Below are 137,345 nucleotides of genomic sequence, written 5' to 3'. Positions count from 1 at the left end.
CAGCCCGACAGCTGCTGTGAAGTTCAGGCTGCCCTGGAGTCCACCAGCCTGTGGTGTCTGGGTTGTGGGCGTGGCCCTGGCTTGCCCTTTTCCGCACCTCTGCACTGTGTTTCGGACCCTCTGCCGTTGTTCCCTTATCTGCAAGTGCTCCAGCTGCCCACAAGCCCTGCCACTGTGGAGGTGGTGATGGGCTGTGTCCCTTAAAATTAAAAAGAGCTCCCCATTCATTGCCCCTCCCACCCTTCCTCCTCAGTGTCCCAAGACCCAGGAAGGGGGCAGGAATAGACTGGGCTGGAGAACTCTCATTTCAGAGCCAGCCAGGCCTGGACCAAAGCCAGCTCAGAGCCAGGCTCTCCACTGGGCACTGCGCACACATTTGCTTTTCTTTTTAACAAAATTAAAACAACTAAAATTTTACTTTTATTGAAGTACAGATCTTCCTCGACTTAAGATGGGGTTACATGCCGATAAACTCATCGTATATCGTAAGTCAAAAATGCATTTAATACACCTAACCTATCGAACATCATCTCTTAGGTTAGCCTACAGTTGGGCAAAAGCATCTAACACAAAGCCTATTTTATAGGAAAGTGTTGAATATCTTGTGATTTATTGAATGCTTTACTGAAAGTGAACGACCGAGTGCTTGTGGGTACAGAAAGGTGGTAGGATGTCGGTTGTTCACCCTCCTGATCACGGGGCTGACTGGGAGCTGCGCTCACTGCCGCTGCCCTGCATCACGGGAGGGTGTAGTAGTGCATACCGCCAGCCCGGGAAAAGATCAAAACCCGAAACTCCAAGTACGGTTTCTACTGAACGCATATTGCTTTTGTACCTTTGTAAAGTCAAAAAATCTTAGGAACCATCGTAAGTCAGAGACCAACTGTAATAGGTGCATATGGTTGTAATGCAAAACTGCCCTGACTCCTCCTGATTCCCAAGTTCACTGCGCTTTCAACTCTTTAAACTGTTCTTTTTTTTTTCCTAGAATAACCTAAAAATATGCTTATACTGTTGATTTTTTTTTTTTTTGAGGAAGATTAGCCCTGAGCTAACATCTACCACCAATCCACCTCTTTTTGCTGAGGAAGACTGGCCCTGAGCTAACATCCATGCCCATCTTCCTCTACTTTATATGTGGGATGCCTACCACAGCATGGCTTGTCAAGCGGTGCCATGTCCGCACCCGGGATCCGAAGCAGCGAACCCTGGGCTGCCGAAGCAGAATGTGCGCACTTAACTACTGCACCACTGGGCCGGCCCCAATTGATTTTTCCATTTTAGGTAGAGTTCCGTAGTGACTTCCTACTGTAGAAGGCCTTGATTTAGGTATCTCCCTCCCAACCATCCCCCCCACACACGGTTTTCTTTCCTATGTCTTTTCTGTGTGACTGTATCACAGTGTTTTCTAAGTCTGCATTCAGTGTTTGCATTATTGTGTGTCTGTGAATGTTTTTCGAAGCTGAGCCTCACGGTATCCCAAGACTGCATTTCCTTGTACAACTTTTTGTTCTTCCTCTGGTTACTGCTTGGCTTGCTTTTTGGTTTGCTGTTTTCTGTGTATCTATCATTAATTTGTTCCCAAATGCTTCAACTGAATGAAAAAGAGAAACCCTCCTCAGTGCAGTCAGACAGTCAGTTAAGGATCTGTTAGCTCTGGGTTTCCCGGGGGCGTTCTTCCCGGAGCGCTGCCCTCCTCGCTCCGGGCTGGCCTCGTTGCTTTCAGGCCTCTTACTGCTCAGCTGTTGTCCTGGGTCTTTCCTTCACCGTCATCCCGGAATCCTGTTCGCCTCTCCCGTGCTGAATCACCTGTTCCCTGGGTGCTATTTTTTTTCACTTCTGTGGTTTTTTTCTCTCTTTTTGGTTAGAGCACATCTTCCAGGAGCTCCCTGAGAAAATGGGTGGATGGGACTTCTATTTTTTGAAATCTGAAAGTTGTCTGCAATTATCTCTATTATATTGTTGTGTTTGTTTGGTATTCAATGGGAATGCAATTCTAAGTTGGAAATCATTCTCCCATGTTTTTCGCCGTCTTTTAGCTTACGGTGTCGTTTTTGGAAAGTCTCTTGGATTTGATGCTTAATGCCGGGATGTGACCTGCTTCTTTTTTTCTTGCTTTTAGAAGGTCTTGCCTTTATCCCCAGTATTCTGAAATCTCACAAGAGGTGGGATATTCGTTGTGCGGGGCACCTGGTGGGCCTCCCCTTTGGGTGATAGGACATGGGACATTTTCTCTGCCATTTTTATGCAGCGGTGGGGCAGGCACCAAATGAAGTCTGATTCTGGGCCTGTTCCCACAGAGAAGAATTTTTCATTTCTAACCTGGGAGATGAAAGCTGGGCAGGCTGAGTTACGGGTGCAGATAGGGGAGGAGACCTGGATGTCCTGCCCTTCGTATTCAGACTTCGTCTCTATTTTCTGCAAGTGTCCTCATCGCTGCCCTCAGCTGGGCCAGGTTCTCTGAGGACAGAGCCATCCCAGCCTGTCTTGAAAGTGCAAACCCAGTCGCTGCAGGTGGAGACTTGTAGCCACCTTCTCCCGCACCCGCACCCTCAGAACTGCCAGTATGTCTAGTTCTAAGGGTTTCTGGGGTTCTTGGCGGCTCCCTCCCCTCCCTGGATCAGTGACCGTGCTGCATCTCCCAGAGCCTTTGTCACCATCTCTTGTCGTCTGTCTCCCGTGCCCTCTCCTTGTCCTTGAAGATTTGTACTTTCCACCCATTCCTTCTCATTTCAGGTGGGAGAGGAGAGGGCAGAGATAAACCCTGCTCCTTGGTGGCAGTATCGCCATTTTGCGAGGGGAGGGCTGAGTCCCAGAGAAGTAAGCGGCTTGCCTGGGGTCCCACTGCTGGCGGTTCTGTCCTCTGTAAGGGCCAGACTTCACAGTGCAGTGGGACGTGCCACCAAGGGAACGGAGCAGGCAGGCAGAGGAGGGGTGGGAACCGCCCCCCTTACTTGAATTTAGTGTTTGATTGTGGTCAGGCTGGGGAGGAGCCCCTGAGGATGACTCAGACAGCCCCAGGGCACTCTGTGATCAGAGGGGTACAGGGAGGCCAGAGTTCAGAGGAGGGAGATGCAGCTTTGTTGCCTTATGCGGGCGGCACTGTTTTGTTAATGTTTATGTGGTACTTCACAGTTTTACCATGTATTTCTCATTACTGTTAGTTCATTCTCGCCTCCCAATTACCTGCTGGAGTGTATATTATCCTCATTTTACAAATGTGAAAAAAAAAACTCGAGTAGGCTACGAGACTCACCCCAGATTACCCAGAGAGTAATTACCAGAGGCCAGACTCAGCCCTGGGTCCGAGTCCCAGGAATTGCTCTGTGCCAGGCTTGGTGAAGGAGTGCAGGACAGATTTCTTCCCTGGAAAAGTACCAGCTCTTGTTAGGAGAAGAGATTTTACCTGTATGGAAATAAACAAATAAAGAATGATGCTTCATACGCTCAGTTTCAGTTGGACGAACTTAACTTCCTGGAATCTGACCCAAAGTGAAACATCTTCCTAGGCAGAGAGAGCACAGTCAAGGTGAACCCAGCCGAGGGCCACAGACACGGGGCCACCACAGACCAAAGGCCAGTGTGCTGCCAGAAGGACTCACTGGCTCGTTGTGGCCCTGATAGTAACAGCTCTGACAGAGCCAGGAATTAGAAGAGCTCCATCAGTCAGAATAAAAAAAGATATTCAGAAGAAACCAGTAGAAAAGAGAGATCAGAAACAGCGTTCTGGGTGGCGGGAAGCAGCAATAAGCAGGCTCAGCACTGGACAGAGAAGCCCCGAGGGAGGAGGGAACTGCCAGTGGGGCAACTTGGCTCAAGGTCTGGGGTCATTGGTAGGGGCGGGTTCCTGCCCACCCTGGTTGTAGCACATTGTGTCCACTATTGTCCATGATGATCACCGGTCACTGGAAAAGGGGGAAAGAATGTTCTGAGGCCCCTCATTACTGAGCAGAGAAGATTTCTCTCCAAAGTAGTCAAAATTAAGTTTTCCGAGATCATTTACAAGTTATGTGAAACACGGAGTGCCCTAAGTCTTTCCAGATAACCAGAGCATTTCTGTGTATAGAAAGAAGGCTAGGCCGCGAGGCCGGGTCTAGGTGCTGAAGGTGGGCAGAGGAGGTGAGTTTGGAGTGGTCATTGAGGCTCTGCACACAGCGCGTGGCACACGACAGGTGTCCAGCGAGAACTGGTTGAACGAACAGACGGACGTGCCCACCTCACCTCTATTGGGGACCCCATGATGATCCTGGCTCAGGGAGCTGCTGGCAGAGAGGCTGGAGTGCTCTTCTTAGTGGATCCTGTCTGGAAGCCCTGGGGGGCCCTTGGGGCTGTGCTGGAGGTTGGATGGAGAGCAGTCTCTTGGGCTACAGCTTCCTGTCCAGGCAGCTCCAGGTTAGAGAAGCTGCCGGTGAGAAAAGGAAGCCTTGAGTCTCAGGGTCAGAAGGAACGCTAAAGTTGCAGCTGCTTGGAAATGCCTTTATATTGTCTCTCACGGGCTGCCAGCCTCTCATCGCATGCTTCCACTGGCAGAGAGCCCACGACCATCCATCTCTGAAGACTGCCTGTTAGAAAGTGTTTCTTACATTAAGCTGAACTCCTAGGATCCACCCCTGGGACGAGTGGATCCTGTCTGACTGTCTGGACAAGGTGGCTGTCACTTACCTGAAGAGAGTGACCCCTGATGTCTTCTCTCCAGGCCTCAAGGCTCCAGTACGATCCTCATTTCATCCCCATCCTGGTCCTTCTCTCCTGATTGTGTGCATTTGTCTCTAGTTCATCTAAGATTTGGTATTTAGAATGGAACAGAAAGTTGCAGGTACCTAATTGTCTAGGGTTGGGGAGAGAGAGCGACCATCCTTCCCCTCATACTGGATGCTCCCCTCTAGTCTGGAGGGCCTGCTCTTTGGTCTCCTCATCACTTATGTGTCCCCAGAGCCTGGCACAAAGTCTGTAGTGAATATTTAGTGCCATAATGTCATTTTGTATCTCTGGGGCCTCTCCAGGGGACCGGAAGTGTGGTTAGAAGGTGGTCAGGTGACAAGGCTGCTGGCTGAGAGGCCCACTGCTGATGTCCATGCAGCGTTTCTGTTCTCCTGTGTCCAGGGCCAGCGTATCTTTGTGTTCGTTCCTGGGGTGTGTGTTGAGGCGTCCGTTTTGAGCACCATTGCTGGGGTGTTGGGTGACGTTTTGCAAGGCTCTAATTTCCTTGGAGGGCCTTGATTTGTCCAGGTGGCCAGCGGGTCCTGTGTGGGCTGGTTGAGTCATCTTGAGGAGATTCTGTCTTCTCTCTCTTCTCTGAGAATGCGTTATTGCCTCACTAATGATCCCTTAAAGGAAATCGTCAGCAAATTGGCATTTTACAGACTTCCTGGCCCCATGGCTCCGTTAAAAGGCCAAGAATCTTGAACTGTGGGAGATGGATGAAATTTGACGGTTCTGACCAGTTGACTGCAGAGCTGGATAGACAGCTGCACCACGTCATTCAGGGGGATGCTGACGTACATTGCGACACGGGAAAGGATATGAGCTCAGGCTCCAAGCTCTTCCCAGGAGTGGATTGCAAGGTGGCCTAGCTTGGGAGGGCGGTTCTAGAAGGAGGAGGCTGTTGAGCTTCAGGCCACTCTGGCTCTTCTGGAGGGTTTTGTCTTTGGCGACCGGAAGTCTGATCACCTTGGAGAGTGTGAGACTGAGTGTAGGCCGCACCTGCCTCCTCTGCCTCCCTGAGCCTCACCTGGAGTTCTGGCCCACGTCTGCCCACTCATTCCTCCTGTGTGGACCGGCTGTGTATTAGTGCCCGGCCCTCTGGTAGTTGTTGGGGGTTGCCCTCACTTCCTTCCTGCTAGGAGTTTACAGTCTTGAAAGAACAACAGGGAAGGCACCGTGGACTGCTCGCTCTGAGCTCAGCCTTTTCTAAGGCGTCACACTCTCCCCGTCCTCACAGCAGCCCCACAAGGAGGGAGCTCTTGTTATCCCCACTTACACAGGAGAAACCGAGGCAGGGAGTACTTACGAAACTGGCCTGAGGCCACATAGCTGCTAAGTGGTGGAGCCACAGTCCACACCCAGACCATCTGGCTCCCGGGTCCATGGCTTTCCTGCTACTTTGTGCTGCCCTTTGTACTGGGAGGGTCAACCCAATCAGCAGAGGATGGTGGTGTGTGAAATGAGCATGGCAGCAGGACGGGAGGCCACCAAGGAGGAGGTAGCCTCTCGCTGGGTCTACCTCTGGGAGTTAGCAGAGGGACCAGAATGTCCCACTGTGGGGAGAGGTGAGGGGTCACGGCATGCCCTGGGAACTCCAGGAGTGGTTTTAGATGTATTCTACCTCCTGTGACTACGTGAATAACTACCCCAGAAGAGACAACCGTTTATTTTGTTCATGGATAGTGCGGGTCAGGAGTTTGGACAGGGCACAGTGGGGATAGTGTGTCCCTGCTGTGTGATGTCTGAGTCTTAGCTGGGGAACCGGAAGGCTGGGGGAGGAGTCATCTGACGCTGGTTCACTCAGGTGTCTGGCTGTTGGTGCTGGTGTCAGCTGGGGGCTCAGTTCCTCCCACATTAGCCTCTCCATGTGGTCTCTCCACATGGACTAGCTTGAGCTTCCTTGCAGCATGGTGGCTACATCCGAGAGTAAGCATCTCAAGAGAGAAGCAGACAGAGGAAAGAGCCCTTTTCTAACCCCAACATCAGATGTCAGGAAGCATCACTTCTGCTGTAGTCACCCTGCTCCACCCAGATGCAAAGGCAGGGAGCGAGACCCCACCTCTCAGCGGAGGAGTGTCACTGTCACAGGATGTAGCCATCTTTGGAAAATACCACTGACCACAATATAGCTGGACCCAGCTTGGAATGGACTCATTTATTCTACTTGGCCTTGTGTGGTTTTGGACAAAGGTTATTAGCAGGCTGACATCAGATTTGGCTTGATGCCCCCTTACTCTCAAATGCCCCAAAGTTCTTGTCAGTGAAGAGTGATCTAGGGTTCATCAGAGATTCCTGCAGTCACCAAACATCCCGAGCTGCCTCTATGCCAGGCAGGCAGCGCTCAGAGTCCTCAGCCCCATCAAGGGACACAAGTCCCTGAGGAAGGCAGTCAGATAAACGGTAATGGCTGTGACAGCCAACACTCAGTGCCACCAAGCGCTGGCCACTCTTCTGAGCACTTTGCATATGTCCTTGACCCTCACAACTGCCTGTCAAGGTAGTTGTTCCTGTTATCCCCATTGAACAGAGGAGGAAGCTGAGGCACAGAGAGGCTCGCAGCTAACGGGTAGAAGACCCACGTTGCAAACCCTCTGCTTTCCGTCTGTAGAGGGACAGTCACAGCTCCGTGTGGTAGGTGCTGTGGGTTCCCAGGCAGTGGGATCGGCCAGAGCGAAAGCATGGAAGGTGGCAGCCTGCTGGAAGGAGGTGTGAGGGGTGGGCAGGGACCCCGTTACCTGTGGAAAGAGCTGGAGTGCCGAGCCAAGGGGCTGCGCCCCGGAGCCTCGATGCTGCAGGGGGGTGGCAGCATCAGATGAGGAAGAACCCTCTGGCTGCAGGGCTGTGGGTGCCTCCCTTGACCTTCCTGTCTCCTGACCCTCTTCTGACCCTCCCTTGGCCTCACTCCTTCACTGGATGCCTTTCTGGTTCCCATGCTCTTGGCCTCTGCTTTCTCCTTCACCCTTCCCTTTGTGGTGTCCTCTGCTGTGCTCTGTTACTCCCCTCCACTCTCTCTCCCTCCTCCCTCTGGCACATCTAGCCTCTAGCAGCTGCAGGCAACCACCTTCATTTTGCTGACCCAGCAGAAGTCCTCTGACCAGGAGACTGATTACAATGTATTGCTGTATTTAGAGCACTTACAACATACTTCTATGCTATTGGTCACTGTTGCAAATTTTGCATCTTTATGGTGATCTCGAGCTGTGTCCTGATTCACAAGGAGCTGACCCAGCTTCCCAAGACATTTGTGCTACATTTTGTCCCCCTCGTAGTTTTCGTTACGGCTTACAGTGCTGTGCGTGCTGAGATGGCACAAGTTGTGGGATGGGTAAAGGTTCTGCTATCTCATTCTGGCTTAAAATTTCTCCCTCTGAAGAATGTTGTATTGTTGTTTTGTTGTGAAATTGTGATCCATCTCACACAAACAAAAAAGTGCTTAAAGTTAATAAATAATTGTAAAAGCCAATCCCTGTTGAACCCCAGAACGTGCACACTGCCAGCCCCCCCAAGCCCCCAGCCTGGCCCTCCTGTCGCCCCGCTCCAGCCTCCCCACACGATCCTGAAGTTTGTGGCAATCGCTTCTTGGCTGTTCTTTACAGCGTGCGCAGCAGGGTTATGTACGCAGCCCTCGTGCGCACAGGCCCCCGGCAGCGCAGTGCAGGTCTGCCTGATGTTGATTACACACCGGTCACCGTGCGGGTTCTCGCGTCCGTGAGGGCCCTCCGTTGCTGCCTGTGACTTTGGTTCTTCTACTTTCTTTGCGGTTTAGAATCTGCCATCTGTTTACCCATCCTGTTGATTTGGGTGGTTTTCTCTGGACACTCTTTTCACAGCCTTGGTCATCTATAATTTCCTGAGCCTGTGCTATGAATACCTCGGGGGAGAAAGTTCCATCATGTCAGAGATCAGAGGGAAGCCCATTGAGTGAGTATGAAGTCCCTCTGGAGCCCCCCTCAACACCCTGCTTCCTGGGCCTGACATTCTGGTAGCTGTCCTGGCGTCAGTTGGACACACAGACCGCATCTGCCTGTGACCTTGACCTGCTGGGCCTCTCCTGCACTTCCTGAGCGAGGCCGTTCACTGGACTCGGGAGGGCCTCTCTAGCGCTTTCTCCTCTCTCTTCCTGTCCCTGTTCACCTGTTTCTCCCTCTTGCAGTTTTCACATTTAGTGCTTTTCCAGTCAGTTTGTCCTCCCTAGGCTGGTGCGGCCCTGCTCCCTCACACCCTACCACAGTTGCACTTGCTCTCCTGTGTCTCCCCTGTGCTTGGCCTCGGGCAAAGGCTGCCCAGGATCTCTGCCATTCCCGCCCCACCCTGATCTACCCCGGATGTGCACCTTCCTCAGCCCCGCCTTTCCCGAGTCCTGGCTCTGCTCACCAGCCCCATCTCTGCTTGTCTCTTCCAGGTCCAGCTGTGTATATGGCACGTGCTGCCTCTGGGGAAAGACTTACTCCATCGGATTCCTGCGGTTCTGCAAGCAGGTGTGTGCCCCCAGCAGCTGCCCCAGTCAAGAGTTGCAGCCAGGGCCCAGGAGCCAGGGGCTGTGCCCTGGAGCAGCCCCTGTGGGGGCTGTGCTGCCCTGGTGGACAAAGTAGCTGAGGCGGGTGTCGGACAGGGATGATCCTGCCGTAGGCTGCCCTGGGCCCCCTCTGTGGAGTTCCTGTTTCCTGCAAGGCATCCCCAGCCCCAGCAGCCACTCCCCAAGCTGTTAGGGATGCACATGCATTAGCAGGGTGTGCTCAGAGGGGCAGCACAGGTGTCCTGGGAGGGTCTGATGCAGCCCTGGGCACTCTTGCTCGCTTTGACCATGTCTTGGTGTGCGTGAGAATGAGAGGAAGTGCATGGGGATTCTGGAATCTCAGTTTGAAAACTTCTCATCAGCTGTGGCCAGAGGCCAGGAGGGTTTCTGCATTACAGACACATGTCCAGACAGGCCTGTGTAGTCTCTGGTCTCGTCCCCCTTTTCCTAGTTGGCAGTCCAGCAGCTTCCGGTTTCCTTGGCTACCCTCCCTGTGGTCCATGGTGTCCTGGGTGGAGGCAGTGGGGTGTCGTGGTTAAGTGCATGGGCCTGGTGCCTGACCATCTGAGTTTGATTTCCAGCTTCTTCTCTGACTCTGTGACCTTGGCTAAGTTACGTAACCTCTCTGAGTCTGCATTTCCTCTTCTGTAAAATGGGCGTGATGATACTTATCTCAAGGGATGGTTTAAGGAGCGGGTGAGGTAATGGTGTGAAGTACTTAATATAGCCCGGCCCCGAGCCCACTGTCTCTTCAGGGAGGCAGAGTCGTGCCACCCCCGGCCTGTGTGACCCGACCTAGTCTCTGGGGCTCCACAGGGCCTCTGTCGGCCCCTCCAGGTCGCCAGGATAGTCACAAGAGGAAGTGAAACGCACAGGCAATCACCACTGCTCCCGTCTGCACAGGGCCAGTGCCCGCAGCACAGGCACACCCACAGAGCACCCACCTGGCCATACCAGGTCTCCAGTTCTGCTTCCAGATCTTCCTTGCCTCAGGTGTTCCTGAATTCAGAATCTCTCCACTGGGCCTCCAGGGAAAGAGTTACTGTCCTGGTGCAGGGTGGGTGGGGCCTTTCAGAGCCATTGTTTACCAGCTCAGCCGCCCAGGGCCCAGCTGTGACTCACGGCCTTTGATGATTATATTGTGTACAAAGTTTTGATCCCATGATCACTAGCTTGCGTAGTTGCCTTGTTAGAAATGATTCCCCAGCCCTGTGGGCTCAGATGTTCTGCTCTTGCTGCTGGTGGTGGCAGGAGAAGTAGTGAAAGGAAGGGGAACAAAAGAAACTTCACCCCTTCCCACAGTGAGAGAGCCCGGGAGCTTCTCCAGCAGACACAGAAAGAGGCCTGAGAAACCCAGGACCAGCCCAGGGTCTGAATCTCCTGGAGGCTTGTTAGAAGCAGAGATTCTTGGGTCAGCCACCCCCACGCTGGCCTGACGAGAAGGTCTGGGACCTGGAGCGAGTTCAGAGCTCGCCAGGTGATTCGGAGGTCCAGCCTGGCCTGGGAGCCGCTGACCGATTTCAGGCCCGATCCAGGGCTGCGGTGGAGTGAAGGCTCTGGGACTTTCTGACTTAGGCTCTGATGCCTCTTCTGCCACTTCAACTTCTCCGTGCCTCAGTTTCCTCATCTGTCATGTGGATGACGACAGTACGTACATCATGGGCTGTTCTGAGCACCAAGTGAGCTGGCCCGGGACAGCACCAGCCTCTTGGCAGGCTCTTAGCGCTCACTCAGTGCAGATTGCTCCTTCTTTGCCCCAAACAGTGCTGGTCCCACTTCCTCCAGGTGGGGTGGTTTGTGGGGTTTGCTGACAACAGCATCACCCCTCTAGCCACTATCACGTGATCTTCTCCTTGCGGCAGCCCCACAACTCAGGCTGCTGGGCCTGCCCTGCACTCCGATCCCCGGGCAGGGCAGAAACTTGGGCTCAGCAGGCTGCTTTCTCTGCTGCAGGGTCCCTGCCCTATTTGGAGCCACACTTGCTTAGCCTTTTAATACTCCCACTCCCACAAAAGGAGCCTCATGGCTTTGGTTAACTTGATTTCCAGAGAATGGGATTCTAGTGATTTCCTGGGCACCGTGGGTACCCCTGGAGTTTACTGGGGCCTCCACGGGCACTGTGGAGACCTGGCTCGGAATGCTGTCAGTGGCTGGGCAGCCCAGCAGAGCCCTTTACTGAAAGCACAGAGGTGGGTGACCTCTGAGAAGACATTGTGCTGTCCTGTTCTGCAGTCTCCACACTGCGACCCTGTGGCCTGGGGGCTGGTCACATTCATTTACCAGTGAGGCTAAGGGACCCCTCACTCGAGCTTCACAGCTGGTAGTTGGTGAAGCCAGAATTGACACTCAGATGTCGGGACTGCAGACCCTGTGCTTTGGGCTGCTTCCTATTCCATGCTCTGTAGGTCCTCTCTACCCCAGTAAGACCCACAGCGACACGAACCCTGAATGCAGGCCCAGGCTGTGCAGCAAGGAGCCGGACTCGGGGGTGGATGAGGAAGATGACAGGAGGCCCTTGCCCACCCCTGCTCCCCCAGTGGCCACTCTCTGGAGCAAGGCCCCGGCCTTGCCCGTCCCCCAGCCACCTTCCTGCTGCAGCCCTTTACCGGCACTTATCCGTCGCACTTGTCCGCTCTCCGCATCTGGGCCTTGGTGTGAGCTGCTCCCCCTGCCTGGAAGAGAAGCCTGCCCCCTTGTCTGTCTGGCGCGTTCCTGCTGATGCCTCCTCCGAGAAGCCCTCTCTGATGATATCTTCTGTCTCCTGCTCCTCCATCCCCTCATCGGTCATCCTTTCCTCCTTCTCTGTCTTCTCACACAGCTACGTTGCACTGTCACGTCTCACATCATCTGCCTCCCCCTCCAGACAGCAGTCCCCTCGGGGCAGGGCATTGGGCTCTCCTCTGCTGTCCGCCGGCGTCCAGCACAGGCCCAGCTGGCCAGAGGAGGTGCTTGTTACACGGGTTCTGTGCTCATCCTTGCCTCTTGGCCTTCTTCCCCTCACAGGCCACCCTGCAGTTCTGCGTGGTGAAGCCGCTCATGGCTGTCAGCACCGTGGTCCTCCAGGCCTTCGGCAAGTACCGGGATGGTGACTTTGAGTAAGCAGCGGGTCCCCTGAGCGGTGTGTGGGGGTCATGTCAGTGCAGGGGTGGCTGGCCCTGCAGAGGCTGATGCCCTGCCTTCCTCCCACCTCCCTGAACCCCTGAGTGGCGAGGCGCGAGCCTGGCAGCGGCCATCTTCACACTTGGCCCTGATTCAGCACAGAAGCGAACCCTCAGCTTTCGTCATCTTCATATACAGGCAGTGGTGCCCTGGGGATGGGCCAAGAAGGGACAGTGACCACTCCCAAGGCAGGGAGCGAGAGGGTCAGAGCCCCCGAGAGGCCCATCGTGAGTTCCCAGGTGGAAGGCCTCTCCCGTGTAAAGTGTCACACACTCTTCATTTTGGGGGCTAGTGAAAGTGACCAGCTGTCCAGGCCCTGTCCTTGCAGATGCTTCCCGTGCACTCCCTGTGCCCACACAATGGCCCCACCCAGGTGGGTGAGCAGACTGAGCCTCACTGGGGGATGTAACTCGGCTCAAGTGAAAAGAGCAAAACTGAGCGTCGTGTCGCTCAGACACCTGCCGCCTGACTGTCAGGCTGAGCCCCCAACTGGCTTCCACGCCTGTGTCCTGCGCTAGGAGTGTGGGCACCAGAGTTGCAGGCGGGTGGCTCAGACACGTCTGTGGTGAAGCCGAGGCAGGAGGGCTGACCTGGGCCGCAGCGCACACCCTTGCACCCCTCGCCCGATGTGTGGACCCCTTCAATCGCCTCTCTTCAGTGCACTACTGAGAGCCATGGGGCTTGGCATACGGGCAGGGCAGAGGAGGGAGGGAGGCCCCTTGTCCCTCAGAAGGGTCTGTTCAAGCCGGAGAATGCTCCCCTGTCCCCTCAGTGTCACCAGCGGCTACCTCTACGTGACCATCATCTACAACATCTCCGTCAGCCTGGCGCTCTACGCCCTCTTCCTCTTCTACTTCGCCACGCGGGAGCTGCTCAGCGCCTACAGCCCCGTCCTCAAGTTCTTCATGGTCAAGTCCGTCATCTTCCTCTCCTTCTGGCAGGGTAAGCCTCCTCCCAGCCCCTGTGAGGCTTGTGTGCCGCCCTGTCCCCTGAGCCGTGTCCCCTTCCTCCTGCTCACCATCCCCTGGGCGATCCTGGCCTAGAGCTCAGAGGGGCCTCCGTCCACTGGGCGCCCGCTGGGTGTGAAGTCTGGGCCCTCAGGGGCCTTTCACAGGAGCCGTGGGGAGCTTTGGTGGGGCCACTTCATGGATGGGGGATCCCAGGGGCCCCGCATAATTGACGACGTCTCAGTGTTGGTGGCCAGCGAGGAGCTTGGGGAGTGGGGTTTCCTGGAAGTCTCAGCTTAGTCTTGGCATCCCTGCCTCACCGGAGCAGCTGTGGACCCTGCTTCCGTCCTCCCTGGGGGGTGTGGCATTTGGGGGGCTGCATGGAGGAAGGGGGTCCATTCTGGGACCAGACACCCACGCCTACCCTTCTAGGCATGCTCCTGGCCATCCTGGAGAAGTGTGGGGCCATCCCCAAGATCCACTCGGCCCGCGTGTCCGTGGGCGAGGGCACCGTGGCTGCCGGCTACCAGGACTTCATCATCTGCGTGGAGATGTTCTTCGCAGCTCTGGCCCTGCGGCACGCCTTCACTTACAAGGTCTATGCTGACAAGAGGCTGGATGCACAAGGTATGAGCCCAGTTGTGGAGATGCCCCCGGGCGGGAGCAACGCTCCGCGGCCCCTCCTGCCTCCCGGTCTCCCACAGGTTTTGATGGCTCAGGGATCCCCAGTTTTACATGTGGCAAAGGAGCCAGAGGTTGAGGCTCCTCCACCCCGTTGCCAGGCAGGGGGCGTGTCCTGGAAGCTAGGCCCACCTGTCTCTGGCAGCCGGGCTGGGGTATGGAGACCCCGAGGTGCAATAGCACAGTACCCACATGGGAAGTCAGGACGGAGACCCTAGAATACACAGGTTCCTACCAGCTCCTGACGTCGAACACGTTACTCATTTTGTCCTATAGTCCTCTGTCTCTGAAGTTCTTTTTTTTTAAAACCTGATTCCTTCTAAGAAACAGACTCAGAGGGTAATAGCTTTTAACAGCTTTCTTTTTACACCTGCTCATCTCCGTCTTTGTTAGAACAGATGTGGCAGCCCCAGTTTGACATTAGAATGCCCTGGAGAGTCTTCAGAGTGCCCACGTGCCAGCTCCGTCCTCAGGCTCTGGGTACCTGGCCTGGCCTGCGCCCGGCACCATGTGGTATTAGAGCTCCCCGCACCCGGGCACTGCCTCTGGCTGCTGCTGGGTGGAGAGGGGATGTTCCAGGGGGCAGGAAAAGGAGGCTGGGGAGTCTGAAATCACCCACCCAGTGAGGCGGCCGAGGGCCTGGGAAGGGACGCTCCTGGTCTGACACCCGCCCAGGGGTTGGGCTGCTGCCAGCTCCCTTGTCATGTGGGTGGAGGCAAGAAGCCCACTTCCGCAGGCCCACCACTGTGCCCTGCAGGCCCAGGAGTGGCGTGCCAAGCGGGGTGCTGAGGCACCAGCCCGCATCAGCGCTGCTCGGCCCCTGCCTCCCGCAGCCTTTCCTCTCCCTGGTTGGGCAGAGGCCTGCAAATGCCTGCGTGGTCGCTGGAGGTGCGCACTGAATTGTCCTCCAGGCCCCGCGACTCTTGTGCCCCCAACTGTGCTCTCCCAACACACTTGCTGGCTAGGGCTGTAGGCGCTTTTTCTGTTTTTAATTGCACACCTACCCAGTGCCAGGTGCTGTGCTGGCCACGGCTCACCGTTGCCAGCTGGAGTCTCACCTGCCTGCCAGGGCTGCATTGGAAGGATCTGGCCAACAACCCACCCAGTATCAAGGATGATGTCCCTTGGACCTGGTCCTGACAGAGCCTGCTCCCTTGGGAAGGTCCCCTTGGCCTGGGGCCGTGGTAGAGAGCCCTTTATGTGCACTTGAGGTTTAAAAGGGCCTAAGGAAGCATTTCTGCACGTGGCTCTGCGGAGGTTCGCAGCCGCTGCCAGGCTGTCCTCCCACCTGCGCCCCCAGACACATCCACCCCCAGCAGGAAGTAGCATGGCCAGAAATACAGCTTTAGCGGGACCCCAGCCCAGCCTTGCCAGGGAAGGGCAGGATGCACCCCCGTGCCGGTCCTGGGCCAGTGCCAGCCCCTCTCACCCTCAAGTCAGGCTTGGGTGCAAAGCGGGCTCTACTGTGTGGAGTGTACAAGTAACCCCTCATCCTGATTCCGCCGTCTGTGAAGTGTCGCGAGGCTTGTAAAGCAGGAGGCAGAGGCTTGGCAGTTCCAGCCCAGCCTGAAGAGGATTGGGGGCGGGGCCTGCCTTAGGTGCCGAGGTTGAACTCCCACCACCATTCTGGGTGTCTAGTGTTTGTTATCTCCATCCGCAAGAGAAAGCTGAGCACTGCGGGAGGAGTCATCCCAGGTGGATGTTCCCCCCCAGGCCCCGAAGGGGCAGCGGGGGCTGCCTGGGTGCTGGGTGGGCCTGGGATGTGGGCGGGCAGGGTGACGGTGTGGTGTGCCGGCCTCGGCGGAGAGCCCATGGTGTTCACTCAGCTGTCTTTTGTCTTCTCTATTTCTCTGGCTTCTCTCCCCTCCCCCCTGCTTTTGCCCCGGGTTTGGCCGCGGGCAGTGCCAACGTATGGCCCTTACGGTAGGTTCTGCTCTTGGTCCGCACGTCTGTCCTGCACGTCAGTCCTGGTCACTGTCACCGGCATGCCTCTCTCCCTAGCTCCTTCTTTGTGTCCCCATCTCCTCCCCTACAGGCACCCCTGGGTGGCCGATCCCAGGGCAGCTGCCTGCTGAGGCCCGCCCTCCATAGAGCTTGCCTGTTTCTGTTCTGGTCCCTCCTTGTTCTGGAATATGCCCTGCTCCATCTGGAGGCGCAGTTAAGGGGAAAGAAGGAGCATTTAGCTGTTTATGGCAGAGAACGGGATGGTAGAAAGAGCACAGGAGTTGAGTGTGAAGACCTGGGTACAGAGTTGGGCTCCTCCCTTACATCTGGGATGGTGGCCTGGGCCATTTCTCTCCCCAGCCCGTGGGGACGATACATCAGTTGTTAGAGAGGGAATTAAGAAGCGCAGCAGGGCAGACGGCTCCACCCTCTCAGAGGGGAGCCGGGGAAGACAGCTGGGCCACTGTGGGTCCAGGCTCCTGGCAGCCTGTCCTGATGGAGCGGGTCCCTGATCCCCTCCACAGAGGGAAGGGGAGCTCTCCCGCAGGTGAGAGGGGCATGGGCTAACCCCCCTAGGGTATTCTGGACTCGTTGCCTGCAGAGTGCCAGCCTCACCCCTGGTCCCTTCCCACCTGCCGGGCTGGTGGGCTGCTTTTGTCTGCTCCCTTTAGGGGTGCTCTCTGCTCCGTACCCCAGCCAAAGAAGCCATTTCTGTTTGTCTCTTCTAATATGTGGGACCTTGTTCCCTGTCCCAAGAGGGGGTGGTTGGATGACACAGCCTTGGGGTCGGGGGCCGGTCTCAGGACTAGGGGCACCCCACTGTCCCAGCTCCCTCACCCCCGCCTCCTTCCTCCTGCCCTGCAGGCCGCTGCGCCCCCATGAAGAGCATCTCCAGCAGCCTCAAGGAGACCATGAACCCGCACGACATCGTGCAGGATGCCATCCACAACTTCTCGCCCGCCTACCAGCAGTACACACAGCAGTCCACCCTAGAGCCCGGGCCCACCTGGCGCGGCGGCGCCCACGGCCTCTCGCGCTCCCACAGCCTCAGTGGCGCCCGTGACAATGAGAAGACTCTCTTGCTCAGCTCTGATGACGAGTTCTAGGCGCAGCTGCTGGTGGGGAAGGATTGGCGCCTTGGCCCAGGGCAGGGTGTGCCCCCCTCCAGCCTCAGGTTCGGGCCAGGAGGCAGGCTGGCGCAGCTTTGGCATTGCCCTTTAATTTATTGGACCAGAAACACTCACATATCGCTTCCAGAGGAACAGCCAGATGCTGTCTGCCCAGGGGACAGCCCAGGTTCACCTACGAGCCTTCAGGAATATTTATACACGGCCACGCCTGCACTGCCCGGGTGACAGACAGAGGACACTGGGAGCGACTCCCATGCCCCTGCGGCTCATCGTGTGGTGGCAGCATGTCGGGACCAGCCATGCCCAGGCCCAGAAGCTTGTGTTGTGGACCAGCGGCTGCAGCCTTCTCAGCCCCCTCCCCCAGGTCGCCTCCCCGCCCCTCCCCAACGAGACTTAGGGCTTCACCCCCAAACTCCGTGCAATATCGGACCTGGGCTCTTGCCTGCCTGCTCTCCCCCGTCCACCCTTGTCTGACGCTAGATTAGCCTCACTGCAGGCAGGAGGAGGGCGGAGGGCGCGCGGATGCTCTCTGTGGACTCCTCCTGACGCAGGCCTGCCTGGCATGCTGCAAGGATCAGAGCCAGACACCAGGAGCCACGGGTCCTACCTAGGAAGGGTGCTCGGGTGCTCTGGGCCCCACTTCTGTTGATGCGGCCTCTCGAAGCAAGGGTCACTGGGCCCCTGGGTGTCCCCTGTGGCCACACCTTCTGCCGCCTCACGCCCCTTCCTCCTGCCTGCGAAGGACAGCCAGCAGCCCACACTGCCCTCTCACCTGGGGTCTTCCTTGATAGCATTTTGGGCAGAGGCCTTGCTTCCTGGCTGCTCAAAGGGTTGGGGGCTTTGAACCCTCGGTCCCAGGCTGAGTGATCGGAACCCCGATGGGTCCTGGTCTCTCCCTGGAGCGTCTCCCTCCCATTTCAGGGTAAAGGTCTGAGTCTCCTCATTTCAGACCAGCTTCCGGAGGAACACAGGCCTGCTGTAGGGGGTGGGGGATGGAGGGATGGGGCATGCAGCGGGACACTGGGAGGTGGGAGGAGTGGTCCCAGACCCCTCTCGCTGGCCTCATATCCACACAGGGCCTGTGCCCTGCCTCATCTGGCCCCCTGGCCCATCTCTTCTGTGCCTTAGTCACATAGGAAAGCTTCCCCTCCTTAGGCCCTCAGTCTGTCCCAGACACTCCTGGGGGCTCCCTGTTAAGCTGCTGGCACTCAGAGGATCCTGCAGTGCTGGGCCAAGTGCCCTTGGAGAGGCCTCAGGGGTGGCCAGGACCGCCAGTCCCCTCCCCTCACCCCCCTCCACAGCCGTGTACCTGGAGCCTCCCAGGGCTGGAGCCCCCGCAGGCTGGGCTCACACCAGCCACTGTCCTAGGAAGAGCCTCCCACAGGACGTGGTGCGCGCTCCCGCAGGCAGAGCCTCCGCCGCTTGACACCCAGATAGCACTTGGGTTTGGGCTGCTGCAGCCTAGGGGAGCAGGTGGGTGAGGGAGGAGGGCCCTGGCCTGTGGCAGCGGAACTTCACCGTGGAATCTTTCCTTTTGGTCGCCCCGGGAATGAGCATCCCTCGGGACTGTGCCATCAGGGTCGGGGGTTCCATCCCAGTAGTCTTCCCGGGCCTTCCCTTGACAAAGCCAGCCCCCAGGGGACACAGAGGCCTGCATGGGGGGTACTCATGGACAGCGCTCGGGCCCCTGTCTGGTGGGCTTGGCCAGCTGGTACCAAGCTGCCCAGGAAGGCCGCAGGTTGGTGCAGGCTGTCTGAGGACCTCTGTCCCCAGGCCCACTGTTTGCTTTCATGAATCTGTTTCTCTGATTCTCCTTCCAGGCCAAAGTGTGCTGCTGCCCCTTGGTCGTCACCCGCCCCGGCACCTGCCCACTAGTGTGGGGCTTGGGGGAGGAGGGGCCCAGTGGCAGGGAGCTAGCGACCCCTGGGGAGACGGGCTGGGGACGCGTGCTGACCAGTCCACCCCTCCTTCCTAGGATGCGTAGCCTACTTTTTTTTTTTTAATTTTTTCCCCTGATAGAGTAGCTCTTTGTACATAAAAATACTTGAAAAATTAATTGTATGATGTACAAGAAGACAGAGTCCCCTAGTTTTGTATCTCGTGTATGACTGCCATGAGTTCCACCAGAAAGCCGCTCTATTTTGGTCTCTGTGACATTTTAAATGCGTGACAGAAGTGAGCAAATAAAGTGAGAAAGAAATATATATATGAGATAATATAGATTGTACTGAAATCTGCCTGTGGGTGAGGTTCGTTCTTTCCTCTTCCCCGCCCCCGTTATTTTCGAGGGTGGGTTTAGTGGTCATGGGCAGGGGTGTCAAGAAACCCTCTAACTTCCAGTGTGTAATGTGTAGGCGACGGGGGATTCACATTGTTAAGAGATTAAAATTCGGGTCCAAGCCCCCACTGGACGAAGTGTCTCCCCCTCCCCCAGCCAGTGGGACACAGTGGCAGCCTGGGTCACAGGGGCCCACCCCCCCCACCCCCCAGGGCTGCTGTGCGCCGTGGGTGGAGCCTCATTCCCGTTCATCAACCAGCTGGATGGGTGCACACACTGACAGCCCCATTCCTGCAGGTGTCTCCCAGGGGCTCAAGAGATGTCCCAGGACCCTCTGCTTCCAGGCTACCTTCCTGCCTCCCTGAGCCCACCCTCCACCCTGGGACCCTAGGTCCCTCCCCTAGAGGCACCGAGGTCTGGAGCTGGGCCATGGGCACTGCGCCTGCTCCCCAGGTCAGGTGTCTGGTGGCACAGGGCACCTTCCTGCCCTCTGCATGCCTTCCTGGGGCCTGGCCTGCGATGATGATGACAGGGCGCTCAGGAATGCGTCAGGGGCGGGGGAACTTCCCGCTGGCCTCTAACCTCCACGCGGCCCTTTCCGCAGGCCTGAGCTCAGCATCTCGGCATCAGGATCGTGGGCCTCAACCTGAGATGGGGGAGAAAGGCCTGTGGACCACGCCGACCATGTGGGCTGGCCCTTCCCCAGCCTTCGAATCCAGCACCCTCCACAGACATGTCTGTCTCCCAGCCTCATCTCTCCAACCCAGCCACAGAAATCCTCCTCACAGCCGTGTGCCACGTTTACTGTGGAAACGTTTCCTCTGCGTGTTAAAGCGTGCGGCCCCTCAGGTTCCCAATGCTTGTCACACCTACGCCCTTAGGGTCCCTTCACTTACAGATGGGTAAACTGAGGCTGCAAGAAGCTAAATAAGTCATCAAAAGTCACACAGCTAGAAAAAGACACCTGGACTCAAACCCCAGTTTTTGCCCTGCAGACCACAGGAGACCCCAACCCACCCCTCAGGGTGCCCCAGAAGGGCTGGCAGATCTGGTTGACAGTGCGCTGAGTTCAGGGCCTCGGGTGAGACGCGGGGTTGCGTTTTAGGCCTGCAGGCTGGGACTGAGGAAGCCGCGTCTCTCCCCCCTCCCTGTGCCTTCCGGAACGTGGGGAAAATATTTTCTACTTGGCTGTAGAAAATCAGAGCTCCATGTGAAAGTGCTAGAAAGATTACTCTTAAATCCGGGAATTTTCCTCTCTGGGCGGGACTGTTTATTTGCCGAAGGGACGCCCAGGGATTGAACCCTGCATTTCATTGTCCTCCTGGCTTTGCATTCCCCAGGGAGGCTCCTTGGCTCCAGGCAACCAGATGGAAGGACAGATGTTCTGGCCTCCACCCCACTCCCGAGTCCGCGTCCACAGGCTAGTGAGGGCGCATAGTTCCTCACCCGCAAACTCCATCAGCAGAGGGCCCTGGCCGGGATTGAAAGCAGAACCCCATCGGAGGCCTCTCATTCGGAACTCCCCCTCCAAAAAAAACCAGCCCAGGACACACACTTCCTCACTGTGGAAAAAGAAAACTTGACTTTATTCAGAAAGTCTACAAAATACAGAAGGCGCATAACTCGCTTACTGTAAGTCAGAAAATAAATAAATTCTGGGGGCCGGGCAATTTTTTTTAAACATTTTTTGGTTGTTTTTGCCATCCGGCTTTCCCTAAATATAAGATAAAATGTGATTTATTTGCAGATATAAAATATAAAGTCCAGCTGAGGGTCACACCACTTTCCAGGGAGTGGGCGCTATGCCTCTGGCTGGGGAGAATAATTTAGATTCGTGTAATAAATAAACAGCGGGAGGGCAACTGTCTACAGCGTGGGGGGAGGGGCTGGGGCTGGGCTTCCCAGGAGAACAGCAATCAATGGCAGTGGTCAGCCCTTACCCCACAGTGGACACTCACAGGGGGAGAGGTGGGACCCTTTCCTTTTAAGGACCCCACCCCAGGCTGCAGGACCCCAGGATCTGTCTTCTCATCTCCCCACCTGCCACAGTGGTCACCTCCTTGGTCCCTTTTTTGTTGGCTGGCCAGCTCCCTGGCCGCAGGGAGAGCCCAGGGTTGACCAGGCCATCTCCTTCCCTCTGTTCTGTCTGCGTCACCTTCTCTCTCCCTCTACTTCTCTTCCCTGACTCACAGCTGTCTCCCAGCCAGGGAGGCCCTTCCACCACTTTCTCGGTCCCTGTCCACCGTCCCCCTGACAACCACAGCTAGAATCTCCAGGCAGCAGTGGGAAGATCTGGCTTTGAATTCCAGTTTAACCGCTAAAGATATGTGGCCTTGGGCACTGTCACATCCGCTGGAGGCCTGTTTCCCCATCTGTTAACTGGGTTTCACTAAGCCATTTCTAACGACTATCCCAGCTTTGGAAGGCCAGGCACCCCCAGGCCCAAAGCACAGGTGGGAGCATCAGCTTTCCAGCGAGTCAGCCCCACAAGACACATGCAAGGCCAGTCCTAGTCCTGAATCCTGGGAGGCTGGGGAGGGCCACTGGCACAATCTGAGCAGTTTACAAGACGAGGGGTGGCCCTCTTCTCCCCGACAGCCCTTCTCTAATCCGCTCTGTATCCCATCCGCCAATCTAAGAAGGCTGAACTTTCAGCCTAGGGAGACCCCAGACCCCCGCCCCTACCCTACCTCCTATCTCACCAAAGTTACCCCTCCCCGGGGCCATCAGGTCCTAGTTTCAGGGGCGGCACGAGGAAGACTGGCTCTGGGGAGGGAATGAGTCATCACCACAGGGGCTGGTGGCTGCAGAGAAATGGCAGCTGGGGACAGAGACTGCGCTCAGGCACTTTGGGAGGGGCGCTGGGGCCGGAGGGGCGTGGTCGGGGCGTGGGGCGCGGCCGGGGCGGGGCGCGGCGGGCACTAGGAGCAGGCGGCGGGGGCGGGGCCAGGGGCGGGCCCGGGGGCGGGGCCGGGAGCCGGGCCCGGGGCCGATTTGACGATGGTGATGACGCTGGCGGGCGCCACGAGCGCGGCGGGCCCGCGGGCCGCGGCCACCGAGCGCGCGAAGCCCTGCAGCGCCTCGCACTTGCCGCGCAGCGCGTCGAGCTCCAGGCGCATGGCGGCGTTCTCGCGCGCCAGCTTGTCCACCTCGCGCTCCAGCTCCGACTTCTGCTTCTGCAGCTCCTCCTTCTGGCACACGCGCTTCACGCGGCAGCTGGCCGCGTAGCCGCGGTTCTTGAGCGTGCGGCGCCGCTGCTTGAGCCGCGTCACCTCCTCGGCCGACAGCCCGCGCAGGTGCCGGTTCAGCTCGCGCACCGACAACCCCATCAGCGCTTCGTCCGACAGGTGCGGCGTGTTCTCGCTCAGCTCGCGCTTGATCTGCCGGAGGCACGTTGGGTGCATGGGGAAACTGAGGCCCGGGGTCGCACCCTTGCCTGTGGGCCCTGGGCTCTGAGCCCTGAGCCCCGGGCCCGGTGCACAGCGGGCGCTGGGGACCGCTCCCCCTCCACCCCTAGTGCTCCGCCTTCACCGCCATAGGCACCGGACTTGCTCCAAGACCCCGAAGGGGGCAGGAATCCGGAAAGGGGAAACTGGGCCAAACCAGGTTCTGAACACAAAAGGAGCCACCCCAGGGCCAAGCCCGAATTCTAACCCAGCGACCCGGCCTGGTCTCAGCTAGAGAGACCCAGGAGAGCACCTTTGAAATCCTACAGCCCAATGGGCACTGTCCCGACTGGGAAGCAGGTCCTGGAGGGAAGTGACCTTCCCCGGGGCACACAGCCTAGGGTCAGAGCCCAGGCCTCCGGGTTCCCAGCCCAGGCCCCCTCCCGTGGTCTCCTGAACGCCTGATGCCTGCTTGGGGATTCCAGGAAGTGAAAGGGCAGCTGGGATGGGGAGCTCAGCCTGGCCAGGGAGGGAGGGAGGGGGAGGACTGGGGACCACAGGGGCTGCCACCTCACCTTCAGGGCTTTGCTGGATAAGGGATCCACAGACATGTTTGCCCTCTGGACTGAGACCTAGGAGAGAGAGAAGGCCAAGGTCACTTTTTTTCCACTTAGAATAAAATCCAAACTCACTAGCTTGGCATTCAAGGCCGCTGCTGTCTTGGAACTCATTCATATCACTTTCCTCTGTCCCAGTGGTCCAGCCACAGTGGTCTCCTTGACTGGCTCATTCTAGCCTCAGGGCCTTTGCACTTGCTATTCTCTTCCCTGTTATCTTCCCATAGCGACTCTTCATCATTTAGGTCTTTGCCCAGTGTGACCTCTTCAAAGTCCTTGTGTCATATCACATAACCTCATTTACTAACCCTCACAACAGTCACCTCTTCTGCACTTATTTATGTGTGGTTACTTATTTATGGTCTGTCCTTCCCTGCCACCCCTCCTCCACCTTCCACTCTATCCATGTGCCTAAATCAGTGCCTGGCACACAGAAGGTGCTCAATAAATACACACCAAATGACTGGGTCCCCTCTCCCTAGACATTCTTCCACATGGGGGCCCGGACATGTGTATTTGATTTTTTTTTAACTTTTCATTTAAGTAAAATCTACATACAGAAAAGTGCACAAAACATATGTGTGCTAGTCAAGGACTTTTCACAGAGTCCAACCAGCACCCCATCAAAATACAGCGTAAGCGGTCCCCCCGCACCGCCCAAGCATCCCTCATCCACACCGGGTGTTGGGAACGCTTCCAGTCCCTGGGGCTGCCCTGGGCAAACAGGACAGCCACCCCTCGATGGAGGAGGGGCCCGCTGGCCATCAGTGCCCCCCACCGGCCTGAAAGCCCCACGTTCATTCAACAAATACACGCTGAGCATCTACCGTTTGCTAGACGTGTGCTTGGCACCGGGGAGACATGGAGGGGACACTCTAGGGGCCCAAGGTCATTGCTCTGGGCTGGGACGGGGCCTTTGTCCCATGGCTCCCCCGAGTCCCGGCTGATCTGATTCTCCCCGCTCACTGTTAGGCTGTTTCCCATCCGCTCAGCCCCCTGGGGAGGGGCTGGTGGTGAGGAGCAAGGAGAAGAGGGCAGGAAGATGCTTCGAGGTCCGAGGCGCAGCATCCTCTCGGTGCTCATTAGCAAAGCCCTGTTTGACGGAGAGCAGCAGGGTGTAAAGTGCTCCAGACCCTGGTTCCCTGAGCTGTCTGTGGGGCCGGCCGCGCAGCCTCAGCTCAGCCTGACACATCCGCAGACCCCAGGTGTCTCTCAGAGACACTGGGGAGAAACGGAAAGGATGTGGACTTTGGCACCAGACACACTGGGGCCTTTCAGAGGTTGTCCCACTCACTAGCTGTGGGATTCTGGCAGATCAGTTAACCTCTCTGTGCCTCAGTGTCCCCATGGGTGACACAGGGTGGCTTGCGTTAAGTCAGATGTTACTCCTCTCTTGGGACTTTCCCAGGGCTCTCATCTCACTCAGACTGAAGTCACAGTCATCACAATGGCCCACAAACCACTGCATGAGTGGCCCCAGCCAACGCCTCTCTGACCCTCCCGCTTCGCTCCCCCCACTCGTTGGGCTCCAGCCACACCTGCCTCCTTGCTGCCCTCAAACACCACACACGCTCTTCCCCAGGGCCTTTGCACTGCCTGTTCCCTCTGCCTGGCATTCTCTTCCCCTAGACAGCCACAATGTTTGCGTCCTCAGTTCCTTCAGGTCTCTCTTCAAGTCTCATGTTTTCACTCGATTTAGAATCCCAACCCCTGATACACACACACACGCGTGTGTGTGCATGCACACACCGTCTCCCTTCCCTACCTCGTGTTCCTCTGCAGCACCTCTCACTATATATAATTATTATTACCCACACATATTTTATGTATTTGTTCAGGGTCTGTCTCCCATTAGGATGCCAGCTCGTCACAGCGAGATGCTGTCTTGTCCCCTCTGTGTCCCCAGTGCTTACAGCAGTGCCGAGCACATGCCGCTTGCTTAAGGAATGGCTGTTGAATTCTCAGTGTGACTCAGGCCGAGGTGGGGACAGTCCAGGGCTTCCCAGGAACCCCCGGCCCCTCCCAGCCCACACAGCCAGGGGGTCCGACACCCCAGAGGGAAGCGAGGAATGGGACAGAAAAGGGAAGCTGGCACTTCAAGAGCTCCCTGGCAGAGGCAGCCAGCCTGGCCCTTGGGCTGGGGGGTCTTCAGAGCCACCCAGGCTTCCTGTGGCGTAGCTGGGGGGGCTGGGCCCAGAAAGTCCCCAGTCAGGACCCTACCCTCTCACAGACACTCCCTGGAGAGCCTCATGCAGCACGCCCACCAATCCTCCCCTTCAGTACAGGCCTCCGAGATGGCACTGCCCCCGACGCACACGGCCCTGGGCCGGCGCAACCCGGGAGGCCTCTGCACAGCAACCCGAGAGCTTCCCACCGGTGACTCTGACCACCTCACTACCCAGCTGCAGACCTTCCACGGCTCTCCACTCTCCTGGGGACAGAGTCCAGGCCCCCGCGTGGCACCCCAGACTCATTTCCCATCACTGCCTACTCCGTCCTGCATCCCAGCCACACGGAATCGCTTTCACTTCCTCTCACCCCACGCTTCCCTGCTTCTGGGCCACCCCACACCCTGTGACGCTTCTCCCTCGACTTTATCTGGCAGACTCCTACTCATCCTTCTGCCCTGGGTGTAGACATCTCCTCCTCCAGGCAGCCCTCCCTGACCCCTGCGACTCGTTAGGCACCGCCCACCTCAGCCCTTCTCCCCTGTGTTGTAATGGGCACTTTCCTTGTCGTCTCCCCACCAGACAGGGAGCCCCACAGGCAGGAACCAGGCCAAGGCAGCTCTGGGTGCTGAGGTGCAGCACGGGGCCTGGCAGGGAGCAGGCACTGTGAGGTGTGGAGGCGTGGAGTCTCTGCCATGCTCCGCCACCCGCTTGTCGGTGTCTGAACTGAGTGCCAAGCTGAGCGCAGCTGAATACCATCAAGAGAATAGCCTCTGGCCCTGTCTCCAAACCTGCCTCCCTTCCACCTGCCTCCTGGCTTCCACATGGCAGGGCTGGTACACGGACACCAGGAGGATGGGGAGGGCGCAGGGGCATTCCATCCTCATGCTGCTTGGCTCCCGGGGGGGTATGGGAAACAAGAAAAGGAGCACTGGATTAAGAGTCAAGCCTGGGTTTGGGTCTCATCTCTGTTTTCTCCAGGCTGTGTGACTCTGGGCAAGCCAGTCCACCTCTCTGGGTCTCCACTTTCCCATGTGTAGGATCAGAACAAGACCTGCCTCACAGGGTTTTGGTGGAACCAAGTGGTATAAACGGTAGAGGTCAGTGAGCACCTGGGAGGTTATCAGAATTGCAGAGTCTCTCCAGGAGGGGTCAGGCCTATAGCAATAGTGACCTCGCTTTCACTCAGCATCTCCCAGCTGGCCAGGGGCACACAGGAAAGGCCCTTAAAGTCCACCTGGCCACACTTCCTCACTTTACCCAAGGAGAGGCAGAGGCTCAGAGAGGGTTATCTCATGCCTCAAGTCACACAGCAGGGGAGTGGCTGCCTCCCCCAAAATTGGGAGGAATTCTGAACACCTGTCAAGGTCCAGGACTGAATCTTGATCCCTTTCACACTGTCATCACCCTGGTCCTCCCGACAACCCTGCCCAGAGCAGTCAACAGAGTAGTTCAAGGTCACACAGCTAACGGGGGTGGAGCCCAGGACTGAGGCCACACTTAGCCACGTGCCTCTGCCCAGTGTGGCTCTCACAGAGCACCCTCTCTGGGCCCCATTTCCCCACCCCTGTGAAGGGGAGGCTGGACTCGCCAGTCTCCGAGGCCGCCCAGCTCTGCAGTGCCAGGATCTGTGCCAGGTCGCCTGGGACTATGCACATGTCACCGCCGTCCAGGCCCCTGCCAGCTGCTCAGGGAGCTGGGTGTTAGGTCACGCCCAGGTAGTCTGGGTGACACTGAGAGACCCAATGGGAGAGGGGAAGCCCCTCCCTACACAGGTTACCCGAGAGCCAGCTGGGCCCTGGGTGCTGAGCCCTGGGTGCAGTGGCTGCCGCAGAACCTTGCAGGCACAGCCTGGCCGCTCGGACAAGTTACTTTTCCTCTCTGGGCCTCGGTTTCCTCACTTGTAAAGTGGGGATGATCGTAACAGTCAGTCCGTAAAAGACCAGAGGCTTAGAAAGAGCAGAGGTGGCTGGTGGCTGGCTTCCCTCGCCATGGTCGCTCCCTCCACTCCCAGCACAGACGTCGCTCATCAAGCACAGCACGTTTTCCCAATGAGGTTGGACACAGCCCCTGAATCTTTCTCAACACAGCACGGTTTTCCGGTGAGCTTGGACACAACCTCAGAATCCTTCTCAACACAGCCCTCCAGAGTAGGCCTGAGAGGTGGAAACCGGTGGCCGTCCCCTGTTCTACATGGTGGCTGGAGGCCCACCCTCTCAGCTGGCTGGCCTCTCAGTACTTTCAGGCCCTCGGGAGGCTTCGAACTTGCTCTCCCCTCCTCTACCCTTTCTCCTCCTCTTCTAGCCACGGCCCCCTCAACCGCACCCTGATGTCAGCGGAGGCAGCCATGCTTGCCCAGGAATGTCCCAGCTCAGCCAAGCCCGGCAATCACGGAGGGAAAGCCACAGGAAGGGGGCACTTTCTGATAAGCTCCGGCTTTCGGTGCCGCGGGCTGCACGCCAAGGGGCCGGTCCTCCTCCGGGCTGTGGCTGCCCCGGGAGGCGGGACCTCGGGCTGGAGACACGGGCCGGCCCGACCTCCTTGTTCTGCGCCTGAGGCAGCCAAACAGCTGTTTAGCGGCGGTGGCGGGCTGGAACCCCGGAGTCCTGACCCCCAGCTCGGCTCTCCAGTGCCCGCTGCCGCCACACGTCCGCCGGCCCCTCAGCCCCGCTTCTTCCCTCTTCCCGGGAGGCCCGCAGATTCTTCTGGAGGCGTGGAGAACAAACTGCGCCTAGGGGAGGAACAGCTGCCTGGCCCAGTCAGCAGCCACAAGCCCTCCTCCATCGCCCCCACCCCCCGCCCCGCGCGCAGACATCCTGCAGACGGCCCACCCGCCAGCGCAGGCTCCTCTCCGGCTGCTGAGCCATTTCGCTTCCTCTGTGAGGACACAGGGAAAAAATGTGTTTTCCTGGGCCTTGGCAGCCAGCGCCTGCGGCGCCTCCTCCCTGCTGGCAGCGGGGCAAAGCCGGGAGAACGCAGCACACGGGGAAGCTGGAGTGCGGGGTCCCAGCTCTGGTTCTGCCACCTACTCATCTGCGCTGTGTGACTTCAGGTACGCCACTTCCTCTCTCTGGGCCTCAGTTTCCCAACCTGCCAAACCTCTACCAAGCCTCAGCTGCCTTCTAGCACTGACAATTCCGGAGTTTAGAGTGTCAGATTCTGGCCTGGAATGGAGCTCCGAGACCACCAGCAGAGCGGAGGCCCTGGAGGCAGGGAAAGGAAATCAGTGAAGGCTTCCTGGAGGCAGAGGTGTGAGACCACATACTCAGAGACCATCAGCCTTGACCATCCCTCTGCTCCACCTGCACAGGCAGGGCCTTCTTTTTCAGCTGAACTTTGACCGCGGCCACCTCCTCACTGGCCTCCAGTCTTGCCTGCCTCCACCTCTGACCCCACCATCCATCCTCCCCCAAGGGTGTCAGAGGGATAATCAAACCCACAAACCTGACCGTATTCAGCCCATTTCCAAAACCTGCGATGCCAGCGCCCCCTCCAGCCCACACCTTCAGGCCTCCCCCACATTCTCGCCCCTCCCTCTCCCAGGATCCTCACACCAACAACAAATGAGTAACAGACAGTGAACTCTCCTGTCTGCACATTTCTCAAAGAGACACACGGGGTCTGTGTCTGTGTGTGAGGGAGGGTGTCACCCAGGTCCTGAAGGATCTGCTCGCTTTTGGGAGACTGCCTCAAGAACCCTACAGCCCGTGCCCAGGCTTCTTGCTTCCCTGCGTTTCCCAGGCCTTTTTCTCCATGAGTTGTCGAGCTCTTCCAGGACTCGAACCCAGTGCTCTTTCATTCATTCAATCAGTAAACATCCAAGAAGCACCTACTTTGTACCAGGCTCCATGCTGGGCCCTGACGGCCCAAAGATGAATCACAGCCCCTGCCCTCATGGGTTTCAGATGATCATCACTCCATCTGACAACCTGGCTCACTGGCCACCTCCTCCAGGAAGCCTTCCTTGATTGCCCTAAGTCAGAGCCCTGTTCCATACTTTCAAACCACAGTGACCTCCCCCTCATACCACCCATCTCAGCTGTGGTTTTGCATTGAGTTTGGTGGCTCTTGCTTCAACTTTGTCTCCCCTCCATGACTGTAAGCTCCCAGAGGGCAGGCTTTGGATCTGGTTTGTTCCCCGTCTCATCCCTGGCAATTGGCCCATGACAGGCTCAGTGGCAACGCAGGCCAAAAGCATCAGGACTGAGGGAGGCACAAGGGCCAAGGGAGCCCATGCTGGGTCCCCGGCCCTAGTGAAGGCCCAGGGGTGATTCAATGGCAGGTTAAAAATGTCCGTGCTAGCTTTCCACCTGCGCCTGAGCCAACCAGCCACTTCCCCTCATCCCCTGACCCCTGGCCCAACTCAGGGCTGTTTCCTGCCCTGCTCTGAGGATGGGTCCGCCTGGTTCCTGTGCTCCTGCTGGCCACCTCCCTTACTCAAACCTCACACATTCCTGGACATCCCTGGCCTCAGCCTGGGGCTGTTGGCTCTGCTTTCTCTCCCAGAGTTCCCTTGGAAAATAGGCTGTGTGGAGAGGCTGCCATACCTCCTCCATTCCACCCCCATCCTGCCACCCTGAATGTCACCTAGTTCCTGCTGCAGATGGGGACACCGAGGCTCCCAGCTGTGGCAGCAGAGCTCACCAGGGCTCAGAGAGTCAAAGTTAAAAGATCATCTGGTTCCTCACCCCAGCGAGCTCAGCTGCCTCCCCCGCCCCATGATTCTGCCGCCCCGTGGGTGGGAGGAGGGAGCGGGCAGAGTAGTACCAGCGTCCCAGGCCCCCAGCCCATCCCTCCGGCTGCTGGGCTAAATGGAAGCTTTCTGCGGGGCCAATGGTGAAGTGGGCTAGCTCAGGGCCGCGCCCCTCACCCATTAACCCTTCACACATCAAGACCCCCTGCCCACCGCCTGCTGACCATGCCTGGCCCAGGGGGAGGGCTCTGCGTCCTCTAAGCTGGCCCAGGCCCTCCAGTCGCTCCTCAGGCCTGGCCATCAGCAGGTCTGTGTGACTAGTCCCACCGGTGAACTGAAACCACCAGGCGGGCAGAAACCAGCTCCGCCCCATCCTCGCCGTCTCAACCTCCCGGACCCAACAGGTACAACCTCCGGAACCCAGCCCCGCCAGGGCGGCCACCAAAGAGAGAAGCCTGGGATGCTTCCCACCCCCCACCTCTGCTGTGGGTCTTCTGGCCCTGCCTGTTCCTCCCGAGACTGAGGGATGGGCAACCCTGGGGACGAGGAGAGTCCCGAGGGTCCACCTTCCCCAGCCCACTTTGTTGCCAGACCCACCAGAGTGCTGGGACGAGGGCTGGCCCCCTCCGTCACCCCGGAGCCCAGCCAGGTCTTTGATACTTCGCCCCACCCGGTCCTGCAGGCGCCCGCTCTGGGCGCGGGACAAACACCGCGGTCACATGGCCGCGGCCCTGGGAAACTCCAGGGAGAGCAAGGGCCCGGCCGCCGCCGGCTGGTGGGAAGGGGACAGCCCGGGCGAGAATTCCCGGACGCCGTGTGACCGCGAACGGGGCCGCTCCCCTCGCTCGGGCCGTATTCCGCGTTTACTCCCGCGGGCACGCTGCCTCCGAGGGGCGCACCGCTGGTACGCGGGCCCCGGGGTCTTCAGCGGCCCGGGAGCGCGGGCGGGCACGCACGCACACACACACACTCACACTCACACAAGCGCGCGGGCGGGGACGGACACAGGGACACACACACACACACTCTCTCTCACACACACACACACACACACACTCTCTCACACTCACACTCGCTCGCTCTCCCCCTGGAAAGACCCCGCGCGCGCACGCCCGGGCAGGAGACCCAGGGCTCTCGCCAGGGACACACGCCCGCGCGCTCCGACGTAAACAAACGGCGCACGCACGGCCCGCGGGCGCCGGGCCAGGCGCCGTTCCCCCGGAGTCACGTACGAGCACGCCCCCCCGCCCGCGCGGCCCCTTCCCGCCCCGCGCCGCCGTCACCCCCGCACCCCGCCACGCCTGCTCGGCCCCGTCTCGGGCCCCCGACCTCTGCCCCCAACTCCTCCCCCACCAGCCGTCCAGGCGACCGGCACACGGGGGCCCGGACGGAGCGGGCCCCGGCGCCCCGCCCCAGGGGCTCCCGGGACGCGCCGACCCTGCCGCCGCGGCCCCGCGCGCCCGTCCGCGCCCGGCCCGCTCCCTCACCCGCTCTCGGCTCGGCGCGCGCGGCTCCCGCTGCCGTCCGGCTGCTGTCCCGGCCCGCGCTGCGGCCCGTCTCCCCTCCGGTCCCGACCGCCGGCCGCTCCGAGCCGCCTCCCGGGAGCGCTGCGGCGAGTTTTGTTGTGGGGCGGGCGGCGCTGGGGGCCGCGCGGAGTTGTAAGGCGAGCTTCCCGGAATTACTCACTCACAGGATTCCTTTCATTCATAAAAACCCAGTCATGCGGTGACGTCACCGTTCCGGCCGCCCCCGGCCGGGGAGCGGCCGCCGGCTCCTCAGCCCCGCCCAGGAAGGCCCCGCCCCGGACAAGCCCCGCCCCCTCAAGCCCCGCCCCCACGCGGGCCCCGCCCCTCGGCGCCGCCGAGGTTCTCAGCCCAGGCAGCGCTGCCTGCTTGCGTTCACAAGACACATCGCGAGAGCCGCGTGGGTGGCGATGTCATTTGGCTCATTTTACAGACGACGGTCCCGGGCCGCTTCTCCTTTCGTCCTACACCCTCTGCCTTGATGATCTCATCCAGTCCCGTGGTTTTAAATGCCATCTATATGCCCATGAGCCCCAAATGTATATTTCCAGAGGTAACAGCTTCTCAGTTCCAGACTCTATCCAGAGCGCCCACTCCGCGCCTCCACGTGGGTGCCGGATGGGGACTGCACACACTCCACCTCCAAAACCCGACTCCTGATCATCAACCCTGCCTCAGCTCCCGGACCCCAGTCTTAGTTGTTCAAGCCCAAACTCGGGAGCCTCGTGCCATCCCCTCCTTCGCTCTTCCTCTGCCATCGAGTCAGGCTGGCTCTACCTCCAACGCCACCCTGCACTGGACCACGTCTACTCTCCCCCAGTCCCACCACCTGGTCCAGGCACCATCAGCTCACCTGGACAAGGGCAGCAGCCTCCTGATAGCCTCCCCACTATGCTCCTAAAGGCTTCCTTCACACCAGACAACGTTCTTCTCAAAGCAAAGATCAAGGTGTTTCACACACTCTCGCCCTGTCTCTGGCTTAACACCCTCCCTGGCTTCCCTTTGCATTTAGAATATAAACTGTACTCCTTCCCCTGGCCACAGGGCCCTAAGCCATCCAGCCCCAACCCGACTCTCTGGCCTCACCTCCTGCCACTCCTCACCTGTCACCTACTGCTCTTCAGCCACAGTGACCTTCTTACTGTTCTTCAGACACACCAAGCTTCTTCCTGCTGCCGGGCCTTTGCACTGGCTGTGTACTCTTCTGTTCACTGCCTGGCTTTTTCTCTTCTTTCAGGTCAGCTGAGATGTCACCGCCTCAGAGAGGCCTTTCCTGACCGCCCTGGCTGAAGGAGCCCCCACCTCTGACACTCATTTTCATTTTACATTAATATCTCCATATGGGATCATCTTGTCTATATAGTTGCTCACTATTTAGTGTCTGTCTTCCCCAACCAGAGTGTAAGTTTCATGAGGGTAGAACCTTGTCTGTGTCATCCAGTGCTGTATGTCCTGTGCCTAGAACAGTGCTGGCTGCATAGTAAGCCTTCAGTAAATACTTGCTGAGGAAATAAATCAGTGAAGGCTCAGAGAGGTAAAGTGACTCTCCAAAGTCACCCAGCTAGGAAGTACAAGAACTGGAATTTGAGTCCAGATCTGACCGATTCCTGGTCTGGACATCTGGGCCTATGCTCAACTGGAAGGGGCCCAGCATACATGTAAGCAACGTGTTGTTCAGTGATTGGAACCCCACCCAAAAGAGGTGACTTTGGGGACAGTTTATTCTCCCTTTCCTTTGCTCCTGCTGTTCCACCGCCTGACGCGCCTGCCTTCACTCCCAGAGCCATCTTCTCTGTCAGCCTGCGTCATAGCACCTTCCTTATTTCACTGCGTAGGGCTTAGGACCTCCCCAACTAGGAGGTCTTCGTGTGGCGCCCTGGTGACAGGCAAGGCTCCCTTCCCTTGACATAGTGTAACGTGACTTCAGAATCCTTGTTATGCTTTCCTGCCTCTGGGCCTTAGTCCCCCTGGGATTGTGACATCTGTCCCTCACCTTCCAAAGCCCTTGGGTTTCATATGCAAATTGGGCCCTAGCTCAACCAAGCATTGAGGCAGCTTTGTCTGCACTCAAACAATCCCCCCCAAAATTGCCCATTTGCCCTACCTTTTTATCTCTAAGAGAGCCACTGTTGTTACCTCTTGGTGTACAAAAGTTCTCGATTTTAGAAACTGCATAATTGTGATTCTTGGTCATCTATATCCCCATTTTCTATGAGTTTCTCAAGAACTGAGCCCATAGTAGGTACTCAACTAGTGAATGAGTTCCTGCCCAGTAGACCTGCACAACATCCCTGGACGCCGTGTTGCCAAGCCCTTCGCTCCCATCCCCGGGCTGCCGCATTCGGGGCAGGGCTTCATTCTCCACCTGACAGGGAACGCTCCCCACAGGCGTGGCGCCCTTCCTGGTCAAGGTCAAGGGACGAGGTGCAATGTTATATTTAAATGTGGGTGCTCTCTGGCTTGAACGGAGTTCCTACTGGCCAAATCTGGGACAATTTGAGCATCAAAAGAAGTAACAGTACTGATGGATTATAACCTATTGAATAAGAAGAGTGCATGAGTCCATAGTAACGTGAATAAATAAGTAAATGAGGAAAAGGTCCTGCTTACAAGAGAAGGAACGATGCAGTTAAAAAATGCCCATTAGGCAACACCATAGTAATAACGGATTCCAACCAGAATCATCAATGGACAGGAAAATTTGCTGAGAAATATATTTACATAGTCTCAAAGTATTGCCCTACAGACAATTATTAATTACAGATGGAAAGACAGTAACTCTATAGCGGAGATACCTGGCACCACCTTTACCAAGTCATCAAAGTTAATTAATATCACCAGTAATGGGACAAATTGGCATGTGTATTTCCTAAATGATGCACTGAGAAGGACACAGCATGACTTCTGTGGTATTCCTGTCCAAAACTCGTACAATAAATCTAATCGTGAGGAAACATCAGACAAACCTAAACTGAGAGAAGTTCTATAAAATAACTGGACTGTGGGCTTAAAAAGTGACAAGTCCGTGAAAGACAAAGAAGGCCTGGGAACTGATCCCGAATGAAGCAATCTAAGGAGCCGGGAGGACTCAAGGCAATGTGTGACCCAGGATTCTCCTTTGCGGTAAGGTCACTGTTAAGATAATTGGTAAAATCCGAATACAGTCTGTAGATGGACGTTAATTTCCTGATTTTGATCATTGTCCTGTGGTCACGTAAGAGAGTGTGCTTGATTTTAGGAAATGTACACTGGAGCATTTAGAGGGAAAGGGGCATCCTGTCTGCAATTTACTCTCAAATAGTTCAGAACAAGATAGATGGATAGATAGATAGATAGATAGATGGATAGATGGAAGAGTATAAAGAAAATGTGATAAAATATTAACAATTGGGGAATCTGGGTGAAGAACATACAGAAATTCTCCATCATTCCTGCAATTTTTGTTGTAATAAAAAATTGTTTTTTTTGTTTTTTTGTTTTTTTAAGTAGGGGCTCTCAAGTCAGCCTGTGGGCTCAAATCCTGGCGTCACCCCTCACCAGCTGAGTGACTTCACCCCTCCCTGCCTCAGTCTCCCCCTTTGTAAACTGGGCTTTAATAGGAGCGCCTACTTCATGGATTGTGACACAATTTAATGCATTCACACTTAAAAGCATTTGGCACAACGCCTAGTATGGAATAAAAGATCAATAAATATTGGGTTGGAGAGAGATGAGTCCTCCGGAGGCCCCTAGGACACTCCCTCTGTGAAACCTGCTTCGTCCCGCAGTGAGTGACACAAAGCCAGTGATGACCCCACCCCGCCCAGAGACCCCACCTTGCACCAACAGGGAGGGGCCTCCTTGCCGGTTTTTAGGGGAGGGAGCCGCCCTCTGCCAGCACAGTCCAGCAGGACTCTAACTGGCCCAGCTGATCCCTGATCACCTGTCCAGGAGTCCAAAACACCAAACAGCACCCAAGCACGTCCCTGTGGGACCCTGGCCCACATCAGGTGCCTCGCCCACTAGTGGGTGCCCGGTAACAGCGACAAGCTTGACCCCAGCCAGGATCTGCAGCTCAGATCTCATCCCTGGCTGACCGAAGTGTGGGGCTCTCCTCACTCCCAGCCTCAGTTTCCCCACCTGCAGTGAGAGTGTAGGATTAGGTCAGTGATTTTTAAACACTCTCAGACTACAATAAACTTTCTTCAAATAAAAGTCCACTCTGGGGCCAGCCCTGGTGGCCTAGTGGTTAAGTTCGGCATGCTCCACTTCAGTGGCCCGGGTTCTGTTCCTGGGCGCAGGCCTACACTACTCTTCTGTCAATGGCCATGCTGTGGCGGCAGCTCAAATACCAAAAGAGGAAGATTGGCAACAGGTGTTAGCCGAAGGCAAATCTTCCACAGGAAAAAACCCCTGCAGAGTTGACTCTGGTGCGCATGCCACATTGTAGAACAGCTGAGAGCTGGCTGCGGAGGAGACCAGGGCTGGCTTTACGATTTCCTGGAGGCCCTTCCTGCCCAGAGATTTGATTTCCAGGCCCCCATGAGCTCCAGCCCCCAGACCCTTGGGCCTTCCCTGGTCCCCTCAGCAGGGCAAGTCCCGCATTTCCCGTGGGTCCCTCTGCTGGGGGGAAGTGATGTCAAAGGGATCGCTTTCAGCACCTTGACGGCCCTTATCTTGTTCCAGCTGTTCCAGCCATCACACACCTCTTCCAGTTTCTCAGTACCGCTTGTTACTTCTGACTATATTTCTTACTGTTACCACGTTCACGAGATGCTTCCTTCGTGCCGGGCACCATGCTACGCGCCTCGTCCAGTCTGCAGAGTACATACTCTCCCAGCTCTTCTCTCCCACTGCTGAATCATCCAACCACCCCCAAAACTTATCTGACCTTTTATCACATTTCACTGTCATTCTAACTCAACTCGTCCTTCTCACAAAAGCCCTTCCCGTCGAGGTGGAGCGGTGGCACACACACAATCAGCCTCATCTTAAAGCCGAGCAAATGGACTGATTTATGGATTCACTCAGTTGCTGGGGGTGATGTACCTGCTCACCCTTAATCCTCTCCACCATCTAAGGAGTTAGGTATTATCCTCGCCATGTTGCAGATGAAAAATCAAGACTCTGAGAGGTGCGGCAGCCAGCCCAATGTCATACAGCTAGCGCCCAGCGGAGGAGGACTTGAATTCAGGTTGGTCTAATTCAAGGGCCATGCTCTCTCCCACTGTCCCTGCCAGGCGTAACCCTTGGGCTCTGTTGGGGCCGTTTGAGAGTCTCATCTTTAGAGGATGCTCCATCACGCCCCGTGGGCAGCCCCAGTTGGAATCCTGTGCCCTCCTCCCTTTCTTCTGCCCTCCTACTTTTAAATCCTAAGACAAACTGGGAAGAGACTGGCAGAGGGTGTCCCTGCACTGGGTCACTGCCTGTGAGGGTCCTGGGTCTGGGCTAGAGATCATCCAGCAGGAAGAAAAACAGGTTCAATCAAATCCAGACCACCACAGTAATGGCTGTTATTCCTGGGGTGTTTTTTTTGAGGAAGATTAGCCTTGAGCTAACATCCACTGCCAAGCCTTCTCTTTTTGCTGAGGAAGACTGGCCCTGAGCTAACATCCATGCCCATCTTCCTCTACTTTCTATGTGGGACGCCTACCACAGCATGGCATGCCAAACGGTGCCATGTCCGCACCCGGGATGCGACCCAGCGAACCCTGGGCCGCTGAAGCGGAAGGTGTGCACTTAACCATTGCGCCACTGGGCCAGCCCCTGTTATTCCTGTTTTTGAGACGCTTCCTTTGTGAACCTGGTATCTCACAAAATTCTATGAGGTGAGTATCTTTATCACCCTGCTTTACAGATGAGCAACCTGAGGCTCAGAGAGGCCATGCCATTTGCTCAGGGCGCCCTCACCGACGCTATGTGTGTATGAGCATTTTCTGCCACTTCACTGCCACTAGGTGTTCTCATTTTTTAAGATCGGCTAATTTTCTAGGCAAATGACATTACCTTATTTAAACTTTCTTTTCTCTGAATATGAATGAGCTTGAATCCATTCCCATACGCTTGTTGACCAGTTGGGTTTCTTCTTTTGTGAATTATCTCTTCGTGTTTCCTGTCCATTTTATTTTAGATAATACATTTCTATGTTTGCAAACTGATATTTTAGGGCCCTGAAACTTAGTCCAGGGCATATTCCCATTTTTGTCTGCCTCCTGCATCATTTTTCCTCACATTTTCCCCCTAACAGCTTCAATATCCTTGGAACTTTGCCAATCCCAGTCTGAGTCCTGTCCGTGCCCCCCGCCTGTAAGACCATGAACTTGGGCACCTCCAATTTGTCTGCTGCACACCTGCCTCCCAGCTGCTCTGGGCTTCTGTTAGAAACAACCACCACGTCCACAACACCCATGGCAACAGTCAAGGTCACCGCAAGGTCATTCTCCAATCACAACCTGAGCTCGGCCGCCTCCCCTCCCCAACCACAGCTCTGGCCGGCTCCCACCATGCTCCTTGGTCCTCCCCTCCACTTGAGGAGGGGGCGGGGGCATCTGCTTCAACCCTCACACCTGTCCTTTCCCCTTCCTCCCAGTCCCTGGAGAAGCTGCCCCTCCTCTCGCCTCTCCTCTTTCCTGGAAGCTCATGCCCACCGCCAGCCCCGTCCTCTCTCTCAGCACCAAAATTTCCCCAAGTGGCTATCGTCTCTAACAACCCCCGCCCCCACCCAGGCTTTTTCTTCCCTTTTACGGCCCAAATCTGAAGTCATCTCCACTGACTGCCGCTGAGTTCTCCCTGCCCCCTCACCTCCCAACCCCCTAGCCTGGTTCCTGCCCCCACAGTCCTCTGAAGGGACTCTTGCCAATGTCCCAGCGACCTCTTTGTTGCTAAATCCAAGGTCCATTTTCCATTCTAATCTCTCTTGTCCTTTGCCAGCACTTGACCTTGCTGCTCTCCTCTCCTTTTCCCCTCCTCCTCTTGAGACTCTCTTTCCCCTTGGCTTCCAAGGCTCGGCTTCCCTCTCACCTGTTCGGTCTCTGTCCCCGGTCCCTCATGACCTCTCAGTGGTTTGTGATGCTCATGGCTCTGGCCTTTGTCCTCTCCTCCTCTCCCTGGGGAATGTAATTCCCCCTGGAGACTTCAGGTGCCATCTGATGCTGATGACTGACAAATCTCTCTCGCCTGCTCGCATCTGTCTCTCATGGACCAGATCTGCTCGAGCATCTGCACAGCAGACATGGACTGCCCCAGCCCTTCCCCTGCACGTCCAACCCAACACTGTCACAATGCAACCCAGTGTCACCCTCTCAACCTGCACCTCCCTTCATTTCTCTAATGGGCTGGTGACATCACTTTCCACTCAGTCACTCTAGAGAGAAACCAGGCCATCATCCTTGCTTCATCCCTCTCGCTCACTCCCACAGCTAACCAGTCACCAAGTCTCGATGATCTCATCTCCTGAACTTCTCTCATCCTCTCTCTCTTCTCGCAGCCTTGGCCTCCGTTCAAGCCACAGCATCTCTCTCCTGGACAATCGCAATGGCCTCCTGCTCGGTCTTTCTGCCTCCAGCACCTTCTAATCCAGACTCCATGCAGAAGATAGAGGGAGCTTTTTAAAACCTAAATTTGACCGAGACACTCCTCCGCTCAGACCCTTCCCGGGCTCCCCACTGCCTTTAGAACAAATCCAAACTCTTTTCACAGACCTTCTAGATCTGACCTCTGCCGACTCTGCAGTCTCAGCTCTCAAAGCTCCCTCTGGGCTCCAGCTGTTGTCACCTCTGCCCTCACATTCATCACGCCTTTCACATCTCCACTCCCTCCCCAGCTTTGGTTTGTCCCTCAATACCCAGTTCAGATGTCACTTCCTCCAGTGAGCTTCCCAAGTAACCCCCAGCCGACTCAGGTTGCCGTCAGTCCTCCTGCTGGGATGTCTGCCCTCACCTCCTGCCACAATAACACTTTTCTGTCTGGGCTGGTATTCTGTGTTTTTGTGGCTCTCTCCTCTTAAACTACAAGCTGTTTGAGGACAAGGACTACATCTTTTCATTTTTGTGTCCCCCGTGCCTAGCCTGGGGCATGGCATGTAGTAAGGACACGATAAATGTTTATTGGATGAATGGGTGAGTTGTCCTTGCTCCACTGGGGCCTGTCCTAGGCTCCAGCAGAGGGTCAGGTTGTGGCGGGGGCGGGAGGGAGGAAGAGGCGATGGTCAATTTCCTAAACAATCCTTTGGCTCCTGACAGTGGGGCCCTGTTCATTTCACTGGCTGCTCATCCTGCCCTGCGTAAGAGCAAAGACAGGCTTCTCTGGGGACCCTGTGGCTCCCCTTTGTTGCTACTGCATCCCAGGGACAATTTGATTTGGCCTGTTCATGACTGTGATTTGCAACGGAGTTCCAGGAACCCCAGGGACATAAAGGAGGACACCAGGACAGAGTGTGGCTAATTCACGCTTCTGGCAAGTTTGGTTGTCCATCGAGTTGTGCCCTCATTCTTGCTGAGGCTCCCCTCCTCCTCTTCCCCACCACCTTGCTCACTAGGCCTCGCTCTTCCCGAGCCCAGGAAGCCTACCTCCCTGAGGGCTGAAAGGGCACCTGTGTGCTATCGCGCGCCCAGCTCCTCCCTTCTCCTGATAACTCTGCCCAGGCTCCGCTGTAGAGGGGGTTGCCAGGGCTGATTGTGCCAGGGGTCAGTCATAGCTTCTACCTCCTGGCCAGAGTGGATTGGCTCGAGGGTGGGCACATAGCCCAAGTTGGCCCAATGAGAGTCCTCTCCAGGAACTAAGGAAGGAGGTCAGTCCATTTCTGATGGTGAGAGCTGTGGGTAGCGAGGGGCTATGTTCCTCATTCCTGAGCAGAAGAAGCCAGAGAACAGAATGAGACGGATGTGCAGAAACATAGAGGTCATGGAGGGTCCGGTCAGGGTTCACCCTGAGGCCCTTCTAGCATTGGGCTGGTCATCTCTTCCTTGGATTCTGGGAGATTCTCTGGTTACTTTCCAGTCATTTAGCCTATTGCCTATGCTAATTTGAGTTGGGTTTCTGTCACTTACTATCAAGAGAGTCCTGCTCATTCTGGTTTCTTCTTGATTCCATAGAACCCTGTCCCTCTTTACCCAGTTCCCTCTTTCGAGACTCTCTAAAATTATGGTTGTATTGGCATATTAAATTAATTTATATACATTTTAGTCACCTTTATGGTAAAGAATGGCTGGGAATACGATTTGTAGTTAATTAAGCAGGGAAGTTGCTATTGTCACAAACAAAGCAGAACCTTGTTGCTTTGTCAAACAATGTGGAAGTCAACTGGGGTATTCACAACTATTCTGGTTCCTCTCCTCTGGCCACATGATAGGACTGCATTTCCCATCTCCCTTGAAATTGGGTATGGCCATGTGACATGCTTCAGCCAATAAAAGGTGAGCAGAAGAATCAGGTGTCACTCCTGAGCAGTAGCTTAAGAGTGGGGGCGTGATATTCGCCATGCCCAGAGCCCCTGCCACAGTGGTCATGGGAGCCCACCCTGAGGAGGAGCCCCTCAGCCTGGGCTCCTGAGTGACCATGATAAGCGAAACCCCATCCCTCCCACACTGGACACACAGTGTGAATGAACACGTTAAGTTGTGTTAAGCCAACGAGGTTGTGGGGTTCTTTATTATTACGGCATTCCCTCGCTGCTCCTTACTCACAGAGTCAGGGACAGGATCCACTGTAATTTCATGATTTCTTCAGGAAAACCATATTTGTTTATATTCCAGCACTTCTTTTTTTTACAATAAATGATCATCCGTGTAGTTGAGGCAAGTTCGTATTAAATTGCAAACTTTAAGGACAGGAATTGAGCTATCTTTCATGTCCCCACACTGAGAGTGAAGCTGTGCACATAGTAGGTACTTCATAATTATTGGCTGAAGAAACTGAAGTGAAGATGAGAAGCCCAGGGAGAAAGAGGAAAGGGATGAAGGCCGTGTGCATTCTGACCCCCAAGAATCCCACACTGGTCCCCCACTCCGAGACGCCGGACTCCGCATGATCGCCAGCACATGTTCTGCACCAGTGCCTGAAATGCCCTCCGCTTGGCTTCCCCAAACCCTCACGACCCTTTGGGACCCAGGTTCGGGCCAGCTTCTTGGCCCTGGCCCTGAGAACCAGCCTCTCCTTAGGCCACGGTCTGTCGCGCGAGCCCCTGAGCTGGGCTGAGGGGCCCCCAGAGTGGGGAAACCCTGCCTTTGCTGGCCAGAACTGGCTTTCCCCCTTAGGATGGGAACACGTGGCTGCTGCCTCACAGCTAAAGGTCACCTGCTCTCATTTCCTTCCTGAGGAGTGCACAAACCCCAACGGCCCCCTCCTCAAGTCATAAGCCACACCATTAGTGTAATCATTACACAGCTTCCTTGTGGCCTCTGTGCCCTCCAGGCACCCCTCCCATAGCAGGAGAGAGATTTTTTTTTCCACATCACTTCCCTGCTGTAACCCTTCCGGTTACAAGCCACTGCCCGCAGGACAAGCTCTGCACCCTTAGCATGCCACTTGAGACCCTTCACGCTCAGCCTCTGTGGCTCACCTGCCCCTCACCTGCTCACGCACCAGGTTCTAGCAGTGGTCAACCCCCTGCAGTTCTTCACACAATCCATACAAACTCACGATGTTGACCTTTCCACCTGGAATGTTCTTACTTTCCTAATCCAGCTGGCAAACTCCTATTCAACCTTTGAAACCCAACTCAAGAACAAGGGTTGGTAAATTTTTTTCTGTAAAGGTCCAGATGGAAATATTTCAGGCTTTGGGGGCCAGAAGCTTTCTGTCACAATTGCTTGACTCTGCCATTGTCGAAAGTATAGGCCTATGTAAACGAATGGTGTGGTTGTGTTCCAACAAATCTTTGTTTACAGAACAGGTGGCAGGCGGGATAGGCCGCCCACCCCTGCTCAAGAGTTATCTCACAAAGCGCCCCCTGGACAGAGTTTGACAATGCCTTCTCTCAATCCCTCTATACCTGACTGTAATGATTCTATAGTTGAGATGATTAAATGGGGTGGTGGTCATACCATCGTCTTTCACCTGGGTTTCTGTAGGAGTCTCCTCACTGGTCTTCCAGCTCTGCCTTGCCCTCATAGACTATTTTTATAGAACAGACACGATCTGTTAAAATGTAAGTCTGATCAGGTCACTCCTCTGCTCAAAATCTTCCCCTGGCTCCCCACTTCCCTTGGAGTGAAAGCCAAAGGTTGAAAATGGTCTACAATGTCCTCCAGGCCCTGACCTCCCTTTGAGCTCATCGCCCAGGGGGCTCCCGTTCCCTCACTCCACTCCAGGCACAATAGCCTCCTCGTTTTTCCTGAAACAAGCCAGGGAGACTCCTGCCTCAGGGCCTTTCCTCTTGCCGCCCCCTCCATCTGGAACACTCTTTCCCAGGTTATCCCGTGGCTGCTCCTTCATCGCCCTCAGGTTTTTACTTAAATGTCTCCCTTTCAGTGAGGCCTCCCCTGGCCACCCTGTTTAAAACCGCAACCCTCCTGTCTCTCCTCCCTGCTTTTACACCAGAGCCTTTCTCACCCTTTACCACAATATAGTTTTTCCCAACTTTCTAATTACAAAAATGTTCAAACACGCAGAAAATGGAAGGACCAGCGCAATGGCACCTCTATACACAACTCCAGGTAAAACACTCAAACGTTTTTTGAAACTAAGATGCTAACATCATGATGCGTCACCCAAAGACTTCAGCAAAACACGCTCTGTGTTCGATTTCTCTATCTTGTTCATTGCCCGTCTTTCCCCACAAGACCGTGAACACCACCACGGCAGGGATTCTGTCTATTTTGTTCGCTGTGGTTTCCTCAGCACCAAGAACGTTGCCTGGCACATAGTGGGTGCTTCTATAGTGCAGGGAAAGAAAAGACAAGACAGGTCCCGATGAGGTTCTGCCTCTCACCGACATCTGACTCGGGATCATCTCCCCTCAGAGAAACTTGGTGTCTCCACCCACAAAGTGGGGATCATAGTACTGCTTCTCAGGGCTGTTGTAAGGATCAGACAAGGTCACGGTGGAAGATGACACTGTCAGCATGTTCGTTAAACTTCCCTCTAACTCCTTGAGGGAGGGGACTTGGTCTACTCTGACCCTCTAGACTCTGGGTTCCTTGAAGGCGGACACTTGGGTCCGTGATGTTTGCAGCTTCAGGGCCTAGCACAGCCCTCAAGAGGAGTTCTTTTTCTTTTTTTTTTTCTTTTAGTTTTTTTTTTGTTTTTAAAGGTTTTATTTTTTCCTTTTTTCTCCCCAAAGCCCCCTGGTACATAGTTGTATATTCTTTGTTGTGGGTCCTTCTAGTTGTGGTATGTGGGACGCTGCCTCAGCGTGGCCTGATGAGCAGTGCCATGTCTGCGCCCAGGATTCGAACACAACGAAACACTGGGCCTCCTGCGGCGGGGCACACGAACTTAACCACTCGGCCACGGGGCAAGGCCCTCAAGAGGAGTTCTTTGACTTGAACTACTCCAATGCAAAATCCAGTGGACACTCAACAGAAAGTACTCCCTCATGCCTACTTGCCCCCTCTGTTTACGTTGCTTGCGTAATCAATGCTACCTAATATCTCCCTATTCTTCACCTCTTGCTTTATCCACTCATTTAACAGTTTTCACCAGAAATACCTAGAGGAGGGGCACCCAAGTTCATCAGGCCCTGAGATTCTATTATTTCTTTCTATTCTATTTTATTCTTCCGTGGGTCTCTGAGTCTTTCTGACACTCTGATCCAGATGATTGGTCTCTCTCTCTTCCTTGGCCATTTCTGTATTTCGGATTCAGCTGTGTGTCTGTGTTGCCAAACTCGCCCTGCAGAGCCACCTGGAATATAAGGTTGGGTGTTTGCTGAAGCCTAGCTCTTCCTGTTGAACTTACACGTATCTCAGGTCAGATTGCTCAGTAGTGGGTGGAACGCCTGGCCTTTTCCAAGCTCCCTGATAACCATCGCCCTAACTGCACATGTTGGGGGTGTGGAGGGCAAGATACTTTCAGTGAGAATTCTGAGTCTTCATCTCATTCTCTTGAGCAAAATTTTAATCTTAGGTTAAGGGCAGTTTCCTCACCTGTAAAATGCAAACGAGTAACCACAATCTCGAGGTAACAGATGTGAAGTCAAGTTACTTTGTAACTGGTAAAGCTCTGTACAAAAATTAGTTACTATGGTGAGTTTTATTAACCTATCTAGGTTCTTAACTAAACCTTGCTCCAGTTGCATTGGCTGCCCCCAGTCTGGGAACTCATATGTTTGGACAGACTGAGGAGAAATCGCTCCTTTTCACAGTAATTAACAACAGCAATTACACTTCCCACCTGGACAGAGAGTAGTTTGGAGAATTTATCTAGATCTAGGATTGGGGAAGAAAAGCGGAAGAAAAGTTGACCAACCAAGCCCAGTGGGCTGGAGAGGGACCTGATCTGCTCAGTCAGAAGCAGATCTGCGAATAAAACCCAGTCTCCTCACTTCTTTCCAGCGTACTTCATCCCCAGCATTACTAATCATAACAACTGCCATTTATTGAAACCCCACTACGTGCAGGCACGGGGACCAATGTATCTCCAGTCGGCACAACAACCCTGGAGGGTGTCACTGTGCCCGCGTCAGACGAGGAGCTCACAGAGACCAAGTCATTTGCCCAAGTTTCTACTAAAAGTGCTAACATACTTCCTGAGATCGCCTTGGGGTAGGGCTGCCAGATAACAGTGAATAACTTTTTAGCCTAACAATACTTAGTGGTTTTTACGTATATTAAAAATTTATTGGCTGCTTAGCTGAAATTCAAGTTAACCTGGGCGACTCGTAATTTTATTTGCTACATCCGGCAACCCTAGCTTGGGGGTACGCTGCAAAATCAAAGCAGGTTCCTCTTGTCACACCCTATGTCTTCGTTGGTTTTATTTTCTCTTTACGAGCCGTCATTAACAATAGGTTCAGACATCAGGCTTCGACCATTTCAGGAGGCGGAGGGCGAAGAAGGGTGTCTCCTGCCCCGCATCAACATGTCTGCCAACGAGCCGTCACCGGGCCCTTTTCCGCCCCGCACCGACATGGCCGCGCTCCGCTGCAGAGGATTGGCTCCAGCCCGAAGCCCAGGCCCCCTCGGCCGTGGGAGCCCCTTCCATTGGGCAGTTGTGAAAGACGGCGGCGCCCCGCCCCGCCCTCCTCGTGCGCAGGGCTCGCGGCGCGGGGGCGGGGCTGCCGCCGCGGCCTGGGCTTCGGGCTTCGGTGATTGGCGGAGAGAGGGGGAGCCATCACGTGGCCCGGGGCCCGTTTGTTGGCGGAAGTAGAAGGAAGTAGAAGTGCTGAGTAGGCTGAGGTGAGTGACGCCGTAGGGGAGGCGGGGCCTGGGGGGCCCTTCCCAAACCTCTTCCGCGCCTCAGGCGCTGTTGTCTCCACCCGGCCCCTCGTTCGGATCTATCCCGTGTTCCCGATTCTGAGGCATGTCTTCCGTGGCCCCGTGTGTAACCCCTGGGTACCCCTAGTTTTCTCCCTTTGGTCCCCCAGCGTCCCCAACTCCCATCCCGTGACCGCTGTTGTCTGCTGTCGAACTTGTAGCCCCAGGGACCTCAGCTTCGACCCTGGGGCCTCCTCAGTACCCCAGCCTCCCCTGTGTGTCTCCCCTCTATCCCTCACTTCCTGGGTGGCCCCCCTCGTCGTTTCCCCCATCTCTCAGTGCCTCTTGGTACCCCCAGCTTTCACTCTGGGCCGCATTGATTGTCCCCACCTTCCTTCCTGTACCTTTCTTAGTGCTCCCGACTTTTCTGCCTCTGTATTCCCACTCGACCCCCCACGTCGCCTATGTCTCCCTTCTGCGTTTCTCCATTTGTCTCCGCTGTTCTCCATTTTACTGTTTCTAACTCCTTTTCTGACTCCCTGCTTCTCCCTGCTTATTGTCTCTCCTGCGCGTGCAGATTTCGTCTGCGCCTGCTCCCTCCTTCCCCACAGCCTCATTACCCCAGAGTCTGCCAACCCCCCAATCCTGTGTCCACCTCCTGCGCCCACAGGTGACCTGGAAGCTGGTGACAGGGAGCGTGTGACCCGTGTGCCCATGTGACTGGGACGGGCAGGCCTGTGAGTGTGGGACAGGGAGGGCACAGGGCTCAGGGATCTGTGCCCGTTTTTTTAATGGACTATTCACATGACCCCAAACAAATACCTTCCCTTAGCACGTGGGTCTTTCCCTCACCTGCCCTCTTCCCCGCCCGGCAGGATGTTGGGCAGGTTTGGTTTGGCAACACAGATGCCCCACCCTTGGGCTGAGTGCAGTGTTTTTGTTATTGTCTCTGCCTTAAAATGTTCCTGGAGCTGGGTCCAAGTCTCAGTTTCCTCATCTGTGACAGGGTTATTGTATTTCCTGCCCCTCCTAAGGCTGCCATGGGGTTCAAAATGGGAGAAAATGTAGAAGGCAAACCTTTGTAACCAGTGTGGTCCTGTACAAAGGTGTGGTCTTGCTGCTGTGTCGTAGGTGGGAAAGCGAAAGGGATGGAATGAAAAATCAAGGCGGGAAAGACAAGGAGAAGGTCCATTGCCTTTCCTTGAGCATTTGTTTGTATTTATTGATCATCTGTGAGTCAGGCTCTTTCATATGTTATCCTTACCATTCCTTCCTTCCTCATTTGTTTAACAAACACTAACGGACTGTTTACTGCCTTGTGGACTACCCTTGATGTAGCCAATGTTGTTCTCATTTAACATAAGGAAGAGAGGGCGGAATGAGTTGCCTGAGGTTACGAGGATTGGTGAGTTGGAGCTGGAATCTGAACACAGTACTTTGTGACACCACAGCCTGTGTCATTGCCTGCTGAGAAAGGGTCATTACTGTTGTCTCGGGGCCCAGGGCACTTTTTCTCCTTTTCACGGTTACTGTCTCGTTAGATGACAGTATCCCCCAAAGGGCATTTCCTTCTCACTCAGCACAGTGACATCACTAAGAGACAGAGGAAGGAGGAATTTAAATGCTGTGTGTGTGTGTGTGTCTGCACATACGTACCAGGTGTGTGTGTAGGGGGGTGAGGGGCTGTACCCAAGGGGAGACCCTGTGTTATGGGCTTCACTTCGTACTGGGTGGTTCCAGGGAGAACATTTTAATAGGTCTGTGCCTTAAATGCCTCTCCTCTTTTTTTGTCCATTCTCGTTTTTTTTGGTGATCTCATCCAGCTCATAGCTTTAAGTACCGTCTCTATTCTGACAACTCCCGAATTTATCTGTCCAGTCCAGTCCGGACCTTCCTCTGAATGACAGACTCATGTATATAGTTGCTTGCTCAGCACCTCAATCTCAGGCATTTCAAACTTAAAGTATTTAGAATTAAGCTCTCGCTATGTAGCTCCTTCATCCCTTCCCCCACCCTCCTCCCAAATCTCTCCATCCCTCTCACTTTCCCATCCTTAGGAAATGGCAGTATTCTTCTTTCCGTTGCTCAGGCCAAAGCTGTGAGATTCTCCTTGATGCCTCTCTACACCCTGCATCCAGCAGAGTGGTCTGTTAATGTCGCCTCTTTGCTTCAAGCCCTGCCATGGCTTCCCCTCTCACTATCCATGCCTGACCCCCTGTTACCTCTCTGACCTCATTGGCTTCCTTGCTGTTCCTGGCATTCACCAGGCATGCTCCAGCCCCAGGGCCTTTGCGCTTGCTCTTCCCTCTACCTGGGAAACTCTTCACCTAGATATCCGTACAACTTTTGCCCTCATTTCCTTTAAGTCTGTATTCAAGATCAAGTTCTTGGTGAGGACTTCCATGTTCACCCTATCTGAAATTTCCCTTTCCACCTGGACACTTCCTGTCTCCCTTCTCTGGTTTATCTTTCTCCTCAGCACCTAATCAGCATCTAGAACCTATGGATATGTTTTGCCTGTTTATCTTCTCTGTTGTCCCCTCTCGTATTAAAATATGAGTTCTCGGAGGGCAGAGGTTTTGTCTGTTTTGTTCACTAATCTGTTCTCAGCAGTTGGAACAATGCCAGCCGCAGAATAGGTCCTTGATAAATATTTGTAGAATGAATCATAACATGAGCCACCCTGTACCAAGCCACCGGCCCACAGATCTCGTCAAGTTCCTGGCGTCTCCCAGTGTCCTTGGGAGCTCAGCAACACTTCCGGAGCAGTCTGCCCCCAGCTGCAGTCCAGCTAGGCGGAGAGAATGAAAGAGACACCTTTTCCTTTCTCGAAAGGGCGTGTGCCTCTGGCTCGTGCGAACAGCAGTACCTTTTAGATGAGGGCCTTAGCTTTTCGAGTACAGGAGACTGAAAATCAAGCCTCGCTCAGCCACTTTCCGTTCAGGCTTTCTCCTGAAGCCAGTTGGAGGATTACGAGCCGGTGCTCTGAATTCCAACTATTTGGCTTCAGATCCTGGAAAGTTATAGACCCTCCTGTGCCTCAGTTTCCTGAGTGTGATATGGGAGAAGTAGTGTTCTATCTTCTCGTACGCGTGTTTTGAGGATTAAATGTGATGGGTACCTCAAACACTTGGCGAGGGGCCTGGTGCGCGGTAGGGGCTGGATGAATGCGGTGGTGGTGTTGGGGAGGAGGTGACAGGAGTGGGCCCTTCCTCATTCCTCACTCGCTGACGGAGGAGTTTGGGATGAGCTGTAGAGTGAATGTCTGGAGGGATGTTTTGTTTTGGAGGCGGCCTTGGAGGTCCAGATGGGATCAGATCCGATGGGAGATGGAAATGACATTGGACTTGACCTCTACTTAGATGCACTCTTTCCTCACACGCTAGTTGAGTGCCTACTGTGTGCAGGCCCTCTCCCTGGTGCTAGTCAGGAGTTTGAGGAAGAAGGCACAAGTCCAGCTGCCAGGCAACACTTCCCATTTCCTCTCTCTGGGCCTCAGTTTCCCCATATGCCAAACAGGGATAATGATCGCACTGTCCGTATCTCATGGGCATTTTCGAGCTTCGAGGCAGCTAACAGATGTGAAAAGCCTTTGCCAACCATAAAGTGTGGTGGCCTTGTGGGAGGATGGAGGCCAGTGTGTGGTGACACCCTCACGTGCTGAGGTGCAGGTGGCAAGAGCTGCAGGAAGGAAGTCTGTGTGGTCAGCACGGTGCTCTGATCGGACCCCATGTTCTCAGCCCATCCTGCCAGGGCGGTGGGTGGGGGAGCCATCAGTTGCACCGGAGCGTCACTGTCCTGTGCCAATTGTTCCAATCATGGGACATCCTGTTGTAAGCAGCCAGGGCTCCTGAAGCCTGACTTCCGAGAGCAGTTGTGCGTGTGTCCCAGAATCCCTCATGTGGCCATTCCCGTGAGATCAGCTTCCTGGCCCGGCTGCTGGGGCTCCTGTCACGCACCTCCCAGCCGCCATCCTGCCCCTCCAGCCGGGCTTCGGCAGGAAGGATGCAGAGCACTTGAAGGCTTCTCTGCTCGGAGTGTGAATGAACTCAGCTTCGAGCACCTGGGCGGTATCTAAAGCCAAACTTTCCAAACCAAAGCCCGGTGCCACCCCCGATGCCATGAACGTTCCCCCGGTGCAGGAGCAGGAGCCTCTGAACACTTCCATCATGTGACCTGCTGGGGCAGCTGAGTGGGCGGGGGCAGGGGGTGCGATCTGTTATCACCCTCGAGGGGAGAAGGGAGGGGATGTCTCAGAGGTGCCGGCCCTGGGGGCTTCTAGTTGGTTAATTCCCCAAACATTTATTAAATGCCCACTGTGAGTGCGGAAGAGCATGCTAGGTGGGGGCTGGGCAACCCACACCAGCAGATCCACTGTCATCGTCACAGGCTGGGGCTCCGGTGGGGGGCGCACGGACACTGTGGGGTACAGGGGAAGGAGCACGTATACCTGGGGCCAAGCGGGGGAGGCCCAGGGTGTGACTCTTGGAGGAGGTGGCACATGAACCGAGTCTTAAAGGACAAGAAGGGGCTTATTCATTTGCCTAATGGCCCTTTCTTGGGTGTATGCTCTGAGGCAAGTGGAGAAACTGGGGAAGACAGTGTAGGCGGGGGTACACTGAGGCACGATGTGGCATGCTCCAGGGGTGTCGCTGGTGCAGCATGGCTGGAGTGGCAGTGCAGGAGGTCGGCTGGAAGGGTGGGCTGGGCAAGGGCACATGGACGCTGGCATCCCTGCTCTGGGGCATGAGCTTTCTCTGGGAGGTGGCGGGGAGCCACTGTAAGTAAGCAGCCAGTCCGATTTGCATCCTGCAAGTCCAATTTGCATCCTGCGGTAGGCGGGGAGCAGGTGCGGGATGGAGGATGGACCTGGCCCTTGCCCTTGGGTGTGTGTCTGGAAAGGGTGCAAGCTGGAAGGGAGGTGTCGCAGGAGGGGTGGATCTGGTGCTGTGAGCCATCACAGGGGCCGCTGGGCCTTGAAGGAGGAGCAGAGGCTTTGGCAGGAATGGGGGCGGAGGGGGGTGCCTTCCGGGTAGGACAGACCAGGATGTTTGAAAGCCCGGGGTCCCTCTCTCTCTGGAAGAGAGAACCGTCCAGAGCAGGAGAGAGGACGGGGCCCAGGGCCCAGGGCTTTGCACTTCCTCTCTTGCCTGAGACCTGCCTCAGGTCCTTCAGGGAATTTGTGGCTGAGGAGGAACCAGGTATTTGGGGACTGAGTTCTCCCTAAGCGCCTCCATAACTGACCCCCATGCTCCCCCAGCCTCCACCGCACTTCTAGAGCTTTTCTGGTCTGTAAATGAGCAGTAAAGAAGCTACTTCACAGGGTGGCTGTGAGCATGGCTGGCATAGCAGAGGCTGGACAGATGGCTCCGTGGTGGCCAGAGTTCATGTTATCACAACAGTAACCATAGTCCCCTTTCTGTGCTGCCCAGTCCTCATGAAAACACTCGTCCCGGGTGGATCACGCAGGCTCCTGTCCCCCACCTGCCCACCGTTCTCGTCTGCTCCATCTGCCGGGAAGGCCTCTCTCCCCCGGCCCCACTTCAGAGTTCAGCTCAACACCACCGCCTCCCGCTGTCCTTTCCTGTCTCTTCCCCCCACGGGACTGTGTACTCTTTGAGACAGGCGCTGGGCTTGGGTCCCCCTCTGAAGACTCATTTTATGGACTCAACTAGCCGCTTCTAGAAACTCACCAAAGAGTCTGCGTGTCGGGTCCGGTCTCCTCTGATCCTAGTAAGGGGTTTTGTTTGTTTGTTTTCTTCTTTGGTGGAAATCAATACGTCCCACTTTAATTTGCCCTTTGAACACCCACAGTCTGAGGGCTCTCTGGGCCTCAATTTCTTTATCTCTAAAATGGGGGCAACAGTGCTTGTCCTTCCTGCCTCACTCCTCCTCCAGGGGCGCCTCACACCCAGCGGACACTGTACGTCTTCCCTGAAGGAACCCAGCAGGCAGGCTGGGCCTTTGACAGGGGACGGGCGAACAAGGATAAGAACAGGCCCCAAATATCCAGCCTCACTGGAGGGGAGACCAAGTTGACACCTGGAGTGGATAGGCAGACTTGTTGCCGTCACTGTGCCCGCAGAAGCTCTTGGGTTTGTGTCTTACTGCTTGTGGCATTTGAGAGAGTGGCCTGAAGCAGCCTAAGGTGCCCAGGAGCGTATGGTCCCTATCGGGGGACCCTGGTGTCACCTACATCCAGGGAGTGAGCCCAGGCCAGGAGCCCTAGAGAACAGTTGTCAGTCCTGAAAGCCCCGTGGGGAGGTCAGAGGGCAGGCAGCTGTGAGAAGGGAGGGGGAGAGGGAGGGAGGGGTGAGGGGCTATGCAGGGCAGGCGAGTGGGGAGGGCCCACCTCTGACCCGCAGCCCTCCCCCGGCCCGCATCCTCCCACAGCTGCAGCTGTGCGGGATAGAGCCTGAGGGCAGGGGTGTGGGACAGGAGGAGGAGAGAAAGGAGGCATGAGCCTTCCGGGTGCTTTCCCTGTCCAGGATGTGGCCCGGTGGCTTGAATTTCCTTTCTTCACCTCGTGACAACAGTGGTCACTATTTGTGTGCCTGCAGTGGGCCAGCGTCCTGGACACTCTCCCTCCACTCTGTCCTTTCATCCTCACACCTACCCTGGCAGGTGGGAAGGGAGCCTGCCTGTCCTGTCCCTGGCCACGCTGCTGTCCGTCCCGGGGCCCTGAGGAGGGTGGCTCCCCTGTGGGGCAGGGTGTCTTCCTTCCATCCGGCTGGACCCCGGGGTGACTCTCCTCCCTAACCCAGGTGGGCTTGTGGGTGCTGGCTGCTGCCCACTCCCCTGCTTCCTGGGAGCGCCGCCCCCTGCGGCCTCTCCTCTCCCCAGCTGCAGCCCCCAGGGGCTCAGCCTACACTCCTGCTTTCTTTAAAACATGTAATCATTTTCCATACCACTTGGAACATGGGGAAAAGAAAAAAATTCCACATAAACCCAATACCCTCATCTACCCTTAGTATTTTGCTGTATTTTCTATCAGTCTTTTTTCTTTTTCTGCACATAATTTTTACTCAGTTAAATTGCATAAATTGTGTTTTAACAAGCTTTCCTTGGGCCAAGCTTTGTGCTCCGGGTAGGTGTACAAGAGGCAGCAGCTGCCCTTAAGACGCTCCACGCTCCGACTGCAGAGCCGGCCCATCCGGGCTCCAGTCCTTTCTCTTCCACCTGCCGCAGGCCTGGACCAGGATGCCACACGCTTTTCCTGAGTTGTTAGAACTGTCACGGTCACAGCTTTTAATGACCACATGATGTTTCTGGGGTAAATGTATGAAAATTTACAATTCCTCTGACGCTGGATAAATTGAAGCTGCTTCTGTGTCTGTGCCAAAATGAAAGTTGTTATAACGCACGTTGATGCGCACACCGTGTCTTCCGTTTTGGGAGGTTCTCCTGGGACCAATTGCCACGCCTTCCCTTGGGTTCCCCCCCTCTCACCTGGCTAGGGGAAGGGGTGCAGGCCCCCAGCTCCTCCATCCTTAAGTTCCCGAGTGCAGAAGGAAGAAGGAAGTTGACGCAGGTCCAAGCATCCTCAGATCATCCGCATTTAATCCTCACAATGCAAGGGAGGTGAGCACTGTCCTCATTTTAAGGGAGAAACTGAGGCTCGTGGTCTGCTCCCACCACGTCTTATTACCAATCCTAAAAGGAAGGACATTGCAAAGCTTTGGGGCATTTTCAAAGCTCTGCAGTCATGGTTCTCTGAGCCGCAGATTCCTTATCTGGAAAAGGGGAGTGATTGAAGTAAAGAGGCTAATAATGTTTATTGAGCATTCACTATCTGCCGGCTTCTATTGTTGGGCACTGTTACGGTCCCCATGTTACAGATGAGGTAACTGAGACACAGAGAGGGTAAGTAACTTGCCCAAGGTCACACAGCCAGTAACTGGTGAGCCCAGGACTTGAATGTAGTCTTGCTGCAGAGCTGTGTGCTCAGTGCCTCTGCCTCATGCGGTTTTGTGAGGATTAAATGAGATGGTCACGTGAAGCACTTAGCTCGGGGCCTGCTGCCTCGTTAGTGCTCAGTAATCGTCTCTTGGTGTAATTCTCATTGTTGACCCTACTCCCTCTCTAGATGATTCTTTGTAGGCCTCTTGCTCTTCCATTTATCCCTAAAGTTGATCCCCTCCTCAACATATAGGCCAGGGTGTGAACTAATGTCCACTCAGATGTCCATTATCCCCTGGGTGCCTGTACACTCTGTCCTCAGTGTCTGACCCCCTCTCTTGGCAGTGAAATCCTAGCACAGAAGCAAGGGCGGCCTCCAGCTGATTGTCACCAGGCTTTGGTGGCACTGCCTTAGGAAGGCAGTGTGCTTTCTGGGACCCAGGAAATAATGAGACATCTACTTCTGTCATCCAAACTGAGGACAATTTCCACAGCAGAAACCGTGACCCTGTGAATATGAAACGGAGAATTTCCTCCCAAACACGTGTTCACTGTTTCTAAGTCTCTGCATTCACTCTCCTTTCCGAGGAGCTGTGCTCTCTCAGAGCTCCCTGGGAAACCAGTGGTGGCAGGCACCAAAGGTTTTAGACTGATGCTCACAGACCCCCTGTCCCCTTGATGGAGAGCAAGACGATCCTGGTCCCCTTGCCATCTGGTAGATAGGGGACTCTGGTTTTGTTGGTGGAATTGAAATGACCCGCGCCAAGCTCTCTGAGTTCCAGAAAGTCGACTCTGTATTTGTGGTGAGCAGCGGGGGCCCCCCCCCCCCCCCGACCCCATCAGCCCGAGGCGGGATCGCCAGTCATGGGCGTTCACAGCTGTCTCTCCTTTGATCAGTGCGGCTCCGCACTCAAGATGAGGAAACTGAGTTTCTGGGGGAAACTGGGTCAGGGAGCAGGACACTTCTGGTCACCTTTGCACAGTGGCAGCTCTGTGACTTCCCACCAGACCTTCTTGCCCCCCGCTCAGTGCTGTTTCTCTTTCTTTCTCCTCCTTTGCAGGTCCCTCCAGGCCCAGAATCGGGAACAGCGCCGGTGGGGTGCCATCTGGGTGTCTGTGCAGGAACCCGCTGCACCTGGTGAGGTGGGCATGGGAGACCGGGCACAGCTGACCAGAGACCCCGTTTTCTTCCAGACTGAGGGGGAAGGCGGTGGGGCCTCCGCACCTGCCCCGCGGAAGATGCAGTTTTTCGGCCGCCTGGTCAATACCCTCAATAGCGTCAGCAACTTGTTCTCAAACCCATTCCGGGTGAAGGAGGTGGCTGTGGCCGACTACTCCTCGAGCAGCCGGGTCCGGGAGGAAGGGCAGCTGATTCTGTTCCAGAACACTTTGCACCGCACCTGGGACTGCGTCCTGGTCAACCCCAGAAACTCGAGTGGATTCCGGTGGGTAATGGTCAGCTGTGACACACACTTCTTTCCTTCGACTCCTCCCAGAAATCAGACTGGAGGTGCCTTGGAGAAGCAGCTTCTTTGGGTCTACATGTGAGGGGTCTGGAGAGGGGTGGCGGAGGGGGACTGCTTCCAGAATGGAGGGAGGAGCTTCCTAGACCCCGCACCTTATGCCCATCGGGGCCCTGCAGCAGGCAGGGTGTGGGGATGGAAGACTGGGCTGTCCTGCCTCAAGGCTTGGCTCACGCAGGTGGAGTGGGGAGGAAGGACGCACGTGCTGAGAAGGGTCAGGTCAGGTAAGGCCCAGGGGTCACCAGTAGCCCTGATCTTTAAAGGCAAGATGGTCTTGGTAGGGGTTGGCCAAGGTTTGGTCAGGAAAGCCTGTAAGGGGTGGACAGCTGTCACTCCCCAGGGCATGCTGGATCTCCCATGGGCTAGAAGAAAGAGTAGGAAGCCAGGACAGCACTGAGGGTACTGAGCCAGCTGCAGGGCTGGCTAAGAAAAGGGGAGGGGAGTGGCCAAGGACCCCAAAGGCAGGGTCCAGAGGAGCTTGGCGGACTGTGTTGACTTGGGTTAGTACTGAGAGCCCATCCTCCACTCGTCTGTCCAGCTGGCTTTTCCTGTCCTCCATCCATTCAGCAGGCCTCCAGCACCTCCAGTGTCTCCGGAGCCCCAGCCCTGGGCTAGCCCCAGCTGGGCTGTGAGATGACAGAACATGCTCTGTGCCTTCAAGGAATGTGCAGTCCTTGGGGAGAGGCCACCTGCCAACCAGGCGTTATAATACCATGTGAGGAACAGTGGGGACACCAGGAGGTGATGGCTTCCTGATGGGCTGCTCCGTGCCTGGAGAAAGAGTAGGAGTGTGTCTGGCAGGACAAAGTGGATAAGGTCGTTGCAGACCTGAGAGGCATGGAGGGGAACCTGCAGGCAGCTGGCTCTGGCTGCATCCCGGGTGCGTCCAGGGCTCTGGGGAGAGGCGGGGCTGGAGGGAACCTCCAGGGTTCATTCTGATGGAGGAGGCGTGGCAGCAGGAGTCTCAGAAAGTGGTGAGCTGGCAGTCAGTGTCCAGCCACCAGGAGAAGAGCAAGGCAGGGGATCAGGGCCCCAGCCAGTTGGGAGAATTTAGGGCCTGGCTCCAAAAGGAAACTGAGGCAGAGGTGCCTACAGTGGGCAGTTGGGCAAAGAACACAACTCCATGGCCAGGCGAGGTACAGTTTGGACACAGCAGGACTAGTCCAGACTCTGGGCACAGACAGACCTGAGCGGCTGGCCCTCCGCCTGGCCTTGGTCAGGATGGGGTGGGCTTCCACCTGCAGCGCCAGAAGCCCTGCACAGGCCTGCAGCTGAGGGCTGCTGTTTGGACTGCGCAGCTGGCCAGGCTGTGGGTCCACTCTGGGGATGGCCATTTGTCCTTAGGTTTGAGGTGCCCTGCCCTGGGGGCTTCGCCACCATCCACGTTCACATCATCTCTGAGTCACTTGCAGTTATCCTTTGACAGGATTCCCGATTCGTCTCAGTGAGCTTGAGCCCTACTGCAGGCAGACTTCCATCCCAGGGGGTTAAACCCTCTGCCAGCAGTTTATTAGCTACACCTGCACTATTGTAGCCTTGATTGGCTGGCACTTTGTAGTTTACAGGCTTTCGCATGTGGTCCGTTAGCACACCCTCCAACGGCCCGTGGAGGTACGGAGGGCAGTGTCGCATCTTATGGGGATGGATGAGAAAACCGAGGCTCGAGGGTGAGAAGTGATCCATCCCGGCTAGCACAGGAAGCCGTGAAGAAACGGAATCTGTGTCTTCTGGTTCCTAATCCATTTCTCTTTCTGTGCCGCTGTGTGTTTTCGTGTATTTAGACCAAATAAAGAGCATTACTGGGTGGGGCTTCGAGTTAAACACAGGTCTCCTCTCAGAGTTCCTGACGTCCCTCACTTGCCTCTGGAGGCTTTTTCTTTTTCTTTCCAACCTGCTGTCCGCCCTCCCTCACCCCTTCAGCATTTGCGTTTCAGCAAATGGCATCACCATCCATGTACGTGGTTGCACAATCCAGAAACCTGGGAGTGATCTTGAGTCCTCGGGCTCCCTCACCCCCAGATCCAGGTCACAAGTGTATCTTGGGTCTGCTTCTTCTTCTCTATTAACTATGCTTAGGTTCAGCGTGAGTGATAGAAAGCCCAACGTAATAGTTGTTGAACAGGATAGAATTTTAACTCTCTCCTAAGTGGCAGCCACGGCAGGTAGGGCTGGTGTGGCTCCTCTGCTCCTCGAAGTCCTTAGGGGCCCAGGCTCCTTCCGTCTTGTTGCTCCACCATGTGTGACCTCCATTCTCTAGGTCTCCATGTGGTCCCAGGTGGCCACACCAGATCCAGCCATCACATCCAACACTTTAGCCAGCAGGATGGTGGAAGGGCAGGGTAGGAAGGACTCTTTCCTTCTTTTTAGGGACACTTCTCAGAAGTTGCACACGTGCCTTCCACCTAAATCCCATTGGCCAGGACTTAGTCACATGGCCACAACTAACTGCACAGGAGGCTGGGAGGCGTAGCTTGTATTCCGGCCATGTGTCAACCCAAAATCAGGGATCCTCTTACTCTCCATTTTGCCGCCAGCTCTCCCCAGGCCATGGTGGGCAGCCCGTGGACTCCTACTGCACCTGCCTCCCAGCCCGTGGCCCCGCCTGCCGTCTTGCTCTCTTCCCCTCCTGGTCCAAGGTGCTATCAGAATGATCTTTCCGGAGGGCGAATCTGATTGCTCTCTCCTGTTTAACTCCTCAAGGGCTTCCTATTTCCTTAACAAATCAGGTGCTTATCGTGGCCTAAAAGGGCTCCTCATGGGGCCTCGCCTCTCCCTCTGGTCTTGGCTCTTGCCACCCTGTGCTCCTGGCCTTTGCCCTGACTCTTACCTCAGCCTAGAACACTTTCCCCTTCTTTGCTGGCCTCACTTCTGTCTGCCTTCCTGGCCTTCAGGCAGGAGCAGATGCTTCTGCTGTATGTCCCCAAAGCACCGCATCCCTGTGCCCAGTAGAACGCCATCCTGGTAGACCATAACCCCTGAGGGTGGGGGCTGGGTCTGCCTCGTTCACCCCCTGTGATTCCCCCGCACCCAGTAGGGTGCCTGGCACATATATCAGGTTTGTGAGATGAATGACGTATTGCTTCAGCTTTAACAGTATTTACTGAGGGCCCCTGTGTGCCAGGCTCTCTGTCCCAGGGGGCTGGGAGACTGGGATTCTGGGCCGTCAAGGGAGTGAGCTGAGAAGCAGGAGTGGAAGTTGGAGGGTAGGATGCTGGAGATGAGGTTATGAGGAGTTGCAGAAATGGTAATGCCAAGCAAGGCCTAGGGTGTGACCCAGAGAGGGCTGTGGTGGGCGGGGGCGGGGCGCTGTGCCAGGGCCCAGGGGTTCTCACAGGGGTGCTCACCGCAGGGGTCACCCCACTGCTCTGAACACCCTGCAGTTTGTAGAGAGAAGACTCGGTACAGTAGACTTGCTTAGTGTCTTCTCCTTTATTTGCTAGAGGGCTTTGGACTATCCCCAAAGTAGTTAAGTGTGTTAGAGGTGGTTGTCACGGTCCTGCTTCCAGCCTCAGGCTCCAGGTACAGGTGTTCCTGTTGTTTGTGGCTGCTGTCATCTGGCAGGCATAGCTTCAGGTCAGGGAGGGAATCAGCATCTTCTCAATCCTCAGGTTTTATTGCCTAAGGCCTGGGAGGCCCACAGAATCCCTGCTGGGTGGAGAGTGGGACCCGGCTGATGCCGATGGCATCAAGAGCACCAGTGACGTCTGCGTCCTGTTAGTGCATACCACGTGTGAGGCACTGAGGTCTCCATATTAAGTCCTTTTATCCTCACAGCAGTCCCAGCAGGTGGGGGTGTTATTGACCCCATCTCACAGAGGAGGAAACACGGCTCAAAGAATTTAAGTCACTTGCCGAGGGTCACACAGCTGGTCAGTAGCAGAGCTGGGTTCAGACCCAGGCATTCTGGCTCCAGAATCTGCCTCCTCCTCCTCCTGCACCAGGGCCGCCTTGCAGGGTGGCCAGATGGGCGGGCTCAGCTTGCCTGGGCCCATCCTGCGTCCCCCTTGACATATGGTCCAGGGCCCTGGCCCTTCTGGGGTGAGCCCTGGAGGGGTCACTGGGAGCATTGCTGTGTACATCGTGGTAACGTCCATACTTCTGTTCCTGATGCCGATTAATCATTTACTGTTGACATTTCCTCGTGGCATATGATGTTTGACGAACCCTGCAGCTCCTCACTGGTATCTCAGCAGAAGCGGGCTGCGCGTCCCAGGAATCCTGGGAAGAAGGATCAGAGCGTGTGCGACATGTGGTCTTTGCTTCTCGAAAGGGGTCTGCCTTTGAGGCCCTCTGCACTTCTGCAGTGGGACTGTGCCGTGAAACTGCTCGTCAGGAAACCTCAGATGGGCTGGGTGGCCTGTGTCCTGGCCACATACCTGTGACTTGCTCGTTCACCCATTTGTGCAGCGCACAGCCCATCTTCACCAAGCAGAGCTGGATGCGGCAGGTCTCTGCCCTCATGGAGCTGAGGCAGTGGCCACAAAGGTGGCTCTGAACCCGGCCTCCGGTGGGATAAGTGTTGTAACGGGCTCGTATAAAGCTCTTAGGTTCTGAGACAGACCTCACCCCGCTCCACTGCTGTCTTTGCCCTCTCTCGTCCCTCTGCTAAGAATGCTGTCCCCCTCCTTGGCCCACCTCCCTGGGGCCCGTGCCTGAGCCTGTCCTCAGCCCGGTTCTCCCTCAGCACTGTCCGTGCTTCCCCAGCGCCTCTCGCCTTGGATGGCCACATGTCTGCATATCTGCCTCCCCCACTAGACCACAGAGCTCCTAAGGGACAGCGCCCAGGTCTGAGTCGTTTCTCCTGCCGGGGATGGCCAGGTCCTCAGGAGGTGCGCGGTAGAGATCTGTGGCCTGGACGAATGAATCCGTGGCACTGAGGTAAAAGTGTGCTTGACAGGAGGAATCGCAGAGGCTTCTCTGGGGTGCTTGGGTTGGAGATGGACCCTAAAAGGTGAGGAAGATTGCAGCAGGAGAAGGCATGAGAGGGAGGACGCTGCAGGGGGTGGGGACATCACACCCAAAGGCATGGAGGGGCAGATGGAGGGACGGACCAACGGATGGACAGAGGAGCACTTTGGAGAAGCAGTGAGGAAGGGCTTGTGCTCGGCTTTGAAACTGGAGAGTGAGAACTCCTCTAACCTAATGGCACTTGGCTATTATTTTTGGTCCAGGACCCACTGGAGAGTCCAGGGGACCCTCTCCTCCCCCAAATGCACATCCACATGTTTGCACACAATTTCACGAGGTTCACAGGCCCCTGAGGCTTATCCACAGGCCACTCCTACCAAGGCTGAGGCTCCCCAGAGCTGACGCCAGGTGGCTTTACTCTGGGGGCTCAGTTCTAGAAGAGAGAGACACAGCCCCATGAGTCCTCTAGATCCTCAGCCTTCTCTCTGCGGGGTCACCTCCTTGCTCTAACCCAAACCGCGCTCTGCCCTGAGGACACTCTTCCCCTGCAGGCCTCTCCAGAGTTCCTCTCCCTGTCTGTCTCCCACTGGGCCTGGAGGTGGGACAGGGTCCTCCTTGCCCCTCAAGCTTCAGGCTCACATCATCCTATGCTACCACCCACTCTCTCTGCTGGTGGCAGGCATCTGCGACCATGGGGCGCTCCTCACATCCTCAGAGATAGGCGCCCTGGCTCAGAGCTCCCCATCGCCATCACTACTCCTGTCTTGACTCTTGGTGATGGTAATACTCATGGGGTTCCCCTCCTCACACCCAGGGCTCTTGGTGCCTGACCCCTCCTGGTCCACGTGGCCGTTCCCTGGACCTTGTCATCACCAGTAACAGCAGCTCTTCCTTAAATACGAGTTTCAAGCACCCCCCGCTTTCCGCTCTCTGCTTCCTGTCTGTCCAGCTCCTCCTCTCTCGTCCTCTGGATGCCCAGTTCCTCTACCCCTGCAGACGGGGCTGCTCCTCCCACCTTCCCAGTCCCCCTCCCTTTCCTGGACTTCACTTCTTCCCCAGCGTGAACGCCATGGCCCATCGGTGTGATTACACGCTTGCACACACTCTCTGCCCTCCTCTTGCTCCCTCTCTCCATCACATTTGCTTGGGGAAACCCTGGCACCAGTTAATCCCAGTTCTCCGCCGTGGCTGGAGGAAGAGCCCTCCACGCCACCGGGCTGCACTCTCAAATCACGACGTGAGTTGCTGGGGCCGTTCTCCCTCCAGGTCCCCACCATCTCTCATCCTCTTCAGGGCGTCGTTTCAGCAGTTCTTTCCTCTTTGCTCCATAATTTCCCCTCTTTGCTAGATATTTTCCATTCCTGTACAAATGTGCTGGGGTTTTTTCTTTTTAAAAATAGTCTCTTTCTTGCCTCCACTTGACCCTCAGGCACTGCCTGTATTCAGCGATCTTCCATTCCTGTCCTCCTGTTCTCTTTAAACTTTTCAAAGATAGTGACGTGTAATACCCACATGGGAAAGCACAGCTTCGTGCTTTCTCGCAGATACCTCTGCAGCCACCGTCCTGTCAAGAATGGGACTCTGCAGCAGCCTGGAAGCCCTCCTTTTTGTCCCCTTCCCCCGAGGAAACGTAACGAGCAACTTGACTTTTATGGTAATTGCCGTTGTGTCTGGCTGCTTTGCTCATTATTTTGTCTGTGAGGTTTGCACGTTTTCGTGTGCAGCTGTGCCACTCGTTTTCAGTGCAGTGGCGTTCCACTGGGCAACCACGTCGCAACTTTATTCATTCATTCTAGTGTTGATGGGAACTAGGTTGCATCTAGTTTTCATGGTGCGTATCTGCCTGCATATCTGTTAGGCATCTGTCTAGGAGCAGAATTGCTGGGTCAAGCCCTACGGATCCTCAGCTTTAGCGGGTCGTGCCCACGTGTTTTCCTACCCGGAGCAAATGAGGTTTCTTCTTACTTCACATCCTCTGATACTTGGTGTCGCCAGTTTTAAAAAACTGTCGATGGGGCCGGCCTGGTGGTGCAGCGGTTAAGTGCGCACGTTCTGCTTCAGCGGCCCGAGGTTTGCTGGTTCGGATCCCGGGTGTGGACCTGGCACTGCTTAGCAAGCTGTGCTGTGGCAGGCGTCCTACATATAAGGTGGAGGAAGACGGGCACGGATGTTAGCTCAGGGCCAGTCTTTCTTAGCAAAAAGAGAAGGATTGGCAGCAGATGCTAGATCAGGGCTAATCTTCCTCAAAAAAAAAAAAGCGTTTTTTCCCACTGCTCTAGAAGGCCACCTTGGTCATAAATCAGGTGTCCCTCTATGAATAGATGCGTTTCTCGTCGCTGTTCTATTTTTCTTTTCTCGCACCAATACTATGCTGTCTTAATTCGTGTAACTTGATAGTAGATCTGGATATCTGGTAGAACGAGTTTTGCACCTTGTTCTTCAAGATCACTTTGACTATTCTTAGCTCTTTGCATTTTTACCAGAAAAAAGAGCCACACATAAAACAAGTGAGCAAGCAAGCAAACAAAAAATTAAACCTTTGGTCTTGAGATTTTGATTGGGATTGCATTGACTCAGTTTGGTGAAAATTGACAACTTCGTATTATTTAGTCTTCAGTCTACAAACCTAGAAGATCCTCCCGTTTCTTGAGATTTTCTTTAATTTCTCTCAATAATGCTTTGTAGTTTTTTGCAGAGGAGTTTTATTTTATTATTTATTTATTTATTTATTTGAGGACGATTAGCCCTGAGCTAACATCTGCTGCCAATCCTCCTCTCCTTGCTGAGGAAGACTGGCCCTGAGCTAATATCCATGCCCATCTTCCTCTATTTTATGTGGGACGCCTTCCACAGCATGGCTTGCCAAGCGGTGCCATGTCCACACCCGGGATCCGAACCAGCGAAGCCCGGGCCACCGAAGTGGAACGTGAGTGCTTAACCGCTGCACTGCTGGGCGGACCCTGCGCAGAAGTTTTAGACATATTTTGTTAGATTTATTCCTAGCGTTTGAAATTTTTGATGTTATTACATTTAATAAATATTTATTAAAATTTAGTTTTCTGTTTGTTTCTGTATATAGTCATGGAATTGATTTTTGTATATTCATGTTGTATTCAGCAACCTTGCTAAACGCATTTATTAGTTTTTTGTTTTTATTTTTTCTTCATTTGTTCTGGTCAACTCTTTTATTTCTTTCTTTCTTTATTTTTTGCTGAGGAATATTGGCCCTGAGCTAACATCCACTGCCAATCTTCCTCTTTTTGCTTGAGGAAGATTGTTGCTGAGCTAACATCTGTGTCAGTCTTCCTCTATTTTATGTGGGATGCTGCCACAGCATGGCCTGACAAGTGGTGCTAGGTCCGTACCCAGCATCTGAACCTCTGAACCCCAGGCTGCTGAAGCGGAGTGCGCAAACTTAACCGCTATGCCACCAGGCCAGCCCCAGGAATGGTGTTTTGTATATGGCTGTTGGGTCAAATTTACTAATTATTCTGTATCCAATAGGGATTTTCTTTCGGTCTGATTGTTGTGTAAGTCACTAGTGGAGGATATTAAAATATCTCACGTGATTGTGGATTTATCTAGTTCTCTTAATTATGTCAAGTTCGACTTTTTTATTTTGGAGCTTTATTATTAGGTACATATTAATTTATAATTATCATATTTTCCTAGTGAATTGAAACTTATCATTATGATTTATCCCTCTTTTTTCTGGTAATGCTTTTTGTCTTAAATTCTACTTTGTCTAATATTAATATAGCTTCACCAACTTTCTTTTCATTAGTATTTGTGTAATATATTTCCTTATATCTTTAATCTTGGAAAGAGTATATGGTTGTCTTTTTCTTCTATTAGCCTGTCTGTTATTCCTTATGTTTATTTGGAACATTTAGTCTGTTTATATTTAATGTAATTCTGATATATTTGGGTTTAAATCTGCCATCTTGCTGTTTGCTTTCTTTTTTTTGTTCCACTTGCTTTATTTTCTTTATTCCTTTCTTTCTTGTCTTCTTTGCATTTATTTTTATTTTTTGTTTCACTTTAGTTAGCTTTATTGAAATACAACTTATGGAAAATTAAAATTTACCAAGTGTATCATTTGATGAGTTTTGGTGAAGGTGCACACCCATGTAACCGTTGCACAGTCAAGATCTAGGACATTTCTGTCACCCCCAAACTTCCTCCTGCACCTTCACAGTGGGTCCTCTGCACCCCCCGCAGCCCTGGCAAACGCTGCTTTTCTTTCTATCACTGGAGTCTTGCCTTTTAATTATACAACATGTATTCTTATGAGTCTGACTCTTTTTTTCACTTAGCATGCTTTTGCAACTCATTATTGAGTGTTTGCTTATCATTCCATTTTTTCCTCCTCTCTCTTAGCTTGGAAGTTATTTACTCTGCTATTATCTTTTAGTGATAACTGTTGGGAGACAGTTCTCCACGGGTCTCTCATGTTTCCGTACATCTTGCGAGCAGAGACACTGACTACCTTTGTTCCAGGCTATCTTTACAAGGATGTTTGTATAATATACAGCTTTGGAAGATAGAGCTCGGGTCTCCCTCTAGAGCAGAAGATAGGTTTGCTTGCTCTCCCGTATAATAAAGATACTGTCTTCCTCCAGAGCAGAGCTTAGATAGATTTGCTTATTGACAATATAAAAGACTCAAATTCCCTTCACTCAGGGTTTCTCTGTTTGAATGCAACACGAGTAGGTGTCACCTGACCCTCTTCATGTCACCCTTTGGGAACTGGCTCCCAGGGAATTGGCACAAATGCTGATTCTCTGGCTACTGCTCTTGCTGTGAGTAATAAATTGCCCTTTGTCTTTGATCCAGGAATCTTGTGTCTTCGGCCAGCATCCATGAAACTGTGTCAGGCCAACTTGTTAGTTTGCAAGTAGGGTAAAATCTGAAACCCCTCACAGTTCTCGATACAACCTAGAGATTGTAACACACATCCTTGGCTTTACTGAAGGATAATTGGTACTTTAGCCTCTTTCAGAACAATGGAAGGGTCTTAGAACCCTTTAACTTTGTTTACCCCCCTCCAGGCTTCTATGCCGTGTGTTGTTTTTAAGTAACATTTTTACTTTAAACCCAACAAGATATTGTACTGTCAATATCTATTTAGATTCACATACCTATTTACCATTTTCATGGGGCTTCATTTTTTTTCCTGCGTATTTGACCATCAATCTGGAATCAGGTTCCTTCTACCTGAAAAAATCTTTTTATATTTCCTGTTGTTGAGGTCTGCTAGTGACAAAGGCTCTCTCTCTTTCTCCTTTGTTTTTTTGTTTGTGTGACTAATGAAATGTTTTAATTTTAACTTCATACTTGAAGGGAAGTATGCTGGGTATAGAATTCTCATTGGCATTTATTTTCTTTTCGCTCTTTAAGGATATCATTCCATTATCTCTGGCTTCCATTGGTTCTTTTTCTTTTTTCTTTTTGTGAGGAAGATTGGCCCTGAGCTAACATTTGTTTCCAATCTTCCTCTTTTTGCTTGAGGAAGACTGTCCCTGGGCTAATATCTGTGCCAATCTTCCTTTGTCTTTTATATGTGGGATGCTACCACAGCATGGCTTGATGAGCAGTGCTAGGTCTGCACCCAGGATCTGAACCTGTGGACCCTGGGCCACCAAAGTGGAGTGTGGCAGCTTAACTACTATGCTACCAGGCTGACCCTCTGGCTTCCATTGTTGAGAAGCCAGCTGTCGGTCTAACGACTACCCTTTGAAGATAGCTTTTTTCCCTCGCTATCTTTAATATATTCTCTTTGCATTTTGTTTGCGAGAGTTGTAGTATGGCACATGTGTCAGTTATTGCTGTTTTATAATATGTTGACCAATATGTGTCATTCTGAGTTATTGCTATGTAACAAACTACCAAACTTAGTGGCTTAAAACACATTTGTGGGCTTATTTAGCCCACAAATCTGCAATTTGAGCAGAGCTCAGTAGGAAAGCCTCAATACTACTTTACATGACATTACCTGGGGTGGCTTGTTTGCAGAATCCACTCGTAGGATGATTTACTCATAAGTGGCAAGTTGGTGCTGGCTGTTGGCTGTTCATCCAGGGCTAAGGGTCCACAGCTGAGTCATCTCCATGGGTTGCTTCAGCTTCCCCATGGCATGATGGTGGGTCCCAAGAGAAAAGAGATAGAAGCTTCCAGTCTCTTAAGGCCTTAGTCCAGAAACTTGCGTAGCATCGCTTCTGCCATATTCTATGTAAAGCAGTTACAGAGCCAGATTATAGGGTAAAGAGACAGATTCCCACTGCTCAGTGGGAGGAATGTCAGAGAATTTGAGGGCCGTGTTTTAAAACTTCCACAGGGTCTCTAAGTGTGGATTTCTACTTATTTTTCTTTTGAGGGGGAGGGCTCAAAGGTATTTTAAATCAGTAGAATAATGTTTTTCATCAATTTTGGAAAGTTCAGAGACATTAACTCTTCAAATATGGCTTCTGTCCAGTTCTTTTCCTATTCTGTTTTTTGTACCTCCACTTATATGTATGTTAGCTTTTTCATTATATATTCCATGTCTCTTATCTACTTTCCTATACTCTCCATTCTTTGTCCTTCCATGCTTTCTTCGGTTTGCTCTTTTCAGACCTATCTTTCTGTTCACTGGTTTTCTCTTCAGCAGTATCCAGTCTGCTACTGTACCTAGCCATGGAGTTCCTAACTTTGGGAGTTGTATTGTTTAATTCCGTAATTTCCATTTGTTTCTTTTTTTTTCCCCCAAGGAAGATTAACCCTGAGCTAACATTGGTTACCAATCTTCCTCTTTTTATGCTTGAGGAAGATTAGCCCTGAGCTAACATCTGTGCCAATCTTCCCCCACTTTCTATGTGGGTTGCTGCCACAACATGGCTGACAGGTGGTGTAGGACTGCGCCTGGGATCCAAACCCATGAACCTGGGCCACCAAAGTGAAATGTGCCAAACTTAACCACTACGCCACAAGCCGACCCCTGTTTGTCTTCTTTTGTAGTTTAAAGTTCTTTGCCAAAATTCTAAATCTTTTTTTTTAAAGATTTTATTTCTTCCCTTTTTTTCCCCCAAAGCCCCCTGGTACATATTTGTATATTCTTAGTTGTGGGTCCTTCTAGTTGTGGCATGTGGGATGCCGCCTCAGCATGGCCTGATGCCATGTCCGCAGGCAGAATCCGAACCGGCGAAACCCTGGGCCGCTGAAGCGGAGTGCATGAACTTAACCACTTGGCCACGGGGCTGGCCCCTAAATCTTCTATTTTATCCCCTTTAGTATTATCACAGTTAAAGTTTATGTCAGATAACTTCAATATTTGCAGCCCCCCACTTGTAGATCTGTTTCTGTTGTATGTTGTTTCTGTTAGTTTTCTTTCATATGGTCTTACCTCCTTGTGTGCCTGGTGAGTTTGGATTATGTGCTTGACCTTGGATTTGCAAACATGCTTGTAGAAATAATTTGAAGCTTAGCTTGATGTTTCCTTTGTATTTGCTTCTCCCAGGTACCTGGGAACGCTCTCAGTGAGGATACCTCAGTCCAGTTTCTGGAACTGAAATTATTTGAGGCTGAGCTGCAGTCCCTGTAAGGGTCCATGTACCTGTGGCTTGCTCTTATCCCTGGGGTGTAGTTCTTCAGGATCCCAACCCGGAGTAAGAGGTGGTCACCAGGGCTCTCACCTTGCAGACCCCTGGCCTCCATTTCCTGTCCCCTGAGTCCGTGAGGTTGTTAATGCTACTGTGTATCCCTCCAGCCTCTGAAATGACAGCAGCCCTAAATGCCAGGCTCAGTCCCTGGGTTTCCATGATTCCTTCCAGCCTGGCAGTTTGTCACTATCTGATTAGGTATCCATTGCCTCAAACAGATGCTTTTTATCTTTTGTCCAGCATTTCTGGTTGTCCCCAGTAGGCAATCTGGTTCCCGTTACCTAGTCTGCCATTAACACAAGTGGAAGTCCTCAGAGAGATCCCATTTTCTTTTGGTTTATTCCCATCAGCATTCAAATGCCTGATTGCTCTTTCCCCATTAGCTGTCTTTATTTGTCCCCCTCTACAGCAAAACTCCTCAAAAATATCATTTGTACTTGCGGTCTCCAATTTCTCACGTCCCATTCTTGCTGAAACCCATTCCAGTCAGGCTTCGGTTCCCGCCACTCCAACAAAAGTATTCCCGTCAAGGGCACTCCTGCCTCAGTGACACCGAGTCTGATGATCAGTTTTCGGTTGTCCTTATATGTGACATAGCAGCAGTATTTAATGTGGAGCACTTCACTGTTAAGAGGTTGAGGAGATGAAGCCAAAACCAGCCACGGCGAGTGAGGAGTGGCCCTTCCTTTTCCTCTTTTCCTGCCTTGTCTTTTCTGTAGCGCTTGTTGTCTGGTGGTCTAGTTAACATACTTGCTTATTTTGATTTTGACCTGACTCAGCTGCTCGATCTCCCCTGTAGAACACAGGCTCTGGGAGAGCAGGGCCCGTTGTCTGTTTTGTTCACGAATTTGCCCCTCTGTTTAGAACAGTGTCTGGCACAGCTCAGGCCATCAGTAGATGTTTGCTGAGCAGCTGCTCTCTGGGAAGGAGCAGGCGGGCCCTGTTGAGCCAGCACTCTGAGCACTGCCTCCGCTGGACCCTGTGGCCACTGGGCTTGTAGAGGACTGTGGGACAGAACCTCTGGTGTCAAAAGCCCTGGACAGAACTTTGAGTAACCGTCACTGACAAGTAATTGTTACAGTTTTTAAAGTGCTTTTACATCGCTATCTCATCTGATCCTCACAGCACCTCTGTGACGTAGGTGGGACAGGTACAATTAGTCTCATGTTTCACATGGGGCTCAGAGACAGAAGGGCTTTTTCCAAGGGCACAGAGCCACTTAATAGCAGACCTTGGACTCAAATACAACTCTTGAAAAATGAACAAAACTTTTTTTTCCTGATTATAAAAATTATATAGATGCATTGTAGAAAATTTAGAACCTACAGAAATGGATAAAGAGGAACATTTAAATTATTATACTACCATGCACATTTTTACATAGTTCTTTCCAATCATTTTTGTTTACACAGTTTAGATCAGATTGTATCATACAAACTTTGTATCCTGCTTTTTTTTTGGTGAGGAAGATTGGCCCTGAGCTAACATCCATGCCAATCTTCCTTTCTTTTGTATGTGGGGCACTGCCACAACCTGGATTGATGAGTGATGCATAGGTCTGTGCCTGGGATCCAAACCCATGTACCCCAGACCACCGAAGTGGAGCATGTGAACTTAACCCCTATGCCACTAGGCTGGCCCCTGTATCCTGCTTTTTTAACCTACCATTACAAAATAAACATTTCCCTGCTTTTTTGACATCTCGTTTTAATGGCTGCATAATATTCCACCACCTAAATGTACCATAATTTATATAATATTTGATTGCTGGGCATTTAAGTTAAACAACACTTATTTACTTCCTACTATGTGTGAGGTGCTGGGGACTTGAGATGTGACAGTCAAATTAGAAAGTGGATATATGACAGGGCTTTGGTAAAATAAAATATGAAAGCATCACATGATGATATTTAACAAAAAAGAAAGAAAAAATCTTTTCAAATAAAAGGAAAGTCCCAGCTCCATTTAGATGTGTGTAGGTATGTGAGGGGCGGGTCGGGGGGTGGGAAGGGAGTCTGGCTGGAGCGGGTCAGTCGCAGCCAGGGGCAGGCAGTGACCCATTTATGGGCACTAAGGCTTCTGATTCTGGCAGGGGTGTGGGCCGACAGTCCTGCCCGACTCCTTTCCATGTCTTCCTCCTCCATCCCGGCTTCCAGACTCTTCCAGCTGGAGGTGGAGGCCGATGCCCTGGTGAACTTCCAGCAGTATTCTTCCCTGTTGCCGCCCTTCTATGAGAGCTCCAGCCAAGTCCTGCACGCCGAGGTCCTGCAGCAGCTGAGCGACCTCATCCGCAGCCACCCCAGCTGGTCGGTGGCCCACTTGGCAGTGGAGTTGGGGATCCGAGAGTGCTTCCATCACAGCCGCGTCATCAGGTGGGTGGGGGGGACCTTGCCAGGACGGGCAGGAGGACAAGACCATTGGGACAGGGTGTGCACCTGTGTGTGCAGATGGGTGGGGCCATGGGGAGTCTCTCGGTCCTGCCTCAGTTCCTCTCCATAAGGTCAAAAGTTGCCAGAATGTTTGACTTCAGAAAGGGCGGCCTTGCCTCGAGGTTAGAGCGGAGGAATGCTGACCACAGTCAGGAGGAGAAATGTAGCATTTCCGCAGTGCCTCCCAGGCGCCAGGCCCGTGGTAGCTGTTTTATATCCACCATGCACTTGAATCCTCCCAGCGCCCCCATGAAGGATCGTCATCCCAGTGAGGTTGTGTGACCTGTGCAAGGCCGCTCAGCTGGAGAGGGCTGAAGAGGCTTCAGATCCTTGGCGTCTCCTTCCAGAGAGCTGGTTGCCCTTCTGGAAGCTGGAGCGCTTCCTTCTGTGTGTCCGTCCGCCAGCACTGATATCAGTGGAGGCCCCCTGGTGACGGCGCGGTGCTGGCTCAGGACTGCAGCCTGCCCTCTTGCCCGGAGGCAGCCATACCTCTGGTTCTCTGCCCTGAAAGCTCAGTTCAGCTCCCAGGCCCTGAGCTCAGAAACATTCACTACCCTTGCCAGTTTATAGGCGTCTTCTTGGACATCGTGGCGTTTGATCCCACAGCAGTTCTGTCCATTTCCTGGGGCAGGCACGGCAGGTATTGTTTTTATTTTTGTGTAGATGAGGGTGTTGAAGCCTAGAAAGGTTAGTGAACTGCCCGAGGTTGGTGAGATTTCCGCCTTCTGCAGTCCTTTCTATGTCGGCTCACTGCCTGCTGCAGGCTGGTGTGACCCTAGGGCACATCTCTCATACAGGTGTGCAAACAACTAAAAACTGATACGGATCACATCAGATGCAAATGAATTGTGACTCAGCCCTTGGTTTGAACCCGCCAGCTCAAGCATGGCGTGGATGCTCTTGCGCTCTCGGCCCCCTTCCCTCTCCTGCACTTGGGTTTCTCAGAGCCCCGCCCACCTGGTGCCATGCCCTCTCACCTGCCCGACCCTCACCCACAGCTGCGCCAATAGTGTGGAGAATGAGGGGGGCTGCACCCCCCTGCACCTGGCCTGCCGCAAGGGTGACGGGGAGATCCTGGTGGAGCTGGTACAATACTGCCACGCCCAGATGGACGTCACCGATAACAGCGGAGAGACTGCCTTCCATTATGCTGTCCGGGGTGACAATTCCCAGGTGCTACAGGTGAGCAGGGCTGGGGACACCTCACTGGGTTCAGGTGTCACTCTGGGCCCCTCACTGTCCCCCCTTGGTCCGTGAGGCCTGAGCTCCCTCATGGAGGGTGCACCCCTCCTCTCCCTCCCCACACTTGTCAAGGAGAGACATCCTTGGGCCACTTTGCTCTGACAACCTGGGCAAAGTCCTCCAATGCAACAAACTAAACTCTAGGCCCAGTCCAGTCCGTCCATTTAGTTCCGCTTTTCCTGAGCACCTGCTGGGAGCCGGACCCCTGGGCCGGGTGAATTCATCTCAGCCCGTGCCTAGAGGCGCTCATGGTCCATTGGGAGCTGAGCTTAACTTTTTACAGGAACTCAAAGCAAAACAAAACAAAATGTGGATTCATATCTATGATTCGTGCTCTCAGCGGAGGGAACTCTACTTCCGCTGTGGAACTCCACTGTCACTGAGAACCCAGTGCCTGGCGCAGTGGCACGTAGAGCCTGCCTCGATGTGCACAGGGGGCAAGTGCACTCTCTTATCAAGAGTCATGTACAACTGTGGCTGTCCTTTATTGCATGCTTGTCTTGTGCCTGCCCTGTACTGAGTGTCATATGTGTTCTAGTTAATTCTCAAAATACCATTTGTTGGGTAGGGGTCATTATCCTCTCCTCACCAGAGAAACCGAGGCTCAGTGAAGTTAAGAAATGTGCCCAGGGAGGGCCACTGAGCTGTCAGTGGTGGGGCTGGCCCTTGAATCCAGCCTCCCCACTGTGGCCTCACCCTGCCAATAGGCCTAGCTGGTCACACAGGTACAGAGGGGTCATAGTGAGCCTATGGAGACAGCATTCAGCCACAAGTGAGGCAATAAAAGCCTCTTGGCTCTCTTTTTATTTTATTTTATTTATTTATTTATTTATTTATTTTTTTGAGGAAGATTAGCCCTGAGCTAACATCTGCCAATCCTCCTCTTTTTGCTGAGGAAGACTGCTCCTGAGCTAACATCCGTGCTCATCTTCCTCTACTTTATACGTGGGACGCCTACCACAGCATGGCTTGCCAAGCGGTGCCATGTCCACACCTGGGATCCAAACCAGCGAACCCTGGGCCGCCGAAGCAGAACGTGCACGCTAACCGCTGCACCACCGGGCCGGCCCCTTGGCTCTCTTTTTAATACCAGTAGTTTTTTAAATTGAAAACATACTACCTGCGCATAGCAAAAAAATTCAAGCAAGACAGAGGGTATGCAGTGGGAAGCAAGAATCACTCCCACCAAGGCCCCAGTACCCATCCGTGGATACAGCTTCCTGTTAAGTTTCTCTTTTTTTTTTTTAAAGATTTTATTTTTTTTCCTTTTTCTCCCCAAATCCCCCCAGTACATAGTTGTATGTTCTTCGTTGTGGGTCCTTCTAGTTGTGGCATGTGGGACACTGCCTCAGCGTGGCTTGATGAGCAGTGCCATGTCCGCGCCCAGGATTCGAACCAACGAAACACTGGGCCGCCTGCAGCGGAGCGCGCGAACTTAACCACTCGGCCACGGGGCCAGCCCCTAAGTTTCTTGATTCAGAAATTTTTCCTGCATGGCATAGTGATGCCACACCAGCCCCCAGCCAACGCTGGCACCGCTGGTGTCTTTTTTCCCTCCAAGCCTCCTCTCTCTGTTGCTTCCCTTGAAGTTCCTATCAGTGCTCTCGTGGAGTCAAACTTCCCTCCCCCTGAGTCCCCAGAGAGAGAGAATGTCACGGTGGGTGTGAGGGAAGCACCGTGCTCCTGCCCACCCCATGTCATGTGTCAGCTCCTAGGGAAGAATGCCTCAGCTGGCCTGAACCAGGCCAATAACCAAGGGCAGACGCCGCTGCACCTGGCCTGCCAGCTGGGGAAGCAGGAGATGGTCCGTGTGCTCCTGCTGTGCAATGCTCGCTGCAACATCATGGGGCCCGGCGGCTGCCCCATCCACACAGCCATGAAGTTCTCCCAGAAGGGGTAAGCCTCCCTCGCCCCCCTGCCCCACCCCATCCCGCCCCGCCCGGTCAGCTGGGCCTCCAGCTCTCGCCTGGCCAGTCCTCACACCCAGGTGAGCAGTGGCCTCCACAGGCTTGTTAGATGTTTATCAGGTCCTGGCGCCAAGGGCTGGCCTGGCTCAAAGAAGGTGCATGATGGATGTGTAGTGGGACTTTATCTCGGTTCACAAACTCCACTGGGGAAAGAATAGAACATTTTTAGTTGTTCTATAATGCACCTTAATTTCTGACCATTAACTTCCCTCTCCTAAAGTGGAGAAAACCAGTCTCAATATTTCCCGGGGTCCCCCCTTGCCACCTCCTCCAGCTGGTGCTCCAGGGCTGGTGTCTCATGCAACCCCAAGTCTTGGAGGGGCCCACCCAACCTGGGTCCCCTTCCCCCCGAGCCCACCAGCCTGATCTGAACCCTGCATGGCTGCAGTGCTCTGTGGCTTCTGTGCCCAGCTCGAAGCCCAGGAATGCTTGGCAAGGTAGCCCAGGGCCCCATCTGTTTAGATGTGTCTGTTCTTCCTGGCTGGTGGCACTGCTGGGACACAGGTGCCAGGCCCATGTCTTAGGGAGGTCCAGACCACTGTGTCATTTCTTCCCTTTTCCCCAGACCTGAGAAACCCTGGTTTCCAGAAAATTCTTCTCCATGTGGAGTATGTGCATGTGTATGTATGTGTGTGCTCGTGTGTGTGTGGCTGGGGGGGATGTTAAAGAGATGACTATCTCAAAATATTACCCAGTGGACACAGCATCTAGAGTGAATGAATGAATGAATGATTCAGTCAGTCCCTCAGTCCCGGGCACCGTGCTAAGCGCTGGCCTTACAGAGATGGATAAGGGAACAGCTCTGGGACAGGGACAGAGAAGTCACCTAGTACCTTCCATGGCTGCCTGCTAGACAGGCAGCCAGAAGAGAGCACAGAGGGCTGCACTCAGGTCGGGGGACAGGCACTCTCGCCCTCCTTCAGGTTTTCCTTCCTCTGGGGTCTGCACCCACCTTGCTGGCCCCCTGGCACTGCCATCCCCTCGAAGGTCTGGTCCAAGCTTGGGCAAACCCTCCTTTCCTTGATTCTCCCTAGCACAACCAAGATGAGCTAGAACTTTCAGAAAGGCTTGGCCAAATGGTTGGGGATGGTACCAACACCGTGCTCACCCCCAGGGGTCAGGTTCCACAGCTGCAGGTTGCGACCTGAATGGACACTAGTGACGGGGGCTGCTCCTCTATACCCGCGGGCTGGCATGGCAGCCCTGCTCTTGCTGGCTCCAGCTGCCCTAAGCTTGCCTGTCCAGGGCCTGGAATTCTGGGTTCTCCCTCCTCAGGCACCCTCAGCCATGTTCCCTCTCTGCCCCACCCAGGCCTCTCGGGTCAGCTCCGATCATGAGAGGATCATTGGACATCACTTGACACAAGTCGTCTCATGCTGTGGGCAGTGGGCGTGCCCTCCTGCTGCACAGTCACATTCCTCGCAGGGCCCCTGAGGGGCCGTCCCTCTGCCCCCATGTGTTAGCCAGCACAGCTGTACTCTGAGAATCACAGAGTGATTTGGGTGACTGAGACTGCTTCCGGCCCAGCTCCAACCTGGGAGCCCCTCTGCTGTTTGTGTCAACTCGGCTGACATTCACAGAGAGCCAGGGTGGGGCCTGGGACTCCAGTTTCACTGAGCATAATGTCCTCAAGGTTCATTGGTGTTGCGGTACGTATCAGAACTTCCTTTTTAAGGCAGAATAACGCTCCATTGTGTGCATGGGCCACATTCTGCTTATCCATTCATTGGTCAGTGGACACTTGGGTTGCTTCCACCTTTGGGTGGCTGTGCATAATGCTGCTGTGAGCATGGGCTACAAATATCTGTCCAGGCCCCTGCTTTCAGTCCCGTTGGTTTTATACCTCAGAGAGGAAAGCAGCTGCCCTCTGAGCTGCCCTGCCTGCTGCTTCCTGCAGGATGCAAGTCCCCGCATGGGACACCAGCAGTGGAGGGGCAGGGGAGAGAGGGCGGCTGTGTGCCAGGCACAGAACCAGGTGCTGAAATGGCTCGTCTCCTTTAATCTCTCCCCCGGCCTGTTAGGACTGTCCCCGCATTGCAGACCAGCTCAGCCACTTGCAGAGGTCACCAGTGAGGGAGCTGGGCTTGACCTCAAGCCTGTCTGACTGTAAAGCCAGCACCAGTGCGAGAGATCATTGCTCATTGGAGTCATCAGGGAAAGCTGCCTGGAGGAGGGGACATGAGCTGGGCCTTGAGGGGCTCAGTGTACCCCTGACATACCATGGTGTACATGTTGGTTGGTTTTGTTGCAATTTCATTTGCAGAAACTCCCTAACCAAGAGGTGTAGCCCCGAGTCTGGCCTCTTCCTGCACCAGGCCGCCCCCGACCTTCCTCACTACCCTGCGGCTCCTCTCTCCCCAGGTGTGCTGAAATGATCATCAGCATGGACAGTAACCAGATCCACAGCAAAGACCCCCACTATGGAGCCAGCCCCCTCCACTGGGCCAAGAACGCGGAGGTAGGTGGAGTCTGAGGGTGCCCAGCGGGTGGGAGCGGGGCAGGGCCCCGGTCCTTTGTTCCTCAGCTCCCACAGGCAGGGGTTCCGAGAGGACTCCGAGGGTGGCACGTGGGTGGTTGACCTCATAGTGGGCCCCCAGGCAGGTGAGCCCAAGTTGAGATGACATCCTGGCATTGCCCTGCTGCTCGCTGGCATGGTGACGATGTCCCCTCTGCAGTTTCTTCCTGTACGAATGGGGAGTCCTATGGCCTGCCTTTGGTGGTGTTGTGAAGTCAGCGAGTAGTATGTGAGGAAATTCTTCATAAATTGTCAGATGCCTCGCAAACATAAGGTGATGGGTGACGATGATGGTGGCTCCAGCTGCATCCACAGAGCATCTGGCTGGGCGTCTCCTCTGAGACCTGTCCCGGAGCCATGCTCCGCACCCCGGGAGGGTGGAGGCCTCTGGTCTCTTGTCTCCAGGAAGCACAGCTCGGCAGTGCTCCGGGTGCCCCCAAAGAGCATGGCTTGCTCGTCAGCCTGGTGGGCCTGGAGGGAGGAGATTACACCTCTGCTGGGCACCTTCTTCGTGCCAGGAGCTAGACACCAGTCAGGCCCTTTCGTGTATGTTTCCTCATTCACTGTCACCCACTCTGTGAGGTGGGGACTTGCATCCCCATTTCACAGCAGAGAAAACTGAGGTGCAGTGACCCAGCCAGGCTCAGACAACTGCGATGAAGTGGGGCTGAGCTTTGGGCTCCAAAGTCCAGGCTCTTGAGCATGGCCCCAGGCCCCCCGGGGCTGCTGGGTGAGCAAGGGTGTGTGCTGCTTAAGGCCCAGGGAGGGGTCATACCTGTGCTGGGTCCCAGGGAGGGTCACAGGGAGTGGGGCACTTCTGGGACAGGGCCCAGAGGAATGCTTGTAGGGAGAGATGGGGTCCTGTGCGCTCCAGGAAAGGACCCAGAAGCTTCTTAAAACAGTCAGCACATCCTCAGCTTTTTGTCCCCTAGTTCCTGCGGTGCTGATGGAGTGGGAGCCAAGGTCTAGGGCCACCCCCAGACCTGGGGCCTGCCTCCTCGGTTCTTCTTGTTGCTAGAGCTTTCCAGAGGCCCGGTACCTGAAGGCGTGTCAGGGAGGAAGTGGCAGTGCCCCGATGCTGCCAGGTGCTGCAGGTCGCAGCTGCTCCCGGTGCCCCACTGACTCGGGCCTGACCCTGCCTCCCACAGATGGCCCGCATGCTGCTGAAACGGGGCTGCGACGTGAACAACACCAGCTCTGCAGGGAACACAGCCTTGCATGTGGCCGTGATGCGCAACCGCTTCGACTGCGTCATGGTGTTGCTGACCCACGGGGCCCACGCCGATGCCCGCGGAGAGCACGGCAACACGCCGCTGCACCTGGCCATGTCGGTGAGCCCGAGCCCTGCCGTCCTCCCACGCACGGCCCCAGCTGAGTGCACATGTGGTGGGGATGCCTGAGGACCGGCAGGGCTGGAGCCCTCCCACGCTGCCCTTGTCCTCAGCTGCTTAGAATCTTCTTACCTTCTGAGACTCAGTTCAGACCCTGCCTCCTCCCTCAGGAAGCCTTCCGTGTATCCCAGTCAGCCCAAAATCACGTCTCCTTCCTCTGCGCTCTGGTACCCCTCACTCTCGTGCCTGCCACTTGACACTTGCGTGGTGTGAGAGGGAAAGTACAGCTCTGGCTCCTGCCTGTGACCTTGGGTAACTCACGTCACCTCTGTCGGCCTTGATTCCCTCCTCTGGAAAGGGGAGGTGCAGGGACCCGGGTGGCAGAGTGAGGGGAGTAAACGGTAGACGGCTGGTCTGAGGAATGTCTAATAACACGCAGCTCCTGGCGCGGAGTGAGCCTCCCACAGATGTTCCTCCTTCCCGGCACCGTTAGGGGAAGACGTCCATCTGCATGTTGTTCTTGCCTGCCCGGTGGACCGTGGCTGCTGGAGGGCAGGGCTTGCTTGAACATCTCGGTAGCCCATGGGAGGTGTTGGCCACGTTTTTTGGTTTGTTGTAGAACACGGTCCCTGCCCTTAGAGCCCCTGCCATCTGGCTAGACGACTACGGCACGAACATGGTAAATGCGGGGAGGGAGTGTCACTGCGTTACAGGCAGGGTGTGTGTGTGTGTGTGTGTGTGCTATAGCAATGTCACATGCACACCAGTCTCGGAGGGATAGAATCGGAGAGACTCTGGGACTCTAAAAGAAGTAGATTTATGACAAATTCTATGACATCTTGCTTTATACCAAAGGCCATAACCATGGAGGAGATACTGTTGCCCAAGAGGCGGAAACTAGAAATGAAACCGTGGACGTTTTTTGCACTGAGTGGGCCCTTAGAATGATCTGGTTCAGCAGCTCTCGAACTTTTTGGTCTATGTGGTCCCTTTATGCTCTTAAAGATACCGAGGGGGGCTGGCCCTGTGGCCGAGTGGTTAAGTCTGTGCGCTCCGCTGCAGGCGGCCCAGTGTTTTGTTGGTTCGAATCCTGGGCGAGGACATGGCACTGCTCATCAAACCACGCTGAGGCGGCGTCCCACATGCCACAACTAGAAGGACCCACAACGAAGAATATACAACTACGTACCGGGGGGCTTTAGGGAAAAAAAGGAAAAAAATAAAATCTTTAAAAAAAAAACCAAAAAAAATTACCGAGGATCCCAAAGAGTTTTTGTTTATATGGATTTTTGTGTGTCTGTATTTACCATATTAGAAATTAAAAGTGAGACATTTTCAAAATACTTATTAATTCATTTAAAAATAATAATGAACCAATCACATGCTAACATAAGTAACATTTTTTTATGAAAAACAACTTTATTTTCCAAAACAAAAAATAACCGGCTGAGAAGAGTTGGCGTCGTTTTACATTTTGGCGAATCTTTTGAGTGCCTGGCCTCGGAGAAGATGTTGATTCTCCCATCTTCTACTACGTTCATTCTGTTGCTATATGTTGTTGAATGTGTGCTGAAGAACGTGAAGAAAATCTGGCCTCGCCTAGATACGTAGTTGGACAAGATGTGTAGCTGCGCCTTTTCAGATCCTCGAGAATGTTCTTCCTCGCTATTACACTGAAACTGGATGGGGGGTAGTTTCTGACAGGTTGGTACCAGTGGGCGCTCTAAAACCATCTCCGTGACTTTTCACACTTTGTTACCTTGAAATCCTTTGGCATCTCTTGCGCTTTGCATGGATCTTTCTACCCATGCACGATTTCGTGTCGTCCTTGGAAAATACTGGTTCACCAGGTACGCATGGCTTCCAAATGTTGACTCATTTCCTTATACAGTTTCAAAACCCCACATCTGTAAATATCACCACCGATCTCATCAGAAAAGTCTTTCAGTTTTGGGAAACTGTCAAGCCCATCACGTCACATACAAGTTTTCCGGAATTCCAATTTTTGTTTGAAAGCTGGGGTTTTATCATTGGCACAAAATACTGCCGGTTGTTTTTCTTGAGGTGACACACTCACTGCATTCGCTTTTGGGAAATTCTCCTAAATACCCGAGGCTGAACAATGGTGGTCTGTCTGTCGGCTGTTCTCTCAAGTAGAGACGGTGTTCCGTGGGAAGAAGCAGCTAGTTCTGCTCGCAACTCAAACAATCGCACGAGTGCTCTTTCTCAGGACAACGTCATGCGTGGGTACACCACAGAAAGCTTTGTCCATGCTCTCCACGTTATGACACTGAACACGCAGTGTCGCAGTTGAAATAATTAACAATTCTTACTGCTTCATCAAGGGCATTCTTAAGTGGCTGGCTTTTTAATTAATTTCTTTGTCTTTTACTGTGAGCGCGTGGCAGAGAGGAAACCATGATGACTGTTGGTTTGGCGCCACTGCCTTGCTTGGTGCTAGGCACCAGCAGTTTTATCCACCATTGTTTTTACATCATAGGTGCAAAAGGCAAGCAACATCTTTTTTTTTTCTTTTGAGGAAGATTAGCCCTGAGCTAACTGCTGCCAATCCTCCTCTTTTTGCTGAGGAAGACTGGCCCTGAGCTAACATCCATGCCCGACTTCCTCTACTTTATATGTGGGATGCTGCCACAGCATGGTTTGCCAAGTGGTGCCATGTCCGTGCCTGGGATCCGAACCAGTGAACCCCAGGCCGCAGAAGCGGAACGTGTGCACTTAACTGCTGCGCCACCAGGCCAGCCCTGGCAAGCAGCATCTTGATATTTTTATGAAGACAGTTTTAGTCTGGCAAACCCTTTGAAGAGTCTCATGCATCCACGGGTCCACGGATCTTACTTTGAGAACTGCTGGTGTGGTTCATGGTTTCTCATTCTTCAGTCACTTGCATACCATTTTCACAGTTTTTGGCACATTCATGAACCACTTTTATAATTATGTACTTAATCATTTCTTTAAGTCGGCTTGCTTTTAAACTTACTTAAATTTATTTTGAAGGAAATGTTATACAGTCACGTGCTGCATAACAAAATTTCCGTCAATGATAGACCGAGTATATGACGGTGGTCCCATAAGATTAGTCCCAGAGAGCCTAGGTGTGTAGTAGGCTGTACCTTCTAGGTTTGTGTAAGCACACGCGATGATGTTCACACAAAGACATCGCCTAACAACGCAGCTCTCAGAATGTGTCCCCGTCGTTAAGCGATGCAGGACTTTATCACTACCGTAAGCTGTAAACTGGTGCCACAAATAGAAGGTAGCTAGAAATAAAGTGCATAACTCATGATTAAAATGCACATATTTAGCTGTGCCCATATAAATCCTCGCGGTGCATAAACAACTGTTTGGAAAACTCCATTCCATCTCTTCATTCTCCGGGCAAGGGAGTCAGGCCCCGAGAAGAGGGAGGTGGTAAGACCAGAGCTCAGGCCTCCAGCAGCCAGTCAGTTGGTTTGTCCTGGGAGCCATGCCCTGCCCTGCCGCCCAGCCTCCAAATGTCCACTGCCCAGTGCTGTGTGGAGGGGAGCGTGCCTCAGGGCTGCCACTGGGGGACTTGTACTTGGTTACCCCCTCGGAACTGGCACCCTGGACCGGATGGGTCCAGCCTTCTCTTTGCTCACTCACCCTCTCCCTGCTACTCCTGAAAGCGATCAGCAGCTGACCCTTCAATCTCCCCATGGCTCCTGGGTCAGGGGTCATAGATGCATTGCTTCCTTCAAGGAGGAGCTGGTGGGGTGGGGACTGGGGTGGGTCACTTCCAGTTCCTGCCAGGGTTGATAAACCCTCTCCTGGGGATGCTCGTAAGCCTGTTTGTCAGGGCACCACCTTCAAGCGTAGACCTTGGAGGGGCTCAGATCAAAGGGTTGCAGTGTCTCCCTGTGCTGATGAGAGCCCCACCGGGCTGATGGGTAGAGTGGAAGAGGCCGAGGGTCCTTTTTCTCTTCATTTCTCTGGGCTGTGGCTTATTTTCCCCTTACTCCATCCTTAACAGAAAGACAACGTGGAGATGGTCAAGGCCCTCATTGTGTTTGGAGCAGAGGTGGACACCCCAAATGACTCTGGGGAGACTCCTGCCTTACTAGCCTCCAAGATCAGCAAACGTATGTGCTCTGCCCTCTGGGACCAGGTTAGGGGCGGGGGTGTGTGCAGGGACTAGGGAGGAGGGAAGTCCCAGGCTTCGGGTGCCAGCGTCCTGTCCAGGACCCGCCCCCAGTTGCTCCCTGCACTGAGTGGCTGGGGGGCTGAGAGGGGAAGCCTGCTCTGCCAAGAACAGGGGTCCTGACCGGTAGAAGGAGCCCGCCAAGGAGCTTGCCAAACCAGTATCCTCTTCTGTGGGGCCCCCATCCCACCTCAGGGTGCCGGGACCCCCAGGGCGGGGGGATAGGCAGCAGCAACAGCCCTCTTCCCCGCTCCTGGGAATTCACTAATAGGACCACTTGCAAGAACAACCATGGGTCGACGCGTGCGCTGCACTTTGCAAGTACGTGTGCATGCCCTCGTGCACACAGGCATGCTGCACGCACTGCATGCTCGCTCGGCGAGCCTTGGCTTCAGGGCTGGAACAAGCAGATCCCCCTCCTTAGAAGACTGGAACCCCCTCTGGAGGTCTTCAGGGAGCTGTGGAGGTTCCTGTGGGTATTTGCCTGATAGTGTGTGTGAGCGTGCATGTGCGTGCATACAAGCGTGCATGTGCGTGCATGTGCGCACTACTTTCTGTGGCATCCTTTTCAGTTATCCCATCCGTCAGATGGGAGGAAATGCCCACTGGCCAGCTGGTTAGTCCCTTTCCAGTTCTGAAAGGGACTCTCCATTCAGCAGTTGTGAAAATTGCTGACCATGGAGGTGGGAGTCCTGCTTTCTTGACTGGAGTCAAAGGGGAAGAGGGAATTCCCAAAATACCCGGGCAGGGCCACACCGACCTCCTTCTTCCCCTTGCCCTGGTTGAGCCCCGGTGCCTTCTCTGGCTCTAGAAGCTGCGTGTGCCCCAGGAAGCTGCTTTGGTTGTAACAGACCAGAGTCAGCACACCTGTCGGGGTGGGGTCAGGCCTCCAGGGCACCCCGGTTCCCCCATGTCCCCAGGCATCCTGGTGGATAGGAGAGGGGACGTGTGTGGAAGGAGTGGCCTCTCACTTGTATGTTGACATCGTTTCTGATCCTGTGTGATCTCCCCCTCCCCACACCATGAGAAGTTGTCACTAGGAAGGCGCTCTTAACTCTGCTGAGAACTGTAGGGGCCGACTGCCAGTTGCCACTCGTCTCAGTGGTCCCCGTGCAGCAGGGCTCCGCGGCAGCACACCACCGTGTCTCCCTGGAAAGATCTCAGCCCCCACCGATCAGCTTAAATAACCTAGGTAGGCCTCTGCCCTGTCACGGTCCCTCCTGTCCTGCTGTCCAGCTGGTTCTCAGGCACTTGGGGAGAGCAGTCCTGATCAGAAGGAAACAGGCCCCAGGGCAGAAGTCGCTGAAGGGAGCTAGGGAGGGTGGGGCGGGATCTGTAGCCTCTGGAGGCAGCCAGCAGCCCACAGAGCCCTGAGGCCGGCGGTGGGGGGGGGGGTGGTCCCTGGCTCATGGCCCACAGTCCATCTTCCCTGAGAGGATGTCCTGGACACAGGTCTCAGGTCTGGGCATCCCCATGGCATCCATGAGGTGGGCGCTTCTGTGGCCTCTCGGTGTCCCCTGGGAGCTCAGGGTGGGCGGTGAGGAGCGCTGTCGCTGGCCCTCTGGCTTCAATGAGGAGTGTTTCTGCCACACTGCTGAGTCTCCGTCAGGCCTGAGGCCCGCGTGCTCCCCCGTCAGCCCCTTCAGTGACCTACAGGCTTTTGACTGTGGCCAGACAATCGGCAGTCTGCTGTGTGCATCATTACTGCCTGTGCAAACGGCCCCTTAGGAGTCGGGGGGCCTTTCTCTGGGCTTTCTGTGGGCTGGCCCACCCAGGGCCCTAGATTGTTTGGGAGCAGGGTCCCCTGAATAGGGCAGTCAGGAGCTGACCCTTGGCAAGCCAGCTTTTTTTTTTTTTTTTTTTTTTTTTTGCTGTTGGCGAAGCAGACTCCAGCACCTCTGGACAGGACAGCCCAGCCACAGTCAGTCCTTCTGGCTCTGCCTCTCTCTGCCCCTTGCCCATCCACTTCCAGGACCTGCCCCCAAGCTTTATCTCTCAATTTTACAGGCAGTCAGTCACCCAAACCAGGCTGGATGGTGGGCCTGGGCACGGCATCAGATGGGTAATGCCCTGGCCCTAGAGGGCCGCAGAGCCTGGCCACACCCGCTAGCTGTAGCTCTGCTTCCCTCTTCTTCTCTTTCTCAGCTGCACACCCAGACACATGCTCCCTTCCTTACCGCCTTCTCCCCGCACTCGGTCCACTGCCTCTCCCGGCTGGTCGCCTGCTTATCTGGTCCACTCTCTGGCCACTTGCCCTGGTTGAGGGGACCCCGCCTTGCAGCCTGCCTTCCTGCTTTGCTGCTTTCTGCTCCATGCACAGTGGTGGGGAGGGTCCGACAGAATCTGGATGATGTGGCATCGCTGGGCCAGGCACCTGGGGCTGGGCTGCTTGTCACGAGGGCAGCTACTCCATTGGGTGGACCTTGGGCACAGGGGAAAACGTGAACAGAGTGGACGGGTACATCCTAGGCCGCTGAGGAAATTTCCAGACCTGGGATCAGGACCGGGGGCATCTGAAGAATGGTCGGGGTATCTCCCTTCATTCATGGAGTTAAACCCCGAGGAATGTCCTGACTCAGCCATTTTGTCTAAATGACCTTGGACGAGTCAAGTAACCTGTTTGAGCCTCGTCTGTGGGTTGGGAATGATGCTTCTGGTGATGGCGGGTGTCGGCAGTGCCGGCCCAATGCATGAGCGTTCTGTGAACTGCGAGGCGCAGGACATGACAGGGGCGCTTGTGCTTCAGGGCTTTGGGAGGACGGCGTTGAGGAGAAGCCGGGGGGGCCGGGCAGGGGGGCCCCTTCCCAGAGCAGTGGGCTCCCCTTTGCGTTCCAGCCCGTTTCTCCCTGAGGGGCCTGTGGGCTCTGGATTAGCTGTATCCTGGGACAAAGAGCCCTTCCTGGGGGCAGGAGGCAGATGCTCCTGCTAGGGGCAGTGGTGGGAGGGCGCAGCTCCAGTTCGCTCTCAGGACCCTCGGGGTGGCAGGGACCGGCCCCTGCCTGGCCCCAGCCCACCCTGCCCTGTGCCTCGCAGAACTGCAGGACCTCATGCACATCTCCCGGGCCCGGAAGCCGACATTCATCCTGAGCTCCATGCGGGACGAGAAGCGGACGTAAGTGGAGGGGGGAGGGGGCCCCACAGGGGGCTCGGGCTCCTGTCTAGTCGTCACCACAGCCCTGCGTGGGAGCTCACGTCTTCAGTAGCTCACAGCCAAGAGACTGAGTCTTTAGAGAGCCTGGGCCTGCTGCTTCACCAGTGACTGTGCAGGCTCTGGGTCACACAGTAAAGCTGGCTGCAGTCCTGTCCCTGCCCTCTGTGGCCCTGTCGTGGTTTGTCCAGGGAGATGGCCCCGATGCCCCTGGAGAGAGACCTCCGTTGCTGAAGTGCTGAGCCTACTTGCCTCTGAGTCCACCCCACTCTGGACCCCTCCTCCCTCCACAGAGCTAGTGGGGTGGACTGGTTTCCCAAGCACCCGCTGGATACGCAGGCCCATCCTGGCAGGCAGGCCTGGGTGATGGGCACAAAGAGAAGAAGCCCAAGCGCTGTCCTGGAGGACCTTCCCTGGCGCCCAGAATCAGTGCCTGCCGGCTCGGCAAATTACCAGGACAAACGTGTTTCCCACTGACTATGCTTTGCCCGCCCCGCCCTTCGTAAGACAGTTGGCTTCTTCTCTGTTTATTGCTATCCCGTGTTCCTCACAGCCCTCCTGGGGGGTATTAGTAGCTTTGTTTTACAAATGCAGAACATGAGTCCCCGAGAGATTAAGTGCTTCCCTCAAGGTCACACAGAGTGAGTGTCCAGGTCTTTGAGTCCGTGCCCTTTCTGTGACTGCAGCCTCTGTTCCGGCTGTGTCCCTGGTAGCCTCTGTTCCGGCTGTGTCCCTGGTCCAGCCCTGCAGGGAAAATTCCCTCCCGGAAGCAGATGCAGCCCCTCTCCGTGGGCCAGGCAGCCGCACCTCGCCACTCTGCTTCTCCTCTCCTGAAGGAGCCGCCTCCAGTTGGCATATCCCACTTGTTTCACGGCCGCCCTGTAATATGTGCCCTGGGGGTGACTGCCCATCAGCGTTCTCACCCTTGCCTCCCACTGCACATGCTGTGCACACCCACACGTCTGTGCAGGGATTAGGAGGGTCCCAGAGGGATTGGAGGAGAGGACGCAGATTTCCCACCAAGACCCAGGGAGTCTGCCTGAGCCTGAGCACCCTCCCTGGAGGTGGGGCTGAGGCGAGAGTCAGGACACCCCTGTGGGGACCGCCGCACGCGGGTCTCTGAGTTACATAGCTCAGCCCTGCTCCCTGGGTCAATCCCTCTATTGCCAGCCCCGCGTGCTCGGAAGAGCTCTTGCATGTTTGCTCTGGCCCCCCTGGCCAGGGACCCTGCAGGCCTCCAGTGACAGCACAGCCTCCCCTGCCACCCTCTGGGCTTGCTGTAGAGCTGGGCAGCTTGTCCAGGAAAAGACGAGGGAACCTGGAGGCGGGCCACACTGGCCGCCTTCATTCACCAGCTGCCTATTGGGCACGTCCCATGCACACTGGATCCGTAGCATTGCACAGAGCAGAGCTGGTCCCTGCCCTCAGGGCGCTTCCAGCCCAGCTGGGGAGAAAGACAGTAAACAAGAGGACAAGAAATGGTTCCTTATGGAAGTGAAAAGTGCTTTACCCTGAGGAGGTGGCTGAGGCAGCAGCGAGCGGAGCTGGAGGGTCCTGACTGCGTCAGGGCAGGCTTCTTCCAGCAGTGACATTTAAGATGAGGAGGAGACCGACAGGAAGCTTCCGGCTCTGAGCACAGACTGTGGAGGGCTTCCCCTGGGGCAAGGAGCTGGGCATGGCAGGACCCAGGGAGGCATGTCAGGGCATATTGGAGAGTGGGGGACTCAGGAGTCAGCAGCCCCAGGTCCAGATCCCGCAACATCACTTAGCACCCGTGTGACTCTGGTCGGCCACCTAACCTCAGCTTCGTTCCTTCATTCCTGCACAGACATGTGCGGGTTAACAGGCAGTGCCTGCCTCAGTGGGGTTTGGGACATTTAAATGAATTCATACTGGTGGAAGCCCCTCACAGCCTCATAGCTCCTGGCACATAGAGGGTCCTTTCTCTTCCCTCCCCTGCTGCTCCCCTCCACCCATGGAGGGTCCTGACCCTGCTCCTCTGCCCATTCCTGGCCAGCTGTAGGATACCAGCCTGTTGAAATCAGACTTTTGTCTGGCGTCGGCTCCTGGTACTGGGAATCTAGACCTGTCCCCAGGGAGCTCCCTGTCCAGAGTTGGGGGACAGACCCAGGGTTCTGCTGAAGTGGCGCCTGGCCAGTGAGGCCTTCCCTGCACCTGCCCCCCTCACCCTCCTCTGTCGCATTTTTCACTGCCCCCCCCCCCCCCCCGCCGTGTCACACACAGGCTGTGAGGGCTTGGTCTTCACATGCTCACGTGGCTGCAGCTGCCACAGTGCAGATGCTCAGGGACATGGGCTCAAGTGCGGGAGGTGAAGGGCCGGGCTGTAGTGAAACCCGCTCTTTCCCACTGCTGTCCCCACTGCAGCCATGACCACTTGCTCTGCCTGGACGGCGGGGGTGTGAAAGGCCTGGTCATCATCCAGCTCCTCATCGCCATCGAGAAGGCCTCAGGCATCGCCACCAAGGACCTCTTTGACTGGGTGGCAGGGACCAGCACTGGGGGCATCCTGGCCCTGGCCATTCTGCACAGTGAGGGCAGCCCCCTGGGCAGTGGGGGCGGGGCAGGGTGGGGTGTGTAGACCAGCCCTTGGAGCGGGCTGAGTGTATCTCAGATCCTTGCCCAGAGGGCCGTGGGGGAGGGCAGCACTTCTAAGCCCTTTGTGGGGCGCCTGAGGGTGTTGGGGTCTAGGGCTGGCAGGAGAAGGGCTGGGGGGTTGGGCTGGGGTTTGATGTCCCCGCCCAGCCGTGGAGAACAGAACCAGGTGCCCTTCCTTTCAGTGTAGGAAGCATTTTTGTATCCATTGCATCAGCGGCTCCTCCCCATGCCCCTGCGAGCCAGGCACCACAGGGCCTTGAAACCTGCTGGAAATAAGGCAAACTATTCTGATGGCAGGTGGAGCAGATGGTCTCAGGGGTGAAGAGCCACTAAGTCACAGAATGTCAGAGACCTAGTCTGCACGCTTCATTTACCCGCTGGGAAATTGAGGCCGTAGTGGAGAGAAGTGACCCAGAGTCACAGAGGCCATCTGAGGGGTTGCTGGGACTGGGCCAGCCCCCTAGACTCCCAGCCCAGCTCTTCCCAAGGCCACAGGCCACTGGTGCAGTGTGCTTTCACTGCAGCTTCACGAAGGTGACAGGGCACTTCACTTACTGGACAGACTTCTGAGTGGGCCTTGTCTTGACTCAAGTGGGGTCTCCTTTATGGAGCTCTCGGGGCTGTGAGAGTCTGCCCTTGGGGGCCCCTCCCAGAAGAGGGCCCAGCCCCACCCCGGCAGGAGTCGTCCTCCGCCTCAGCCCCCCTGACCAGCAATCCCTGCCCTGGTTGCGGTTGGGTTCCATGCTCTCCAGTATGTCTTCCAGACCTGAAGGCACCAGGAGAGGGACCCCCTGCTTCGGGGACAGCAGTGCCTGCCAGCCAGGACTGTGCTGGGTGCTAGGGACATGGGGCTGAGCCAGGCGCATGGTCAGGTCGGGGAGGCACAGGCATCTGGGGCTCACCGTGGAAGGAGGCCATGGCCCGGCAGTCCAGGGTGTGCAGGGACGTGGGGCAGAGCCAGGCCAGGTGGCTGCCGGGAGCAGCGTCCCGTGGGCCTCTGGGAAGTGGAGGGTCTTCGGTGAGCAGGTTGCCAGGACTTGTTGCCCAGCAGTTTACTTCATTTTGATGGTTCTCCCCATAGCCCTGTGAGCCTATAGTTGGGGAAACTGAGGACCAGAGAGGGTCACCCAGTGAGTCAGAGCAGAGCCAGGACCAGGTCTCTCCCTTGGCCTCAGGGGCCCCATGGCCCCTCTCTGGTCTTTGTTCCTGTCTTCCTGAGAGGCGCCATCTCAGGGGCCTGCCTGCGCCCCATGGGGCAGGGCACAGTGGGCAGAGGTTCTAGCCTCTCCTCCACGGTGCGTCCCTCCCTTCTGCAGGGGACGTTTGTCCCCCTTCCAGGGCTATGGGAGGGATCTGAGAGGCCACCTGGTGCAGCCTCCCATGGGCAGAAGGCCCCTCTCCCCAGCCCCCTGCTGCCACCTTTGGCCGGTGAGGCCCACAGCCTGCCCCTTTGACCCTGTCTGTCCCCGGAGCCTCAGAGGACAGGGCAGGCCCTTCTGTTCCTCGACAAACAGTGGAACTAGATGTGGAAGCTTTTTCACTTTCAGGGCCCTTTTTAAAGGAAAACAGTACAAAATTATGAATGCAAAATTAAGTACAGAGCCTTGGGGCTGCTGAAGGGGGGCTTCTGCCTGTGTGGGAGGTGGCAAAGAGGGCCCGGGAGCTCCAGCTGGCTTAATCCGCCCCTCTCTGGCCTCCTCCGGCCACCACTGGCCTCTGGTGCCCGCAGCTGGCCTGGGCCCAGGCCCTCGGTCAGGGGCGTGGCCCTCGTGTCACCCCCGCCTCCGGCCGACCCCCTTGTTCCTAGGCAAGTCCATGGCCTACATGCGGTGCTTGTACTTCCGCATGAAGGATGAGGTGTTCCGGGGCTCGCGGCCCTACGAGTCGGGGCCCCTGGAGGAGTTCCTGAAGCGGGAGTTTGGAGAGCACACCAAGATGACGGACGTCAAGAAGCCCAAGTAAGCCTCCTGGGCGGGAGCCGGGCGCCCCTGCGCGGTTCCCTGGGGACAGGACTCCCTGCCTGGTCTGACCAAAGCTGGGGGTGGTGGAGGGCAGCTGCTTCCTTGTCAGCCGGGCTTCTCCCTGAGAGCACGGGTGCAGAACACCTCCACCTGTGTGTCATGCTTTTCCACCCAAACTGCACATCCCTGGGTCAGAAGGGTCGGTTCTGGTCCACCACACTCGGGATCTTCGTGTTGAGCACAGCTCTGCCCCAGGCACTGTGTGTGCGCGTGGCGGTGATGCACGTGACCAGCAGGTGGGAAGGCTCCCGGTCCGGTTGGGAGATAAATCACCTGAGATGTGGCAGGCCTGCAAGGCAGCGTGCCCTCAAGAGCTTCCAGAAGAGCCTACAGCATGGCTACTTCTTTGTAGTCCTCCCTTCCCCAGAATGACTTTGTTGTCTGTCTGATGCCCATCTCATCTGCCAGACCGTGAGCTCCCTGAAGCAGGAACATGAACACCTTGTTTGTCCTGTAGCCCCAGCATCTAGCCCACGGCCTGCCGCAGCGCAGGCCATTGAAAAGTGTTCATCAACTGACCAACCATCAATGGGAGCAAGAGGGAGAAATGACTGAGGAGGAGGTAGTCAGGGAGGGCTCCCTGGAGGAAGTGAAGTACGAATGAGGCCTGGAGGGTTGGGGAAGATTTTTTTCATATTAAAGCTTGTTTTTTTTTCATTTTAAGAATAATATATAGTCTTTTAAGAAAACTGGGAAAATACAGAGAGTAAAAAGAAGAGGAATGTGTCATCCATGATATATTAACCATAAGATAATATTTTGGAAACATTTTTGTATATTTCATCCTAGACATTTTTTTCTTTTTTTAATGGTGACATAGAACATACGTTTAGAAAAGTACATAAACCAGCTCAATGAATAATTAGAAAACAAACACCCACTTGACCACCAGCCAAGTTGGTAAGCCCCTCAAGCGTGTTCCCCCCGCCCCCTCAGGGTAGCCCCTCTCCTGACCCGTGTGAAGCAGGTTTCCCGGCTGTTCCGTGCAGTTCCACTACCTGCGCGTGGAACTCTGAACAGCATGGTTTTGGCCTTGCGTGTCCCTGGGTGTGGACAGAATCGTTTGGCGTGTTCTCTCTTCTTTCCGTCAGTGTACGTCTGTCATCGTGCTCTCTGCTGTTGGGTGAGGCTGTGCTTGGTTCGTTCTCGCTGCTATGCAGGGTTCCGTCCTGTGACTACACCCCACGGTTTATTTCCCCGAATGCCTTCGATGGACCCTTGGGGAGTTGGGAGCTCCTACAGAGCGCGGTGGTGGACATCTGGGGACATGTTTTCTGACCCACACGTGTCCCAGCCTCCCTGGAGTCCACGCCTAGGAGGAGAGTTGCCGAGTCTCAGGACGCGTGGCCTCAGCGCCTACATTCCGCCCAGCTGTCTTCCAAAGTGGCGGCCTCTGTTTTCACCCCCATCAGCCGGGTCGAGAGGCCTGTTGCTCTGCATCCTGGCCAGCGTTTGATTGTCCTCAAATGTTTTTATCTTTACAAATCTTTGAGGGAGTAAGATGGTGTCTCTGCTGGTTTGAATTTTCATTTTCATGATTACTGGGGAGGTTGAACACCTTTTCCAATATTTAAAGGCCGTTTGAATTTCTTCTTTTGTAAAGTTCCTCTTCAAATGTTTTGCCTATTTTTGGCAAAATTGGGTTGTGTGATTTTGGAGTTAGGAGTCTTCTCTTAATAATCTTTTTTATATTTTGAAAACTAGTCCTTTGATGAGTATATAGATTTGAAATCTTTCCTCCCACTCCCTGCCTTGTCTTTTCACTCTCTGTGGCGTTTTGTAATAAGAGGATGTTCTTGAAGTGATAGAGTTTAGAAATGTTTCCATCTTGTAGTTTGTACTTTTCACGTCCGTCCATTCAAGAACCCTTCCCTATCCTGGGGCAGGAGCCATTTTCCTGTGTCAGGTCCGAAAGCTCTCCGGATCTGCCTTTCCTGTTTCGGTCTTTTATCAACCTCGAATTGGTTTTTGTATCAGGAGCGATCCAATTTCATGTTTCCACCTGAATAACCGGTCTCCCAGCCTCATCTGTGAAGTCTGGCTCTCCCTCGCCGCCTGGAGGCCTCCCTCCCTCACGGTGGGTCAAGGGCCCTTGCTCGGGTCTCTTGCTGGCTGAGCTCTGTTCCGTGGGCTGGACGTCTGTGCCTGTGCCCAGAGCCCGGAGCCCTAACTCCACAGCGTTCCAGTAAGTCCTGGTGTCGGGGGCAGCCGGGCCTCCCACCTTGTCCTCCTCCACGAGGACCATGGCTAATCTTGGAGGCCCTGTAGAGGAGTGGTTAAGAGCATGCACCCTGTAGCCTTTTCTTCTCGAAAGTGGGAATAATATACCACCTGCTCCCTGGGGTTTTCGTGAGGAGTAAAAAAATTATTATTTACAAAGCACCTAAAAGGCTTCCATATAAATTGTAGAATCAGATGTCAAATTCTACAGAAAATCAAATCCTGGTGGGATTTTGGTTGAGATTACATTGAATCTGTCGGTTTATTTGGGGGAGAACTGACATCTGAAAACACTGAATCTTCAATTAGAGAACTTAGTAAAATATCCCATTTGTTCAGAGTTTCTCAGTACAGTTTTATGGTTTTATCTGTAGAGATCTTACGCATCTGTTGTTTTTATCTGTTTAGGTATTTCATATGTTTTGTGCTACTGTAAATAATACATTTTTAAACATTTTGTTTTCTAACTGTAGCTGGTGTTTAGAAATACCATTTGTTTATTTACTTTAAAATTTTTAATTGCGGTAAAATACACATCACATGAAATTTACCATCTTAACCTTTTTTTTGGTGAGGAAGATTGTCCCTGAGCTAACGTCTGTGCCAGTTTTCCTCTTTTTGTATGTGGGACACTGCCACGGCGTGGCTTGATTAGCAGTATGTAGGTCCGCGCCCAGGATCTGCACCTGCAAACCCCGAGCCGCCGAAGCAGAGTGCGAACTTGACCACTCCGCCCCGGGCCAGCCCCCCATCTTAACCATTTGTAAGTGTACGATTTAGTGGCGATAACTGTATTTACACTGGTGTGTAAGTGATCTCCTGAACTCTTCCATCTTGCAGAACTGAAACTCTTGCACCCGTTAGACAACTCCCCATCCCCTCCCCACAGCCCCCGGCGACCGCCATCCTACTTTCTGTCTCTGAGTTTGACTGCACTGAGCACCTCATGGAAGTGGAATCGGACAGTGTCTGTCTTTGTGTCTGGCTCCTTTCACTGAGCATAATGTCCTCAAGGTTCATCTGGGTTGTAGCACGTGTCAGAAGTTCCTTCCTTTTTAAGGCCGAAGAATATTCCATTATATGTCTGTACCACACTGTGTCTATCCCTTCGTCTGTCAATGGACGTGTGCACCGTTTCCACCTTTTGGCTGCTGTGCACATGAGTGCACGACGTCTGCTCGAGTCCCTGCTGTCCGTTCCGGGTGCCTCTGCAGAGAGAATTCTGATGGGCTCAGTTTGCTAAGATCTAGTGCAGGATTTTGCATCCATGCTCATGAGTGAGCTTGATCTTTGTTTCCCCATTTGGGGATTGCTGGGTTTTGGTTTTGGGGGAGTATTTCCTCTTTTGGTGTTTTCTGGAAGAGTTAGTATAATAGTGAGTTTGCTTTTTCCTTGGATTTTTGGAGAGTCTGCCAGTGAAGTGCTCTCCGCCTGGCGTCTGCTTGAGGGACGGTTTTCGATGATGGGATTAATTTCTTTGACAGTTCTAAGACTGTTAGGGTTTCTAAGTGTCTTTTTGAGTTGGTTTTGGTTTTGTTTCTCTGGGAACGTGTCCATTTGATCAGATCTTCAAATTCACTCGCGTAGAGTCGTCGGCAATATTCTCTTACTCTGTCCCAGCGTCTGCAGCATCGCTTGTCATGCCCCTTTTCATTCCCCGTATTTCCGCCGCCTGTTTTCTTCCTGATCAGTCTAGTCACAGACTTCTCAATTGGGTTAGTCTTTCAGAAAACCAGTCAGCTCTCTATTGTATGTATTCTGTTTCATTAAATTTCTGCTCTTATCTTTATTCCTTCTTGTACTTTCTTTGGGTTTACTTGGCTGTTCTTTTTTAAACTTGTTGAAATAAATGTTTTGCTCATTGATTTTCAGCCTTTTTTCTGTTCTACTGGATATGTGTATATATTATATATGCACGTAGCTGTATGTGTGGGTAATCTAAACATTTTCCTCTCCGTACTGCTTTAATTATATCCTGTAAGCAGATTTATGATTGTTTGTTTCAAAATATTTTCTAATTTTCATTATAACTTTTTTAACTATAGGTTATTAAAGTGCATTTCTCAGTTTCTAAACTTAGGGGATTTTCTAGTTATATTTTTCTTATTAATTGCTTTGTGGCCAAAGGACATGCTCTATATGATTTTGGTCCTTTAAAATTTGTCAGGACCTGGTTTGTGGCCTTTACAGTCAGTTTTTGTGCATGCCCCATGTGTAATTTAGAAGAATATGGATTCCACATTTGTTGGGTGCCAAGTTCTATACATGTCGATTAAGGCGTATTGGCTAGGAATGTTGTTTAAAATTTCCAAATCGTCCATATCCTTACTAGTTTTTGTCGACTTCTGTCAATTATTGAGAGTGATAGGTTGAAATCTCCTACTCTGGGAATTTTTGCCTTTTCGCCCTTTAGTTCTGTCAATTTTTCTTTTAATATTTTGACACCATGCTAATAAGTGCATAGAAATTTACGTTTTTGTGTTTTTTTCTGGTGACTGGAATCTTCTATTATTAGGAAGCAGCCCTCTTTGTCTCTAGGGATGCTTTTTGTTTTAAAGCCTGTTTGTCTGATATTAATGGAGTCATCCCAGCTTTCTTTGGTTCTATTTCCATGGTATATCGGTACTTGTTTTTTCATCCCAGCTTCTGGAATCCTGTGTTTTAGATGTATCTCTCATAAATAGCCCATAGTTGGATTTGTTCTTTGTCTAATCTGTCACTTTTTCTTTTTACCTGGAGCATTTAGTCCATTTATAGATTTTTAATGCGTAGTAATATATTCATTTAATTTAACTACTTAGTTAAGTCTGGTTTAGCTGATTGGTTTGACTCCAGAACCTAGTTAGTCTAATAGTTTATATGGCTGGTCCATTTATATTTACGTAATTACTGGTATATTTGGGATGATATATGCCATCCTATTTTGTTCTGCATTTCTTTTTCTCTTTCTCACCTTCTTTTGGAATTACTGAATAGTTTTAATCATTACATCCCACCTCCCCCCCCCCCCCAGTAGTTTGAACTCTATGCACTCATTTCTTTTTTTTAGTGCATGCTTAACTTATAACAGCCTAAATTTAATTGATACCATTATCTTCCCCTCAGATGATAAAGGATTTTAAAATACTTTAATTCCATATTTCTTTCCCATCTTATCTATAACTGTTTTCCCATATTTTAAATCAATCTTGTTTTTTAAGCCTCACAAGACATTATTTTATTTATTTATTTTTTTGAGGAAGATTAGCCCTGAGCTAACATCCATGCCCATCTTCCTCTACTTTATATGTGGGGCGCCTACCACAGCATGGCTTGCCAAGCAGTGCCATGTCCACACCCAGGATCCAAACCGGCGAACCCCCGGCCGCCTAAGCAGAACGTGTGAACTTAACCACTGCGCCACCAGCTGGCCCTCTTATTATTTTTTGAAGTTGGCTTTCGTTTAGTTTTAGCCAGTGGTGTGCTGGTAAACCAGATCTTGAGGGGAAGAAGCCCAGATTTGTAGTGTTTGCCAATTCCCATGGCATAAATACTTCCACCATGGTCGGTTTTAAGCTACCAACAGCTTAACAACCAGCTCTGAGATTTAGCAATAGGTTCTTAAGGCCAGTCTGAGCTGGCTGCAGCACACCATTGGGTATGGATGTGTGTGTGTGTGTATATGTGCACACGGATGCATATGCGTATGTGTATGTATATGTGTGTATCACCTCTTTGCTCTGCGTTCTTTCTTGCATCTCAGACTTTCATCTCTGACCACTTTCCTTCTCCCAAAGGACATTCTTTTGACTTTCCCTTAGAGAAGGTCTGCTGATGGTGAATTCTCCACCAGCAGAATTGTTTGAAAATAGTTTTATTTTACTCTTATTCTTGCTGGGTATAGAATTCTAGGCTGGTGATTTTCTTACAGGACATGCAAGATATCATGCTATCATCTTTTAGCTTCCATTGTTGCACTTGCAAAGTCACTTTCAATCTGTTACTCCTTCGAAAGCAAAGGGTCTTTTTTCTCTGGATGTTTTTGTTTATTTGTTCCTTTGTTTTTGGTGCTCTACAGTTGTCCTATGATATATCTAGATGTGAGTTCCTTCTAATTTATCCTGCTTGGGAATTGGTGGTCTTCTTAAGTGTTTAGATTGGTGCCTTTCTTCTGTTCTGGAAACCTGAGTCATTATCTCTTCAACCCTTGCCTCTTCCTAATTTCCTCTCACCTCTCTTCTGGACCATTAAACATATGTTAGATTTTGTGTATCTTCCATGTCTTTTAACTTCTCCTGTATGTTCTCTCATTTTCTCTCTCTGTGGTTGCATTCTGGTTAATTTCTTCTTACTTGTTTTCCAGTTCACTAATTCTCTCTTTAGCTTTATCTAATTTTTCCTTTTAACCCATCCATTGAGTTTCTTATTCTCTTGTATTTTTAAAAAAATCCTAGAAGTACTCTTTGGTTCTTCTTCAAATCTTCTAGGTCATTGCTTATAGTTCCCTATTCCCTGAAGATATTATCAAGCTTGCCTTTGATGTCGTTACACATTGTAAGCACAGCTGTTTTATAATCTTTGTTTGAGGATTCAGCTATGTGCAGTCTGTGTAGGTATGTTTTGCTGTTTATGTTGGTTTAAGCTGGTTCTCGTTCATGGTGTTTTATTTCATTGTGTGTGCCCCCACACTTTTCTTCTGAACTGTGTAGTGGTGTTCCTCAGTGTTGAAAAATAATATGCGCAGTTTCTGTGAGGCCCAGAATGACAGTATCTTTCTTCAGAGTGTCTTGTGTTGTCTCTTCTGGGTACCTAGGCACACTGCCATCTGGGGCCACTGTAACTGAGTTCTTGGCATGAAGGTTTTGAAACTCCCCCCAGGTGATGTGAAATTAGACTGAAAATTCACTGGAGGGTTAGTTTGTGGTTATACATTTTCAGGGATTTTTTTTTTCTACCTCCTTTGTCCAGTGGCAATTTTCCTTGCAGCCTCTAGGGGTAGGAAAGGGACAGGTTTATTTCTGGTTCACCCTTATCCAAGAGTGTAGCTCTTAGGGGTCCCAATCTAATGTGGGGGTCACCCATTAGACCCTAACATTGGCTGGGCCCGGGGCTTTGACTTTTCCCCCCGGTCCCTTGAGGCCATCAGCACTGAGGTTCAGATTTCCTGAGTTTGGTGTCTGCCTTCAGGTCCCAGCAGGGTCTGTGTTCCATTTACCCCTCTGGGTTCTTCCTTATCCTCAGGGTTTACCCTCATCTGTCCTTTCTGTCTTGGCAGGTTTCTATGCTTTTAAAAATATTTTTTAAAAGATTTTTTCCAGCATTTAATTTTTGGTTCAGTGGGAAAGTTGTTGAAATAACCTCTCCGCAATATTCCCAGAAGTGGAAAACTAATCTTTTTTCCCTAGGTTGAGTGTTTTGTTCCCTTTCTTTTATATTTTTCTTGATGACATCACAAATACATTTCTGTGTTGCTCTGAAGTCCTTGCCAGCATAACTTTGAAAGGCTGCAAAACATCCCATTGTTTCCTTACCCCTTCTGTTCTTGCCATTTAGATGGGTTCATTTTTCACTATAATAAATTACACTGCAACAAATAGCCTTGTACAAGAAGCTTCCAGTTGTAGCTAAGATTATTCCTTTAGGACAGATTTTCCGAAATGGAATTCCCAGATCAGGGAGCCAGGGTCTTAATACATACTAGTTTCTGAGGGGGCTGTGCCCATCTCCACTCCCCGCAGTATTTGAGGATGTTGCATCTCTCAAGACAAGTAGGAGTCGTCTTTAATAGGTTTGTAGACGGACAGGTGGAACACTGAAGACGTATCAAGGTGACACGGTAGAAAGTCTCTTCCACTCCTGTCCCGGGGCTGCAGCCCCCAGCGGCCCCCGCCGCAGAGGCAGCGCAATGTTGCAGGTGCTGCCGGGGCCCTTCCAGAGCTAGCCTCTGACCAAGCAGATGGGTACACAGGTTTCTTCGGGTTTTGTTTTTAAATAAATGGGGGCATACGAAACACCGAACCGTGCTTTTCCACTTAGCCATGGGTCTTGGTGCTCGCTGCCTGTCAGTCCCTGCAGCCTTCCTCGGTCGTTCTCACACAGACTGCTGTTGGGGAGCCGCGCTGCGAGGGCCCGTCCGCGGCGGGCGTGTCAGTTGTCTCCAGTCGTTTGCTTTAACAGCCGATGCTGCTCAGCCTGTGCATGCCCACCCCCCCGCGTGTGAGAGCGTCTTAGGACGAGTTCCCAGAAGTGGGATCACTGGGTCTAAGGATCAGGCCACTGGCAGTTTGAATGAAGATTGCCAGAGGTGGGCTGCGAGGGGGGTCGGGGAGTGACCTCAGCCGTCTGCTCTTTGTTTTTCCCCAGGGTGATGCTGACGGGGACGCTGTCGGACCGGCAGCCCGCTGAACTTCACCTCTTCCGGAATTACGAGGCTCCGGAGTGTGTCCGGGAGCCTCGGTTCAGCCAGAATATTAACCTGAAGCCTCCAACGCAGCCCTCAGGTTAAACCACGTTTGATGATCTGTGGGAAGCGATTGGCCGAGAGGCTGCGGGGGGGCAGGGGACGTCGTGGGCTTGCCACCAGGCACACCCTGCCCACCACCATCCCACCCACTGGCCTGATCTTCTCTCGGGAGTCTTTATCAGCTGAGGGAGGCAGCGCTGGGGAGCTGTCAGGGCTCAGGCTGGCCCGAGGAGCCTCAGCCACACCCTGCCGTCCACCAGGCCAGCGGGGCCAGATGGCATGGCCTTGTCGGTCCTGCTGCTGAGCAGTTCTGAGCCTCTCCCTCTTCCCGCAGACCCGCCCCCCGACACACACACACCGAGATGTGAAGCATGCGGGTTTCATACCAGTCCCTTGTGCCACTGGGCCACCCTCCTCCCCCACCCCCAGACCAGCTGGTGTGGCGGGCAGCCCGAAGCAGTGGGGCAGCCCCCACCTACTTCCGGCCCAACGGGCGCTTCCTGGACGGCGGGCTGCTAGCCAACAACCCCACGCTGGATGCCATGACCGAGATCCATGAGTACAACCAGGACCTGATCCGCAAGGTGAGAGCCACCTCAGGTCAGAGGGGATGTGAGTGCCCACTGCAGCCACCCCTGTTTCAGCAAATGTTCCTAAGGATTGACTCCAGTTTATGTGTTTATTCATTTGTGCACTCACAGCAATTTTACCTCACTCTTGACCCTGCTTGATTGGCGGCGTCTGCCTGAAGCACTGTGCTAAGAGGGATTCTGAGGCCCAATGTAGACTGAGTGGTGAAGAGTGTTATGGTCACTTAACAGTGTCTGCTGTGAGTGGGGAGGGCAGCACGTGTACCAGTACATGCCAGTCCCAGTGTTAACCCCTGTGCCCAGCCTGGGCACACACGCCTGCCCTTAAGGAGCTCACATCCAGGGCAGACAGTCTGTGCACAAGGACATGCCCCTCCAAGTGCCTCGGGTGCTATGACAGAGGACTGGGCAGGGGCCCAGGAGGTGGATCACCTCTGCTGAGCGGCCGGGGGCTCAGAAAGGGCTCACAGAGGAGGGGACCCCATCCTGCGGCCTCTGGGGAGAGGGCAGTGCAGAGTCCATGATCTAGAGGAAGAGAAGTGGCCCTCAGCCCGAGGAGCTTAGCGCAGAGGCGGCTGAGGCCCCACATGCTGGGAGAGGCAGTGCAGTGCAGTGGTGTGAGCTCGGGCCCAGGAGCAACTTGGCCTCCGGGTTTGGGTCCTGGCCCTGCCTGGGCTTTGCTTCAGCCCCTGCAGGGGTTGCCGACGCTGCCTGCCTGGGGCCCCTTGTGAGGCTCCCACGCGCTCTTATCTGTATGGGGTTAGGGTCAGTGCCTGCCCCCAAGCATGCTGTGAGCTTGCTGGCTGTCCTTATCACTGTGGTCATCATGAAGCCCCAGATGCAGGGGCTCGGCAGTGGGAGAGGCGAGTGCCCTCTAGGGGCCAGATGGGGCACGGTGGGCTGCCTGGAGGAGGAGGGACGTGGTGAGAGACTGGGATGGGGACGGCTCCTGGGAAGATACAAGCCACCTCCCCTTGTGGATGCGGAGCCCGGGTAGGAGTGGCTCACCAAGGTCGCCCAACAGATTGGCAGCAGAGCATGTTCTGGAGCAAAGGGGAGAGGCAGCGCAGGCTGTGCTCCTGCCCCAGGAGGCCTGTCCCCCCATCACGCTCCCCCAGGGCCCCAACCAGCGGCTCTCACCCCTGGGTGCCCCTAACCATGGAAAGGTCCACCCAGGGGAAGGTTCTCCAACCACCCCTGTCCTGTTCCCAACAGGGCCAGGACAGCAAGGTGAAGAAGCTCTCAGTTGTCGTCTCTCTGGGGACAGGGAGGTCCCCGCAGGTGCCCGTGACCTGTGTGGATGTCTTCCGTCCCAGCAACCCCTGGGAACTGGCCAAGACTGTTTTTGGGGCCAAGGAACTGGGCAAGATGGTGGTGGACTGTGTGAGTCTGGGCCCCTCCCCAGGCCCCCTTCCCTCAGGGTCTCAGCCCCAGGGTGACACCTTCATCCTCTTTCTGGGGGCCCCTGGCTGTCGAGGAGGCTCTGTAAAGCCTCTTCAGCCAACTCAGTGCGGGGGGGGGGGGGGGGGTCCCTGATTCAGTCTCAGTGCTGGCAGGGACCCTACAGCAGGGCATTTCAAGTGTCTTGTACCTATGGATCCCTTCCTTCAAACACAGCCCCATGTGGAAGCCCAGAAGGTCAGATGGACAAGAGCTGCAGGGGGCGGGGGACGCGGGGGCCTGTCCACTCAGCCCCGCCCCCCCATGCTCAGTGACCCTGAACGGGCACTGCTGAGCCACCGGTGAAAACCATAGACTGTGCCCCTCTGATTGCACAGCTGGGACATCGCCGCAGCCCAAGGAGGGGACTCGCCCAGTCTCTCTGCTGCTGGGTGGCTAAGCCAGACTAGACCCTGGGGATCCCAGGAAGGGACCGTGGGTGCCGTGGGTGCTGGGTGCTCACAGGGGCTACTTCTCGCCAGTGCACAGATCCAGATGGGCGGGCCGTGGACCGCGCCCGGGCCTGGTGCGAGATGGTCGGCATCCAGTACTTCAGGTGAGGGCTTGGCCAACACTGGCCCCCGGGCCCCAGCCCCACACCCTGGCCTGACCGGACCTGGCGACCTTCCCCACCTCAGCCCAGGGCATGGCCTTCCCTTCCCCAAGTCCTAGCTCTTGTCTTCTGCCTGGGCCTAGCATCTTGGGTGACCCCTCCTCCTTGACCTGGACAGATTGAACCCCCAGCTGGGGACGGATATCATGCTGGACGAGATCAACGACTCGGTGCTGGTCAACGCCCTCTGGGAGACGGAGGTCTACATCTATGAGCACCGGGAGCAGTTCCAGAAGCTCATCCAGCTGCTGCTCTCGCCGTGAGGCCACCAAGCCCCCAGCCGCCCCCACCCCACCCACCTGCCCAGCCCCTGCTGGGGAGGCCTGGCGAGCTGGTCAGGGCTGAGCCCAGGCAGCTCCATGTCCACAGACCGGCCTCAGAGGGGCCAGGCTTCCTGCCCGAGGCTGCTCCTGAGGCCTCTCTCCCCTCTGTCCCCACCTTCTGGCACTTTTTGTCATTCCAGGCTTACAAAGCCTAGAGCCTCACTCTGGCCTCTCCCTGACTGCCAAGGACAACTGACTCTCAGGCCCGTTGCCCTGTCGGCTCTAACAGTAAGGGCACCCGGGCGTGTCCCCAGCCCTGCCTTGCCCCAGCCCGGCCTCCCAGAGGGCCCTGGGCTCTTCTAGATCCCCGGGGGAGTGCAGCGACCCCTGCCACCCTCTGCCCTCTTCCCTGGGAGCAGGGCTGAAGCAGGGGCTGTCGCCCACCCCGTCAGCAGGGGAAACCCAGGCTCCAGGAGTTGGAGCCCCATTCGACTTTGCTCCTCAACACACGCCCAGCCACCTGCACCCCTCAGAGCTGCCCCACCCCGCGAGCTCTCCTCAGCTCTCAAAGGTCACTCCTATGACTTAAGTTATTTTTCCCGACAGGACGTGGTTTATGATGGGGAGGGGCGCCAGGGGCTGCCTGCAAACTGTGAAATAAACTGTCTGATCCCAGGTCGCCTGTGTTGTGTGCACTGTTGTGTGAGTGCCCGCTCCCTCCCACCAGCACCCTCAGCCTTGACCTTCAGCCTTGACTGTCATCCTCCTGTGCCCCCTCGCACAGATGCTGTTTCTTGGGCTCCCCGGAGTGGGGACACCTCTTCTCTTCTCCAGGCCTCCCCAAATCAGGCCTGTGAGGGTGTTCAGAGGTGGCAGCCAGGCCCACCTGGCCCACGGTGTGGGGCAAGGGAGAGCCCCATTTGCCGAGGGAGAGCCCCATTTGCCGAGGGAGAGGACAAGACCCAGAGAGGGCAGGCTGCTCAGGCCAACCACACAGCAAGTGAGCAGGGCCAAGGTTTGCCCCCAGGTCTGTGTGACTCCAGGGTTTGTGCTGTCCCCTCTCCGGCAGGCGGAGGAGCTGGGCGGGCAGCAGCGGACATGGGCACCTTGGCCCTCAAGGTGCAGGGCTGAAGGGCTCAGGGTAGAGAGAGGCCTGAGCAGAGTGACGACCCGCCTGTGCACCTGGCCTCCAGGGGCTGGGTCTGTCAGGGAGGGTCCTGGAGGAGGGCGCTGAGCAGCTCTGGTCCCATAGGGTGGGCAGTGCCCAGCGCAGTACTGGCAGGGAGGGGTCCTGGCTGGCCTGGGGAAGCCTCGTCCTTGAGGAGGAGGTAACCTAGGAGAGTGGCCCATCCACGCGTGCTCAGAGGGGTAAATAATTGAAGGGCAGGTCACATGAACCCACCCGCGTCACAGGATGCTTCCCCCTGGGTCTGGTTACGCCCCAGATCGCCTTCTGACATCCCGGGCTGGTGAATAATTAAGCTGCCACCTCCTCCTCGGCCGGCCCTCCATCTCTGGGTCCCACACTGCAGCCTCCTTCACCCTGCTCCCAGAGGTGCCAACCTCCAGTGCTCCCGGCCCCGCCAGCACCACCAGCCTCCCGCTCAGCGCCCGGGTGCAGCCCGCTCATGGCCCCCGAGATGGACCAGTTCTACAGGTCCACCGTGGCCATCTACAAGGTGAGCAGTGTGCGGCCCAGAGCACGAAGGCCGGGCCTGCTCTGGAGGACAGAGGGTGAGCACGGCTGCGGCGTGTCCTGAGAAGGAAGGCCCGGAGCCAGGCTGGCTGAGCTGTGGGCGTGGGGCTGGGGCTCCCCGGGGGCAGCCAGCCAGCCCAGCCCCAGCTTGAGGCTCCCAGGGCAGGAGTTTGTCCACAGTCCTCCAGTGGGGGACAGGCCTGCTGAGATGGCACTCAGCAGGAGCCCCAACTCTCAGACGCTGGGCAGGCAGGACAAGGCCCAGGGTGGCTGTAGCTGCGAGCAGGGGGCCCGAAGAGCCATGTGGCCCAGGAGTGGGGAGTTTCTCTTCATCTCTGTCTCCCTCTCGTTTCTGAGCCTCTCACTCAGACGTCCTCTTCCCCTGCAGAGGGGTGGCCGCAGTCTCCCTAGACATTTGTGGAGCCCCTCCTGTGTGCGGGACCCTTTTACCCATAAGCCTCACAACACCCCCCTGTGGGGAAGAAAATAATCACCCCATTTGACAGATGAGAAAACCAAGGCCAGAGAGGGAGACAGCATCTTCAAGGTCACCAAGGGGGGAAGAGGGGCTGCTGGGGTTTGAACCAAGACCCAGTCTAAGTCCAAGCCCAGGGCTGTCCTCACGTCCTGGGGGCCTCCAGCTGGCCACGGCCAGGCGTGCCCAGGTGACCCAGCACAACATCACTCCCAAGGGGCTCTTCTTCGAGGAGGGCAGGACCTGCCCGCACCCCTGAGGGGACTGTCAGCAGCCCGCATGTCCAGCCCGGTGAGGCTGGGCTCGGGGCAGGGATGAGCCACCCAGCAGGGGCTGCGATAGACACAGGCTTCAACCAGTGGGAGGAGGAGAAGCTTCCGGGTGCATTGTTTTAGAAGCAAGGTCCTGCCAGGGCACCTGTGTGAGCAGGAGCTGGCCAAGGGGACCTGGCCTGGAACAGGGCCCCAGGAGATGGCCTCTGAGGCCCCCGCAGCCGAGAGCCTGGGTTCTGGGTGACTCCAGGCTTCTAGGTGGCTCCCCCTGAGTCAGGCTTCTCAGGCGGGCTGGGGACACCCTGCTGCTGAGGCCTGGTGACGTGCGTCTGTCATCATTCTTTCTTCCTCTCCCCCTGCTCCCATTGCCCTTGGGGTCCAGAGCATCATGGAGCAGTTTAACCCCGCCCTGGAGAACCTGGTGTACCTGGGCAACAACTACCTCCGGGCCTTCCATGGTGAGTGCCGGCCGTGGGAGCCCCTCCACCTGGCCCCTCAGAGCAGACAAGGCACCCCAACCCGTATTCTCTGCATCCACACCAGAAACTCCGCTCATCCTCATCCCCACACACTCCTACCCACCACCCTCACCCTCACCCCCGTGCGGCCCGAGACCCCTCACACAGCCACACGCTCCTGTGCCTGCTCCTTCAGGTGCCCCCTAGATGCTCCCAGAGAAGCAGTGCCAGGCCCCGCAGGCCTCAACCCCAACTACACACACCTCTACATGTCACCTCGATGCTGCCCAGAGAGCCCACCGCCAGCCCCAGGCCCGCCTCTGCACCCCCAGCCTCACGCCACGCTGTTCGTCCTCACCCTGACCGGCCCCCATCCACACACCTGAGCCAAACCTCACCGCTCGCTCAGGGCCCGTGCAGACCCTAGCTCGGCCCCTTCCCACAACACCCCTCCACCGGCGCTAATCACCAGGGGTGGCGAGCCCTCTATGGGATGGACAGGCCAGGGATCCCCGCCCCCAACCCCGGGAGCTGAGTGTGCCTAACCCCTCCCTGCCTTTTAGGACTTCAGAGTCAAAGCCTGCCTCCCCTACTCCAGCTCCACCCCGCGCCCTCCACCTGCGCCTCACAGCACACCTGTCCACACCCGCCTTATGGGCACACACCTGCTCAGCGCCAGGCCCCGCCCCCGCAGGGAGAGCCCACCCGAATCCTACAGCCTCCTCTCCTCTGGCCACTGCAAATGTCCACACGCACAGCCAGGGCACCCCTCCTCTCACACAGCCTCACGCCACGTCCCGCAGTGTCCCCTCCACACACTCTCTCCTGACGGAAGGAGGGGTGGGGGCAGATGGAGGAGGGGGCCGGGGCTGCACCCATCTCTCCTCCCCACGCAGCGCTGTCCGAGGCGGCCGAGGTGTACTTCAGCGCCATCCAGAAGATCGGGGAGCAGGCCCTGCAGAGCCCCACCTCACAGATCCTGGGTAAGCCGCTCCCCCTGCCACTACCTCCCCCACCTTCTTGGGCTTTGAGGGGCACTCCTCCTAGCCTCGCCTCCACCCCAGGCTGCCTCCTGCGTCCACGTACCAGGCCCCTCTGCCTGTCTCCCTGGTGCCTCTCCTCATGCCCGGGGCCTGTCTTGCCCACCATCCTGGGGGCCCAGAGGGGGCTCCTTTTAGGTTCTTACCTTTCCAGGAAGTGCGCCCCGCTCCCCTCCCCCACCCCCGACATCCCCCCAAGACACAGGCCTTCAGCCCAAGGCCCAGAGGCCAGACTCTTGTTCTGGAGCCCAAGCCCCTCCCCACCACTCCCCACACGGCTGTTCCAGGGCTGGGACAAGCGCTCCCAGAGTCCCGGAGCCCTGTGGGAAATCCCTGGACCTTGGTCCCGAGATCCAGGTTTGAGCAGCCCCTCTGGCAGCTTCTCTGGGGGAAGAAGGCAGGTGGGGCAGGCACCCCCACCGCAGCCACGGCTCTCTGTGCCTCCAGGTGAGATCTTGGTGCAGATGTCCGACACCCAGCGACACTTGAACTCCGACCTGGAGGTGGTGGTGAGTGTCAGACTCTGTGTTCGGAGGGGTCACTCAGGAGAATGGGCTGTGTCCCAAGGAGGAGGAGAGCCCACCCCCCCATCGTTTCTCAGGGAGGCCTTCCTGGTCCCTTAGTGACATGACAGTGACTGCCCTTGTGGGCACCTGCCAGAGCCAGGCTCTGCTGGGCACATGTACCCGCAACGTTCTGTTCCAGCCTCCAGCGCCCCTGGGAGGCGGCTGCCATTTCTATCTCCATTTCACAGAGAAGGAAACTGAGTCTCAGAGATCTAGTCACTCGCCCAAGACACCAAAGCGAGTGGAGGAGCTAGGAAGAGAAAGGACCGTAGTCAGGCGCATCAGGTCCAAGTCCCTATGCCCCGTCAGCCTCCTGGCCCCGCCCTCCACTCTCCCAGGGAGCAGCGGGGATCTGACCTTGTCACACCCATGGGAAAAATCCTTCCACGCCCCTGCCGGCCGCAGCGCTAAACCCAGGCTCCTCCGCCAGCATTCCCGGCCCTGCCGACTCAGCAGCCTCGGTGTGGCGCCAGCCCAGCCAGCCAGCCGAGCTGCCCGCGCAGACCCGGCCGGGTTCCAGCCCCGCGCTGCTGTCATGCTGCCCTCGCAGCCTAGAACCACGCCCCAGCCCCGCGTCCAGCACAGTCGCCCCTCCTCCATGAAGCCCCCCCCGATCCCTATGGGGTTCGGTCACACCTCCCTGTGGACTCCACAGACATTCTGCTCGTTCTTGGCACATGGCAGTTCAGAGAGTGAGCTCTGCCGCCAGAGGTCCTGTGTTCAGAGCCCAGCTCCACCAGTTACTGGCTTTGTGACCTTGCACAAGCTCTTTAACCTCTCTGTGCCTTCGAGTATCTGTCTGTGAAATGGAGACAATCATAATAACTGCCCTGTAGGGTTCTTGTGAGGATTAAGTGCATTCACAAAGATACACTGTTTACCTGGCCCCCGTAGCCCTCCGCGTATCTGAGCGATGCGAATTAGAAGTAGAACCGACTTCCTTGTCTGTATCTCTGCTGAGACTCGGAGCTCCGAAGGGCTGCGACGGGGTCTTCTTTCTGTAGCTCCAGGGCCTGGGGCGGGCATGGCACTGTGGAAGGAGAGAATGAGTTTGAAAAGGGAGGGGGCTTGGCCAGATGGAGAGGAGAGTGGGCGTTCCGTGGGGGTCCTGTGGGCCGAGTGTGTGCGGAGTGTGGCATGGAGCGGACGTGGGCCAGAGTTGGGGAGCTGGAGCAGAGGGGGAGAAGCAGGGGGGCCCGGTTGGGGGGGGGGGCACTTTGGAAGGTTGCAAAAGAAATTTCAACTAATTGTGACAGTGGCTGGATCTCAAACGTGTGTGTAGGGGAACCCCTGGAAGTCAGGGTGCTCTTTGGGGACACCATAAAATACTCATCAGTTTGGGTGCCATGTCGAAATGGGGAACAATTTGACCAGCAGAACATGTGCGTCCACCTACACACGATAAAACCTCGCCCCTGGGCCTGTCTCCTGGACACTCTGAGCCCAGCACTAAGCCTGTGCCTCCTCCTGGACCCCAGGCAGGGGGTTAGGGAGCACAGCACACGCTGTCAGCCTGTGACTTCCTGTCCGGGTGTTTGATGGCTCTCCATGTCACCTGTGGCACACCTGGGCTGGACAGGGGTGAGTGCCACCCAGGCCTGCTCTGTAAGGGGAGCTGCCCTCTCTGGGCACCGGTGTCTTGGCTGTGACAACCAGGCTGGGCCCTTGGCCAGGGCTGTCCTGGCCGAACACACCAGAGGCCACCTCCCCCTCGGGCTCATTCATTCAACAGCTATTTACTGCCATGTGCCTGGCGCTACTGGTGGCACTGGGGACACAGCAGAGAAAATCCCTGCCTTCCCAAAGAGGGAGCCAGACAAAGCCCAGGATAAATCGTGAGCACGCATGTGACAAGTCGCATGCAAAGTATGCTGCAGAGAAAGATAGAGAAGGAGGGGACAGGAAGTGTTGGAGGGACACAGTTTGTAACAGATGCTCAAGGAAAACACCACTAGGGAGGTGACATTGAGAGAAGGCCTGAGGGACGTGAGAGAGTGAGCCAGGAAGACTCACCTGGAACAGAGTTCTGGGCAGAGGAACAGCACGTGGAGAGGCTGGAGGAGCTGAGGCCGCGAGGGTGAGTGTGGAGGAGGCGATCGGCCTGGTCGGGGCGACTCTGGCCACTCGTCCGTGAAAGGGGCACATTACAGGCCGTTGAGGAAAAGAATGACAGGATCTGAGGTTTTTTTAAAAAAACCACCTTTTTTATTGTAAACTAAAACAGATACTGAAAATCTCACTGAGCAAATTGGAGCTTATTGAATCACTTCATTATAAGGCAAACCACCCTTGAAACTGCCGCCCGGGTCAAGAACTTTGCCAGCCTCGCCAGAGGCTCCTCCATGTGCCCCCTCAAAGTCACAGCCCCTCCCTCCAAAAGGGACCCCTGCTCCGAGGCCTCCTTCTGTGCCTTCGTGGTCGAGCACCCACACTTGTGTCCCCAGACACTAGGGTTTGGTCTTACTCTCTCTCTCTTTTTTTTTTTCCTATGTCTGAGGCTCTTAATCTGCTGGTTCCGCTCTATCCTTTTCTTTTCCATACATCAAAGGCCCTGGGGCCTTTTGACAGCTTGGTTTTCCCAGAGTCTGTGGGGTGCTGATGGCACACTCCTGGTGCAGTTCAGCTTGTTCCCCTGTCCTCTGGATCCAGAGGCCTGATCAGACTCAGCTTCCATCCCCTTGGAAGGACTAGAGAGGTGCTCGGTCCTTCCACCGGGAGATGCGCCGTGGCTGTTGCCATGTGACATTAACAGCAGTGGAGGCTCAGTGTGTCTAGATCCATTCACACGCACACTTGTTTTGGTTGTTAGCGCCAGTCGAGTTGATTCTGGCTCCCGGCAAGCCTGTGGACAGCAGTGCAGACCCCTGCCCTGTATTTTGGCACCATCTTACCTTCTGCCGCTGTATCAGACAATGCTCTGTTGCTATTCATATGGTTTTCATGGCCAATTTTTTTGGAAGTGGCAGGCCAGGTCCTTCTTCCTCATCTGTCTTCGTCTAGAAGCTCTGCTGAAACCTGTCCACCATGGGTCACCCTGCGGGTGTTTGAAATCCCACTGGCATAGCTTTCGGCATCACAGCAACACGCAGCTGCCACAGTATGACAACCGACAGACGGGTCGTGTGGTTCCCTGACCGGAAATGAACCCGGCCGCAGCGGTGAGAGCTCCGAATCTGAACCGCTCGACACCAGGGCCGGCTGTCCCTACACTGGGAGTTCCAGACTGCTGCTGTCCCAGCGCTCTTTCGTGTGTTAACTGGAGTGTTTCCGCCAGGGTAGCTTGTCCTCATCTGCTCGTTGTTTCACACGGGAAAGGCAGATAGAGGGTTCTTTGTTCCCTTTGCTTATCCTGTCTTCCTCTGAAGGTGATCAATTAGCTTTATTTTTCACTATCACCATTGTTGTAGTATGGCTTAGTATCTTCAGTATCACAGATTTCCATATACTCGATGTGTTTCAATCATTTGCAATTGTTATCTCTATTCAAAGTTGAAGATGTCCTCTCTTTGGCCAGTAGAAGCCTTTTCAGTCTGGCTCCTGGGGCCTCTTGGCGTGACCCTCATGGTTTGACGGCTTCCTTGTTACCTAGTCTGACAAAACGTTCCAGCCTCATCTGGAACCTTTTCTGCTCTACACATGGAATCAGCCATCTCCCCACGAAACCCTGTCGGTATTTTCTGTGTTTAGTGGGAAGTGGTATTTCAAGACCATAATCTGGGCACTTGGGGTGTTCACTGCTGCAGGGTCGACCGCCGTTCCCAGGCCTTTTCGGTGGCCAGCGCTGCACATGCACACATATGGACGTATAGTACAGATGCGCGTACACACATAGATGCATGCATAGGTACACACCATGTACATGCAGACAGTGTATATACTTAAAGGTAAAATACTTCACAAGTTCATGCCCATACTTCCAGTTCAGACTCGGCACTGCACGATTTTTCCTTAGCCTCTTCCATACCCCAGATTCTTCTTTGTTCCACATCAAGAATCCTGATTCTCAAGGATGCAGAGAATGAAAGAATTGGAATAGCCCATAATTACCCCTTTGCTTTCTCTCCCGTACGTAGGCAACAGTCTCTGAACAACATTACTAATTCTACCCCCACCGATGTGGTTTCTACAAAATGAGTTTTGTGTTTGCTTTCCTCATTCTCCTGCACTTTTAAAGTAGCTGGCTGTGTCTGCTTTGTCAGAGCACAGAGCTGTCACACACCTTACCCGCCCTGCTTCAGCCTCCCTGACCTTTGTTTACACACATTTACGTGTGTAAGGTGCACCATCAGTCCTTCCGTCAATGTCCCACTGGTCCTTTTGGTCATCTGAAACTCGTTCTCAACAGGCCGCACAGGACAGGCTCATGTGAACAACCGTCTCTGGGTTCTGACTTGGCGATAATAGTTTCTCTCTTCATACTTGAAAGTCAGTTTTGCTGGATATAAAATCCTTGACTCACATTTTCCTTCCTTCCTTCCTTCCCTCTTTCCTTCCTTCTCTCTCTCTCTGTTTCTCTCTTTCTTTCTTTCATTTCTGAGTGTCTTAAATATATTTTTCTTCTGACGTAAAACATTGGACATTGCTATTGAAAAGCCTGATTATCTATTATTTTCCATTGTAAATCACTTAGGTTTTTTGCCTAGATGCCCAAAAGACTTCTTTTCTTTTTCTTAAGCCTAGTAATTTTTCTAGAATGTGTCTTGATGTGGGTCAGTCTGAGCCAATATTCTCAGTTGTGTGGTGTCCTCTTTCAATACGTAGTTTCAAATCATTGTTTTAGTTTCAGGAAAAGTTATCTTGAATTAAAGTTTCTAGAATTTTTTTTGTTACCGTTCTTGGCATTTTTTCTCCAGGGGCTCCCATTATCTGTATATTAGATCTTCATAGCCTGTCTTTAATATCTGTCTCTTCTTCTTGGATGTTTTTACTTTTGTCTTCACTTTTTTTTTCCTCTACTTTCAAACATTATGGTTTAATATCTGGAGTGAGAGTGGAGTCCACAGCCCTATGGTGAGAACAGGAGCCCTATCATGGAGATACATATATATCAGCTTTACTGACATATAATTCACATGCTGTGAAATTCACCTTTTTAAATTGTACAGTTCAGAGGATTTTAGTATATTCACAGACTTTTGAAACTATCCCCACTATCTAGTTGTAAAATATTTTCATCACCCCCCCGAAAATACTCTATACCCATTCATTAGCAGTCATTCCCCATTTCTTTGTTTCTTTCCCTTTTTTTTCCCAAAGATTGGCACCTGCAGGGGCCGGCCCGGTGGTGCAGTAGTTAAGTGTGCATGTTCTGCTTCGGCAGCCCGGGGTTCGCCGGTTCAGATCCCAGGTGTGGACATGGTGCCGCTTGGCAAGCCATGCGGTGGCAGGCATCCCACATAGAAAGTAGAGGAAGATGGGCACAGATGTTAGCTCAGGGCCAGTCTTCCTCAGCAAAAAGAGGAGGATTGGCAGCAGATGTTAGCTCAGGGCTAATCTTCCTCAAAAAAAAAAAAATACACTGGCACCTGCACTAACAACTGTTGCCAATCTTCTTTTTTTTCCTGCTTTTTCTCCCCAAATCACCCTAGTACATAGTTGCATGTTTTTTAGTTGTGGGTCCTAGTTGTGGCATGTGGGACGCCACCTCAGCATGGCCTGATAAGCAGTGCCCTATCTGCGCCCAGGATCTGAACTGGTGAAACCCTGGGCCGCCACAGCGGAGCGCACCAACTTAACCACTCGGCCACGGGGCCGGCCCCCCTGTTTCTTTTTTATTTTAACTAGTTTCTTCCTTTTTATTTTATATTTCTCTTAAGATATTATTTGTTGTCTTTACTCTCTTGTATTCCTTATAGTTTGGCCTTTATTATTAAACTTATGTTTGTCATTTTAAATTTCTAATTCTTTCCTGAATTCTGTCACCTCATTTCTGAATTTTTCTAATTCACAGTCACGTTGTTTCTTTCCTGCTTGTATCGTTTTCTTAGCATCTTTCAGTTCACATTTAAACTGTAGATTACAGTTTCCTTCTGTTTTGTGTCCCCATCTTTCTGGTGTGCTTTCCTTGTAGGAATGTTATTTTGTTCTTTATTTTCTTTTTTCTCATAAGGATTTTCTATTGGACTTAACTTCAAAGGTTTTCTGTTGCCCATTTTTATGTGAATTAGTTTTTATCAAGGTAAAATTTACATGCAATAAAACACCCAGTTCTTAGGTGCTGAGTTTTTTGACACTTGTCTACACTGCAGCCACCACGCTAAACAAGATTTAGAACGTCTCCATCAGCCCAGAAAGTTCCCTTGGGTCCCTTTCCAGTCAGTCTCGCCCCTAGAGGCAGCCACTTTCTGATTTCTATCTAAGAGATTAATCTTGCCTGTTCTAGAACTCCGTCTGAATGGAGTTGTACAATATGTATTCCTCGGTGTCCTGCGTCCGTGACTCAGCATAACATCTGCGCGATGAACTCACGCTGTTGTGTGTATCGACGCCTTGTTCCATCTGATTGCCCAGCATTCCCCTGGATGAACAGGCCACAAGTGGTTTATCCATTTCGCTGTTGACGGTCATTTGGATTGTCTCCATTTGGGGGCAGTTATGAGCAGGGCTGCTGTGAGCATTCTTGTGCAAGTCTTTGTGTGGATATGTGTTTCCATTTCTCTTGGGTAAACACCTAGGAGTGGAATTTACGGTCTTACGGTTGATATATCTTTCACTTTATAAGAAACTGCCAAGGAGTTCCCCAAAGTTCTCGAGCTAGCCTGCACTCCTGCTAGCAATGTGTGAAGGCTGCTGTTGCCCTGCATCCTTGCCAACGTCCGATGTTGTCAGTCTTTTTTATTCTAGCCGTTCTAGTGGGTGTGGAATGGTACCTCACCGCCGCTTTATTTTGCATATCCTGATGACTAAAGACTTTCAACGGGCTTATGGGACATTTGTATATCTTCTTCCGTAAGGTGTTTGTTTAGTCTTTTGCCTATTTTATATCAGGTTACACCTATTATTGACTTATAGGAGCTCTGTAGATAGCCAAGATGTGAGTCCTTTGTCAGATATATGTACACTGAATGTTTTTTCGTAATCTTTAGCTTGTCTATTCATTCATTTAATAATGTCTTTGATGAGCAGAAATTTTAAATTTTTATGAAGCCCAATTTGGCTATTTCACTTTATTTTTTCTTTCATTTTACAAAAGGTGGAATCTGTTTAAACTCAATAAACTACCTTACAATTCATGGGGCTAATGCTATAACAACAAGAAAAGCCAAAAGGGCGCCTGTGGGTTCTGCCTCTGCTAATTTAGAAATTTAAAAAAATGGTTTGTGCTTGAGTCCTACGCAGGAAACCTTTGCCTACCCCGATGGCAAAGATATTCTCTTAAGTTTTCTTGTAGAAGCTCCATGCTCTGGGTTTTACATTTTTTCTATGATCCATCTCAAGTTTACATTTGTGTGTGAAGTGAGAGGGGGTCAGGGTTCATTTTCCCCTATGCAGACACTAGGTGTTCCAGCACCATTCAGAAAAGATTTCTCTTTCCCCATTGAATTGACTTGGTGTCTTGGTCAAAAATTGATTTGTCATATAGGTGTGGGTCTATTTCTGAATAGGCCCACTTTCAGAACTTTGTGTTCTGTTCCATTGATATATTTGTCTATCCTTACGCCGATACCACACTATTAATTATTGTAGCTTTATGGTAAGTCTTGCAATCAAGTAGTCTAAGAATCTTGTTCTTCTTTTTGAACGTTGTTTTGCCCTTTCAAGATCCTTTGCATTTCTGTATAAATTATAGGATCGGCTTGTCAATTTCTTCAAGAAAGCCTGCTGGAATTTTGATAGGGATTGCATTCATCTCTAAATCAGTGATCATCTTGACAAGACTGAATCTTCTCATCCATGAACATGGTATATCTCCCCAGTAGTTTATTTCTCAGGGCAGTGTTTCATCATCTTCAGTGTAGCAGTCTTACACGTCCTTTGGTAGATTTACTCCCAGGTATTTGAATTTTTGAAGCTATTATAAATGGCATTTTTCATTTCATTTTTCAGTTGTTCACTGCTTGCCTTGTATTTTAGTAGAATTGTACTGAGAACAAAGTACCAGGCGTGGTGGGAAAGAGCAGGAGCAGAAGACCAGTCAGGAGGCTGTCGTGGTGATCTAGGGGAGGCATGACGTGGCCTGGGAGAGCGTGGCTGCAGTGTGGTGTTGAGAAGAGAGCAGATTGAAGGCAGTGCCAATAGGATTTTCTGATGTGTTGGATGTCAGTTGCCAAAGACAGAGGGAAGTCAAGGTAATGCCAAGGTTTTAGCCTGACCAACTGGAAAGGTGGAGCTGCCATGAGTTGAAGTGGGAAGAATTGAGTGTGGAGAAGTTTGGGTGGAGGGGAGAGATCGGGGCTCAGTTTAGGACGCGGTAAGTTTGAGATGCTGATTAGAAAACCAACAGAGATGTGGAATCATCAGTTGTACGTATGAGACTAGAGTTTGCGGGCGGGGTCTCAGCTGGGATATGCTCCTGGGCGTCGTCAGCTTATGGACTTCGTGGGCTCACCAGGGGAGTGGGTGTAGATAGAGAAGGGAAGAGGTCCAAGGCCTGACCCTGGGCAACACACCCTTAGGGGATCAAGGAGATGAGGGGGAATCAGGAGAGGACAGAGAGGAGGCAGCCAAGGGGTGCGAGGAAAACCAGGAGAGGGTGGTCGCCTGGACGCTGAGGGAGGAAGGTGTCTCAGGAGGAGGGAGTGGTCACCCGTGTCCGATGGTGGAGACGGGACGAATCGGATGACTCCTGAGAATTGACTTAGCAATGTGGCATCTCAGTGATTTTGACAAAAACTCTTGTTGGCGTGATGGGGTAATGGCCTGACTCAAGGTGGTTCAAGAGCAAATGGGAGGAGCTGGGGTCAGCCCACAGAGACAGTTCTTTCAAGAGGGTTTCCCTGTATAGATGGCAAAAGAATTTCTCGAGAGTTCCTGGAATAACTCAATCCGTAGAGTTTGCAGCGCATGTTCTCAACAGTGGGTCTGCCCTCAGCTTCTGCATGAGGCCCTACAGGACCCTAGTGAAGCGCGTGCCCCGGAAGGGGGAGCAGGGGACGGCCGCCTCCGTCCTGACCTGCTGGGAGCTCCTCAGCCTGCCCCAGGGCTGGGGACTTCCTTGTTTCAGAAGCCACCTGCTAATTATAGACAGTCCTCTGGCTCCCTTACAGCAGGAGCTCAAAGGTCACTTAAGTATCAACCATCTTAGTGGACCCATTTCTTCAGGAGCTTGATGCAGACTTTCCATGAACCTGGGGGTGCCTGGGCCCCGTCTGACTGGGGCATCCCGGGTCTGTGTCCTCTGCCCCGTCGGCAATCACAGCCTCACCGTGGTGACGGGCAGAACTGTGATCCAGCCGTCCCACTCTAACAGACATTCCCACGGTGGGACTCAGTTCGTCCTCCACTGGAAGAAGGAGTGATGGCTTACGCCCTGGAAGGTGTTTGTTCATAAGCGAGGTTTCCTAGGCCAGAGGAGTGGGAGTGGGGAAACAGGATTAGGGGGAAGGGGAGAGCCCCCAACTCATCAGTATTCTAAGAACATTTTGAAAGAGTTCCTGTGCCCAGGCCTCCCTGGGGAGAGCACTCCCAGGGCTCTCAGCTGGGCAGGTGGCCCTGCCTCCCAGGCGCTCCTGCGTGACAGCCCCACTTCCTCCTGCATGGCAGCTCTGCGGTAATTAAGGCGTAGCCGGCATGTCCGTTCTGTTGGTTTTACGCATTTGAAGTATTTCCTGCGGCCTTTGATGTGGTCCGAGTTGGTCTCCCCGGGTACCATTTGGCATCTTCATCAGTGCTCTGGGTGCAGAGTGGCCTGGCTGCTGAGGGTCTGCCCCAGGCCCGCATCTCCCAGAAGCCCTGTTGTGGATATTGCGCGATTTTGCAGGAGGTGGGGATTCTCAAGAACTCATGTTTTGTGTTCCAGCAGAAATCTTGGACCATCTCTTCGATGGGAGGCAGGGCCAGGAGGGGGGAGGCAAGTGCGCCAGGAGGCCCTCACCGGGAGGTCCCGCGGGTGCAGGTGGGGAAGGCTCGCTCCTCACTTCCCGGATCCAGCAGAAAAGGGCCTCGTCCGGCAGGAACTCAGACTCATGCGTGCACGCACACACACACATACTCTCACACTCACACACTCACACTGACAGCCACAGCTCAGGGGTTCAAGTCCCAAGGAGGCCACACTCAAGCTCCCTTATAGACTGGCAGTTACCAAGTTTTCAGAAACGAGGGTGGGAGAAAAACTTAAAATTTAGAACTTTTATAATTTATGGTTTTTCCTGCATCCTGGGAGGAGATCCTCAGCATTCCTTCTCTGGGCAATGCCCTACCCCAAGGACAGAGCTCCCGCAGCTCAGCGTGGGGCCCCTGAGGCAGGAGGCAGGAGCCGGCGGGGCCCCTGAGGCAGGAGGCAGGAGCCGCTGAGCAGGGGCGGCCAGGGAAGGGCTGTGTGACAGCAGGCCGAGGGGCGGTGGGAGGGGCCCCAGAGGAGGCGGTGGCAGCCGGATGGGAGACGCTCCTCTTTGCTCCTGTGCGGCCTGAACCCAAGGGCACAGAGTGCAGCCCGGAGGATTTAGGTCCGATACCCCAACAGTGCAGAGTGACCCAGAGGATGCTGACAGGGCTCAAGGGGGACGTGCGGGTGACCACCGGGCCCACAGAATCAATTCTGTGGGTTTATAGGGCTGGACCTTAGAGTGCATCTGGCCAAGCCTTTCCTATTACAGATGGGGAAACTGAGGCTCAGAGAGGGGCAGCAACTTGTCCAAAGTTACAGAGCAAATTGGAGGCAGCACTGGAACTACTAGAATGAAGCTCTTCTGAGCCTGAGCTCCGGCCTCCTGGTCACCTAAGTGCTCAGCCGCCTCCTTCCTGTCTGTCATGGGAACCCGCCACCCCCCAGCTAAGGCCTCAACAGTTCTGAGCGCTTTCGCTGGGCCAGGCCCTGCCCACAGTGCCGGGGACACAGAGACGGGTCAGACTTGGTTCACGCCCACAGTGGCTCACTGCTTGTCCCAAGGGGCTACGCCCAGGGGCCCGGCAAGAAGTCCTGTCCTGTGGCTGGAGGAGTGAACAACAAACGAGCAAAGGTCTACACACTCCAGAAGCAAATTGAGAGAGCAATGGCCTCTGCCGGGGGCAGCAGAAAGGCCTCCCAGCAGAGGGAGCAGGGAAGCTGGTGTTTGGAGATGGGTAGGGAACTCCAGGCAGAGGGAAAGGCATCATGAGAGCACAGACTGAGGCTAAGAACCAGAAGACGTGGACACTTTTATCAAGGGTGCGTTTCAAGCCAGATACTGCACTAAATGTTTCACATGTCTGACTGTTTAGTCCTCCCTCCAACCAAGGGCTCTCATTATGCCCATTTCTCTGACGACTAGGCAGGGGCCTGGTGTGTTAGGAACGCGGTGGGCAATGGATCTGAGTAGGCCGTACAAGCGATCTTAGGGCCTGGGAATGATAAGGCCGCCCTGATCATCCCCATCCTGCACTCCACACAGGTGCAGACATTCCATGGAGACCTGCTGCAGCACATGGAGAAGAACACCAAGTTGGACATGCAATTCATCAAAGTGAGTCTGGCCATCCCACCTTGGGCCCCTGCCCATCACAGGCAGGACTGCCTCTCCCATCTGACAGACGGACACCCTGAGGCCTGCACTGCACATTGACTGGCCCCACGTTATACACATTGCCAGCTGAACACCCTGCCCCCTGCCCCTGTCCCGTGCTCTGACCCATGGGCTGGGTGTCTTGAGCTCTCTGACATGAGGTCTCCATGCTCTCTCGACACCCCAAGGACAGCCGCCAGCACTATGAGATTGAGTACCGCCACCGAGCCGCCAACCTGGAGAAGTGCATGTCCGAGCTGTGGCACATGGAGCGCAAGAGGGACAAGAATGCACGGGAGATGAAGGTACAAGGGCTGGGGGCAAGGCTCTGGGGGGACCCCCTGACACCCTCCTGAGCTCCCCGGCCAGCGCCGGCCCAACTCCAGGAGTGGGGCTCACCCCACCCTCTGTGGGGAGCGCAGCTGGAGAGGTCAGGCCGCCCCTGGTGGGGGGTGCATCCCTGGCCCTCAGGAACACGTTCAGAACTGCTCCTCGCCTGTCACTCCCTGGCCCTCCCCAGGTCCCCCGGGCCTCCCCCCTTCTGCTGAGAAAACCTGAGGCCATCCGTCATCATGCTGCTCCTGGTCACGATGGCACCGGTGTAATCCACCAGCAGCCCCAGCATCCTCTCCCTCCCTCCTGCCCCGGCAGTGGAGTCCTGCTCCCGCTAAGGCCAGCCCTCCTCCCGAGCTCAGCACTCCATCCCTGGCCCCTTCTCCTTTCCTGTCTCCTCTAATAAACTCCTCTCTCTCCTCTTCAGAATCTTTTCTTCCAAGCAGGGGGTGATTAATCAGCTTATTCACATTTCCATTCAACCAACCAACCTCCCTGGGCCCCACCTCTGTGCTCAGCCCTGTGCTGGGTGCTGGGGGTGGAAGGATGGCTCAGACACTGGTCCTGCCTGTGAGAAGTGCCCAGGCTGGGAGCACGTACGGCCCCGGCTCCTGAGGATGAGGATGCCCCTGAGAGGGAGGCCTGAGAGCTAGGATGGGCTGGGTGCTCAGGGGAGGCCTCCAGGAGGAGGCGGCTGGCTCAGACAGGACAGGGAGGCCCCAGACAGGTGGCACTTTTCGTGGGGGGGATGAGGCACTCACCCCCTGCCTGCAGCCAGAGTCCCCTCTCCCCTCAGGAGAGCGTGAACCGGCTGCACGCGCAGATGCAGGCCTTCGTGTCCGAGAGTCAGCGGGCCGCAGAGCTGGAGGAGAAGCGGCGCTACCGGTTCCTGGCGGAGAAGCACCTGCTGCTTTCCAACACCTTCCTGCAGTTTTTCGGCCGGGTGAGCCGGGCAGGGGGGCGGGGGCAGCGACGGAGCGCCGCCGGCTGTGTCTCTGCGAGCTGGCCGCACCGCCTTTCCCTCCTTCCTTCCTCTCTGGCCATAGTTATTTTATTTATTTGCTCTCTCCATCTGTTTCTGTGTTTATGTGTATCATCGAATATTCAGTCATTTATTCATTCATGATTTTGTTTAGTCTCACATTCATTCACTAATTCATGCATTTATTCATTCACGTGTGAACCATTTATTCTTTCATTCCTGGACGCATATACTCACCATTCACAAGTTCATTAATTCATGGGTTTATTCAGTTATTGTGTATTAATTTTATCATATTATTTAAATCCTCTATGCTCTTGCTTTGTTCTATCTGCTGGATCAATCAGGTTCTTTCATTTCTCATTGGGTTTCAAATGGATTTTGCTTTCTATGTTTGGCTGCCATGTTGTTTATTGCTGTTGGGTTTATGAGTATTACACCTTCTCTGTAAGTATTGCCATTTATAACGTCTCTCATAACCCAATCTGATGCTTTAAGTTCCGCTTTGTCTAAGGTTAATATTTGCTCTTCCTACTTTCTTCTCTTATCTTTTTGGTGTTTTTTTTTTTTTTGAGGAAGATTAGCCCTGAGCTAACATCTGCTGCCAATCCTCCTCTTTTTGCTGAGGAAGGCTGACCCTGAGCTAACATCCGTGCCCATCTTCCTCTACTTTATATGTGGGACGCCTACCACAGCATGGCTTGCCAAGCGGTGCCATGTCTGCACCCGGGATCTGAACCGGCGAACCCCGGGCCGCGGAAGCAGAAAGTGCGCACCTAACCGCTGTGCCACCGGGCGGGCCCCTCTTATCTCTTTGTTTTAAGTGTGTTTTCTGTTACTAAGACGTAGCTCAGTTTTGACTTTTGACCGTCTCACAGGCTCTGTCTTCTAATAGAGGAATTCAGTCCATTCCCGTTTAACCTACCGGCTAATATACCTCTTTTGTCCTTTCTGGGTAACTTGAGTTAACTGTATTTACTGTGTCATTTCCTCTTTTTCTCCATTCTTGTTCTGGTCAGTTTGGCTGAGTTACTGTACATCCCCTCTTCTCCTTTGTTCATGTGGGAATCCTGCTGTTCCTTTCCTCTGTACTCGTCTGACGTCACTTTGTGACCTTCATAATCACATATTCATCTATTATCTTTCCCAAAAAATGCTGGCACCCCAACAGTACTCGATCCATTGCTCCCCCCGCCCCAGAAGATGAGACCTTGAGACCTTTCCTGCGCTCCCCGCTACTCTAAGATGAGACTTCTGGAACGTTTTTACTCCTCCCCTCAGCCTCCCCGACCCCCACCTCTTGGTTTTGCCAACAAACTTCGGGACTTTTAGTTCCAGACCCTCACTGGCCATTTCCTTGCGTCATGACCTGTCTACTTCAAGAACCTTTACTTAGGGGCCGGCCCGGTTGCGCATCGGTTAAGTGTGCACATTCCGCTTTGGCGGCCCGGGGTTTGCCCCTTCGGACCCCAGGTGTGGACATGGCACCGTTTGGCATGCTATGCTGTGGCAGGCGTCCCACATATAAAGTAGAGGAAGATGGGCATGGATGTTAGCTCAGGGCCAGTCTTCCTCAGCAAAAAGAGGAGGATTTGCAGCAGATGTTAGCTCAGGGCTAATCTTCCTAAAAAAAAAAAAAAAAAAAAAACGAAGCAGCAGCTTTACTTAGATTATGCATATCACCATTGCCCAGGGCACTGTCAGCATCCATGAGAACCTCACGTGCGTGTGGCCGGGACCCTGCTCGCACTGCTCGCACTCCTTCCTCTCTCCCACAGTCTTGAGCTTTCTGCTTTGATTAACCGGTGTGGCTAGAGAACTTTCAGGAGTATTTTCGGCAGATACGCCCTCTGAATCCTTGCCCATCCGCCAGTGTCTCCCTTTCCCCCTGACTGGTGAGTGACAGTGGCCGAAGGACCCCAGAGCTGCAGGCTTTCTCCCTCGTGGTCCCAGACGGAGCTCTCCTGTTTTCTCGCTCTGTGTTGCAGACACTGAGCTGGGTGCTGGTCTGGCTCCCTTCCCTTTTAAGTAACTGGCTCTTTCTCTATGGGTGCTGGGAGGTTTTCTTTGAGTCCTTGGGGCTCAGGTACTGTCTGGGCACCGCCCAGATGCGGGCCTGTCGGCGCCCCTTCAGTCACGATCTCCCGCCTTTCTTCAGGCTGGGGGAGCTGCTTCCTCTTCTGTTTCGTTATCGTCTCTCCTTTCTCATTCCTTTTTCTCCTTCTGGAACTCCAATCATTTGGGCCTCCGCGTCTTTGCCTTCTCCTTCACCGTGTCTCTCTCATTTATTCTTGCTCTGTATTTTGAGATATTTCTCCCCCTTGACCTGTCAGGCCACGGTGCTTTTCTCAACAGGACTGTTCTCTTTCCGTTCATCTGTTCAGTTTTAAATCTTACATTTGCACTTCACTGGAGCGAGAGGGTCTGTGGACGCCCAAGTGTTCTTATCAAGTCCTGGTTAAGCTTATCTCCCCTTCTCTCAGCTGCCTGGGTGGTCTGCTGGGTTCCCTCCCTGACCGCTGGGTCCTCGAGGTACCTTGTTTCTTTCATTTGCCTCTTCATGGTCCTGTTCCCACTCTGAATTGAGCTGACCTGCAAGGGCTCAGGCAGAGGTGCTGGCAAACGTTGGGGGGTGGGGGAGTGGAGCAAGCTCTACCCTAGTGGGGCCCTACTCTGCCCCGGGTCTTCCTGTTACAAGCATCAGCTCTCACTCAGCCTCAGGGATGGGGATTCATTCAATCTACTCATGTGGAGAAACCACTGCAGACAGGGCTGCTAGGGAAGGTTGTGCAGGTTGTGCACTGCACAAGGGTGCCTGGTTGAGAGTAGGGGCTGTGCTGTGCTCTCTAGGCTGAACACACTGGTGCAGGCTGTGTTTGCCTAGAGAAAGGAGCATCTTTTTCTTTGCATAAAGAGGCCGTTTTCTCACCAAATGTGTGCCCACCAGGCTCTATCCATCCAGAGGGGACACCTGTTTATAAATTATGCAGAGGTACCTTATGGGCTAGCAGCAGCCCAAGCCTATGGACCCCTGGAACTCAGGAAAGACAGCAGTTATTCCCAGACCACACTCCAGAGAGACACTCGACGCTGCCTTGCCAGGTGTATCTGTGGGCTACACTGCCCAGGACTCCAGTCCTGGTCCTTGCCCGGCGGCCCCTCCAGCCAGCAGTGCTCAGCGTTCTGTCCTGCTCTCCTCTGTAAAGGGCCCACAGGGACCAAGGACCCACACTGCCCTCCTGGCTTGCAGACTTGCCCACCTGCCTGCCTGTCCCAGCTGTGACCCCTCTGGGTAGGAGGCTGACGGCATTTGCAGGAGGAGGAGGGGCCAGGGACACGGGGACACCGTCTTCCCACCACGCCCTCATAAATCGAAGACTTTGCCCCTGCGTTCTTCCAACACCATTCATTCATTCACTCATTTCTTCAACAAACACTGTTTGAGCCCAGAGGGCGCGGCAGGCCCTGGCTCTACTTCATGTATGAGAGACAGCGGGTCCCCAACCCAGCCAGCCAGCCTCTCTCTCCTGAGGCCACACGCGGGCTCCTCCCCCCGCCTCAGTCTCCTGGCTCTTTCCATTACTTTCTATTTCTTTCTAGTCTTATTTACTTCCCCAACCACTGTGTCCTGGCTGTGAATTCTAGCAAATGATTTCCTTTCCTTTCTCGGAGCCTCACTTTCTCACCTGGCAAAGGAGGGAAATGACCCCCACCTCACATGATGGAGCCGGCAGTGGGTTCAGCCTGGCCCTGCTCTCTCCCCAAGAGGCGCAAACCAAAGCTGCCATCCAGGAGGCGTGTCCCTGGCGGTCAGCTGCCCCCAGCCGCGCGCCTCCGCCTCCTGCACCCCTGGCCCTCCCCACCCTAGTCCTCACCCCGCAGGCCCCTCCCCGAGTCTCTATCTGAAGCCAGGGACCCCCTGGTGCTGAGCAGAGGTGGGAGATCCAGTGACCGACCTCAGCGGACATTCCCCCAGTGTCACGGCCACCCCAGCCCCAGGCCCCCGCCTCCCCCTCCTCTCTCCCACTGCCTGAGCCTCCAGGGAGGGATTCCTGCTGCCTCCTCTTTTAAGCAGTTTTTTGGAGCCACAATTCAAGTTACCGAAAGGAGCCCTCTCTTGGTGATGAGTTGCAAATATTTCCCCGATTTGTCATTCATCCTTTGACTTTGCTCATAGTCAGTCTTGCCGTGTAAAAAAGAAATTATTTTTACTTAGTCAAATTTATCAGTCTTTTCTTTTATAGATGATGGGGTTAGTATCAAACTTAGATTGGCTTTTCCACTCCATAAATGTTTTCAAATTCTCCCACGGTCTCCTCCTGGGTTTGAAACCCATTCGTGTTTCTTCCCAACCACTGGCTAAAGCGCCGGGAGGCAGGGCCGGGGGAGCCAGTGAAGCTGAGTGCTGTCCAGGCTGGGGCTCGGCGCCTCGGCCATCACTCCCAGAGCCCCCAGGCACCCCGGCAGGTGCGCACCACTGAATGTTCTCGAACTGGACAAAACCCCCTTTTAAAGTATAGTGTGCGGAACCTAATGCTCTCGCTTTGCTCCTGCCTCTGAACGAAATGCATAGAGACCTTTGTCTTCGTGCTGTTTCACTAAGTAATTATGCAAGGAAACAGAGGAGCGTCCACCTAGTGACCAGCTGGACTAGGTGCTCCTGTGACGTGAGGCCCTCACCTTTCTGTCATTGCCGCCTGAGGTGGCCGTGAGGTCTTCAGCAGCTAGGCCAGACCGAAGGGAGAAATCATGGAAAGACTAGCACAGGCCACTCCACTGCTTCCTGGATGTGAGACCTTGAGCCAGTCATTAACTCTCTGACCCTCGGCATCTTCTTCTATAAAACAGAGATAATAGTTGCACCCACCTCCTGGGGCTATCGCGAGAATCAAGTAAGATAATAGCGGTAAAGCCTTTAACACCGGGCCTGGCACAGAGTGAACGCTCAGCCAGGGGAAGCTTGGATCATTCCTAAGGCCACAGTCTCGAGCTGGGCCTCGGGGGCGGGCTGTTTCAATGGAAAAGGAGCGAGCTGTACGCTGGAGTGCACAGGCTTGGACTGTACCTGGGATTGAATTCGTACAGGTGGCTGAGTGACAACACAGAGAGGCCGTGCCATTGAGAGACGTTTTATTGCAGACTACAGCCCCCAAGAGAAGGGGTCACTCCGTGCCACACAGCACCAGGGCTGGGTCAGGAGGCAGCAGGAGGCCCAGGACCATTGCACGGTTTCCACGGGAAGGAACGGGCAAAGCGGGGCAGGGCGTTTAAGTGAGTTTAGGATTGGAGGGTTTGAATAATTCCAGCGGGCTCTCTGCTGCGTGTTCTCTGCACATGTGTGACCTGGCTCCGGGGTGATTTATGGTAGGGGAAAGACTAAATAAAGGAGGTGGTGGGGGATATGGGTTTGGATTGGCTGGTTTGCACTTGAAAGGTGTGCCCACAGGCCAGTTGGTTACTATCTCTAAGAACTATCCAGCCCCGAGAGGGGCAGTCTCTCCTGGAGTAGCAAAGCAAAGTAGCAGCATAAAATACAGAAAATTTAAAACATCATTAATACACACAGCAGCTCTAACATTTAAAGCCCTCCCCTCCCCAAGTTCTTATGGACTCTGTGGTCAGCTGCTGAGTTTCCTGTCCTTGAAAGTATTCAAGTAGAGTTTGATGCCCGTGTAGTGGGGATACTACAAAAGGAGTGCTTATAGAGACTACAGGAATGGACTGGAAAAACTGTATTCAAAAGGCCTCTTTTAGAAAACTACTCAAACTGGCTTAAACAGAAAAGGTATTTATTACTTTAGTTACTGGGAAGGATTTCAGGTATAGCTGGATCCAGGGGCACACAAGGTGTCATCAGAAATTTGCTACTGTCTGTTGCTTAGTTGTAGTTTTCTGTGTTGGCTTCCTCTACCTATTTAGCAAACCCTGTGAGGGGAAAAAATATGCTTTTCCAGATTTTTCCAGGGTAAGTACTGGGATTAGGTTCTTCAGCCCCAGTTTTTGGGTAAGTGCCCTGCCTGAGTCCACCACTGGAGCCAGGAGGATGGAGCAACCTGAGTGGCCAGGCCTGGGTTCTAGTCCTCCCCCTGTATTCGGCAGTGGCAGAGCCTTCAAAGCGCACAGACTGAGAGAGGGGGCAGGGGAAGCTCCTGAAGGAAAACTGAGGGCCTTGGACAAAAGCGGGGGAGGGGTGGGCGGTGGGCGAACCCAAAGCGACACCATAGAGATCTTCGGCTCCTTCCGGCTAGAAAATGGTCATCCTCAGCTTGCAGGGCCCGAGTTTCCAGGTCGGGGGCGCCACTTTTGAGTCCCCAGGATTCCAGGGGCTGCTCAGATCTGGCTGACGCCTGTGTCCCCACCCGGCCAGGCCCGGGGGATGCTGCAGAACCGCGTGCTGCTGTGGAAGGAGCAGTCGGAGGCCAGCCGCAGCCCGTCGCGCGCCCACTCCCCGGGCCTGCTGGGCCCCGTGCTGGGGCCGCCCTACCCCTCGGGCCGCCTGACGCCCACCCGCCTGGACATGGTGAGGCCCTGGGCGCCCCCGCCGCCGTTCGCGCCCCCGCCGCCCCCGGCACCCTCCGCGGGGCCCTGGGGCCTGCGGCCCTGCGCCTGGAGCCTCCTGCCCCCCGGGGTCCCGTTCTACGTGGCGCCCCCGGGCCGGCCCTTCCGTCCCGGCGCGGCCTCGGCGCCCCCGTGGTGGCTCGGCCGCAGGCCCGCGAACCCCTACGCCAACGCCTGGGACTGGGGGTGGGGGCAGGACTAGGGCGCCGCCCCCCCTCCCCGCCCCACCCTCCCCTGCCCGTCTCCCCTCGCAGCCCCCGAGGCCTCTGGGAGAGTTCGGCTCCCCCCGCAGCCGGCACGGCTCCGGCTCCTACGGCCCCGAGCCCACTGACGCGAGGTCCGCGTCCCAGCTGGAGCCAGATCGCCGGTCCCTGCCCCGGACGCCGTCTGCCTGTGAGTGCCGCCGACCCCCGCAGCGCAGAGCGAGGCCGGGGACCCAGGCCGGGGACCCGGGGACAGGGAGGAGGGCCTGAGGTTGCGCTGCAGCAGGAGGGATGGAGAGTAGACGCGAGGGCGAACTTCCCGCCCACGTGCGCCGCGCCCTCCCGCCCCGCAGCCTCGCTCTACGCCGGCAGCGCCCAGCCCTCGCGCTCCAACTCCTTCGGCGAGCGCCCGGGCGGCGGCGGCGGGGGCGCCAGGAAGGTCCGCGCCCTCGTCTCCCACTCGGAGGGCGCCAACCACACGCTGCTGCGCTTCTCGGCCGGAGACGTCGTGGAGGTGCTGGTGCCCCAGGCCAAGAACGGCTGGCTCTACGGCAAGCTGGAGGGCTCGTCCACGTGAGTGCGCGCCCGGGGCCCAGCGGGTGGAGGGGGACCCGGAGGCCTGGGCTCCAGCTCTGACTGGGGCTTCTCCCGCTCCCCTGGGGCCTCAGACGACTCTCCCGTCCGCCTGCCCCCTCCGCCCCCACCCCGGTTTCCTCGTCCCTTCCGCGGGGGTAGGAAGGGCCTCCTTTCCGAGTTCAGGCTGGTGGCCCTGCAGAGTGTGGTAGACGAGGGGGACGGGAAGGCGCGAACATTACAGAAACCCTGCTGCTTGCACACCTACTGTGCGCCTGACACTGAGCGGGGAGGGAGCTTCCCCTCAGGACCCTGAGAGAGGCAGCCCAGCTCCGATGGAAGGGAGGGTCTCGGACGGGCCCCCCAGCCAGGCGCAGAGGCGGTGCTGGGACCTGCGGGCTGAGTGTGCGCACCTCCTTGCGGTCATGCGCAGTGGAAGTCCTTGAAGAACCCGAACCCGGGCTGTTTCTAGCCAGGAGCGGGAGGGGGTGATAGGGAGGTACCCCATGGTGGCCCCGCGCCTGGAGAGCAGGGGGTGGCAGCCAAGAAAGGGAGTGTGCAGGGATCGCTCTTTCTGCTGGAGGAAATGGGCGAGGTGGGAGCTTGCTGGAGCCAGGCAGTGTCCCCCACAGGGCTTTACGGGCGGGGGACTGTGTGGTGCCCACTCCCGCTCACGCTCAGGGAGAAGGAAGGAAGGAAGGACACGAATAGGGGCAAGAATGAATGGGTGCATAGATGGAGGAGTCAGCGGGTGCATGCGAGGGCGCCTGCGAGGGTGGTCGTGTGGGTAAGTGGGTGGGGGACAGGCAGAGGATGGGTGAGCCAGTGGTCCTAGGGGCAGGTGGATGTATGCTGTGTGAGTGGATGGGTAGATGGGTGGGTAGGTGGGGGCATGGGAGGATGCCCGGATGTGGGGTGCGTGCGTAGACTGATGGGTGATTGGAGAAGTATGTGGGTAGGCTGATGCAGGGGCAGGCAGGCAGGTGGGCAAGTGCCGATGGGAGGGTTAGTGGGTTGGTTGTCCACTGGTGGTTGCCCATGTGGATCATGGATGCGATGATGTGTGGATAGACGGGTGGGTGGCAGGTAACTACAGTCATGTGCCGCATAACGACATTTCAGTCAACGACGGACTGCATATGCCACAGTGGTCCCGTAAGGTTAGTACCATGGAGCCTAGGTGTGTAGTATGCTACACCATCCAGGTTTGTGTAAGTGCACTCGAGGATGTTTGCACACCACCACAATCACGTAGCAGCACATTTCTCAGAACGTGTCCCCGTCGTTAAGCGACTCATGACTGTCCATGGATCAGAATGGAAGGGCGGGCCGGTAGGTAGACGGGTTCCTGAGAACACGAATGGCGAAACGGCCTGCTGTGCAGTCCCAGAGGGCAGCGGGGGTGCCGCCCTGAGAGTCCCCGCCACAGGGCCGGAGCCCCCTTCCTGGGGACCCAATTCTGAAACCACCTAGATGGGTGCTCTCAAACCGCGTTCCTGGGATGTCCGCGTTCTTTCCGTGACTCGTAGGTTAGGGAAAACGATGGCAAGTTTTACCGTCAGTCGGCACTTGATGGTGAAAACAGAACTGAGAGGTAGTGAAATGGTTTTATGCTCAGTGTGAGTTGCAGTAGCTTCCGGTCACCTTTAGGTGAGAACGCTGTTGATGGGCTGCTGGAGAACTTTTCCAGTTGTTCTGCGGGAATCTGATGGATTCCGTGGAGTCTGAAAAGGCTCAGCAACGTGGACCACTGCCCCCACCCCGCTGCTCTGCAGTACAGTAACGGCCTCGAGCCAGGCAAAGGCGCCCAGAGCAGGGGGCCTGGGCTCACGGGAACCAGAGCACCTAGGGCGGAGGGAAGCGGTGGGCCGAGGAGGAAAGCGCTGGGTTGGGAGGCAGGCACCCTGGGCTCGGTGCCCCTTCCTCTGGGCTCCTCTAGTTGTCTGTGGTCCCCCGCCCCTTCCCCTTGGCTGTCGCCCTTGTGAGCATCTGCTTGCAGGTCTACCTCCTTGCCAGGCGGGGAGCCTCCGGGAGGAGGAACCGTGTCTGGCTTTCTGGGGGCCCTCCCGTGGTTGGTGCTCAAGGAGTAGAGAATGCAGCCGGTCACCACATGTCCTTGGACACATTGCTCTCCACTTCCTCCTCTCTACGGTGCCCCACCCCCTGGTGGGACATGAGGCTGGAGAGGTGGCCTTGAATGTTGGGAAAGACCTCCTTCCAGGGATCAGATGAGTTACTCCTGGCAAAGCCGAGAGCGAGGCCGGCACACAGCAGTGCCCAGCGACGGTTTGCTGCTCTTAGGGGAGTTATTCTGACCACTGTTGTTGGGCCTTTTGCTTATGGGACCCTCGGTTCCGCCCCGCAGGAGCGGCTGGTTCCCCGAGGCCTATGTGAAGCCTTTGGAGGAGATGCCCATGAACCCCCTGAACCCTATGAATGAGCTACCTGCCAGGTACCTGGGTGGGCAGGGGTGGGGACTTCAGTGGGGGGTGGCCACACCCAGCAGGGGGCAGCTGTGAGTTGCCGTCCTGAGCCCCCTTCTGCCCCTCGAGACAGGGCAGCAGCATCGCTCCATGTGAAGCCGGTGTCCGTCCCTCTGCCCCTGGCAGCACTGCCTTAAGCCAGCAGTCTCCTGCACGCAGCGGCAGGGCAGGACGCTGTAGGATGCCCAGGAGCCCAGCACACAGGGTCGGGGGCAGCAGGGCCTGCCCCCGACCCCCTCCCCTCCCCACCTTTCTCTGGACTCAGGTCCTACCCGCTCCGGGGCAGCCACAGCCTTGATGACCTCCTGGACCGGCCGGGCAACTCCACAGCGTCCTCTGAGCACTGGGATGGCCAGTCCCGCTCCCGAACCCCGAGCCGGGTCCCGAGCCGCGCCCCCAGCCCTGCACCCACACCCTTGCCTGGGAGCCGCCGAAGCAGCATGGGCAACATGGGGGTGACCAGTGACGTCAAGGTGAGCCCCTCCCCCCAGCCTGTCCTCAACCCTGGGGTTGTCCAGTGGGCAGGGGTGCTGGAGACCAGGTAACCGTCCCTGCTCTGCCACGGGCTGTGTGGCAGGGGACCCTCCCGCCCTGGCCTGTCTGCCTGTCTGTGCAGGGATGCGGGGGACGGGCTTCTGAGTCTGGGGTGGTGGGTGAGGGAAAGCATTCCTCTCGGGGACTGGAGCTCCGGGTGGACCTGCCCCCTACCCTAGAGAGGCCAGGCCCAGGGTCCTGGATCAGAGCCTGGGCTGGGGCTGGCCTGGGCAGGACAGGGGTGGGGCGGGGAGAGCTCGTCCCATGGGTCACCCCGGTCTTGTCCTGCGGGTGGTGGTCAGCCCCGGGAGATGGTGCTCTGGTCCAGAGGCTTCTCAGGTCGGAAACCCACCCCATTCTGGGCTTCGGAATGCTGGGGCCTCATTTTCCAGCACTTCGGGGCCTCTGGTCCAGTCCTCTGTCCTCCTGGAGTGGGGGGAGGGAGGGCAGGGGCTCGCTTGTCCCTCTCCCCATCAAACCCAGGCCTTCCTCCATCCCCACTGCAGAAACTTACATCCTGGGAGCAGCCGCCCCCAGAGCTCTTCCCTCGGTGAGTCCTCAGGCAGGGGTCAGAGGGGACCGGCTCAGTGGAGGGCTGTGGGGGGTATAAGCTCGGGGCCAGTGGAGCTGACCCAGTGGGGGCAGGACGTAGGGGTGGGCACCTGGCTCAGGTGCCCGGCTGCCTTCCCTGGACCCCTCTCACCCCACCTCTCCCCCTCCAGGGGCACGAACCCCTTTGCCACCGTAAAGCTGCGTCCCACCGTCACCAATGACCGTTCAGCACCGCTCATCCGCTGAGGCACCTTCCTCTGTCAGGGGTCTGAGGTCGTCCCCCCGCACACCTGCCCAGGGGCTGCCCAGAGCTGGCGGCGGCAGCAGCAGCAGCAGCAGCAGCAGCAGCAGTGGGTCCAAGAGGCCGGGGGCCCTGATACGGGGGGTGGCTGCCTTTCCCCAGCCGCACCCCCAGCCTGAGCAGCTCCGAGGGCACTGGCCTGGGGTCTGGGGCCTTCAAACAAAGCAGGCGGAACTGGGCGACAGAACCATTTCTTCCCCTCCAGAGGCCCCAGGACTCTTCCTGGGGGGCCTGGCTCATGCCCCCCAACCTCCTTCCTCCTCTGCCCCAGTGGGGAGGAGCCCCTTGCTCATCCCCTCCCTTCCCCACACATGTCCCTCTGTTTCACTTTTGTAAACGGTGAGGAATAAAGCAAGTGGACATGGCAGCAGGACCGGTGGTGTCTGATTTGGGGGACAGGGCGGGGGGTTGGGGATGGCGACCTCCCCTGGAGGATGGAGTCCAGGAGGCCCTGAAGGTCCCTGGCTGTTCCCTGTGAGGGCTTGCTCATCCCCAGCCCCGCAGGTCCCTCATTTTAAGGGAGTCCTTGGGTCTGCCCTGAATCCTTCAACCTGTCTTCCCCCATGGCTGGCCCAGTCTCATTTCAGCAGGGGGTCACCCAGGAAACAGTGGCCTCTCCAGAGGAGGAAGGGGGGCAGTAGCTGAGGTCTGGGACCACCGGCAAGTCGCCCTCAGGCGGCCTGGGACACAGCCACCTTTGTTCTGGCCCCTCACTGCCCCCTCAGTCCCAGGCTATCCGGCTGGATTAGCCTTATCCAGGGGAAAGCCACCGAGGCCCCTGCTGGAATGTGGCCTGGGGGTGGGAGGCAGGCGAGGAGCGGAGGTGATTAGGCTGGTGGGGTCTCTCCAGGGCAGGGCCGTGCCCCCAGCCACACCAGGACCACCCTGGGCAGGGCTCTATGTGTCTTCTGCCCGAGGTGCCTGGGGCTCCGGGAGGTGGAGGGGTCTCCCCATCCCTCTAGCCCCCCTTGGAGGGGCCTGGGACTGGGAGCCCCACCATGGGGCCCGGCCTGAGGTAGCTCAGGGAAAAGCCTCTTAGAGGGGGCGGGTTGGGTGGCAGAACACTAAGCCCCAGGCATGGGGCAGCGAGCCGTGGGGTGAGTCCGAGGCTGGTCTGCAGGCAAGCCTGGGAGTCACCAGCTGTGCCCCCCCCCCCCCCCCGGCTAGGCTCCCCGGGGACCCGGTGGGGCGGCCCTCCCTGCAGGCCTCAGGAGATGTGAGGCTGGACACCCAAACCCACAGGCCGGTGCAGGTGAGCGTGGGGCTCGGGCTGCCAGGGCCACCCTCTTGTCGGGGTCCTCAAGTGGCTGCCGTTGTGAGGGGACGACAGGCAGGAAAAGCCAGACCCTGTCCTGGTGGGGGAGGGGCGGAATCCGAGATGCCCGCAGGGCCCCTGGCACTGCCCAGCGCGGGCAGGGAGACCCCCAGCACCCAGGGGCCTCCGAGGGAGGGAGGTTCGGTCGGCCGCAGCTGTGGTCTGGCCCATCCTGCCTGGGAGGCCCACCCTCCTGTCTGTTACGGGGGCGCACGGGGTTGCTGTGTGAACCCCTGGGGGGAGCTCCAGGAGCCAGAGAGACTTCTCCTTGTGGGGGTACTGGGGGGCTGCTAGGGGTCTGGAAGGTAGAAGTTCTCTTTCCCAGGGCCCCTTTGAAGCTCCCCACCTGTCCAGTGGGAGCCACAGCTCCGATGGTGCCCCCCCCCCCAAGATTCCCTGCTGGCCTGGGGTAATCACTCACCCATCTCACAGGTGGGAAAACTGAGGCTCAGTGAGGGGCACGGAGCAAATGCAGGGCCAGGCTGGGATAAACTGCAACTCTGCCCCCTTGGCTTCTGAGACAAGGCTAATGTTGTTTTAACCTGTTTTGGGTTATTTTTTTCCAAAATGTTCTGATCACAATAGTCATTCCTGACTTTTGAAAAAAATTACGAACGTACCACAAGGCCAGGGAGGAAAAGAAACCCCCATTTTGCAGTCGGCGCCTGTCTCCTCCCCTCCCCCCATTTGCTCCTTTGTCCTGAGACCCTCGCAGGTGCACACTGGGGTCCCCACGCACGTCCCTGGGCACACACCGGCTGCCTGGCTCTCCCGCTCACCACCCCGTCCTGCCACCACTAGGTCCTCAGGGGCAAGGAGTGTCCTCGAGAGGGGTCTTCCTGAAGTCGACTCAGGTGGGAACAACTCTAGCATCCTCCCCTCACCCTTCGCACGCCCCTTGGAGGAGGGGAGAATCGGGGTGAGGTCCTACCTCGGTTTCCCCTCCTGGCTCCGTTCCCTGAGCAAGGCTCTCGTGGGTAGCCCCATAACTCAGTTTCCCCACGCTGGGTCTCCATCCCCCTTCCTTGTCTAGGCTACAGACCCTGGCCGCTCCCTCCTGACCCCCTCCTCCAGCAGAGGCAGCCGCGATGGGCGCTGGCGGCCCCCGGCCGGGCGCGGGCCCCCCAGACGGCGGCTGGGGCTGGGCGGTGCTGGGCGCCTGCTTCGTGGTCACCGGCTTCGCCTACGGCTTCCCCAAGGCCGTGAGCGTCTTCTTCCGCGCGCTCATGCGCGACTTCGGCGCGGGCTACAGCGACACGGCCTGGGTGTCCTCCATCATGCTCGCCATGCTCTACGGCACCGGTCAGCGCCCCCTCGCGGATCCCTGCCCCCCTCCGGGGCCCAAGATTGAGGGTCTGGGGTCAGGACCCAGGAGACACCCGACACCCCGCCCCCGGGCATCCCCCGGGCCCCTCGGGGCGGGGCGCGGAAGCCTCTTCCTGCCCGTGGAAACGCTGGCACCAGAGAGAGGGGAGGAGAGGGCAGGAAGCGGCTGGAGGTGGATCCCGCGCCCGAGTGGCTGACCCAGCAAATCTGGCCAGCAGGCAGGGTCCCTGCATTCCTGCCAAAAGACCCACACCCGCCTACGTTACAGGTGGGGAAACTGAGGTCAAAGTAAGATTCCCGCTCCCCGAAGCCCTAGCCACCTCTGCGGATAGGGGAGATGCTGCAGTTTTCCTGGCCAAGCAGCGAGGGGTGTAAGGATGAGGGTGGGGCAGCCTGGGGAGAAGCGCAGCCCAAGCAGGATTCCAGCTGTGAAGATACAAAGGGAGTAGGGCCCACCCCTTCCGCTCTGGGTTCTGTGTTCTCAGGAGGGTTGGGGATGGCGGCTCTGGACCAGGACAGGTCCCTCCACTTCGTACCCTGGAGGACGCACAGCCTTGGTCTATCCCAGCCAAGCTGTGTGACCTTGGCCAGACACTGCCCTCTCTGAACCGGCGGTGACCGTATCCCCTTGAGCCGTCTTCCACGGCGGGGAGGTGCAAAGTCTGGAGTGTCCACTGGAGAGGAGATTGGTCCAGCCGGAGCGGTGACCCTGCCCTGCCCACAGGCCCAGTGTCCAGCATCCTCGTGACCCGCTTTGGCTGTCGCCCGGTGATGCTGGTGGGTGGGCTGTTGGCCTCGGCTGGCATGGTCCTAGCATCCTTCGCCACGCGCCTCGTGGAGTTATACCTGACGGCTGGGGTGCTCACAGGTGAGGGCGCCCATGGCTCTCCTCCCTGCGGGGGGTGGCGGCGGGGACGGGAGCCCTTGTTGCAAGACCTCCTGTCCTCGGTTTCCCCATGAGGGTCGTCCTCGAGGTCCCTCTGCTCAGTTCCCGGGGGTCTGCCCGCCCCGTCGCCCTCCCCGCTCCAGCTGGCGGCTAGGCGGGTGGGGCGCCCTCGGGAGCCTGGCACAGCGCCGCCTCGCCCGCAGGCCTGGGCCTGGCCCTCAACTTCCAGCCGTCGCTCATCATGCTGGGGCTGTACTTCGAGCGCCGGCGGCCTCTGGCCAACGGGCTGGCGGCGGCGGGCAGCCCGGTGTTCCTGTCGGCGCTGTCGCCGCTCGGCCAGCAGCTGCTCGAGCGCTTCGGCTGGCGCGGCGGCTTCCTGCTGCTCGGCGGCCTCCTGCTGCACTGCTGCGCGTGCGGCGCCGTCATGCGGCCGCCCCCGGGGCCTGGGCCGCGGCCGCGCGGGGACAGCGCGGGCGAGGCCCCCGGGGAGGCGGACACGGACGGCGCGGGGCTGCGCCTGCGCCAGGCACCCCCCGGCGGCCGGCCCCGGCGGCGCCTGCTGGACGTGGCCGTGTGCGCCGACCGCGCCTTCGCGGTGTACGCCGTCACCAAGTTCCTGATGGCGCTCGGGCTCTTCGTGCCCGCCATCCTGTTGGTGAACTACGCCAAGGACGCGGGCGTGCCCGACGCCGACGCCGCCTTCCTGCTCTCCATCGTGGGCTTCGTGGACATCGTGGCGCGGCCGGCGTGCGGCGCCCTGGCCGGCCTGGCGCGCCTGCGCCCGCACGTCGCCTACCTCTTCAGCCTGGCCCTGATGGCCAACGGGCTCACGGACCTGAGCAGCGCGCGCGCGCGCTCCTACGGCGCCCTCGTCGCCTTCTGCGTCGCCTTCGGCCTCTCCTACGGCATGGTGGGCGCGCTGCAGTTCGAGGTGCTCATGGCGGCCGTGGGCGCGCACCGCTTCCCCAGTGCGCTGGGCCTGGTGCTTCTCGTCGAGGCCGTGGCTGTGCTCATCGGACCGCCCTCTGCCGGTGCGCCCCGCGGGAGGAGAGGGGGCCGCGGCCTAGGGCCCCAAAGTCCGAGGGCAACCCCCTCCCTGTGCCAGATGGTACATCCGGGGATGTACCATGGGTGGAGACAGCCTGGGGGGGACGCCCCTTCCCGTGGCCAATTAGCCCCTGCTCCAAGCCGGTACCCCTAGCTCTGGGTGAGGACGGAGAAGCCAGGAAAGGTGCCAGGAAGAACCCAACACTGCCAGCGGGTGGCTCACTAGGTCTCCGGCAGGTGGCCCAGGTGCTTACTCTCCTTTTGCAGATGGGGGAACTGAGGCACAGAGGCCTAGTTTAAGTTGCAGTCCCAGAATTAGATGGAAGCCCCACCCGGTGCTGAAGGCCTGTACCTTTGAAACACTGCGTCTGGGCACCTTAGTCTCCCCAGCCTCTGAGGGTGACTGGAATAGGGACAGCGTCTTGGGGAACCAGGAGCAGAGTGGGGGTGCTCCGTGTGCTCATGGGGAGAGGCACAGAGGTCTCCCAGTGTGCACATCTACTGGGCACCCTACATACATCATGTCTTGGGGAGTCATCTCGAGGAGGGTGGTCCGGGAGGGCTTCCTGCAGGGGCTGGCGTGAAGAAGCCCACAGGAGAGGTCGTGTTTGGGGACAGTGTTCCTATACAAGTGAGGCAGGAGGCAGGATGGGAAAGGTGGGGGTGGGGGGATATTAGAGTCTTCCTGGGTTGTTAGGTTTTCCAGAAACGGCAGGAAGCCTGCGTGTGAGCAAGAGAGAGCTGAGGTCAGGCTGCGGGAGGGAGCAATGACGGGGGGAGGCCACCTTGGCTGGGGGCCCAGGAGGCACCTGTGGTGGGGTGAGCTGCGCGTCCTTCCAGGGTGGGCTAGCTGAGTGCCCCTCATCTCACCGACCCAGCGGGAACCACCAAGCCCCTGAACCTGTCCGGGCCCTGTGTGTGGGCAGCCCGCAAGCCCACCACCAAAAGCCACACCACCAGCCCCCCAGATGCTCAGGGAGCCATCCTCCATTTTCTTGTGTGACCCTGGGGTGGATGTAAGAGGCGGAGAAGGCTCATGGGGTGAGAAGGTGAAGGACCCTACAGGGCTGCGTGTGGGAGGGACAGGGACAGCACTGGCTGGCTGGGTGGGGACCAGGAAAGCAAGGTTGGGGGAGCACTGCTCAGGGGCTCAGCTGGGCAGCCGGCTCGGGGGACACCAGGGAACCTCCCCAAGACCACAGAGATGCAGACCGAGGGGTCACAGCCAGGTGTGGACACAAGAATGCCCCTGAGAGAGGGGCAGCCCACAGAGGAACCACGCTTTAGGGGAAAATACTTGGAATTAAAAGATTTTCCTGAGTTTGAAAGTAAGATTTGCCTGTGATAGGAAACTTGAAAAATACAGAGGAGGAAATAGGAGTTACCGACCTATAAGCCCTGCCCCCAGCCCGTGCCCGACAGTTCAGTCTGGGGTCCCCGGGGCCTCCTGGGAGGGCGGGGGGAGGTCTTGGGGGGTGGAGGGGAGAGCTGAGTCAGGCTCCTGAAGACCAGGGGGGTTGAGTGGAAAGGGCAAGAGTTGGGGGCTCCCAGGAGAGCAGGGCTGAGCCCAGTGCCCCCTCCCACTCCCACCCAAATATCCCCAGCTGGCAAGTCACGGGGTGCGTGTGGGGCTTGAATCCAGGGTGCAGGAGGTGCCTTGTAAACTGTAAAGTGCGGCCTCACCGAAGGCCCCGTATTACTTCAGAAATTGAGGTCCAGGGAGGCGAAGTGACAGTTTTAAGGCCTCAAATGGCAGGACTTGTGGAGGGTTTTGCGTCTGTAAAATGGGGTCCCCGCAGGCCCTTACCACCCGGTCCCCCGCAGGCCGCCTGGTGGACGCACTGAAGAACTACGAGATCATCTTCTACCTGGCCGGCTCTGAGGTGGTCCTCGCAGGGGTCTTCATGGCTGTGGCCACCAACTGTTGCCTGCAGCGCTCTCAGGACGCCCCACCCAGCCCAGGCACGGACGGTGGGGCCAGTGACACCGAGGACGCTGAGGTCGAGGATGCAGAGGCCCGAGGGGACTCTGAGCCCCTGCCCGCCTGCGCTGAGGAGCCCAGCGGCCTCGAGGTCGTGGAGGTGCCAAGCCCAGGGTCTGGGCCCTCGGAGCCCGAGGTGGAGGCAGAGCCAGGAGTGGACCCCGAGCATGTATAGAGCGGGGGAATTAGGTGGAGTGGCTGGTGACTTTCCCCCTCAGAGTCCTGGCTGCCCCGAGGGCCTGGCACACTGGAGGCTGCTTTGGGGTGGTCACCCTGGGGTCCACGCGGGGAGTTGCTTCCCTCTTCTGCCCGTTGGGCCATGGCCAGGCCCTCCTCCCGCTCGGTGAAGCTGCTGTGTGCGGACTGGGTCTGGGCCTGTGTGAAACTAAAGGTCATAAAGCTCAGCTGAAAACAGGAGCTGGACGGAGGGCTCAGTTTCTGCGCCTCCGCTTGGCCCTGGCTGCTCCCTGGCGGGATGGCGTAGGAGGGAGTCTGAGAGGCTCTTCCCCGGACCCTCTGACCAGGCGGGGGCTGGGGGAGGAAGTGGCAGAGATGGAGGACGGGTGGGAGAAGGTGTTCCCAGGCTGTGTGGCAGTAGGGGTGGCCCCGTGGCTCAGAGCTGTGCACAGAAGCCCGGCTGGCAGCACCTGGCGCTGGAGGGGCCCAGAGCAGTCTGAGAAAGAATGCAGGTCCCAGAGTCCGGGCTGGGATGAAGCCTGGTCCTGAGCCTCGGAGATTGACAGTAAATGACTTATCCTGTGACACACCCTTAGAGTGTGGGGCCAGCACCTGCCCTGCTGCCTTCTGCAAGGCATGCCTGTCCCCTCGCCTTCCTGAGGGACCCTCACCCAGCCAAGCTCCGGTCTCTGCTATGTAGGAGATAAACTCAGGTCCTGGGGGCTTTGCTCTGGACCCGTGTCCCTGTGGACATCACCGTGGCTCTGTGAGCAGCCCAGTCCACCCACTGACCCTGGCATCTGCTTCCCCGTAGGGGGTCTCGGGGACATCTCCTCTCTTGCATTTGATCCAAGCACAGGGAGCTCCAGGGTCAGGCTGGCTGAG

At 55.3% G+C, this 137,345-nt stretch overlaps 5 protein-coding genes and 1 long non-coding RNA gene across 24 annotated transcripts in view; 5 read left to right on the top strand and 1 right to left on the bottom strand.

Annotated features, from left to right (window-relative positions):
• The window catches only part of TMEM184B (transmembrane protein 184B), a 46,987-nt gene extending 27,669 nt beyond the window's left edge, over nt 1-19,318 (top strand). For 3 of the 8 annotated variants that reach the window (XM_070599740.1, XM_070599741.1, XM_070599747.1), the window contains exons 4-10: nt 8,535-8,625; nt 9,107-9,182; nt 12,224-12,315; nt 13,152-13,321; nt 13,759-13,953; nt 15,910-15,930; nt 16,816-19,318. In XM_070599740.1, coding sequence (XP_070455841.1) covers nt 8,535-8,625; nt 9,107-9,182; nt 12,224-12,315; nt 13,152-13,321; nt 13,759-13,953; nt 15,910-15,930; nt 16,816-17,057 — 887 coding nt within the window. In that variant the 3' untranslated portion in view covers nt 17,058-19,318. Of the gene's footprint in view, nt 1-822; nt 1,285-8,534; nt 8,626-9,106; nt 9,183-12,223; nt 12,316-13,151; nt 13,322-13,758; nt 13,954-15,909; nt 15,931-16,815 lie in introns of those variants that run through there. The other 5 variants (XM_070599742.1, XM_070599745.1, XM_070599739.1 and 2 more) reach the window with 3 other exon arrangements.
• A 1,600-nt stretch (nt 19,319-20,918) lies between these two features.
• Nucleotides 20,919-31,894, bottom strand: MAFF (MAF bZIP transcription factor F). 2 transcript variants are annotated; one of them, XM_070599750.1, is made up of 3 exons: nt 31,711-31,894; nt 23,321-23,377; nt 20,919-22,739 (listed from the first exon to the last, which is right to left on the bottom strand). In XM_070599750.1, exons 2-3 carry the CDS (start codon nt 23,354-23,356, stop codon nt 22,281-22,283), a joined length of 495 nt encoding a protein of 164 aa, XP_070455851.1. In that variant the 5' UTR covers nt 23,357-23,377; nt 31,711-31,894; the 3' UTR covers nt 20,919-22,280. The 2 variants fall into 2 exon arrangements, with proteins under 2 accessions (XP_070455851.1, XP_070455850.1); XM_070599749.1 differs by lacking the exon at nt 31,711-31,894 and adding an exon at nt 30,821-31,312.
• LOC139080257 (uncharacterized) lies at nt 28,050-35,212 on the top strand. Its single transcript, XR_011534597.1, has 2 exons — nt 28,050-28,582; nt 32,984-35,212. It is a non-coding gene; the product is annotated as an uncharacterized lncRNA (long non-coding RNA).
• Nucleotides 35,213-45,891: 10,679 nt separating this feature from the next.
• Nucleotides 45,892-101,735, top strand: PLA2G6 (phospholipase A2 group VI). 11 transcript variants are annotated; one of them, XM_070599727.1, is made up of 19 exons: nt 45,931-46,061; nt 55,173-55,423; nt 70,203-70,418; nt 71,474-71,657; nt 73,426-73,613; nt 76,046-76,142; nt 77,348-77,530; nt 81,540-81,648; nt 82,738-82,899; nt 83,594-83,628; nt 83,715-83,769; nt 84,741-84,819; nt 87,241-87,404; nt 89,279-89,429; nt 98,055-98,191; nt 98,584-98,738; nt 99,960-100,127; nt 100,667-100,740; nt 100,916-101,735. In XM_070599727.1, the coding sequence occupies exons 2-19, from the start codon at nt 55,218-55,220 to the stop codon at nt 101,058-101,060; spliced, it is 2,508 nt and encodes an 835-aa protein (XP_070455828.1). In that variant the 5' UTR covers nt 45,931-46,061; nt 55,173-55,217; the 3' UTR covers nt 101,061-101,735. The 11 variants fall into 11 exon arrangements, with proteins under 11 accessions (XP_070455831.1, XP_070455828.1, XP_070455829.1 ...); XM_070599735.1 differs by lacking the exon at nt 45,931-46,061 and adding an exon at nt 46,068-46,183 and having other exon boundaries at nt 55,040-55,423; XM_070599730.1 differs by lacking the exons at nt 83,594-83,628; nt 83,715-83,769 and adding an exon at nt 55,040-55,072 and having other exon boundaries at nt 45,892-46,061.
• A 796-nt stretch (nt 101,736-102,531) lies between these two features.
• On the top strand, nt 102,532-130,098 carry BAIAP2L2 (BAR/IMD domain containing adaptor protein 2 like 2). Its single transcript, XM_070599378.1, has 14 exons — nt 102,532-102,739; nt 103,886-103,961; nt 104,858-104,944; nt 105,449-105,510; nt 117,099-117,170; nt 117,398-117,514; nt 118,339-118,485; nt 124,892-125,044; nt 125,337-125,475; nt 125,639-125,858; nt 128,224-128,310; nt 128,607-128,814; nt 129,382-129,425; nt 129,598-130,098. Exons 1-14 carry the CDS (start codon nt 102,689-102,691, stop codon nt 129,671-129,673), a joined length of 1,539 nt encoding a protein of 512 aa, XP_070455479.1. The 5' UTR covers nt 102,532-102,688; the 3' UTR covers nt 129,674-130,098.
• A 2,024-nt stretch (nt 130,099-132,122) lies between these two features.
• Nucleotides 132,123-136,699, top strand: SLC16A8 (solute carrier family 16 member 8). Its single transcript, XM_070600017.1, has 4 exons — nt 132,123-132,345; nt 133,094-133,237; nt 133,459-134,286; nt 136,127-136,699. Exons 1-4 carry the CDS (start codon nt 132,132-132,134, stop codon nt 136,456-136,458), a joined length of 1,518 nt encoding a protein of 505 aa, XP_070456118.1. The 5' UTR covers nt 132,123-132,131; the 3' UTR covers nt 136,459-136,699.
• The last annotated feature ends 646 nt before the right edge of the window (nt 136,700-137,345 follow it).

This window comes from Equus przewalskii, chromosome 29, assembly GCF_037783145.1.
Source record: "Equus przewalskii isolate Varuska chromosome 29, EquPr2, whole genome shotgun sequence".
Classification (NCBI taxonomy): domain Eukaryota; kingdom Metazoa; phylum Chordata; class Mammalia; order Perissodactyla; family Equidae; genus Equus; species Equus przewalskii.
The sequence above is the reverse complement of the archived record's forward strand: the minus strand, read 5'-3'. Positions and strand labels throughout refer to the sequence as shown.

Bases quoted from the DNA above. Each gene is read 5' to 3' on its own strand.
- MAFF (XM_070599750.1), bottom strand. From the start codon at position 23,356: ATGTCTGTGGATCCCTTATCCAGCAAAGCCCTGAAG. The intron at 22,740-23,320 runs GTGAGGTGGCAG...TGCCTCCGGCAG, and splicing joins TATCCAGCAAAGCCCTGAAG to ATCAAGCGCGAGCTGAGCGA.
- PLA2G6 (XM_070599735.1), top strand. From the start codon at position 55,128: ATGGGAGACCGGGCACAGCTGACCAGAGACCCCGTTTTCTTCCAGACT. The intron at 82,900-83,593 runs GTAGGCCTCTGC...TTGGCGAAGCAG, and splicing joins GATCAGCTTAAATAACCTAG to ACTCCAGCACCTCTGGACAG. The intron at 87,405-89,278 runs GTGAGGGCAGCC...CCTTGTTCCTAG, and splicing joins GGCCCTGGCCATTCTGCACA to GCAAGTCCATGGCCTACATG.
- BAIAP2L2 (XM_070599378.1), top strand. From the start codon at position 102,689: ATGGCCCCCGAGATGGACCAGTTCTACAGGTCCACCGTGGCCATCTAC. The intron at 118,486-124,891 runs GTGAGCCGGGCA...CCACCCGGCCAG, and splicing joins TCCTGCAGTTTTTCGGCCGG to GCCCGGGGGATGCTGCAGAA. The intron at 125,045-125,336 runs GTGAGGCCCTGG...CTCCCCTCGCAG, and splicing joins CGCCCACCCGCCTGGACATG to CCCCCGAGGCCTCTGGGAGA.
- SLC16A8 (XM_070600017.1), top strand. From the start codon at position 132,132: ATGGGCGCTGGCGGCCCCCGGCCGGGCGCGGGCCCCCCAGACGGCGGC. The intron at 132,346-133,093 runs GTCAGCGCCCCC...CCCTGCCCACAG, and splicing joins CGCCATGCTCTACGGCACCG to GCCCAGTGTCCAGCATCCTC. The intron at 134,287-136,126 runs GTGCGCCCCGCG...GGTCCCCCGCAG, and splicing joins CATCGGACCGCCCTCTGCCG to GCCGCCTGGTGGACGCACTG.